The sequence below is a fragment of the Podarcis cretensis genome (genome assembly GCF_951804945.1).
Source record: "Podarcis cretensis genome assembly, chromosome: 3".
Lineage (NCBI taxonomy): Eukaryota > Metazoa > Chordata > Lepidosauria > Squamata > Lacertidae > Podarcis > Podarcis cretensis.
The window spans coordinates 57,599,255-57,743,433 of NC_137172.1; the positions used below are offsets into that span (position 1 = coordinate 57,599,255).

The following is a 144,179-nucleotide window of genomic DNA, read 5'->3' on the forward strand; positions in this document are numbered from 1 at the left end:
TGTTGTTGTTGTTGTTGTTGTTGTTGTTTATACATACATACATACCCTGCCCATCTGGCTGGGTTTCCCTAGCTACTCTGGGCGGCTCACAACAGAATACTAAAAACATGATAAAAGATCAAACATTAAAAACTTCCCTAAACAGGGTTGCTTTCAGATGTCTTCTAAGAGTCAGATAGTTGTTTATTTCCTTGACATCTGATGGGAGGGCATTTCACAGGGAGGGTGCCACTACCGAGAAGGCCCTCTACATGGTTCTCTGTAACCTCACTTCTCGCAGTGAGGGAACCGCCAGAAGGCCCTCAGTGCTGGACCTGTGTCCAGGCTGAACGATGGGGGTGGATGAGCCCCTGGAAAATATATGAACAAAGGCATAATCTGTCTTCAAAAGGAAACTCATCTCATAAAGGCTGCCCTTTCAAAACTTCTGCAAAAAAAACAAACAAACCTACATAGCATTTCAGTGTCATAAACAATTTGTAAGAAGGTGGTTGCAACGTGTGTGCATGGAGCTTCCAAGTTCCTGCCACAAAACCCCTCAAAGGGGACAAACACATTTTCCAGAGAGCAGACTTCAAAGCCAAACACCACAGGGTTCCAATTATCCTCATTCATGAACGCCGTGGTTTCTCTTGCAATGTCAAATGCTGTGTACTGCTAGCATTTCCAGCCCCTGCAAACCGAAGTAGAAACTAACACTAATTAACAACATTTGGGGTAACCTGTTTATTTCATGAGCTTATAGGCTGCTATTCAGCATTAGGCTCCCAGAGCAGTGCTGATATTGAATAATGAAACAATGTTATTAAAATACAGTATCGAAACAGGAAAAAGTAGAAACTAGGCAAATCTAAGGGGGTGGCAAAATTCAAGTTTAAGCAAGCTATGTAAAACAAACAAGAATGTTTAGGCAATTTTTAAAAAGTGTTTGCCAGGCAGTTAGAAGACATCAAAGTTGGTGCCAAGTGGTCTTCCCTAAAGAGGGAATTCCAGATATAGAGCACCACAACTGAGAAGACCCTCTCCTGATGTTGTGGCTGCAGCACCTGCTTCTAGCAAGATCTCGCCAAACTAACGAGGGATCTTGTGAGATCTCAAGAGAACCGCCAGAGGTGATGCACAACAGAGAGCAATTTTTCATATAGTCTTGACATGTAAAAGGCATGTCTTGCTCACTTCCCTGTTGCAAGGTGTGCATATTCCACATGCATTGACTACAGAAGGGAACACCCAAGTTCTTCCTCTGCGCACTGAGTGGGAACTTACAATTTGGGTGCAAGAAAACAGAAAGCACAAGTCATTCACTTTATTTATTTAATAAATAAAATCTTAAAATAGCCATTGGCTATTTATGACCTTAAAAATGTATTTGGGGAGGGAGGTTATTTGGGGGGTTTTTGCGGGGGGGGGGTGTTCTTCTTGATTTTATTCTGTATTTTGTGTTCTCATTTTGCATTTTTATGGTGTGCACTGCACTGTGATCTTCGGATGAAGTGGAGGGGGTATACAAATAAAATAAATAAATAATAAAACAAAATAAAATAAATAAATTGACACATCTGCGTTTCACCAGTTTGTGCAACATAAGCAATCTTGGGTTTCACAACTGGCTAGGATCATGGCTTCAAATGTTGCTGGACTATAATTCACACCATCCCTGACCACTTGGCCATGGAGCCCCAAGAAGGGCAGAAGAGGAAGATCAAAACTCAGGCATCAATTTCTAAACAGTTATTTCTATATTTACCAGCTGTCACAGTTCAGAGGCAGCAGGTGCCTGGTGGAGCTGGGCCTGCAACAAAGCAGATAAGACTGAGCTCTGCCTCCTCTCTCTCCCGCAGAGGCAGTTTGATAGAATGGCTGCCCACAAGGCCCGAAGGAGCTGATCTTTCACAGCAGAAATGATGGAGTGAGCACTGTTTCTCAGCTCTCCCACTGCTGAAATGGTTGCTCCCAGACAGGGCCAGATTTAGGTGTGATGAGGCCCTAAGCTGCTGAGGGTAATGGGATATTTTCGGGAGCAGGCTAGCAGGCGGAGCCCATTTCTTACATCAAAGGAGCCTACACAACACAAAACACTGTTGCTGTATGGAGGTTTTTTAAATTATTTTTTTATCTTATATTTTGGAAATGTACATCCAGTTATTTTTTTCCTTTAATTATTTTGGGGGGCCCCAAGAGAGTGGGGCCCTAAGCTATAGCTTGTTTAGCTATAGTGCTGGATTTATACGTAAATCCAGCACTGCTCCCAGATGATAGCTGAATGGAAATGAGGCTCAATGGAGCCATTTCTGTTGGCAGCCATTTCCCCCCAACAATGTTTCAAAGTTGTGTCAGCTTCCATAGCATTATTGGAAACAAAGATGGTTGCTGCCTGAGCTAGTAGGATTTTGTTTATGGAGGTCCCAGTGGTGAGCCTGTTGAGATGCCGTGATGCCAGCAGCTTCTCAAGAGCGCTGCCTGCTGTTTCCAGGTCTTGCCGCATGGGTGGAGTTACGGAAACACATCCATCTCATTACAGTAATAACCCTCATTGCAAGAGTGGTGAGTGTCTTCATCAGCAGCCCCATGTGTTTTTCATAATATCTGCTTCCACCTCAACTTCCAAAATATGAGAGTTTCGGTTCCAGAAAATGCCTCTTCTGTATAGGCTGGCAAGCATTGCTATGTCATCAGTCCTCTCTTATTGTGAATGATAAAAGTTTGGCGCGAATTCAAAGGGAATTTTAGTGTAGGATTGGACCCCGAATAGCCAAACTTCAGATTCCATCTGGTTAGAAAGTATTAGGCAAATCACTAATTCTCTCCACTCAGTTAATGGGAGTTCCAGGGTTCGATAATGGAGAGACTCCAGCTGGCCAGTGTGCATCACCCTCTCACTCAGAGCTACACTGAAAAGTATTAAAGGTTAAGCTTTATGCATCATTTCCATCAAGACTTTGCTGACCTGCTGTGAACCACAGTACCCAGAACACTGAGGTACTACCATGAGGTGGTGCCAGAAAGGCAGTGATTTCACCTTTTAGTATATTTACAACAGTGGTGGGTGGTGAATTTTTTGCCAAGTAACTGCTCAAAAGTGGACACAACATTAGTTCCAAAGGGATTGTCTCCAGTGTCGTTAGTCTGACTGAAGCATTAATTTTACCAGGCACATTTGTTGTGGTGATGGGGAATATAAGTGGCTTTCTTGTGCTTAATTATTAGCATCAAGCGATCATGTTTTTCTTTCCTAGGCAGTCACTCAATCAGAGGTAAGAGTTTGGAAGGCGGGCAACACAGCTGAAAAACCGATGGCATTTGGTTAGACAAACAGACACTTTCTCCTGTGCTCTCCATGTGCATTTGATTGAAAGCAGTGTAAGACATAGACTGCATCTGAACCTGGGCATTTGAGAAAAAGGTCCAGTTTATCTCCTGACCCTTTAAACTATGAAAGGACTCTTCCCTGCTGCCAATTAACGAACAAAGTTTTGTTCGTAAGGGATGTCACGAATCTACGTGTTTTTCTATTGTAAACCACAATTCTTTACATTGTGAAAGATATTCCCACCCCACTCACTTCCTCCTCCCACTCACTTCTACAGGAAGTACCATCTCCAAGCACTTCCTCTTGACCCAGGAGCCAATTATGTGCAGCATGTGTGACCAGGCTGCAGGTGCTGCAGTGCCTCAGCAATGCCTGGCTTGGTTTAGATTGTCATGTTAGTGTTCCAAAAGCTTCTCTTTAACTTCCTCTCATAGATGACTGGTTGCCATTCATTCCCATGGGGAATAGTAAAATGCTGCACTAGGGATTCTAGTGAAAATTAAAAGTAGATTCCACTAGCCTGAAGTCTGCCTTAAAATGTCCTGCCTTCATACACACAAGAGTCCTTGAAAGGCCAGACAAACTTTCTATTCTTCCCCAAAATTATCATTCCCTTTGATTTCAATCACTTGAAAATAAACCAATGGAGGTTCTATTTTTTCACTGCAATGCACCAAATGCATACGGTAAATATAATTCAAACATGATAATTTAGAATTAATTTATCCTCTTCTTTGTTTCATTGGGAGATTATAGCTCTGAGGGTTAATGGTTTGACATTTACCTGTGCTGGTTTAAAAGAAAGCATATTTCCTGATATTATGTTTGCTGACTGGGAACAGTTATGGACCACCGGTATTAAATTTACTGCATGTAATGCATTAAGAGAAAATATTATGAAAATGATCTACCGGTGGTACATGACCCCAGTCAAGCTTGCAAAGATTTATCATTTGCCTAATAATAAGTGTTGGAAATGTAATGAGACTGAAGGCACTTTCTACCACCTTTGGTGGACCTGCCCAAAGGTTAAAGCTTTCTGGGAAATGATCTATAATGAAATTAAGAAGGTCCTTAAGTGGACTTTTCCTAAGAAACCAGAGGCTTTCCTTTTGGGTATGGTGGGCCAAGTGGTGTTAAGAAAGGATAGGACTTTCTTTATGTATGCCACTACAGCAGCAAGAATTCTACTGGCAAAGTATTGGAAGACGCAAGAATTACCTACTCTGGAAGAATGGCAAACAAAGGTGATTGATTTTATGGGACTGGCCGAGATGATGGGCAGAATCCGGGACCAGGGGAAAGAGACAGTGGAAGAGGACTGGAAGAATTTCAAAATATATCTTAAAAATAACTGTAAAATTGAGGAATGTTAAGATGTCAGGGGGTAAGAAGTAAAGAATTGCAGCAGTAAACAAAAAAACTTAAGAAATATTTACGAAAAGGAATTAAGACAATGGACTTAAGGGTTGCTAAAGAATTATTAAACAAGGATGCAGGGATGGGGAGGTATGGGGAAGTCAAAGAAAAAAGGTTATGAACCGATGAGTATGAAGTTATATTGTGTTATATTGCTGTTTATTATCTGTGTGGAAAATTAATAAAAATTATTATAAAAAAAAAAAAAATAAAATAAAAGAAAGCATATTTCCTCAGATATTTATGATCCATAAAAATTCTGGCACGAGCTTTCCCTGCTGCCTTCAGCTGACTTATCACCTCTGCAGGATATATTTCAAGCACTACTGCAGTTCCATCTGTCTCAGGAAGGGCTGCTCCCTCAACTCAAGTTCACTCAGGAAACACAGAATAACTATGCATTTCTTGCACATACCAGATATATATGATCCACAACTCAAATGGCATACTTGGGCCAGTTCACATGTCAACGGGGAAGCCAAGGTTGTGCAATGATGGAGCAGACCCCCTTTCATAGTGCATAGATGCCATGTGAAACAAAGATATACATACACCTGTGCACTCATATGCCCAGATCACCTTCTCCTGAAAAGAGAGAGACTGGTGGCTCAAATTGAGCATATAGAATCATAGAATCGTATACTTGTAGAGTTGCAAGGGACCACAGGGACTGTCTAGTTCAACCTCCTGCAACGCAGGAATCTTTTCCCAATGTAGGGCTCAAATCCATGAGCCTAAGATTCAGTCTCATGCTCTACCAACAAACATATTGTAAAACTTACGTAAGTACAGTTGAAGACATACATACCTCCTCATAAGAACATGAGAAGAGCCTGCTGGATCCTGCCAGCAGTCACCTAGTCCAGCATCTTGTTCTCACAAAGGCCACCCAGATGCCTTTGGAAAGCCCAAAAGCAGAAGCAGAGAACAACCTCCCAACCCTGTGATTCCCAGCAATTGGTATCGGTATTTTCTCCTCCTTTAACATCAATATAATATTCCCAGCTGGTGAATATATAGACTGTTGCTTCAACTTTTTGCAGACTTCTTTCCGCTCCATGTGGGGCTGGTCCAAAAGCTCCAGTTGGTACAGAATGCAGCAGCTAGACTGCCAATGGGGGCAGATGGCCGAGAGTATATGACACCCCTGCTAAAACATCTGCACTAGCTTCCCATATGCTACCAGGCCAGCTTCAAGGTTCTTGTGCTGATATGCAAAGCTCCGAACAATTTGGTCTTAGGAGCCCTCATATTCCAGCTTGACAACTGAGATCATCCAGAAAATAGCTGCTAGTTGTCCTCCCATGCTACAGAGGGCCTCAGCAAGAAGTCGGGCATTTAGTGTAGATGGCCCCACATTGTTTGGTTTCTTAAATAGTGTTTATGTTTTAATATTGTACACCATCCTGATGTTCTGTGATCCGGTGGTACGGAATAATTTAAGGAAGGAAGGAAGGAAGGGAGGGAGGGACATAGTGTCATATGTACTTTGTTCCTAAGTCAATGTGTTTGAGTGTTGGACTAAGGCCTGAGAGAGCTGAACTGAAGCCTGCATTCATCTATGAAGCTCACTAGTTGACCTTGGGCCAGTTGCCATCTCTCAACCTAACTACTTCACAGGGTTGTTTTGAGGATAAAATGTGGAGAATGAGACTCATATAGAACTCCTTCAGCCTTTTGCAAGAACGGTGGGATATAAATATAATAATAAATAAATAAATAGCATTATGAAGACAAAACCTTTGCTTACTTCAGCCTTGTAGTTTATTCCACCACTGCTCTGCTTCTAGCTGTGATTTACTTGGTTCACTTTTGAGTTAGCTATATTAGATCCACCGCATGACATATGGTGCAGTGATTTTTCTCTTGCTTACCAGGCTGCATTGCCTCTTTCTTCCAAAAGCAATGAGCCTTTAAACACCTGGATAAAAAAAGGAATTAGCTCTCTGTTCCCAAGGACAATATGGCACTCAGAAGGAAGAAAAAGACACATATATATTGTGGTGGTGTAAGCAAATCCTTGGAGCACTTTTTATTTATTTTTTCTGGGAAATGTTTTTACAGAAATACTTTAACTTGAAAAGTAGCTGACCATTGTATAAAAAATGTCCTTATTTGTTCAAATCTCTTCTGTGTCATGAGAGATGCTTTCAGGTTATGCCATATTTTAGAAATAAAGAGACAAAAATATTTCCTATGAATGTAGGTTTAGGCTACATATTTCCATTGAATGATTTTAAAATAGAGTGCAGCTATCGAAAGTATAACCTAAATGAAGACATGCTTAGAGCTGGGATATACAGTAATCAGTTCCAAAGAACAATAAACAAATTCCATAGAGAACAAAATAAATTTCTTACAGCCATTCTTTCCTGCATTTTACTTTTATATATTATATAATTTCATTTCTTTTCTCTAATAAACCAAAGAAGCTGGGAGAAGCAAGTTTTGGTGATATGCATGCTGTCTTGAAATATTCTTGCCAAGCTCAATCTAGCTATTATTTTTTTAAAATTCATTTTTTATGAGTTGATTAGATTTCTATTTTCAAAGTATCTCATTGGAAAACGCAGGTGAAAACACTGGAATGGGATTTAGTTATGCCTAGCTAAGAACAGCTGCAGTTTTCCGCATGTTTACCCAGAAGTTTCAGAGCAACCCAACTACCCCCTCCCCACCCACCCAGCCCACCCTATCTCTCCCAGTCTTCACCTGCCGAGTGACACCAGAACTCCCTCTTCTGCGTACAGATCATGTGAGTGGGTGGAAGTGTGACCACTGGGAGTGCCCCGCCCCAGCAGAAAGCTCCAAAAGAAGGCATTCCAAGGATGGGGGAAAACTGAGCTGGTCCAGGACCCATTGAATATTGAGCTGACCTCAGTGGAATCTGCCTGCTCTAGGTATGTTGCAGAATTCCAACAAAAAAGAGAAACAGGTGGAGGAAATGCAATAGTATACTTTAGTATACTCTTCTTCTTTGAGTCAGCTGCACATTTTTCCATAGGAATGGGTGGATGGACACACAAAGACACATGGAGAAATGTCATTGTTCTTATCAACACTCTATTGGTTTTCTTTGAAATTCATCAGAAATTCTGAATACAAACACCTAAAATTTATATTTTAGATGACATTTAGTGACAGCCTAGCAGAGTTTTCAAACTAGCAGCCATGCCAGTTTTCCTTCCAAATGAAGAAGCCCATTGCAACATCAGAGAGGGAAATACAATTCAGACCTTGTGCTGAAATAGTTCTCTTGAATGTTTGCTTATAACCATGAGATTGTTGACATCTAGGCAAGAGCAACCAGGTCTTACTGCATATTTGGGATTTGACAGTGATGAATGATCAGACGTTGATGAATGATGAAGCCCTGCAGCTTCAGTAGATCCAAGATGCTTAGCGCCTGCCATGATTTGTTCTGAGCAACAAATTGATACTGTGCTACTTTGTTTTGAAGGACCAACTTCAGCCCATTAACTCTTATCTTAATTTATGAGATGAAGTTTTCTTGGAGCCTGCCGGTAAGAGTTGTCTAAATGAAGCTCCAATTCAAAGTGCAGAAAAACTTATAGGATTTAAGAACATTTAAGCCTGATACAGGGAGCTACTATAGCATAACTGGCTTTGAACCAATTTAAGACCAATTAATCTAATGTAACTGGATGTTCATTAACTTAAGCTAGAGATATGATTTCCCTAGCCTAACAGCTATTTAGTTAAAAATAAAATAATGTTCATGTTATTTAGTAGGAGTATTGTTCAATTACAGTGACACTTCTAACCATGCAAAATGATTTATGACTTTTCCATTGATCCTTACCACAACCCTGAAGTTGGGCATATTTCCATTTAAGTTTTGTTTCTTTTATGTTGGATATTTATATCCTGCTCTTCAATCCAAAAGGATTAGTGTGCATTTTTTAAAAAATAAATCAAATGGAATTTTCAAATGAAACAGTAAATTATAAAAATAGCAGAAAATGCAGAAAATGTCTATGCTGATATACAGGCTTAGAACATCTGAAAACTATGAGAGCTAATAATAAAGGTATAGTTTTATTACTTTGTATTTTATAATGTTGTTTTTTAATGTTTTAAGCTGCTTTGAATCTCAGTTTGGAATAAAGGCAGGAAGTAAATACATTTAATAATTTCAAAAACAGCAACAACAATACTTTGTACTTAGAGACATTTCAATATTAAGTAGTTTAGGAATGCTTTAAGTAGTTTAGGAATGCTAAATAGTCTCCTGAATCATTTTACTTAAGCCCCAGTTGACATCTTGGAATGGAGATTCTCAGTAACAGAAGCAATCCCTATTTCTTTTAATATCGCATCAAAGCTTAGGGGTACTCCTGGATCTAACATTGTCATTTGAGGCACAAGTGGCCTTGGTGACTAGAAGTGCCTGTTTTGAGCAACAGCTGGCTATGGCCCCTTTTGGACAGAGATGACTTGTCCATGATGCTCCAAGCTCTGGTAACTTCCACATAGATTTATTGCAACGCACTCTTGAAGATGACTCAGAAACATCAGCTGACCCAAAAAGCAGCAGCATGTTGTTGACTGGGGTTGAAACCCTGTTCTAAAACAGCTGCATTGGCTGCCAGCTTGTTTCTGAGCCTGATTCAAGGTACTCACATTAGCATTTAAAGCCTTCAATGACTTAGGCGGCAAATATCTGAAATACTATCTCCTTCCCTACAGATTCTCTTGGATCAGCAGAGGGGGTTGCTTTTGGTAATTCCACCTCCCTTAGAAACTGAGGGGGTGGTCTGGAAGAGGGCATTCTCTGTAGCAGCCCCTAAGTTGTGGAACTCCATCCCCACACAGGTACATCTGGCTTCCTCACTATGCAACTTTCAGTGAAAGCTGAAGATGGTCTTTTTTATCCCTAACTTGATCCTTCTCTTTGCCAAATGACTGATTTCATCCTCTTGAAAACTATCACCCATTCCTCTGTTGTAGCAGCCAAGATGCTTTGTTAAGCCTGAAGGCTGATGCCTTGTTTAGGCAGCTAAGATTCTTCAGAAGTGGGGCCACATACTTCCTTGCGCTTCCTCTATGCAGTTCAAGAGGATGCTTGACTCTTAGGCAATAACAGCTGTTCGTCCACACTGGTGGTAGCCGGCACAATATGGTCCAGGCGATGCAGGGTTACAATTCCCCATCTGGAAGGCCAGAGATTCTCCATCACCATCACCACTGACTTCAGGCATCCAATCAACCAAGACAGGGATCAAGGGTTGTACATAAAACTACCTGAAATTCCCACCTTTTAAAAGAAGAGTGGTCTCATGGAAGCTTATAATCCAGAATCAACCATTCAAGCAATGTGATTTATTCAATGTAGAATCATAGAATGGCAGAGTTGGAAGGGACCCTGAGGGTCATCTAGTCCAGTGTTTCCCAACCTTGTGCCTCCAGCTGTTTTGGACTACAATTCCCATCATCCCTTGTCACTGGTTTTGCTAGTCAGGGATGATGGGAGTTGTAGTTCAAAAACAGCTGGAGGCACAAGGTTGGGAAACACTGATTCTAGTCCAGCCCCCTGCAATGCAGGAATCTCAGCTAAAGCATCCATGACCGATGGCCATCCAACCTCTGCTTTAAAATCTCCATGGAAGGAGAGCCCACCACCTTCGGAGGAAGATTGCTGCACTGTCAAACAGCTCTTGCTGTCAGAAAATTCTTCCCAACATTTATTTCAAATCTCATTTCTTAAGAGATCAAAATTAAGCAGGGCATTTCTGCCTGTCTAAGTTTTAGACAAATGCTTTCTCTTTGGCTCCAATTCCCCCCCAAAAAAATCTAGAAAGGAAGCGACAGCCATCCAAATTTTTGTACAAAGTTTGCTTCTTGCCAGGCTTGTACTATTTAAATCTGCTTGAGATCTAAGGAGAGGTAGTGTTGCAGAGCATTCTTCCCTCACCCATCTCTCATTAAAAATGGGTTCTTATAAACAGTAAGTTCATCAGAGAGAGATGGTGCATATTTCAAAAGGAGGGCAGTAGTGCAGAGCAAAGTCACGTCTATGCCTGCTGGATGCAATTTGCTCAAAGCTATCCCTTCTTTTACAGCAGCCAGCGAAGTACTGCAGTGTTTTAGCGCCTTCTTGTGTTGGTCTCTGGCAATACAAATGAAAGAAATCTCAGAAGTGCTCTCTCTTCTAAGCAGCATATAAAAACGCTGTGCGTGGACTGCTTTCTTTCATTTATTATGGAATTCCGGTTGAGAGAGTTTGCTTTAGCAGGGTGTAAAAATGGTGATACATATTCAGCTTTGCTTTTAAAATACGTGGTGTTTAAACAGTTCGTATAACTGACTCGGAACCTTCATTTGTCCCATGCATTGTGCACCTATTATGCACACCCCCGGAATCAAGTCCAAAAGAATGGGAGTCACTCCCTTCAACATATGTGCTTTAGACTACTGTCTAAATGAACTGTGTCCCCACAATAGAATAGGAAAAGATGGCCAGTCCCCTTGTCTCTTATAGTGAGTGAGAAGGTAAAGGTAAAGGGACCGCTGACCATTAGGTCCAGTCATGACCGACTCTAGGGTTGTGGCGCTCATCTCGCTCTATAGGCCAAGGGAGCCGGCGTGCAGCTTCCAGGTCATGTGTCCAGCATGACTAAGCTGCTTCTGGAGAACCAGAGCAGCACACAGAATTGCCGTTGACCTTCCCGCCGAAGCAGAACCTATTTATCTACTTGCACTTTGATGTGCTTTTGAACTGCTAGGTTGGCAGGAGCTGGGACCGAGCAACGGGAGCTCACCCCATCACAGGGATTTGAACTGCTGACCTTTTATTGGCAAGCCGAGGCTCTGTGGTTGAGACCACAGTGCCACCTGCATCCCATCTTATAGTGGGGTTCTATTCCTGTTTGCTTGCTTACTGTTTGCTGGGTACAATGTTTTTTTTAGGTGTCCCCTAGAGACACATAGGTAAACTACCACACCCCAGCATTATGGCAGGCAGACACCAGTCCCAAATATTTATATACTAATGGAAACCAAAATGGTCCCCAGGCAGCCTGTCTCCTGAAGTGAGAGGCCAGTGCCACTTCAGCACAGTCACTTTAGACAGTTGTCTAAGTCAAGTACCCCAGAAGAAAATGGCATGGAGATCACTTACCAGAAGGCGAATGAATACAGCAGACAGCCTTACAATTTCTATTTGAATCTGATTTCTACTAGCAACACAAAGCTATTAAGGGAAAAAAATTCCTTATTCTCCAATTCCTTGCTTCAACAATATACCCACTCCTACAGACCAGCAGTCTTAGGGTAGGGATAGACAGATCCGTCTATTTCCAATCTGCATGTGTTCAGGTAAACATCTTTTCCATCCCATTTTCTGCCTTTTTTAAAACTGCATGAAAAATCACATTTAGGGGGAAATGCATATGGGTAAAAATATGGGTACAATCACATTTAAATCATGCACATTTTCCCTAAAGCGCATATTTTTTTTTGTACATACACATCTTGAGCTGAGATCTACATTGCAAAATTTGGAGAATTGCATAATCAAAACAGTAGTTGTGTTCTGATCTGTGTATTAGTCCAAAAGGGCATATTAAATGGATTTGCTTAAAAGTTCAGACTAAACAAAATTCTCCAGTATCTTTTCCTCGGGATTTGCCCCAGGTTTGAGGGGACCCTCAGCAAAGTGCCCTCTTGTGACCTGGAAGAGGGATGAGCTCCAGCCTTACCTGGACGTGGCAGTGACAAGCAGCCGTTTTAATTTCATAGTAACATAGGAAGCTGCCTTATACCAAATCAGACCATTGGACCATCTAGCTCCATATTGTCTTCACTGAGAAGCAGAGGGTCTTAGGAGTTTCCCAGCCCTACCTGGAGAGGTTGGGATTTGAACCTGAAACCTTTTGCAAAGCACTCCGTTCACTCTTTGCCAGTCATTCAAACTCCCAGGTTTGTGTGGCTTTCTTCTTCATCAGACCTTTCTCATCTGGCAGAATTATGTGCCTGAGATTTGATTAAGACTTGATTAAGTATTTTGTTCCAAAATAAATTACCCCAGAGGCATTTTGCACCTTTAAGAAATAAAAATGCCTTCGGATTTTCATCCTAACTATTGTTAATTGACAATTTTTATCCATGTACCTATAATTTTATCTAATGTTACCAGCTTATATTTCATAGTCATATGAGACCTAGTATTATTTTTATTTATAAAATTTGTATACCACCTTTCATCCGCAGGTCTCAGGGTGGTAGTATCAGAGCCACACACATCAAAGAAAATGGTAAGTCTCCACCTCATACATTCTCCACTGATTTACTTACAGTCCACCCAATTACCCTCACACCTCACACGACAGAGTTGTCCCAAAAGAAGGTATTGGCTGAGATGGCAAGATGCACGAAAGCCAACTAGACATGCAACTGGCTCTTACTTCAGCACTGGCAAGACGACAAAGCCCTCCACCTTATCTAATTGTGGCAGGTTATAAACTAGAGTCAGAAAAATCTAGACTTGGGGAACTCGGGAAAGGCCAGTTCTGTCTGCTCTCCACTCCTCATTATCTGCCACCAGAGGCAGCTATCTCACTCTGCTTAATAATAGGGACAGCCCACTCAACATGTACCACTTTCACCCACACCCATACTTTCTTCCTTTAGGCTTACCTTATGAAGATAACCCTTCACAGCACCAATCATTTCCTTATAGGATAATCTAGATTACAGCAGAGTTGCCAGCATTTCAGTTGTCCCCTGCCATTGTGCCTTTAAAAAAGGCTTGATATGTGTGAATTAGCTGGTGATGCTTTTAGCTGCATAACCATAAACATCACCAGCTTCTCTAACTCCTGCTTATCCAGCCACAACAGCAGGACCTGGTTAAACCTGTTGGCAACGCAAGATGCCGATTATCCGAACGAAAAATCAGTTATAACAGAAGCACCACTCTGATGGGGTCCTTTAATTGACAGGCCACTCCATAACGCTGGCATCTGCATCTTTAAGGTTTGACTCTTGTCATTTTGTAACTTCTGCCACATCCATCAGTTGCAGAATCCATTGTAGCAGAGAGCATAATAAATGCTGAGAAGCAGTCAGGCACCCACCACACCTTCAGCAAGCAAATCAGTCAAGAGCCCTGCTACAGAAAGCAGAAACAGATCTGATCAAAAGCTTCATTGGGACATTTTAGGGGAGGAAACCATATTATCATTATTGGGGGGGGGACTTTCTGCCATATACACAGCTTGAAGACTATTTTTTTAAAGTAAGGTAAGGTGCTAGCCAGTGCTTTTTTCTGGGGGGACGCAGGGGCATGCACACCCCTCAACATTTTGTGAATTTAAGTTTGGCCTCATTGAGGGACAGTATTTCAATATGAGTAGGAAAATGAGAGTACCCCTAAACATTTTTTTTTAAGAAAAAAATACACTGGTGCTAGCTGATTGACAACCTGATCCTACCCATTTTTCCTCTATAAGCAGCTGAATATTTCATCCACTACATGTGCAAAATTTAAACATTTACCCGTGGAAACATTTTGTCCGTCTGGAATATTTATATACTATCCATGAGTTTTGCAGATCCCTCAGGGCAGCTCATAACAATCACCAAAACAATATCAATGTTTAACAAATGTTTACATTTTAAAATAAATCCCAATTAAAAATTATTAATTAATACAGAAATAACACAGAATTGGGGGGGGGGTCCTGCAGAATCAGTAAACAACATGTTAGCAGCTTTGAAACCAGCTTAGGTCATATGCTGGGTATCTTGGGAACATAAAAAGTCTTCACTGAAGTGACTTCCAGTTTGGCAGTGGGTGGAGTGCCAGTAAAAAGGCCTCTTTCCACTGAACCTCAGAAAGCCAAGTAGGTGCAGGAGGGAGTAGGAGGAAATGGGGAAAGTTAACTCTTTCTAAGCTCCCATGTAATTTCCAATATATGTTCTTGAAAATCCAAGCCAACTCTGAAGTCTTTCTCAGCGTAAAACTCCATGTCTGAGACAAACCCCAGTTCAAAAGAGCAAGCAGAACATGACAAGAAATACCTCAGTTTGAAACTAGGTAGCTTCTGTCAATCAGAGCAGGAGACACTGGGCCAAATATTGCTAACCTATATAAAAGCTCTGAACAGCTCAGTAGGAGGTTACCCTGAAAAATTGCTTGTCCCTATAAGACCACCTTGGAAAATTTCACTTGTGGGGCTCAAACCCCACAGAATAGCACAGGGCAGTGACCTGAAAATTGTCATTTGGTGTACAGATGCTTCTAATGAAATAAATAAGCAGGCAAACAAACAGCTGGCCCAGCCTAAGGCTCCTTCCTGTGCGCCTGTGCCTGGTGCTGGCTTGGAGTGGTACCAGCAGCAAAGCAGTGGAGCTGATTCCATCAAACAGCAGGAGTCGAAGCAGCTGCTGGTTCTCCAAGGATTCCTTGAAGGAGCCTTTGCACAACTGTCGCCTCCCTCCTACCACTGGGATGCTTGCATGCAGCATGGAAACTGCAAGGCAATTATCACCTCTAGGGGGGCTCTTCTTGTTGTTTCTTTTTTTCCTTTTGGTTTCAACTTCTTTATTATTATTTTTCCCTCATGAATGTAACCATAGAAAAATCATGTCAGTTTTCAAAGGGGCAAGGGATTTTTTATTTTAAAAAAACCACACACACACACACACACACACACACACCTCCCTCCTACAGATCCAAACAAGGAATTGTTCTACTAAGAGAGTGATCGAGGAATGTGAGGTTCTTCTTTGCTGAAAATGATTTGGTGGAATATAGGAAACAGCGTGCGTCTGGGGAGCTCCCTTTTTAATTGCTTACTTAATTACAGTCAGTGGGTGAGATCTGATGTAATGATGTTCAAGCTCTACGTACAACTGTCTCCAGCAGCAGCAGCAGTTGCCATAGAGGTTGCACAACATTGTCTTGTGTGACAGGTTTCCCACATGCTGACAACCTTTGGAACTCGCTCCCACTGAATGTCAGGCAGGCGCCTTCTCTATAGTCTTTTCTGCCCATGCTAAAGATGTCTGCCTTTCAACAAGCCTTCTGAAATCTTTATCCCAGTGGGTATCTGTCATGAATTAGAATTGATGTTACGTATGTGCTGCTGCTGTTTTCAAATTGTTTTATCAGATGATAGGCCTTGCATTTAAAAAGGCTGTCATCAATACCTTGAAACACTTTTTCCATAGGGAGTTTCCCTACATTTTCACATTGCCGTCTCATGTTGCCCCATGTGGCAGAGTAGAACACTCCTGGTATAGTATATTATGCAACTTGTCACACCAGATTAATCACCTGGGTTGCTAAGTAGAGCACAGTGTTTTTATTCTGGAATTTTTTCTGGGAAGGTGAAAAAAGCAGATGGGGGAGGAAGGTCCTTCACAGCTACTATCTTATTCTATGTGGGGGGGGGGGAGAGAAGTGTAATGTTTGCTCTTTGGTGGTTGTGGGATTCATTTTCTGTCTGGAAAATAGCAAATTTGCTTATTTTCCTAGTGTCCCTTGGTCATGTATGTTTTCATATGTTATGGATTGTTGAGGAAAGCAAAATAAGCCATTTTAAATGCAAATATTAGCCAATGGAGCAACTGACTATAGAGGCATGTACAAGCAATTCAAGTTTCAGATTGATAGTTTCCTTATCATCTGGTTTGATATGTTTGACAATTTTGTCTGTGCCTGATAACAAAGTCCATTCAAGCATTTTGAATTAACACTTAAAAAAAAAAAGTACAAGGAAAATATTCGTTTTCCCTATGTGCATGCTTGCCTGCAGCTTATGAGCTCTTTGGGGACAGTAAGCTATATTTAGCATCTATTAGTTCTAATTACTTCCTTCTTTCCCCATATACAATTCTCTCATCTCTCGATCTCTCAGGCCCCATCTCCGCCATACATTTAAAGCAATGCTACAGCTCTTTAAATAGTTACTGCTTTCCCCCAAATATTCCTGGGAGTTGCAGTTTGTTAAAGGTGCTGAGAGTTGTTAGAAGACCCCCATTTCCCTCACAGAGGACTGGAAAAATTCATTGGAGGATAAGCCTTTCAATGGCTACAAGCCTTGATGGCTGTGCTCTACCCATCCTGTCAGAGATAGTATGCCTCTGGGAGACTCAGTAAGTGGGGAAGGGTTAAGCACTCCTTCCTGCCTGCCAGCTCTCCCTTGTCCTCAGTGCTCCTGTGAGGGGAACAAGAGGACAAATTCTTATACCCATCTCTGGTACAGCAGGCATGTGGAATAAAGATTCACTACATTTACCATATCTAGGCAAGTACGAATACTGTAAGCTTAAAAAAAAAAAGTGTTCTGTAAACCTGAACTTGGAACAACTTCAAAGAAACTATAAAACTATTGTTTTCTTTCTGCATCTCCACAATGAAAAATGCTCTCTGGGCACGTTTCAAGAAATTTACAAGTGTTTGTCATTCCTGGTTTAAACCCTGAAGCCCCTAGAGCTAAATGAACATCTTCTTTCAGTAAGCACAGGTGCCTGTCTCCTCCCTGTTCAGCCTCTTCCTGCCCACAAGGACAAATGCACAGAAAAGGTTAACCTTGGCCCTTTAGGATGAGCTCCTTGCAATTATGAAAACTGCTGGGGATACAGCAAGAGGTAATATAAAGAACAAAAATCCTATTAACTTCAACGGGGTTAGGGCTGGTCGAGCACTTTGAGGATCAATGGGCACTTGAGGGCTATTATTCAGTCTGAAGTCGTTGACAGCAAATGATATTTGCCTGAATAAAAATTGATTAAAGATCAAATAAGGGCCTAAGAGCCTGGCTCTGGAATCTTGAATTATTTGGTTTAATAGCCACTTGCCATGCACAGATTGCAAAGAAGGTTCGCCTTTTTTTCTTTGCAAAATGAAATTATAGAGCTGGAACAAGATTTGGGGATATTCTGAAAAATGAATGACCATTAAGAATGCCAAGCATGTGATAAGGCAGAAAGATCTAACGGCACAGTTCCCCATTTCAAATTTCATTATAAAGTTGGAAGTATTATGTAAATGAAACGCTCTTAAAAGTTGCAAATATTAAACAGAGGCTTCGAATAATCTGCTCTTGGCCTGTACATTTGATGCAGCCAGTTAGGTAACACACCCAGTGCCTGAACATTCCTGTCTCTCTGATGAATGGTCATGGCTTGTTGATAAACTGCATGGTTTGCATGCAAGAGGTCCCAAGTTCAGCCCCAAAGATCTACAGGTAGAGCTGGGGAAAGGCTCCTTTGAAACCTGTCTTGAAATCTACTGCCAGTTGGTATAGACTAGATAGAAAATGATCTGACTCCATGTAAGACTTATTCTACAATGAAAGACAAAAGAAGCAGTTCACCAATATCAGAAAAAGTGAATCAGAAAGAGCTGATGAGGTGCAATTTTAATTTAATGAAGACTACCCAATGCATGTTCAGCAGAGGAAACAGTTGACCATATATATATTTGGAAAATGGGCTTCTTTTGCCCAGGGGGAACAAGTCATATCACTGCTCAGCCTTCTTCTTTATCCTATCAGCCCCAACCAGCATGGTCATTGGTCAGGAATTCTGAAAGTTGCAGCCCCAGGTGTCTTAACAGTGGCACATTGAGGAAGGCTCAGTCATATGAACTTCCTGAGGTGCTACAGTTGTAAGAAGGCTGAACTCAGTACAGTGCACTGCATGGTGCTTCTAGATGGGCTGCTCAGCTCTCCTTTTAGCTTGGGGCATGAGATTGCCAATTTCTGTTGCAAAAACAAAAATTTAGCACATCTACAAAGCTGCAAACGAAAACCAAATATTTAATGAGAAAGCTCATTAAGATGTGTTTTTGCTTGCAAATAACTTGAAGGTCACGTTTCCTTTGCAACACATCAGAAGGGCTACATGAAAATATGCAGCGGGTGATTCTGTTATTTGCATGGAATCTTTCCATGCCCCCCCCCCAAATACTTTCTGTCAAATTGTCATAGGGTTTAAGTGCTATTTTTAGCATCCAGGAGGCTCCAAAAAAATTTTTTTACAGGTCAGAGATTCCTAATGGAAGTAATTGGATTTTTAATTAGTTCTTTCAAGTTTCTAAATTTGGCATTTCCAGCAAATAGCCAGTTGCTATACAAGCAGAAGAAAGCAAAGCAATAATTATGAACAGTTTGCACCCCTCTCTGCTGGAAGCATGGTTCACTTCCTAGTGTCTTTGCTGACCCTTGGAAAGAACATGAATAAAGCAGTTCAGAGTGTTCAGCCAATTTAAGGGCTTGGTTGACTGAATATTCAAAGCCCTCTAATTGAATTGCAGATACCACATATTGTGTGGGGCTTTCTTTGCTATGGTGTATCGTATGGGGGGGGGGGACACATCCTAGTCAATTAGTGGTGGTTGGAATGATAATAAAACATGCACCCATCTTTAAAAATAATTCCCCCGTCCATTCTGATTGGGAGTAGTCAGGGACTAATTTGAGATAAACTTGAGTTTCCCCCCTGATTGGCACATATTTCCAAAGCCGCTGTTTTCAGTGCCAGGATAATGTCTGGGAACATGAGAAGTGATCACTGAAAGATGTCTTTCAACATCTACAAAGCTCCTTCCTCTTTTCAACCGCCCCCCTCTCCCCAATTCTGGTTTTGAAGAATAGGATTTGGCGACAGGAGGCATAAGCTCCAAGTGAACTGGAAGCCCAATGCTCCCCCCCCCCCCCCAGGTAGAAATGAATCATTGTGGATTTATTTCAAATTTTTGCTGGCAGTGCCTGAAAGTCAGAGTTGGCCTTCCAGATGTTGATGAACACCAACTCCCATGAGTCCCAGGCAGGATGGCCCATGGCCAGGGATGATAGCCACTGTAGTCCAACATCTGGAGAACCACGTTTCCCACCCAGCCATGAGTCTTGAACTTGTACTACAGCAGCATGCCAGTGTGAAGTTCTCCTTTGCAGCCCTCTAACGTAAAGTAGATCACTAAGTCTTCTTAGTCAAAATGTACAACAAAAAATAAAAAAATTGTCCAGTAGCACCTTAGAGACCAACTAAGTTTGTTCTTGGCATAAGCTTTCATGTGCATCCATACTTCTTCAGATACACTGAAACAGAAGTCACCAGACCCTTATCTATAGTGGGAAGGTGGGGTGGGGTTTTTCTCAGGAGGGTAGTAGGAAATGGATGATTGACTCAATGGGTATAGTAAACCTGTTGACGACTGTTAAAGGTAAAGGGACCCCTGACCATTAGGTCCAGTCGCAGACGACTCTGGGGTTGCGGCACTCATCTTGCTTTATGTGGCCAGCATGACTAAGCTGCTTCTGGCGAACCAGAGCAGTGCTCGGAAACGCCGTTTACCTTCCCGCCGGAGCGGTACCTATTTATCTACTTGCACTTTGATGTGCTTTTGAACTGCTAGGTTGGCAGGAGCAGGGACCGAGCAATGGGAGCTCACCCCGTTGCGGGGATTCAAACCGCCAACCTTCTGATTGGCAAGTTAACAACTGCAATTAGTCCTACAGAAAAAAGCAAGGGGTAGTATGCATCCAATATCTCTATGAAGACCAGGTCTCACCATAGTTTTCAGTTTAGTGATAAGTTGTAATTCAGCAACTTCTCTTTCAAGTCTGTTTCTGAAATTCTTTTGTAATAAGACAGCTGCTTTGAGATCCTGTATTGAATGTCCTGGGAGATTAAAGTGTTCTCCTACTGGCTTGTCTGGCTTGTGATTCCTGATGTCAGATTTATGTCCATTTATCCTTAAGCCTTCTTAGTTGTAGCACCCTGGGATAAGTGCCTTTCCGAAAGAAGCTTGCCCCGTGTCAACCCTGATGTCATCCTAGAATCAGGTGGACACCTTTTTAAAAATAATTTGTCTGGGCATGTGATGTAAACTAGTTTTAATTCTGGTATTATATACTCTGTTGACTTCTGTTGATGTTCTATTGGTTGATGTCAGTCAACAAGGCAGGTTCAGAGAAAGCGAGAGAGAACACAGCTCTAATTTTTCATATATATGCTGTCCTGAAACTCTTGCACTGAAGAGCGGCATAGAAATTTTCTAAAGAAACAAATATTGGTTTATTGATTTAGGTAATTTATAACCCACTCTTCATTAAAACTAGCCCTGGAGCAGAGTACAACATAACCATATATAATACATAATAAAAGAAAGCAACCTGAAATATCAGACCACAACATTTCAAATTTATCAGGTATCACGAGAGTGACAAAACAGCTCCTGCAGTCAAATAACCAAATGCCTGAACAAATAAAAAAACAAAATTTAAAGGACACCTAAAATTCATTGCAGTTGGTAATGACTATCAGGGGTCAGATGGAATATGCCCAAGTTTATCTTATCAGAATTCCTAGCACAACAGAAGGATTAGATCAGACATAGGCAAACTCGGCCCTCCAAATGTTTTGGGACTACAGCTCCCATCATCCCTGATCATTGGTCCTGTTAGCTAGGGATGATGGGAGTTGTAGTCCCAAAAACATCTGGAGGGCTGAGTTTGCCTATGCCTGGATTAGATAAACCAGAAAACCTCAACTCTTGGTGCCGGCAGGAGATGGATGGGAAAGAAGCAGAGCTTGCTGCAATTGCTTGCAAACCACACACATTTTAATAAGTGTATCTGATGCAAAGCTTTATTAATGGTGAGAAAATACAATTGAAAAGGGATGACCATGTGCTGAAAACTTGCCAGGATTGGGCTCCAGGACTGGGTTAAAATGCACCACCCTCAAAAAATTATGATATTCACTTTGTGATTGTTAACATTTATTTATTTATTCAAATATTGATACGCCACTGTTCATAAAACATATCTGTTTTGCTTGGGGTTTTATTTTTCCAAAGAAGGACCTCAACACTTGTTGACTATCAGAAAGCCACCGTTGTTGGGTTTGTGTGTCTTTGAAATACAGCAAGACAATGTTTTCATATCATTTGTAATGGTTTAATAGTGAGCAACAAGCATGGCTCTTTTCTCACAAAGAACAAAGGCCCTGGTTGGTATCCTTATCTCCCATCCACAAGGCTCCTCATCTGCAAGAAAACAAAAAACAAACAAGCAGAAAGCAATATTATTACAGGAGGAAGAAACCCAGAAACCACAGCAAAAAAAGAAAATAAACACAAAAGCATGTGAGCAAATGAACAAAAAAATGATAAACATGGAGATGGACAGAGACACAGAAGAACAAGCCAGGAAACAAGCGAAAGGATGAAAAGGAGGGACACGATCCTCCGACCTACTAGGTCACACCTGCGTGGGATATTTGAAGGGAATGTGTTTATGTCATTTCTAATGGCTTTAATGTCTTTGTCCTAAGAAGAGGCCTTTCTTCTGTGGTTCTGAGTGCAGCATGTTAGTCTCACAACAGATGTGTGAAGATATATGAGGCTAAGATGTCGGGCCAGTTTTTACAGATGTACAAATATCAACAGGTTTCTTCTCCATGTTGTGATTGCTCTCAGCCAAATGTGCTGTGCCGTGCTGTTAGGGATGCTGCAAGCATTTGGAAAGGGGTGCTCTAAAATGCAGATTTTCATATTACTCAGGGCATGGAGAAAGTGGATCGAGGAAAGCTTTCCTCCCTCTCTCACATACCTAGAACTCATGGATATCCAATGAAGTCAGATGCTGGAAGATTCAGCACAAATAAAAGAAAATGATTCTTCTCACAGCACTTAGTGGAACTTTGGAACTCACTGCCACAGGAGACAGAGGAGGCCCCCAACCTACAGGGCTTTAAAAAGAGGATTAGACAAATTAATGGAGGAGAGGGCTATTCATGGCTACTAGCCATGATGGCTATGCTCTTCCTTTACACTTAAGAGGCAGCAACGCTTCCTCTAATACCAGTTGTAGGAAACCACAGGAGGGGAGAGCACTCTGGTGCTTGGGTCCTGCTGGTGGGCATCTTTTTGGACTATTGGACTAGACAGGTTATTTGTTTGTCCAGCTGTCCCTGTTGGAAAGCCCACATGCATTTGCATGGCAAATGCAGCCTTGATTGTTGTCTGATGTGGAAGCAGTCAGGCTCACTGCTGCTCACCTTGCAGCCACATGCCACAACCATTTGTGCCACTACCAGGGAAAAGGCCATCTGATATTCAGACAACTTGTGCTGCTGTATGGGATGGAAGGTGGCAACTAGGTATATATATATATATATATATATATATATATATATATACACAGAGAGAGAGATATATATACACACCGTATTTTATTTTTCCATGTATAAGACAATGCTTTTTGCTTTAAAAAATTAGGCAAAAATTGGGTGTCGTCTTATACATGGAAAGTGAATGCAGATGGGGCATGCGATTACTGGCAGCAGCAAGCAGGATATTGGCAGCGGCGATGGGGTGGGTGATTGGTGGCTGCGGCAATTGGGCAGGCGATTGGCTGCTGTGGCGAGGCGGGCAGTGATTGGCGGCTGCGGCAAGTGTGTGGGTGAGCTGTTGATGGTGGTGAGTGGGCAGACAATTGGCAGCTGCAGCGAGGTGTAAGGTTGGCAGTGGCTGTGGCAAGCGATCGGCAGTGGCAGGCAGGCGAGTGAGCGATTGGCGGAAGTGACCTCTCCCACCCCACCCCACCCCAAAAAGCTGAACAATTTAATTTCTTGATTTTGGGTTAAAAAAATAGGTGTCATCTTATACATTGGGGTGTCTTCTACACGGAAAAATACAGTATATCATATGTGTTTAATAATCATGCAACAAGCATGATGAGATGGCTGTGCAATTTCTTTGGCTATGGTTGCATGAAAGAACAAGGTTATTTGGAAGTCAAAGTCATTTTGGAACTGACTTCCTATGCAATCTGCTTAAGAAGAGAACCCAAATGCTTTTAGCTGAATTCCACTGGAATGGCTGCAGCCACAATTTCACTAGTTGTTGCTCTAGAGTTTTGGGTCACTTTGTTTTTTTAACCGCATTTTATTGATCTTCAGTTATAACAGGACTGAACCACAATAATGTTATTACCAGTTCACCCCTCTCCCCGAGGTACAGAGACAGCATTAAAAAATAGTATATTGGAATCAAGACTTTATTTAATAAAATGGATATACCACTTGATTGCTTTTAAAAAGGGGGGAAGGCGCTACACAATTTACAGCTGTATAAAAGAGAACAAGGAAAAACTATTGATAAAAAAATTTAAAAAACAGGAATTAAAAATATTCAGAAGGAGCTAAAGATATCAAAAGCAGATAAAAAAACAAAATACATGTTTGGGTTGGCTTGCCTAAACAAAAATGTTTTAAGCAGGCACCAAGACTCCAGTGGAGATGCCAGCCTGATGTCAACAGGCAGGGAGTTCCAAAGTGTAGGTGCTGCCACCATTTCTTACAAGTGTGGAATGGGTATTATGTGGCATGTGTAACAGTGTCAGTTCAACGCTCTGTAAGAAATCTCTAGTCTGCCTCATAGAACTAAACGTATCATTACTTCCTCAGCCTTTGTCTTCTAAATCAGAGATGCACAGCTCAACTTGCTATTCAGGGTTTTCTAAAATCCATCATTTCCCAGGTGGATCCGACTCCAGTCTCAGGCACAAGATGGAAGCCCTTGCTGCAAATGCTGCCAGAATGCGACAAAAATATATATGCAGAAGTGTATGGTTGATCATAAGGATCTGATGTCAAGATTTGTTAGCCCATGGTTACATTATTGCTTAATATATTGCATTATATTATGCTGTTTATATTTTATTTTACTCTTCTTGTAAATATATGTGGTGGTTCATTTTTAATTGTGGTTGCTATCGCTTTCTGGCTGAGACAATAAAATCTATATCGATTCCAAATCACGGTCCCTGTTGAATCTTCGCCTTGGCGTGAGACAGAAAACATAATTTTGTTGTTTTCTGAGTGGCATTTTAAAAAATGCCTCGGAAATTCTAATGCTGGAATTTCCAGCCCAGGAAGTATCTGTAATTGAGAGTTTGCCAACCTGTACTCAACATAGATTTTTATTTTTATATGGCTGTTTTTGGTTTTTCTTCAACAATCAGGGTGTTTATTTAAAAATAACAAATAAGAGGCATTTAATTAACAGCCTTTCCTCTTCCAAAGGCTTTCTCCAAGTTTCAGGCTCCACTCCCTTTCTAAATTACTAGGATAGAACAATGGGGCATAATTAGAGCATGCACAGGACAGCTTATTAATAAAGAACCCAATCTATTCTTTGCAGAACACAGCAGGTCTGGAGGCCCTGTGTATAAGCACTGTGTGTACAGAAGAGGGCAGCATTATGTGGCATGTACTTCCCATGGGTGCAGTGATCTGGATATTATTGCACAGGTGCCAAAGCATGCAGGATTTTAAAGCACACTGCAGCCAACACTGAATAAATTGGGTCCTATCTGTGTGTGTCCCCTACTGTACACTGAACACTCTGGGGGACTTAAAAAAGCATCAGAAATGCAAGAATTAAAATACATAAATGCATCTCATCAAGCAATCACTAAAAAACAAAACCCTGTATGTAACTGTATATAAGAAGAGATTTCCTCATAACAAGTATGTCAACTCCAATGATCTGTATTAAAACTGTCTACTGAGGGAAAGTATTCTCTTTTAAACCCAAGCACTGTTGTCACTGAAAACTAATAAAACACTAAAAGGCACTAAAACTGTGGGGCAGGGAGAGGGAAACATACTTGAATGGCACTGTAGCAGGGCTGCTACCAAAAAGGCTCTGTCTCTCATCACTACCCTCTGGATTGAAGAGGTCCTCTGTAAATAATCTTAGGCACACATGTGAACCCATGACCCCATGAGGTCATGATTGTTGTTGGTTTCTGCAGGAATAGCATGGAGGACTTGATCTCCTAGTCACCCACCACAGACACTACTACTAGCCTAGTGTATCTGAATGCACTAGCATGGCTTGCAGTGCCTGGAGGACCAACAAATGCAGGAAATTTCCATTACAATATCAGTCCAATTGAGAGTGCTACTGAGAACCAGCAACAGCTAGATTTTTTTCATTTAAAAATTTGTGAAATAATTCCCATCAATATTGTTGAGTCCCTGGGTTGATCCATTGAACTGCACCATTGATTCCACATGTATGAACTGCCCATACCCCACTCCCAGCCTTCCTCTGTGTACGAACCATTAATGGACCAATATTATATTCCACATCTATGCACTCCTCCTGCATAGTCTAGAAACACGCCCATGGTTCTTTAGGGCCAAAAAAGGAGCAACAGAAAAACAAATCCATGTGTTGGAAGCGGTCCTACCACCTCACCCCTCCCCCTATAAGGCAGGGAGGCCACTGGAAGCAAGTGTCCTGTTTCACACAACAGCTTCAGAAGTGCGGTGGATCTCTGACCCATGGGGAGAGTTCAGGTTCGGGTGAAGAGCAAGGCAAAGTAACACTAGGTCTGGGACTAGTGTTGATGCCAAGTAAGGCACCCTGGACAGCTCCATGCTGGGCTCGAACTTCAGGCTCTACAACAGCACCACTGAGCAGCCCACCTCATCGCAGGCCCTTCTTTGTGTGCCTCCTTGAGAGGTCCAGAGGCTGGCAATACACAAACAGGCCTTTTCTGTAGTTCTGGAATGCTCTCCCCAGGGAGGTTTGGCTGGCACCTTCATTAAACATTATACACAAGGTATGTCCCCTGTCAGATCATGCCACCATGATGTCTGCAAATCCCCTTGTCTGAAAAAACACAATGGGAAGATATGGTTTTCTCATTGAAGGAAGCACACCCTGCCCCACCAGGAAAAAAAGAATGGTATTGTAGCCAATGGAGAAAGAAGCACAAGGGGTGTGTGCATCTCATTTTCTGCAACCCAGCAACCAACTGCACAGTCTTGCTTGCAGTGCCTTCTGAACAGAGCTTTTCTATGAAGAGACTGGAGCTGGAGCTGAGCTGAGCACTCATGAAGAGAAGCAGAGCTCTGAACAGTGAACTTCTATCATTCTATAATATTTGTGAACTTTTCAGTGCAGTTGGGGCCTCATTTGATTTTAATTCTAAATTACGTATTGAACTGCCTTGCATCCACCTACCTTAAAAGCACTTCCAAGATCCTTGGCCTATGATAGGGCAGCCATAGCTGACAACTAGGTGGAGGAGCACAGCTCAGTAGCACAGCACCTGCTGTGCATGGTGAAGACCCTGGAGAGCCACTGCCGCTCAATACAGACAATACTGAGCTAAATGGATCAGTTGTCTACATGGTTTAAGGCAGCTCCCCATGCCCTTAACTTCCTTCAGATGCAGATGAATGCTATGGCTTATCATAGAGCTAGCAAGAAGTGAGACACAGTGCAGTTCATTTCTGACTGCCCATTTAGACTTTACTCTGACTGCCCATTTAGACTTTATTCAAGCAAGCATCTTCTCATTACTTTCCCGAGACTTTTAAACAAAGTTTATAGCCATGCATTACTTGGGCCAAACTTAAATGCTCTCTCTCTGTTTTCTGTTGCCAAACTGCAAACAGAGCTATTTCCCTGTTTACTTTCAGTTTAAGTGTTTGTGTTCCCTTCATGTTTAATCTTCCTTCTCTGGTGGTGCTCCTGAGTCATGTGTTAAGCCGCCTTATGAAGTTTCTCCATTAAACTATACATACATAATTTTATGTGTATGCTGCCTAAATCCTGCAATTTTTTGACTCTGAAGATTACACACAAACAAAATTACAGTGGTACCTTGGTTTCCGAACTCAATCCATTCTGGAAGTCTATTCTATTTCCAAAACATTTGAAAACCAAGGTGCGGCTTCTGATTGGCTGATTGGCCCCAGAAACAATGCCGACAGCCGAAATGGATGTTCAACTTCCGAAAAACATTCGCAAACCGGAACGCTTACTTCCGGGTTTGTGGCATTTGGGAGCCGACTTGTTCCTCAACTAAGCCATTTGGGAACCAGGGTATACAGTATACAGGGTATACTGTATACAGATAAATAAAAGAGAATAAGATGTAACATTACATAGCTATTTATTATTAGACATATTTGCATCCTATCAGTGTTTCAAGTTGCTGAGGACAATATGCATGAGATAAACAATCATTTTATTATATGGGGGAAGTCCCCTCAGGTGAGGGCAGCCTTTGCCTATCTGGAGCCCTGCAAGTCCTTTGGACTATAACACCCATCAACTTGAACTAGCATGGTTATGCTGTTTGGGGCTGATAGTTGTAGTGCAAAACATCTAGGGTGCACTAAGTTGGCAAAGACTGGCCTAGAGGTATTGGGTAATATCCAAAGCTCCCTCTCCTTGGATTTGTCTCTCCTCTGTAGCTCCCAACTCAACATCCAGAGGGTTAGGAGACTTTCAGGACCTACAAGGAGAGGAGACAGAAGTCCCATCATGTGAGTGGACTCCTTGCATGCAGTGCTGGGTGCAACCTATGTTCCTACAGCAGGACTCAAGCCCTTCTCCTGGGCTCTCCAGGCTGAGCCTGTACTTGCAGTACCATTGTAATTTGGACAGGTGGTGTAGTGCTATCATTACTGGGTTGTAAATTGTGCATGGAATATAGAGCTGGGTGACTCCATGGTGTTGTTCAGCCACTGCTGCACACTGATTGGTGCATGGATACTGTGAGCGCAGTGTCAGTGTGCAAAATCATGATTGGTGACAAGAACTTCCAGGAATGCTGTGGGCATGTCTATCAGTGTTGCTATGTTGACTTGAGTTTCTTCTACTCTTTGCAGTTTTGACCTTGTGGCAAGTTGGGCAAAGATGAAGATTATGTTGCACTGGTGTTAGCTATCATTATTGAGCCCTATGTTATAGATGAGCTACAGGATCGCCCATCCTTCTCTCAAATGCTAGGTGCTGCTCTGGCTAGAATACAGCCATTATCAAAGCCCCCACTCTCTCTTTCATAACCACTTCAGAAAACGCCTGCTTGCACAATGTGAAAATGAAACTGAACTATACCAAGGTTTGTTGGAGGAATGTGAATCTAGATTCATTTTTTAAAGCCATTGACCAGCTCTCTTTAACATTACATTGCACTAAATGCAGATCTCTTCCAGAATGTTTTTCTCCCTAACAAAATTGTCACTTGATTAGCTCTGGAAATTAATCTCAGCTTGCTGAAATACCCCACTTGTATATAGCAGCTCTTGAGAAGGGACAAGAATGTAACTCAGTGCTTCTCCATACTTCGCCAATGTGCAGCTGGGTTGGAGCAGTTTCCGTGTTTTGGAAAGTGCACAGAAGATCGCTCACAATATTTTCTTTTCCTTCTGGGGTTGCTACAATGAAAATCCTCAGGCCTCTCACCACCTCCTCATCATCTGTAACATCAGGTAAAAAAATAACAGCATATCCATTTTCTGGTTGACTTGCCAGAGGCTGCTTCACAGATTTTGACTGTGTGAAACATCATGGTTATATTTGGATTTCCTACAGCTGATATGTAGCATATGGACATCGCACACATCTGCAACTGGTACCACTGTATCAAGCAGTGTTGAATCGATTAAATTAAATAGTTTAAACAGAATTTCAAGTAAATGTGTGCAATTAATTGTAACTGTTTGGAATTCTATTGTGTTGTTATCTTCCTTAGTGGACAATGCTTTTTGATAGAGTAGGGAGAACTGGGGATGAGTTCATGCAACCAAGGGTGGCCCGAAAAAGCTTTGGGACCCACTGGACTAGGTGGACCGTAGAGCATTCAGTCAAACGCTGCCCCTGATGTTGTGTCTGGGGAGCAGGTCTGCTCTTTATTCCCCGGAGCCATCCCAGCAGGATAAGCTGCCGGACTTCTCAGCGTTGTCCGGGCTCCGGAGGCAGCTCCTCTTCCCAACACGGCCCCCCGCTGCGCTCGGACGCCCAAGTCCGAATCTAGATCGGTTGCCCCCCCCCCCCCGGGGAAAGTCAGCTCTTCTCTCTTGCTTGGCCGAAACTTAGCCGTTTCCTCCCTCCGATATTAAACAAATAAATGAGCAAATAAATCTGGAGCGGCGCCGCGCTCCCACCACCTCACCCGGGCGCTCACCTGGACGCGCGCGCGCCCCGCACAAACACGTGGCCCGCTTGCCTGCTCGCGGGGATCTTTTCTCTCCTCCGAAAAACTCAGTCCGAGGGTGGGTGGGAGGGGGGGTGTACGGGGGGGGGTCGTCTGGGCGACTCCTTCTCCCTCCTCCCCCGCTCGCCAGACAGCCTCCTCCCCCACCTCCTCGGAATCTCCCCGGGGAGGGGGAAGGCGGCGCGTGGGGGGGGGGACCGTGGGCGGCGGCGGCGTGTGTGCGGGGGAGGGGGGCAGCGAGGAGTGAGTCACGCTCGGGAGAAGCGGGGAAACTCCAGCTGCTGTGCCGGGGCCAGCGCTGGCGGCAAGGCGCGTGCGCAGACTGAGGTCTGGGCTCTCCGCCCTCCTCCTCTTCCTCCTCCTTCCCTTGCTTTGCTCCCTCTCTCTCCTTCCCCCCTCTCCCTCCCTCCCTCCCTTCCTCTCTCTCTCCCTGCCGGCTGGGTGCTGAAGTTGGGCGGATGGCAGCCCAGCAGCTCCGCTAGGGACCAGCGGCGCCAGCCTTTTTCGCCGGGATCGCTCAGGGCGGAGCGCGCGCAGCCAGGCGGGGGCGGGTAAGACGCCGGAGCGCTTTCCCTTTGGCAATCTCGGCCGCGCACGGAGCCCCGGCCCCAAAATGTCTGCTTTTGGAGGGACCCAGATGCATGCAGGGGGGAATGGCGAGAGCTCGAGCAGGAGCCTGGCGAGGGGAGAGGGCGCTCCGCGCGGGCGGAGGGCGACAGGGGGCGAGCGGGGGGGTGGCCAGCGCCTTCGGAGGTGCGCGCCTCCGGGTGTGCTGGGTGCCGGCGGGGGGGGGGGTGTTGTTTCTCTCCAGTGATGCAGAAAGGGGTGGGGAGCGAGAGAGGCTCGCCGGGGTGTCTTCCCTGGACCGACTGCCACACACACACACACACACACACGGGGGCTGCAGATGGAGGAGAAGGATGCTTGGCGAGCGAAGGGTTGGAAACGGAGCGAATCAGGGAGGCAGAAGATGGGGTTGGGGAAAGGATTTTTTTTTCCCGGGTGGGTGGGGAGAAATTTCGTGAAAAGGGGTGTAGCGCTGAAAAGAGGGGTGGCAGAGCTCCTGAAATGTGCACATGTCCGTTTTTCAGAGATGAAAAGACGCTGGGTGGTTTGGTTTGGTTTTGTAATTCCCTCAAATGCCTCTCAGAGAGGTAGCTGGGTTGATTCCCTGAAAGTCTCCAGCCGATTCACACCCCTCAAATCTCTAATGCATAAAGATCATTGCAACGTGTAGAACCATTTAAGAAAAATGTTGTGGTTTTTTTAAAGCGCTTCCAAATCTTGGATTAGAACTCTTTCCTTTTAAATAATCAGCAACAACCCCTAACGGAATTTAACATGCCACCAATTTCAGAAAGAGGGAGGGGTGAAAAGAGGAGAAACACCCGCTGAATCTCTAGTAGCTGCTTTGGTGTGAAGGGGACACCACGGAGGGATGGGAGGGGGGGTGAGAGGGGGTGACAGACAGCCTCTTTGCCTTTCATGGGGAGAGCCAGGCATGCTTCCCCCCTTTCTATACCAGGCAGAGCCTCTCCTGGCTGAACGCCACCCAGCCACCCTCTTCATGCATTCTGCGGCATCAGCAGGGGGGCTTGGACTTGGCCAGATTCTTCTCCCCATTTCTGTGAAAATGGGGGGTGAGATTGGAGGAAAGACACACACACACACACACAGAGAGAGAGAGAGAGAGAGAGAGAGAGAGAGAGAAACTAGGCTACAGCTAGCAGGATCCTTGCCAGCCTGCTTAGGCTAGAAGGGCAGCAGAGCATCTCTGCCCAGGTAGAATAAAAATCTGTTGCCCACCGACCCATAGCTGATACACTGACGGAGTGACTGAAATCTTCAGTTTTTGCTTAGAGTGTCCTGGCGGAATTGCTGACTCTGCCAATAGGCGTGTGTGTGTAATGGGGGGGGGGGACGACGACAATACACAGGGAAGGGTGGCAGATTGTGATGGATGGGATCTTCCTTTCAAAGTCAGCTCTTCCTCCATCTTTCTCTCCAGGAAGCCATGAGATCTGATGTCTCAACACTCTTTTCTGCATACCTCTCAGCTTCTAGGATTCCTTTCCTTCCAGTCAGCTTCTGGTCTCTCAGGAGAATTTTTAGGTAGATGGGCTACTCAAGTCAAGACCACTACTTCTATGCTCTTTTAAAATTTGAATTAATGGGATCTTTCTTCAAAGAGTTGTAAAATGTTTTAGTTTCTTAATTTCCATTATAGCATTGTATTAGGAAGGTGTCCAGGGGAGTAGTGAAGGGGTATTTTGGGCACTCACCCAAAATGTTGCCTACAAACCCCAGCATATATTTGTTTGTAATTTGTGTGGCAAAATCCTTACTCCCTTCATAATGGCCTTTGTACTTCTTCACTCCCCCAGTCTAGCTTTCCAGCATTGGCCCTGACAAGTAGGCAACCTGCCTTTGTGTTTCTGTACTTCATTCATACTATGTATGTTAAATTGGAATCAATCAGAAAATTATTGTCACAGGGATGTGGTTATCCCATAGCATTCTCCATTGCCCAATCTCTGCACTGCTTCTGCTCCACACCTCCTTGTTGTCATTCATAGCCTAATCCCTACACATAGTTAGTCAAAAGTAATTCCCTATGAGAACACAGGAGAGGAGCCTCAGTTCTGCATCAGAAAAGTGGTTTCTTCTATGGTCATTTGCGGAGAAGGAAGGTCTGGATTTAAACTAAACCAAAAGCTGCGCTCAAACTCCTAGAATCCTTAAACTTTCAGTTTATGAGTGGGCAGTCTGTTGTAATTCTTTGGTGATGGAGATACACTCTATACATGTTCTGAGGCACTCTTAGTTCATATGTTCAAGGGCCAAATCTTGGCATGGTAAATAGATTCTGGGTTTAGCCCTGGTCAGGCTACTCTCAAACTAAACTCTCACCCCTCTTACTCAGAATATTATAAGTGTCAGGGGACTAATGAAACATCAAACAAAACTATAATCTGTTCTTATCAGTTTTTTCTTCTCTCAATAACTTTCTGGGTCCTGTTTCGTGTGTGTCCCTTGCAGCTGAATGGGTGAAGGAACCCCATATGTCTTGTTTGAAAAGCAGAACATGAAAGATGCATAAAAATAAAGCAAAGCTGTGTGTTGGAGGTGAAGTGGAGGAAATGGAAGTTCTAACATACTGCATGGACCAGGCCTATATTTATGGCATGCCAAAGCATTGTCAGTGGGGAATGGATCAGAGACTGAGGGATTTTTTTTTTAATTTCAAGAGCCACATTCCCTGAGCGGTAATTTATCTGGGGTTGTATGCCAGTAGTGGGGAAGGAACCGAAAGTGGGAAGAGGTTACAGGATTGCATGGTCCACAAACTCTTTCTATGCCACCCCTTCTCTCTCCTCTGTCTTTTTCTCTTACACGCACATGCACATGATCTGTAAGAAGAATCAGTTCTAGGTATCTATCCGCAGCATGCATAAGAATGTATTAAATAAGTGGGGGAGGGCCATCACTGCCTTAAAAATTCACTCCTTTATACTGGGTAGCAGATAAAATTATAACACAGAAATGACTTGAACTCATGTCTTTTCAACAGGGACAAATATCTCTCTTTTTCAGTTTCCAATCTTCCTGGCATAACTGCCATGGCTTGTACATAAGCAACCCCATTTCTCTCTCTCTCTCTCTCTCTCTCTCTCTCTCTCTCTCTGTGTGTGTGTGTGTGTGTTTTGACATTTTTATAAGCTTCCTAAGGAAGGACTAGTTTAACTTCCCCTCTCATTCCTACCTTGAAATCAGAAGTATTGGGATTGAAAGGCACGTCATGCATTCTCTAAATATAGGACATGCCACAAAGAGGAAATAGAATGCCCTCCATGTTACCTTGGCCTGCTCCTTTGCCCCTAGCTGTCAGGGGACATGCTACTTATCTTGGATGTTGGCTGGAGCTCTGGGCTCAGGAGGTTATAAGCATGTGGTTGAACCTCTGGTTGGCCCACTTTGTTGAGAAACTGTTTGGCACCCTTCTTCCTCTATTCCATTCAGTCAAGATGGCTTCCTCCAGACAGTTCTAGAATCTAAGCAGAAAGAACTAAGTTGTATGTCAGTGAAGGAACCCAACGAATCTTCACTAGGTGGAGGGAGAATGGAGTTTGAGGAAACTGTAGAGAACAATGGAAGGAAGAGCTTCTAATGAAGATTCAGGAACCATATTTTCCAATCAATACAGTGGTACCTCAGGTTACGAACTTAATTCGTTCCGGAGGTCCGTTCTTAACCTGAAACCGTTCTTAACCTGAGGTACCACTTTAGCTAATGGGGCCTCCCACTGCTGTGTGATTTCTGTTCTCATCCTGGGGCAAAGTTCTCAACCCGAGGTACTACTTCTGGGTTAGCAGAGTTTGTAACCTGAAGTGTTTGTAACCCGAAGCGTTTTTAACCCAAGGTACCACTGCACTTCATCAAACTTCCTTGGTCTTCAGCTTAGTTTCCTGGTGGTCTGCCCTAGAGCAGGGACGGGGTACCTGTCATCCTCCAGATTTTAATTTTTGTTGGACTCTGGCACGACACCTATCAGCCCCAGCCAGCAAGTTTAATGGTCAGGGATGAAGGGGGCTGGTATTGGCTATGTTGGTTGGAGTTGATGGAGGCTGCTCTATTCTAAGAGTCATCCATCTTCCTAGCTCTCATATATTTGCTTAGCTCTTGTCTTGCTGATCAGCTCTATGCTGTGATCGTCTGCAGAGGAAACCCCTCACTAGAAAACAAGGACAATATTTTTTTGCAAATGTGTAAGAATAATGATGTAGCTGCTAGAGTAGTGGCATTCAACTACAGAGACCCGAGTGCAAAATCTCTCCTCAGACACAAAGCTTCCTGGGAGACTGCTGGCTATTTATTACCTCCCAGGCTATAATAAATAAAACCTTACAGGGTTGTTGTAACAATGAAAAATCAGGGTAAAATCTGCATTCACTGGATTATATTGCTCTGTCTTGCATTTTTAATTGGCTTGCAAAGAGTTGCAGGGTACATGTATTGTATATGCTAGGTAGAAGGGGTTGCCAACTTGTCTGGACGTTGGTTTTAATAGCAGCATAATACACAGGAATCAGTAGGTGAAGCTTTTTAGAAGAAAGGAGATAAGCAAAATAGTAGCAACCTGATACATGTTACTGGTAACATGCGCTGGCGGTGAATACTGAATTGAAGAGCCACCTATAACCCTTGACAATACTCAATAGCTGACTGTTTCGGCTTCTAAACATGGCCTTTCATGACAAATCAAACATTTGGGATGACTTACAAGACAATACAAATAAACTTGACAGCATATTCTAGGCGGGGGGGGGGGGGAGTGAGAGAATTTGGTAGTGATCTTGGGTCTGAGTGACTGGCATCTGCAATGGAATTTTGTAGAAAGGAGACTCCAGAATACTTTCGCCTTGAATTTGGCTTCCCATTACACACAGCTATGCTAGGCCTATTGAGCAGGGTCCAGGCTTTGGTGCGTGGTAAAGTTATCATCAGTGCATGCCTAGAAGTCAGCATTCCTCATTCATGGTGCCGATCTGGCCATCCCGGTCTAGTCATCCAAGGCTCTTGTCTATGCCATTCAGTCTGCAGCAGGCCCAGGAATGCCCCAAATGTGCTAGGAGGAGGCTTCTAATATTGTTGTTGTTGTTAAAGAGTAAAATAGGATGCTGTGGGCAGCATCATCTGTGTTCTCTAGTTTCAATCCACAAATGCGGCATTTTTCAATAATCAGAAGGTTCAGCACATCAGCTTTTTATTTAAAGTATTTTAAAAGCAAGTTTCTGTCTTAAGGCCACAAAGATGTTTTCAAAAACATGGGGTGAACCAAAATCCCAGCAACTCGAGAAAAGCAGAATTTCTGTGAATGGTCAGACTGGTTTTCAGTTATTCTCACAGCTCTTGCCCCTTACCATGGCTAGCAGAAACAAAATATATTTGGTAAAATATATAAACATATGAAGATGTATATGGGATGGAGAATCCAGCTTTTATTGGAACAGAATTGAAGGGAGATTTTAACTTTTTTTTAAAGAAAGAAAGATAGAACACAATTATCTGATAGATGCATTGGCAATGATGGATCAAAACATCCATGCAAAGCTATCAGCAGCCTGGTCCTATTGATCATTTTTATCTACCACAGCACAAAAAGTGGTTTGCACCATGTAAAGTGAAGCAGTGCCTTCTGCTGAGCCTGCTTTTCTGAGTATCTACAAATGGTGACCCACCAAACTAGCATCAGCCCACCAAAGACCTGATAAACCTTCTGGTTTTTGCTGCTTGCCTGACATTACTAAAACAGGATTGTCAAACAGCTGCCAAGTTGTGTGTCTGATGGCAAGGCTGCATTTCTTGGCACAATGGAAGAACCAGATAGATGCCTTCTTAAAACTTTTCACTCAGGCATTTCCTTTGGGGTGATCCAACTATATTGATTTATTAATCCAATCTACAGGCTTGTGATATATTTTGTATTTATTTTCTGGGTGTTATTTTGTTGTTTGCTTTTCACCATCATGACATTTTCTTGAAGTTGGCAATGTAGACATTTTTGCAAATAATTAAATAAATAGGAGGGAGGAAGAGTACTTCGTTGTCATTGCTGCAAGGAGGCTGCCGGCAACCAGATTTTTAAAGGCACCAATGGCAGTTAGGTTCTTGGATTCTTGCAGTGCTGGCTGGCGAGTTCTGTTTCAGTTGGTGAATTTCAAATTGTGCAGACTGTGTGTGGAATCTTTGTGCAAATGAAAACAAGGCTCGGTGGTCCTATGAACTAGGACAGAGATGAGCACCCCCATCCTATAATGTGAGGCTTAGTTTAAATACTTCATTAATAGGGCTGTGAGACTTGAAGTCTCCTGTTCACAAAGTATTTAATTTAGTGCACTGTATTAAAGCTACTTTGGTACCACTGAATTTGTTTAATCTAAATTGGCATACGTGGCTTGCACTGTTTGCCTTCTGCCTTCCACCCGTCTTCATGAAGACTGAATCTGAAAGACAAATAAGAATCCAGATTAAATATTAAAGAATGTCTTAAAATGGAGAATTTATGTGTGAACTCTTGACAGAAAATAGCCTGATATGTGGGGTTAGAACTATTGGAAAGGTGCCCCATCAATATCCTTTCCCTTTGCTTTGTAATGAAGTAAAACTCCTCAGGAATGTAACTGCTGCCTTATCCTGAGTCAGACCATTGGTCAATTTAGCTCGGTGATGCCCACACAGGCTGGAATCAGCTTTCCAGGGTTTCAGACAGGCGACATAAGAATATAAGAAGAGACTGCTAGATCTAGTCAAGGGCCATCTACTCCATTATCCTGCTCTTGCAGTGGCCAACCAATTGCCTGTGAGAAATCTGCAAGCAGGACCTGAGCACAAGAGTCCTCTCCTCTCCTGCTGTTTCCAGCAACTGGTATTCAGGAGCATTACTGCCTCTGACTGTGGAGGCAGAGCACAGCCATCATGGCTAGCAGTCAGCCTTACCTGAGTATGGGACCTTCGACATGCAAAGCAGATGCTCTGCCACTAAGAAATTACTTTATAATGGATTTAACGTTGAAAAAAAAACTAGCCCCAATAAAGCAATTTATTGAAAAGGAGTGTTCATGCCAACAAATTGGAAAATGTGGGTTAGTCTGAGGCACTGAATGCTGGCATTAGCCCTGTTCAGATATTCATTAACCAACAAATGAGCATATGTTAATGTCTCGTGAGAGTTGCATCCCCCGAGCCTATCCTGCACTGAGCCCAAGCATATCCACCTTCAATCTGGACTCGGTGCCTTTAACTGCTACTGATATACCACCCTCTCTGCTGCCCAGTGGCTTCCCTTACTAAGCTGGCTGAGGGGGTCTCAGGTATGATATTCAACAGACTCAGGATCTTAGACTTGGGGCACTTCAGTCCCAAAGTCCAGCCCTAGCACTACCTTCGCCCATACTGTATATGGCAAGGGAAAGGCTCTTGGCATGAATTTTGGTAGAGAAGAAAGCATGGTTGATAGTATAATGGAGATGTGTGGAGTCCTAGCACAGGGCTTCCATATCCTTTGATCATATCCTCAAATTACAGTCATACCTTGGTTGTCAAATGCCTTGGTACTCAGACCTTTTGGCTCCTGAACACCACAAACCCGGAAGTGAGTGTTCCAGTTTGCAAACGTTTTTTGGAAGCTGAACGTCCGACGTGGCTTCCGCTTGAGTGCAGCCACGTCTTGGTTTTTGAACCATTTCGGGAGTCAAACAGACTCTCAGAATGGATTAAGTTTGGCAACCAAGGTACCACTGTATATTTATAGTGGCTTGCCACTATATTTAGCAATTCCTCCTGTGTGATTAATTTATACTTAATACTGAGGTTCAGTTGGGTGGATCAAGATGGGCCACTTTTGAGAGCTAAAGGCGCTTTCCTAAAGGTGGTTCAAGCCATATCATTCCACCTTAAACATCTGTAGCTTTCCCCAAAATCCTGGCTGGGGACAGTAGTTTGTTAAGGATGCCGAAACTCCTATTCCCCTCACAGAGCTGTTAAACCACTCTGAGAATTACAGCTCTGTGCAGATGAAGCCTTCCTAGGGAGTAAGCCCCAATGAACACGTGCCCATTTTTTAACTTGGCTAGTGTTGTTGTATGTAATGAAATTCTGACTGTATTCAAGTATGAGTGAGTAACATAGAGAATGAGAGTAGCAAATAACAAATTAAGACCCTTCATTATAGTGTGTGTGTTACATCTTTCAAAAAATTGTGGTGCAGCATGTCCCTGAACCTTTTAGTAGTGGATTACTCGTATATCTCATGAACTGCTATATTATTCTTTCCTTCATCACCATTTAACATGAAGCCTGTCCCCATTTTCCCTTGTATGTTTCATTTGGCTTTGAATATGACCCTCCAATAGCCAGCCAGCTTCATCCAATGAACAAATTATGTTGCATGATTTCCCCAATTCATTTTGTCTCTCTTTCGTCGCTTTTAAAACACTTTTAAAATGGGAGAGAACAGCCCCAGTCTGCATCTCAGCGAAGGCAGCAGGTTCAACAGATGTTGCTGAGTTTGTTCAGTCGGGCGTTCTCAATAACCGCAAAACTGCTAATTGTGACAGGCAGCAGATTTTATAACCTTGTGCTGGCATCCAGTTACAGTGTTCCCTGCCTAAATCAGCTTTGCCAAATGTATTCCTACGGCTGCTGCATGCTCAAAGCCCACAAAGACTAGAGACAGACAAAAAAAAAATCTTATTTATGTAAAACGTTAGCTGCTCTTCAACTGTAGCTCCCTAAACATAACTTATTATTATTATTTTAAAAAACTAATATCCAGATTTTTTCCCATCATGAAACCCAAGGCAGCATATATACGAATATAAGGCAAGACTGCTGGATCAGAACAGTTATCCACCTAGTCTAGCATCCTGTTCTCACAGTGGCCAACCAGATGCCTGTGAGAAGCCTGCAAGCTGGACATGAGCACGACAGCACTCTGCCCACCTGCGGATCCCTGCAACTGGTATTCAGAGACATGGTGCCCCTGCCAGTGGAAATAGAGCATAGCCAAATGGTTCTCTTGCATACACCCCTCCCTTCTGAGCTTACCTTCTACTTGCATTGGGGTAAAAGCTCTATGGAAGTTTTTCTTCTAACATGAATAGCAGGTGTGTGGGACCTCTGCGTGGCACAAATAGACCTCTTGCTCCACTTGCTAGGGTCCTGATCCAGACTGATAACTGTATGACTGGTGTCTAATCTCAAGGACCGCCTCTTCCATATGAACCAACCCAGACCCTGAAATCATCTTCTGAGGCCCTCCTTCCTATACCTCCTCCTCAAGGGGTCTGGAGGGTGGCAACACAAGAACAGACCTTCTCTGCAGTGGCTCCTCATCTGTGGAATGCTCTCCCCAGGGAAGTTCGCCTGGTGCCTTCATTATACACCTTTAGGCGCTAGGCAAAAACGTTAATTTTTAACCATGCCCTTGATTGACCTGACTGAAATCCTATACCCATTTTAAAATGTGGCTCTTTTTGGGAGGGGGTGTTTTTGGGTTATTATTCTTATTTTTATTTTATATATTGTGATATTTTCTGTGAACCACCCTGAGAACTCCAGGTATAGGGCGGTATATAAATTCAAGAAATAAATAATCTAGCTTTGCCCTGATCAAGGCATCCTCAATTTAGAAAATTTTCTGTTGTGTATTTTTCAGCAGAAAACCTCCTGTTTTTATCAATGTATGGCTTCATAATATTAATTAAAAACATAATGCAGCTCCCGTACAAGTCAAGCTAGGTGGCTGGAATGGTTACACAATACCAGCGAAATCCAAAATTAACTTTTAATTAATTAACTTTTCTCAAGTTAATTAAAGACAGGCACAAGAGACAGGGCCTTCTTAGTGGTGACCCACTGCTTATGGTACTCCCTCTTCATAGGGGAATTTGTGGCCACATTGATACCAGACATTTTTATTTATTTTTTTTAAAAAAAGCCTTGAAGACTCACTTCTTTCACTTGTCTTTTGGTGCAGACTTGGTTTGGCTTGATGCTGTTTTAGAAAATATTAGTTCCAATCAGTTGAATTGAGGAAGCTGGCTTTCTATTAATTCCCTAAAATTGTCGCACTTCATGATGTTTGGTCACCAGGGGGATGTATTGAAGATCAGGCTACCACAAAACAGCAAAGAAGTGCCAGGAATTATAGACCCAGGTCATGTTATCTTTCGCACAGCCCTGCTGGGCCTGGTTGTTGCACTTCCCAGCAGGGGATTCCCCCAAACAGAGCCTTCTGGCACAGAATCTGCTCTGCCATTCTCAGGGGAAAAGGAGCCGTGTTTTAGACTGGAATGTTCAAGCGACAATTCCTGAGTCTTTGTGCACGCACTGATAGGTACGTTAATATCTGGGTGAGGAGAGGCGGAAGAGAAATGCAGACTGAATGAAAAATTCAGTGATGAGCCATGTTTGCTGTAATGCTGCTTTTGAACTCGGGAGAGGTTCATCTAGTGTACGTCTTTCTTCATGGCAAGATCATCACAGGCTTCACACTGCTACCGTTTAATTCCTGCCATGCTCAGCCTCAAGCAGATGCAAGCAGACAATCGGACTGATGCTGATTTGCCTCATTTGAAGAGCGGATTCACTGCACGGTGCTTCTCTCCATCAGTAAGTTCCATTGTAACAGGCACAAGCGAGAGAGATGGTTCAGTGCATTTATTTAGTGCATGCATTAAGTACCTAGGTACTTGGGCAAATCCGCTGTTTGATTTTGTTCCAGAAATGGCAAAATGCTATATGTTAGCTGGCAGTTCCTTGCAAAGTGAGATCGCATTTTAACGTATCGCTAATATAATTTTGTTCGTACGGCAGTTCCAAACCGTTATACTGGTCGGCATTTATGAGGCAATTTTGGGCGATCAAAGCATTTCCTGCACATTCTCTTGTTTGTAATCCTGTAATCTTGTTTGTAATTATATGGCAAATAATCCTGTAAGGTAGATCGGTTTTATTCTTCTCAGATTGCAGGGGAGGGTCTGAGTTTATGAGAATGTGGAATGCCAATAACCATCCACTGTATTCAAGGCAGAGGTTTGCTTCAAACAGGGTGGGGGAGGGAGGCTGAGGCTTCCTGATTTGCCACTCAAATCTCTCAGGGTGCTTCCAGATGGGGGTTTAATATTGCAAACACACAAATCAAATAGATCATTAGATATATAGAGATAGGTAGAGATAGAGAGATATAGTTGGATTTTCTGCCAAAAGGGTATATCCAAATTAAATCAGGGGTGAGGGGAGGGATACAAACTGGAATTTTGATACCAATGGCATCATGTGGAGACTGAATAACTGGCATGCATAGAAGCACCAAGCACACAATAAACACTGATGTTGTGAGGGCATCTGAATTAGCGTCTCTAGGAATTCAAATAGCCTGAATATAGCTTCTTAAAAGCCAATGTGGAGCAGTGGTTAGAGTGCTAGACTCGAATATGAGAGACTAGAGTTCAAATCCTCATTCACAAGGAAGCTCACTGGTTGACCTTTGGCCAGTCACTGTCTCTCAGACTAACCTACTTCACGGGATTGTTGTGAAGATAAAACTCAGAGAGGAGAGAAACATGTATGACATTTTTATCCTTGGAAGATAGGTGGAATATAAATGCATCTTAAAAAATAAATAAATCACCTCTTAAATACCCAAAGTGTGAAGGGAAGATGAGAAATTTCAGTCCTGTAGGAATGTATTATTCTGTATCAGGAATAATCCCTGGTAGATTACTCTCACTTGGCTTACTTTTTTGCATTTTGAAATGCCTTATTAACATGTTTGTTAATGTGAGTTACAAGAGTTACCAGAGTCGGCATTCTTCAGTCCTGTACCCTGTCCCAGAAGTCTCCAGAACAGGAGAGGGGCCCCTGCAGATCTTGTTGGACTGACTCCAACTCCCATCAGCCCCAGCCAGCAATGATCAGGGATGATCATTCCGACAACATCTGGGTGACCACCAGTTCCCCACCCCTGCTCTGTAAGTTAGATATCTGAGTGAAGACTGGATGCATCTCGTCTCTAGTCCGCATCCATGTGACTCAGGTGTGGGAAACCTTTGGCACATGAGACCTGGTTGTACAACAACTCCCATCATTGTTGGCCTTGGCCATGATTGCTACGACTGATGGGAGTTGTAGTTGTGCAACATCTGGAGGGCCAAAGGTTATCCACTCTCATGTACAGACTGCTATATGTGTTTCCCAATAGGCAAATAAAGTGGCAGACACATAAACTAGGCCACTTTTATAAAACCTTCAATTAAAATCAGCAGAAGGGGGTTGACTGTGGGGCGGGAACTGACTATACTGGATAACTATAGCCTTTGGGAGACCCAGCCTTGCCCAAGGAATTAGGGAACAGCTCCCTAGCTTACTTGATTTGAGTATGCTTTCAAAGGAGGCCCCTACCTCCTTTTTAATCAGGCCTTTGGTTGATCTTATTGACATCCAACACCATTTTAAAATGTGGCTTTTTTGGGGGGGTATTGGGTAATTGCTTTTGATTTGATTTTATATGTTGTGGTCTTGTTGTGAACTGTCCTGAGACCTCTGGGTATAGGGCAGTGTATAAGTTCAATTAATAATAATAATAATACCTCACCCTCTGAACTGTGAAGTCCAAAAAGTCAGCCCCCGGGCTGACCAGTCTCCTGAAATGTGCTGAAAGGGTATCACCAGGCTCAACCAAACTGTTTCATTTCCCACATCTAAAATAAACTACCTATTTAAACAACACAGCAGTCTGACTTGCACCCTGTCAAGTGTGAATGAAGCAGATGGGGGGGGGAATCCTACATAGTCTCCTAGTGGCGACCCCAAAGCACACTGGGAAGCTGCTGCAAAACAGAGAGGCTGGAGGGAAGGCAGGCTGTTCCTTATATAGGGATCAAGCCCTCCCTCCCTCCTTGGACCACCTTTGGAATGTGCCAGTCAATGCCAAGGGTTTTCCCACGCTGCCTCTCTTGCACGCCGCTGTCTCAGCAACATCTGGGCTGCTTGGCAGAATGTTCTTCAGATGCTGCAACCGGTGATTGAGATTTTGAACAATTGAAAACACGTACTTTGTTAAACCAAATGAACAAATGCCCCCTTAGCTTTTAAATGAGCATTGGACACAGGCTCTTTAACAAATATTGCTCACAGTGAGCAGAGTGGAACCTACAGCAACAAGTAACAGTGGGGGAGGAGGAAGCGTCAGGTAGTGGCTCCCAGTGTGGGAATGCATGCAGGAATAGGGTCCTTGGTGTGTTACATTCAGGCTCCTGCTCTCATCTGTGAAACATTGCAGGGTGTGTGAATGCCTTTGCTGAATTTGCTTTCTTTTTCTTTCATTTTCAGACCAATTACCCAGTTTACCAGGATAATTATGCACCCTCCTGATAAACTCAAAAGTATTGGCGATCCTTCCAGTTTAGCACAGTGTACTAATTTGATGAGCACACTCGCTCTCTGTTCCTGAGTCCAAGTCATTAATAAAAATGATGATCAAGCCCTGGCCTGGGAATGATTCCTTTGGGACCATGCTTAACTTCGCTTAATTATTACTTGATAAATACTCAATTGCACTTTAAGAATAGTTTGTCATCACATTATGTACATACCTGATGGTAGCTTCCTTTCCTGCCCCAACCACAATGACTTAATCAATTTTTTTTTTTTACTTACAGAGATGCCCTTTAGAAAAATTAGCAAGAAAAATAGAGAGTCAACAGTAGGTATTTTAGGATGCAATCCTGCACAACATTAGGCTCCTTGAATCTAATACATGTAATGCATGATTGTATTGCATGGAGGGGTGTCTGTAATGTTTACTTTCAATTCATTAAATTAGGAAAGGAATTCATGAAACTCAAATCATGAAATTCAATTCATGAAATTAGGAAATTCATGAAATTGGGAAAGGAGGTGTGTGGCGTTTGCCCTCCTAGGTGTGTGACATCATACTGGGTTCATAGGGAAAGGGTTAACAAATTGTAATATGACTAACCAATGGGAACCCAGGGGGCAGAGTTAATTGTGCATAAGGTTTAAGCACAGAGGTTTTTGGGGAAGAGTTGGAGTTAGAGTTAGGGTGGTTGAGAAGACAGTCTGGAGTTAGAAGAGACAGATAAGATAAGTCTGTGGGTTGGGCTAGTCTGGTGTGAAAGAGTGAGAGAATTTGTTAAGAGGAGTCAGTCAAACAGTTGAGATAATCAGTCAGAAGGTATCAGGAACGTATTGGCCAGTAAAGAAACTAAAGTTAAGGTACTGACAGGAATATTATCGGAGAAACAATAAACTGAGTCTGGACTCAGTGTTTTACCAGAGAGTAACTGGTTGGTGGCAGCGGGGAAGCAAGCACAGTGGCACAAGGATCAATAGACCGTTAAATGTCCGGGGACCTTGTGTGTTTGCCGCAAGGTGTCAACTCTTTTATCCTTGATTACAATAAAAATCACACACACACCCCTCATCTACGTTGTTGTTGCTGAAGGATTGAAGCCACAGGGATTAACTGCAGGTCCATAAGAGTTTTAGATTTATTTGATCAAATTGCTGAATTAAACCAAATTAGTTTATCCACAAAAGTAATCGGGACCACATTGTAATTTTTTATGTTTATCTATTGCATTTACAGTGGTAAATGCTTAATTCGTTCCGGAGGTCCGTTCTTAACCTGAAACTGTTCTTAACCTGAAGCACCACTTTAGGTAACGGGGCCTCCTGCTGTTGCCGCGCCGCCGGAACATGATTTCTGTTCTCATCCTGAAGCAAAGTTCTTAACCTGAAGCACTATTTCTGGGTTAATGGAGTATGTAACCTGAAGTATGTAACCTGAGGTACCACTGTATATCCCACCTCTTCCGCCAAGGAGCTTAAGGTGGCATACATGGTTCTTCCCTTCCTCATTTAATCCCCACAACAACCCTGTGAGGTAGGTTAGGCTGTGAGGCAGTGACTGGTCCAAGGTCATCCAGTGAAATCCATGGTCTAGTGGGGATTTGAACCCTAGGCTCCCAGGTGCTAGTCCAACACTAACCACTGCACCACAAGGGCAAGTTGCATCTGGTTCAACAATCTTGTCACTGTTTACAGCATATTCCTCAGTGTCTTCACACATTTCCCAGACACACATGGTTCCACTTCCCAGAATTTCAATCTCTGGTTTTAAATTTTGGTTTCTCTCTTTTCAAAGGAAAATAAAAGTAATAAGGGATGCAGCCCAGCCAAAAGCACCAGATTATTTTAAGGTGCAATGAATTAAATGGGAATTGAAAAAAAAATAGGTTTGTGCCACTTACTGGAAATGTATGGAATTTTGCAACTGGTGTTATTAATGACTAATTTCGGCCAGTTCTGCTTGTGGTTCTTGTGGCTATCATTGCTGGGAGGTGATGTTGGATTTCAAAAGGTGTTGAAAAAGTATGAAATTGTGTAACTCTCTTTCTCAGACATGGGCTGAAACTATTGAGTTTCAGAGGCCACAGGCACGTGCAGTTCTACATGCGTATATCTTCCTAGCATGCAAAAATATGATAAACATTGACATTGTTGTATAAACACTGACAAATCCAGATGAATTTTTGGCTGGCTGACAATAGATACGTCTTTCCTCATACATATATTTGTGATGTAAATTTAAATACGATATTGTAACATTTCAACACTTGTAACATACAGTGCTTTTTTCTGAATAAAAATGATCATTTTTCTACTCATATCGAAATACTGCCCTCAATGAGGCCAAACTTAGATTCACAAAATATTTAAGGGTATGCGTACCCCAGCATACCCCCCCCCCAGAAAAAAAGCACTGGTAACATCTATTTTCCTACTCCATGTTCGTTCGGAATACATTGAGGTTCTACCATCCTAAGCCTGCACAGAGACATAGAAGCATAGTCTGACTCAGTGTAGGAAGCTGCAGTGAAAGTTGGTCCATTAGAGCAAAAGAGACATAGGTCTGCCCTTAGCCATACGCTGCCTGCCTGCCTTTTTGCTTGCAACCTGATCAAGCGATGGCCCAGAGAGGAGGATGGGCACAAAACTAGAATTACCTTATTTTTCCATCTATAAGACACCCCCATGTATAAGGTTTTCTCCGTAGTGATGTATGGAAGTGAGAGCTGGACCACAAAGAAAGCTGATTGCCGAAGAATTGATGCTTTTGAATTATGGTGCTGGAGGAGACTCTTGAGAGTCCCATGGACTGCAAGAAGATCAAACCTCTCCATTCTTAAGGAAATCAGCCCTGAGTGCTCACTGGAAGGACAGATCCTGAAGCTGAGGCTCCAATACTTTGGCCACCTCATGAGAAGAGAAGACTCCCTGGAAAAGACCCTGATGTTGGGAAAGATGGAGGGCACAAGGAGAAGGGGACGACAGAGGACGAGATGGTTGGACAGTGTTCTGGAAGCTACCAGCATGAGTTTGAACAAGCTGCGGGAGGCAGTGGAAGACAGGAGTGCCTGGCGTTCTCTGGTCCATGGGGTCACAAAGAGTCAGGCACGACTAAATGACTAAACAGCAACAACAATATGTATAAGATGCCCCCTATTTTTGGAGATTCTGATTTAAGAAAAAGGGGGAGATGGCCCCCGTGTATAAGACGCCCCCAAATATTGGACATTATTTTTTTAGGGGAAAAACCTAGTCTTATACAAGGAAAAATACACTACTTGGCTCTGGGTCCACCTACAGTTGGTCCCCCTGCCTTCTGCCCTTCCAGCTGTGATAAGCACATTTAAAACAGGACTAAATCCCTAGCAAGTGGACACACACGGTCAGCAGTGGAGGAAGCCACTCGGGCACCTGGGACAGGGCAAGGGCGGGGCGAGCCACCCATAGGGGTGGGGTGCACCGGGGGACCTCTGGAGTCTGCCTGCCTCCTCCCACTCAGCCGCCCTACAGCTGGGTGGGAGGCAGCAGGCGGACCGTTTGCGCAATGCGAAGCCTGTTCGCACCCAAGCCACTGCGTCACTCCCAGGAGAGACCCGTGGCTTGGGCGTGCTACAGGCCCTGCGGTGACTGCCGCCCGACATTTTGTCACCCCCCCCAGTGGTGACACCTGAGGCAGACCGCACCCACTGCACCCCCCTTCCTCTGCCCCTGCACATGGTAAAGGTCCAGCTGGGAAAGCCTGTTGGAACAAAAAATGTCCTAAATTGTTTCCAGAAAGGGCAAGTAGTGAGTGCCAGTCCGATCTCAACAGGAAGGCTATTCCACAGAACAAGGGCAACCACACTAAAAGCCCTGCTCCAAGTTGGTGTGTAGTATTTTTAAGCTATGTTGATGATTTTCAACATAGAACGCCCTCCCATTAGATGTCAAGGAGATAAACAACTATCTGATGTCTAGAAGGCAGCCCTGTTTAGGGAAGTTTTAATGACATGTTTTAATGTACTTTTAATCTTTTGTTGGAGAAACCCAGCCAGATGGGCTGGGTATAGATATTATTATTATTATTATTATTATTATTATTATTATTATTATTATTTCTTCACACTTTTGTGAAGAAGGCATGGTTATGAAATGCATTAACTAAATGAAACTGATGGCTCTCTCCTGCCTCTGCTTACAGATAACTATAATTTTGTTTGCTTGCTTGGTTCTATTAGTGTAGTACAGATTACAGGATATAGGGATTTTTGTTTCAAGGTGGACAGCTGAACTAGATAAATGTGGAAGATCATTTGAGTTGGCAGTGCTGTGTGCTGCCACACACACACAAGGAAGAATTTGGTAAGAAAGGGACATTTTCTTGTCACGTAATGATACGTGCAATAAGTGTTCAACGGAGCAGAGAAAGAAATGCTGGTCACAAATAGAAAACTACCTATTTCTGTGTAGCTTATTTGCTACTTTTAAGCCATAAAATGGAAGTCTTTAAACAAAGCTTCTGGCACTTGTCTTGAAAAGAGAATGTGTCATTCGGCTTCCTTGATAAAGAGATCCCGCAATTTGGCAAGGCAAATAACTCTTCATTAACTCTATTACACCGCCAGCTCTCCCTCACACCTTCCTTTTGATCAATGAACCAGGAACTTCCCTGAGAGATAGATCACTGGATTCAATTTAGGAAGCTTGTCAGTAGCATAACTCAGTGATTTGCTTTCAGCAAAGAGCTGGGGCATACACATAAGTGACCTGTTTTCCCTCACTATCACTTTTGTGAGTTCACAACTATATGGAGTCCACAACCCTAGTTCCTGCTAGTGTGACCTCAGTTTGACCTCCTCACCCCTAGCTTAGCCTAACATATTTTTGTACATGGTTATTTATCAGCCCAGCATTAGCCCCTGACATCCTTGAGGTGCACTTGCTGGGTTCACAGCACAGGTGTCTGGTCTGGTCCTGAGCCCACTCCTCTGTTTGGATTTACCTAGTTACAGTGGCAAGTGACTATGAATGATCTGCCATTTTAAGCTTGTCACAGTATGTCAAAGCGATGCTACATCAAGTACCGTATTTTTCCATGTATAAGACGTCACTATGTATAAGACGACCCCTATTTTTTGAGCCCAAAATTAAGAAATAAATATTTTAAACACCAAACAGAACAACTCTGATATTTTATTAAATATTCAAAACACTGGTATATTTAGTACCGTATATTTAAACATCAAACAGAACAACTTTACCGATATATTTAGTATTGTAATTATAGTAGGTAATTTTATTTTTTATCTTTAGGGAGCTAGTCAGCATTATTATATGCAGTATAAGAACAGCCATAGGACCAGCAAGGATTATAATGTCTCATTTGCCTACGCAGAGGCATAGAGAGTCAACAGAAGGCAAAATCAAAGCAATGGAACCTTTGCAGAGATCCTAAGTGACAGTAATACGGTAGTTAGTGAGTATGCATGTAAAACTATGACTGCAGCAAACATGTGCACAAACAGAAGAGTGCATACAGGTAGGTAACACTAAAAAACTATGCCTCACTCTCAGTTCCAGACATATCACTTTCTTCAACCTCTACTGTATCACTTCTGTCTTCTGAGTCACTGTATTTATATATGAGATCATCCTCAGTTCCATCCATAGCATTGCTGCTTCCACATTTCTTGAAGGATTTCACAATCATCTCTTCTTTGACTCCACTCCATGAGTTTATGACCCATTTGCAGACCTCAGTAATGGGGGTTTTTCCCCCACTCTTCCCGCTGGTATCAAGTTACCTGCCTTTTGCACCCATTTATTCCATTCTTCTTTCATCAGTGCTTTAAATGGCTTGTTGATTGAAACAACTAGTGGCTGTAGCTGACCTGTAAGTCCACCAGGAATAATGGCTAAGTGTGTTTGCAAATCCTTTGCAACCCCTTTTTGTCTTTTCCATTAAATGTGCATGGAACTGATCATACATGAGCAGAGCTGGCTTCTTCAAGAGCCTTCCAGGTCACCTGCACCAATCTTTGCAAACAAAATAGCCATCAAATCTTCATTCATCCAGCCCTTCTCATGAACTTGGACAAAAACGCCAGGTAGTATGGTCTCTTTAGGATACGTTTTCCTCTTAAAAATGAGCATAGGAGGCAGTTTGGTACCATCTGCACAACATGAAAGGACAGCAGTAGAGTAGGTCTTTTCATGACCACTTGTTTTGATTGCCAGTGTTTTGATCCCTTTCATATCAACAGTTCTGTTGGAAGGCACATCAAAATTGAGAGGCACCTCATCCATGTTTGCAGTCTGACTTGGTTCAAAAGCATATGTTTTCCGGAGTTTTATGACACAGAAGTGAAATGCTTGAATTTTATCCTCATAAGCAGGTGGCATTTTCTGCGCTAACTTGGTTCGTGTTCACATAGCCAAGCCTTCTCTCCTCATGAAGTTGTAGCACCATTTTGCCTTTCCTATGAAGTCAGCAATGTTCATTTCCTTTGCACACCTTTTTGCCTCATATTGTATCATCTTGGTTGACACACTTATCCCACTTTGACATAGCTCCATAATCCTTGTCTTAAGCCTCTGCTCCAAGTTTGGCCATTTTGCTGGTTTTTCTCTTAAGGCCCTTTTCTGTTTTGGCATTTTGAGTAGACGTTCTTCCTGTTTTCTCCACTTTCTGATCATGCACTCAGTGGGGGGGGGGGGCAGTCCAAACTTTCTCTCTGAAGCTTTATTTCCATGGTTTTTTGCGTTATTGATGACTTTTAACTTGAATTTCACAGAATATTTCAATCCCTTTTATTTTCTGACATTTTTATGGGCTAGTGCTAAACAAACTGTTAATGCAGTACAGTGGTACCTCGGGTTACATACGCTTCAGGTTACATACGCTTCAGGTTACAGACTCCCCTAACCCAGAAATAGTACCTCAGGTTAAGAACTTTGCTTCAGGATGAGAACAGAAATCGTGCAGGAGGCCCCATTAGCTAAAGTGGTGCTTCAGGTTAAGAACAGTTTCAGGTTAAGAACGGACCTCCGGAACAAATTAAGTACTTAACCTGAGGTACCACTGTGCTCTGAAGTTACGGTAATGGCTCCACAGTGCATGCTGGGAGACAACAGCTCCCACAATACAGCAGGTGGTGTGAGTGCATGCTGGGACATCACAGCATCATTCCCTCTGATCCCCATTTCAGCCCCCATAAACATCAGAAAGCCAGACCTTTCTCATTACAGACATTACAACCTAGAGCATGGATTTAAACTTGATTTGATGATTCCAGAAATCCTGTCCTAAAATCCACTCTTCCTTTTTGCTACTCTTTTTTTTCCCTATTATTTTTATCACTTTTAGATATGTTTTATTTTGTATTATATATGAAGTTTATTTGACATTTATTTGACATTGTGGGACATTGAGGCAAGCTGTGTAAAGAATAGCAATTCTATCAACTAATACTAGCCCATTTTAGAAAAAAAGCATCCTTATAATCATGCCTGAGGATAGTGAAAATGATCCAATCTAGGAGAGTGTAAACAACCCTTAGGAAAAAAACATTTCCTTAAGCATGCTTAGCATTCCCAGGAGTCCTGTGGGGATGACACACACAACATATACTATAGTTTCCTTACCCTTATTAAATCAAATTATACAAATGCAGTTTTGATTGTCTTTCCTTTGATCATACAATAAGAGGCATCACTATGTGCATGGAAGCAGCAAATGCTGAGGGATGATTGTGATTGGAATCTCTTGAAACTGGAACGAAAGGTTTACCCGATGATTTATTATCATGAAAATTAGTCTATGGAACCACAAAGAAATAATTCCTTCTGTGTCTGATGTGACGTAAGCTTAGTTCTTTGCTAACTTTTCAAGCAATTATAGACTTCCATGTTACATTGTACATTCATTCACAGTCCATCTTTCTCAGCATCACTTTTCACCGCACTAATAATTTATCCTCATGGGATAGGTCAAGAATCCCTCCTTATCTTTCAAAAGCTAATTTTAATGAATCAGAGAGAGAGAAAGGGAGAGAGGGAGGGAGGGAGGGAGGGAGGGAGGGAGGGAGGGAGGGAAGGAAGGAAGGAAGGAAGGAAGGAAGGAAGGAAGGAAGGTTGAATTCCAGAGTCTGATTGATGGTACACAATTTTAGTTGATGGGATTATTGCACAGATAATACAGAAATATGAATGGAGGGTTCTACTACAGTCGTACCTTGAAAGCTGAACGGAATCCATTCCAGAAGTCAATTGAACTTCTAAAACATTCGGAAATGAAGCCACAGCTTCCGATTGGCTGCAGGACGCTCCTGCAGCCAATCATAAGCCACGCCGGATGTTCAGCTTCCAAAGAACGTTCGGAAACCAGAACACTCACTTCCAGGTTTGCGGCATTCGGGAGCCAAAACGTATGAGTGCCAAGGCGTTCAGCTTCCAAGGTGCGACTGTACTTGTAAGATCATTGGAGAGACATTTCTTTTCTCAAAGCTGAGTAGCTTTAACCTGACATACACAAACAGAAGATGTATCATTCATACATTTCAGCATCTGAAAGAAGAAATCTTTAAATGCTCTCCCTTATTAATGTCTGGACCCAATTCAAGATGCTAGTGCTGATCTTTAAAAAGCTAATACCAAAGGGCAAATATTATTAGTAGCATTAGAAAAATCTTTGCCTGTCACGTAAAACTAGATAAAGTTGGTGTCAGGTGTACCTCCCTAGAGAGAACACCCCACAAGAATAGCCAACATGCCTTCTAAGGAGGTCCTTGTTTATCTGGCCCTGCTGGGCTCAATGAAACACTGGAATCAGTTGCAATCTTAAGTCTGTGGTCCTCACCTGTGGTTCAGTGTTGTCCAAAAATTCGAGGTACAAATCTGAAAGCAGACGTTGCACCTACAGCTTCAAAAAGCAAATCTGATTGCTGTGGTAATGTAATAATGATTTAGGAACCTTAAAAAGAATACTATGGAGAAGAAAAAATCTAAAATTATATCACTGGTATATTCACCTCCATATAGAGCTACAATTGTTCTAGTTTTGTGGTTTTAAATTTTCCCACTTCATTGCGTAGGATTCTGGGATATATTCTAGAGTCCCCAGACCAGTGGCCAGCCCTGTTATTACTGATAAGTGTGTGTGCCTTTGCACACATTTATTTGGACATGTATTTTACACTCACAAAATGGCTAATTTGGGCGAATTAGCAATACTCATCTAGGGATCTTTAGTGGAGAAAATTGGATGCTACAGACATGATGGCATTAACTGGGATTGGCTTGTTTACTTTACGGCTTTTAGCGGTAATCAGTAAAACCCAATAAAAGCAATAATCGTTCTTGCTGTTGCAATTGCAATGTTTGTGTACAAATGAATAATGGTATTTAGGGGTAAGGTCATGCCAAGGTAAAATGATTTAGAAGCAATGACAACTGTTTTTGTGGCTCAAAATACCATATGGAGCATATAATTTATTACTACTGCAGAAACAAAAGGGAAAGACTAGAAGTGAAGCATATCTTAAGATGGAGTTAAGAGACTCAGCTTTGCTATGGTGAGAGCAGGGAAACCAGGATGAGAAAATGTTACATGCAATAGTTCTTTCCATCTCATGAAAGCCAGAGTTGGCTGAGATAATGGAGATGCAAAGGTTAGAGAGAAACTACAGAGTCCAGTCCATATATTAGCCTACCTTTACGTAAAAAGAATAGGAAGAATACTTTGGATCATGGTTTCACAATGGTTTGCTATAGCAACAGGGTGAGAGCCACAACTTGGATGCTTGGATGCTTCAGCAGGAGTTTAGGTATTTAAAATATGTGTTTCCACCTATTTTAAAAATATTTAAAATAGTGTTTCCACCTGTTGGAACAATGGCAGAATCCTAGCTTTCACTGGGGAGGCCAGTCACTCAACTCCAAATCGATTCACCACCACCATTGCGTCCCTTGGTTCTTGCGAACCCACCAAACCTTGGTTCTGAAACAAAAAAAAAAATCCCTTTTAGGAGCTGTGACGATTCCCAAAGTAAAATAACATGGTGTCCAGGGAATCAGTTAGATAATTGCAGCCTGCTTGTGACTGATGTATGCTGAAATCAAAGCAGACTACTAGCACAGCCTGTACCATAACAGCACATTCTTTGCTCAGAGCAAAGCCAAATCACACATATTCTCGAGGCATGTACAGAGTTCCAGCTGAACTTATTGACTCTATTCCCCCTTTGCCAGCAATATGTGACTGAGTGTGCACAGTGAACTAGAACACACTCAAAACCTCTCCATAGCTGTGTAATAAAGGGACAGATCAGCTGTGGTGAGCAAGCTATATTCAGGGAAGCTCAGCTTGCCATTAAAGAAACTTTTAAGGATGTACTTTCAAAGAACCCCAGTTTCCTAGAAAACAATCTGAAAACCACCAGGGCTCTAATAGATATCAAATTTTATGGTCTATAATTCAGGAAATGGTGCTGGACCTTCCACTTTGGACTGAGCACATTGTCTATGCCGAAATTCTGGTTTTAAATACAGTACTCTCTTCACATACTGTATTACAAAAGAAGGCATAGAATGGCAATGCTGTACGTTATGCAGTCCATAACTCTTATAAAATGGATTGCTCCCCGTAGTTTTCTAAAGCCTGTAGTCATGCTACTCACTGAATTTCATTGCTGCAAGTCTAATATAGAAAAATTTGGTGGGAAAGCTATTAATAATCAAGTTTGTATATTAATAGTGGTCCTCTGGGATTTGGCTGCTGTGTTGAAAGTTTTCTGGTACTTAGGGAACCCAAGTCCCTAGAATACCTAAAGAAGCCTTGAAGTGGGGTGGGATGTAATTTTCAGTATTTTTTGCTGTCCTAAAAGCCACTCATGTAAGTGGTATATTCTTGCTTACTTACTTCATCAATCATAATTGTTCTGAAATGGTAAAAGGAGCACCTACAGCATAGTCTTGTGCACATTTAACAAAAAAAATTAATGAACCTGGCTGTGTTTGATGGGTCTCACAGCAAAGTATTGGTAGCAGTGCATGAGTTAAGAGCTAGTAAGAAACTGGCTGCTTAAGATGAAATTCCACTTCTGATAGCTTTCCTTGGTGCTAGTTAGCACAACTTTTTGTTTTGCTTCAATACAGATTGAGTGTTTTGTTTTGGGCATGTTGTGGTTGATGATGATGTGTTAAACAAACAGCCATCTCAAGGCACTTCACACATAAGATGGTTAAAAAGCAGTTAAATTCAAAAACATCAGATATATTTAAAACAAGACGAAAGCCCTAATAAAGTAGACACTTTCGGCAAAGACCCATATACCCAGCTGGGAAAGCCTGTCAGAAAGTGCAGACAAGTGGGTGCCTGTCATATCTTGATAGGAATGCCATTCCACAGAACAGGAGCAGTATAGTGGGAATTGATGAGCACTCACGTGAATAAGTTTGCCACACATTCTCACTGCATGTGGATGCAGAAGGTTATGCAGACACTGAAGACCACCATAATAAGTATGTCCAGCAACCTATTCACTCCAGCAGACACAGAATAAATCCAAAATGGATGACCAAAACCAGATCCCTTCTCTCCCTGCCCAGGGAGAAAGGCTTATAATGTTCATTTGATTTCAGTCTTCACTAATACATTTTCCATGATCCAATAAGGAGGAAAATTGCAATTCTCTAAGACTTCTGCAGCAAGAAGCACGGCTGCAGCAGGAACTAAAATTGTCCCCAAACCTCCAGTTTATCTAGTGTATTCCTGAGTAAAGCCTTGAGCTTTTAAAGAATGCTCACATGTGGTTCATGTTCCTGTGTGTTTGCTATAGTGCTTTTAAGGATGTGATTTATTTCTAACCATGATATGCCCCGTTAACCTGTATGAGTAGAAATATTTTCTGCTTGAGTGTGACTCTCTGTATTCAGATATTTAGATTATATTATTATTTATCAATAAAAAATCATCAGATTGCAACACAATCTATTACCTTGAAACACATTGTTCTGAAGTGAAACAAATCATGGAGACAAGTTTTGAAAGAAATTGCTGTCCACTTGCCTTCCTTCGCTTTGGATAGAACTAAAGCTTACTGCAAACAAGTGGCTGCATCTCCGGTCCGCTATCTCCTCCTCCTCCCTCTGCTGGGACTTCCACTACTACAAAATATGTAATGTAACATCACCATACTGCATGCTTCCTGAATTTCACTCTATTCCACTGGCTGTTGCTTGTTGTGGAGGCAGAGAAGCACACAGTTAAATCGCTTTACCTTTTTTGTGACTTACCAAAGGAGAGAGGAAGAAGAGGCATGGGCTGCTCTTTTGGGGAGCAGTCATACTCTGAAATGGGGGACAAATTTGCTGCAGTTCATATTTAGGAACAAAGCGATCTAATTTGCACTATTTCTGAAACAATCCGCAAATCAAAATACAGACCCCTCTGAATTTTTTTCAGTGCAGTTCTCCAGGTATGTGCAAAAATGTATATGCTAGGGCAAATGCATGCCTAAAATGCATGTGTTTGCTGATGAAAATCATATAGGAAGAGCTTTTCAATAATACTAGGCAAAATTGCATGCAGAAATGTGTACATCACGAGAACTTAAGAAGCACTTGCTGGATTGGGGCAGTTACCCTTCTAGTCCGTCAACCTGTTCTCACACTGGGTAACCAGATGCCTGTGGGAAGTGCACAAGCAGGGCTTGTGGGCAAGAGCACTCTGTCCACCTGTGATTGCCAGCAGCTGGTGTTCAGAGCCATGATGCTTCCAGCAGTGGAGACAGAGCATAGCCATTGTGGCTAGCGATTAGCACTTAAATGCTGGCAATGGCTTTCTAAAAATAAATCGCAAACTGATGGGGAATATCAGAACTGAACTTAAGCTTCAGAAAATGAAACATGAGAGAAACCTCAATTAATTCTCTGTTATCCATATGACATTCTTCTCCAAATCATTGCCTTCCCACACTCTCCTCCTCCTCCCTCGGTCTGGATTTTCTCTCAGTCGTCTCCTTTTCAGTGCATCCCTCATATGAGAGAATCCAGACTGCGGGAGGGGAAAGTGTGAGGAGGCAGCTATTTGGAGAGCATCATATGGATGATGGAGAATTAATGGGGGTGTAGGAAGCTTGCTGTCCACATTAAACAACAGTATGGATGACTCCGTAGTAAAATTTATGTTTGTGGTGTTGCAAGTTTTCCACTTGACAAGCCTTTCTCTTCTGACGATTATCAACTGACATTTTTGCAGCTGCAAATAAAGTTGTAACAGGCTAGACTAAAACGGAACTTGCTCCTGCTCTAATGCTAAACACATTTGTGTAGAAATAAGCAAGATTTTGTTGTAAAAAAAAAAAGATAATATGTTTTAAACGTTAAGTAATATAATGAGTCTCTACAACCATGTATGTGCCTAGCTGGCTGTCCCCCTAAGTATGAAATGTTACTGTTTTTATAAAAGGCAGGAAGGCAGGCAGGCAGGCAGGCAGGCAGGCAGGCAGGAAGGAAGGAAGGAAGGAAGGAAGAATACTTCAGCAACCAGTGTCAGCCCCATTAGCTCCTGGCATACTCACACTGGCCCGGTTGCTGACACTGGTCCTATTTGCTGCTGTCGCCATCTTCTTCCATTCTCTTGGAATTTGGGGTGGTGGGGATTTGGGGTTTTGGATTTCAGCCATGAGGTCTAGCCTTAGCTGCATCACTGGGCTGTGTTGTTGATGCAACTGGGCTGATAACTCTTACACTCAGTTCAGCCATGCATGGATGGCTAGTTAGAGAAGAATGTGACTGAAGATGCTCACTTGGATAGGATGCCCATTGGAATGCACATCACATTGAAAGTGGCATGGTGGAGGAGGAAGACAGCTGCATATTGGTGCACATCTAGAAATGCAATGTGATGTAAAAAGTAAAGGTAAAGGGACCCCTGACCATTAGGTCCAGTTGTGGCTGACTCTGGGGTTGCGGCGCTCATCTCGCTTTATTGGCCGAGGGAGCCGGCGTACAGCTTCCAGGTCATGTGGCCAGCATGACTAAGCCACTTCTGGAGAACCAGAGCAGTGCACGGAAATGCTGTTTACCTTCCCACCGGAGCGGTACCTATTTATCTACTTGCACTTTGACATGCTTTTAAACTGCTAGGTTGGCAGGAGCAGGGACCAAGCAACGGAAGCTCACCCCGTCACGGGGATTCGAACCGCTGACCTTCTGATCGGCAAGCCCTAGGCTCTGTGGTTTAACCCACAGCGCCACCCGCGTCCCCTGCAATGCGATGTAGTTGTTTTCTATTTGCAGTGCACAACTTTCAGTGACCCATTCAGGTGCTCTCTAACTAGTTATACATAACGCACATAGACTTGAACTAGATTGAGGCAAAGGTCTGAAAATACTGCAGGACATGAAATCAGCAAGGCAAGGCAAAGAATGGTTGCTTGGGCAAAAAGAATATGTTCCCTTCTCATCTACTGCCTCATTGAGAATGAAGGCAATGAGAGGACTTTGCCCCTTTGTGATATTGCCACAAAGCCCAATCTGATTGGTTATATGACACTGTGAGGTCATCACACTCACTACATGATGTCTGATTGGCTTGGATCATGCACTGAAATATCCCTACAGTGGCCATGAAACCGTGAATGTGGGCAGTGGGAGGGGAGGGAGATTGCAAAAATCCACTATGGTGTATGAGGCTTCCTTCCCCTTAGAAATCCACTTCTCAAGACAGAATATCAAACCTCGTGAAAATTTAGCACAGCACTATTTTAAACTGTTAAATTAGTCAGTGAAATGTCAACCAATTCTAAAATGTCAGATTCACCTGAACTTGGAGAGAGAAATTATATTTCTGAAATCCAAACTTAAATTGCCCCAGCCTTCCCTAAAAAAATGTAGCAAGTTAAATAGGAGTGAAACTGTGAGAACACAAGTCCTCTAATAAATGCAAGATGTTTTATTTGAATTATAAAAAGGACGCCATAGACCCGCTGTGTCTGTTCTATTAAGATTTAGTGTTCTAAAATACAGGACATGCAGCGTTTTCTATGTAGCTGTGATGTCCTGGAACAACAGAAAATACTTTAGAAGAATGCAAAATCCATTAGAAGCAGGAACATTTGGCAACCTGTAGTCTGGGAGTAATCTAGCTAGCTGTTACTCTGTCTTGATTGGAGCTATCACTCACTTGTAGTTCAACTACCTCCCTGAAGGCCTAAAAGGTAGCTTTGAAACATAATTTCTCCTTATTCCAGTATTCTTGATAGGCAGCAATAGTAAGATACCAGCTTAAACTGGAAAACTGCCTTATACTAGGTTAGGCTATTCATCCATTTATGTATTGCCCACACATATTGGCAATGGTCATCTCCAGGAAGCCAGGCAGAGAACTTTCCCATGACCTCTAGTGGAGAAATTAGAGACTGAAACAGAGGCATTCAGCATGTGCTGGGTCACCAAGCTATGGCAGGGTTGACATACATCAATAATTTCCCGGACATATCCAGAATACTGCAGTTGGAAGCAGTGTCTGGGCAGAAATCGCTAAAATGTCCAGGAAAATCCAGGCATATAGCAACCCTAATCTATGGTTCCTTTGCAATTACAGTCAAAGCTTGGTTGTCGAACGTAATCTGTTCCAGAAGCCCATTCGGCTTTTGAAATGTTTGACAACTGAGGTTGCAGGAGCTTCCTGTACTCAAGCAGAAGCCATGTCGGACATTCAGCTTCTGAAAAACATTAGAAAACTAGAGCATTTAATTCCGGGTTTGCAGCATTCGGGAACCGAAACGTTCCAAAACAGAGGCGTTTGAAAGTCAAGATTTGACTGTATAGCTGCCAAGTATTCAATGTAGGCATCCTTGCAAGAGGGTAACAGTCATAATTATGTTTGTTGCTATTATTATTATTTTAGCTTTGGATAAGAGGAGTGCTCAACATCAACCCTGCTGTGTGTGAATCCCTTGCAAATGACCACGGTGCTTGGAGACAGGCAGGTTGGGTATCTATAGCAGTGACCAGAGAAGGAATGGCTGCTGGGAGGAGCACAGATAGAAGAAATGTCATAGTGCATCTGCAGCAGCACAACTGGATGCCTTCATCTGTCCCGGCTGCAATAAAACATGTCTCTTCTATATCAGTCTCTATAGCTACAGCAAGCACTGCAACCTTCCAACAGTTTGACTTCACCCCCATAGGTGCAGTCCTCCATTGTCTCCCAAGATAGATGGATGCCAACAAAGGGGGAATGCTCAGCCTCTAAAAAATAGGTGGGAAATCTTCAGCCTTCCAGATGTTGTTGGACTCCAACTCCCAGCAATTTCAGTCAGCATGGCCAATGGGAATTGTAGTACAGCAACATCTAGAAGGCAGGAGGTTCCTAACTCTTACTCTACTGATCTTCCAAAAAGTTGAAGAGACTTGTGAACTGATAATATACATTGCTGCATTTTCTATAGACAGCTGTAGAAACTAACTTCCCCATTCAGTTTTGGGAACCTGTATTCTGTTCAGCTATAAGTATTTCAGACATGCTGACCTAGCACTGAATCTGATTTATAGGAGAATCTGTGAGATAATTGACACTCTTGTCATAGTTTGTTCAGCAGTCTATGAAGACAACATTCTAAACAGCCTCATCTACTGATCTTGAGGGTCCTATTTGTCAAAATTAAGTGGATACGCTGACTTCCCCTGCCTTTGCAATTGGAGGAACTTCTTAATAGCTTCCTGTATAATAGCTCAGCTAGGGGATTGCAAATTTGTGCTAATACTCAGGGTAAGATTAGAGAGCTGGGAATTGCACAGATCTGACAAGCCACAATATTTATGTGCTGTAATTTCAATGTGCCCACAGGATTTAAAGGACGAAGGTTTGAGTTTGGATAGCCCATTCTTAATATACATCTTTGGAGTATGAGATTAGTCAGTAGTGGTGCAATAAACAGAAATAGGCTAGAGTTAGTCATGGAATTAGATCACTGGAAAGCAGCTTTGGAGTTTCTTCATCTCCTTAAACATCACTAAAGCAAGAGATACTACATATTTTTGAGGTATGTATAAAGAAAGGAAGAGGAAAGGCATCCGTTGTCCCCAAGAGGTTTCTGAATTTGACTACAACAGCAGGTTGTCACTGCATCTTAATATGGAAACCATGAAATTGAAAGTTTGCAATGCCAACCCCTGTTGAATTAAAATTAAAAAGTCTTCACCTAGTCCAGGAAGACCATATTGCACAGTGTCAAATAATCAAATAATCAATGTAATGTCTGCGGAGCAGGTGCAAAGAAAAGTTGAAGCTTGGTTTTGCCTCTCCTGGTAGCTGTCAGTGCATTAGGTCCAAAGACGTCTCTCAATAAGATTTCATTTGTGACTTTTTTTCAGTAGATACAGTAAGTATGGAATAAACCCAGTCACATGGGTGGGGTATAAGCATTAATAATAATAATAATAATAATAATAATAATAATAATAATAATTCCATTAATATGTGCTGTGTATGTGCCTCACTCTCTGCACCAATGAGAAGGAGAAGAATCCCTTTTGGGTTTTCTTCAATACAAACTGGAAAATTTGTGGATTCGTTGTAACTAAGTATCATGCCCCAATCTAGGGCATTTAACAGATTAAGCGGCGACTTTCTGTTTCTTTACATTTCTTATCTTTTTCTCCCCAAATGTATCTCTAGAAGATCATGGTTTTATATGCTGGTTAGTAAACCAAAATTAAGCCAAATTTTCCCAGTTCAGATGTAATAGGAAATGATGAATTCATTAAACAAACCAAGATAAAAGCAGCAAAGCTGGCACACAAGGGGAGGATTAAGGAGAAATCCCATGATTATTCTTGACTTTGTCATGGCCTGTTGGTTTTCTTTGTAGTAGATGGTTGCAATGGAACCTCTTTCTTACCTGGCTAAAGGAAAAGACTGAGCAGTGCCAGCTACAGCTACGTATTCATTTGCATGAAATCTGGGTATCCTGCTCTGATTCGTTAGTGTTCAAAGTAAGCACACAACAATTTAACCGCGACAAGCATGTGAATTACCCAGAGCAGTCTCTGTGATGAGCATACCTTGTTTTGATACTCCCCACCCCCGAAAGCTTTGAACTTAAAGATGATAGAGATATATGCCTTGAATAATCACAACAAATTTTGTAGTCCTTCACATTCATTAGCTTCAAAGGAATACAAAATCACATGAGTCTGTTTTATTTGTAGCATGCACTTCAAAATTCAAATTGATTTACAAGTAAAAAAAAAAAGTACCAGCAAGAAAAAGGGGAAATAGTTAAAACTTGTAAGCATTTCATGTAGAGAGCTGGAAGTGAAAATATGCTACAGAGTCATCTGTGATCTCTCATTCTCACCTTTCCAATCATGAAAGAGTGTCATGATTTTCAACAGATACATATGCTCATTATTTACTGCTAAATCTTACTGAGTTCAAAGACTATCTCCAGGTAAATATGCAAGGGATTCGTTTTCTCCAACTTGATTGCTGTGTTATTTGAAAAATGTGGTATTTCATATTCCCCTCACAAAGGTGCAATGGCCAGAGCAGCCTGTTTGGAGAGACTGGTTGTTAAGCCACTTTGAGAAGTGTAGCTCTGGGAGGAGTATAGGGGTCTCCTCACAACTCTCAACACCCTTAACAAACTACCACTCTCAGGACTGTTTAAAGTGGCATTAGAGTGTTTTAAATGCATGGTGTGAATGTGGCCGTAGAGGACTTCAAGGCCAACTCCAGTTCTGTGATTCTAGACATCCACCTGCTTTAATAGAAATAGCAGGGGGGGTTGGGGGGAGTTACCTACACCTTTAGACTGGCACCGTAGCCATTCATTTTGTTACTAATCGATTTAAAGAAAGAATGCGTTTTCAGAAATGGAAAACTGCCAGCCGAAAATCATATCGGTGGGAAGTATTTTATGCACATTGATAAATGGAGGTAAAAAGGTAAAGGTAAAGGTACCCCTGCCCGTACGGGCCAGTCTTGACAGACTCTGGGGTTGTGCGCCCATCTCACTTAAGAGGCCAGGGGCCAGCGCTGTCCGGAGACACTTCCGGGTCACGTGGCCAGCGTGACATCGCTGCTCTGGCGAGCCAGAGCCACACACGGAAACGCCGTTTACCTTCCCGCTGGTAAGCGGTCCCTATTTATCTACTTGCACCCGGAGGTGCTTTCGAACTGCTAGGTTGGCAGGCGCTGGGACCGAGCAGCGGGAGCGCACCCCGCCGCAGGGATTCGAACCGCCGACCTTTTGATCGGCAAGTCCTAGGCGCTGAGGCTTTAACCCACAGCGCCACCTGCGTCCCTAAATGGAGGTAGGATGGAGCATAAATTAACTGAAGGCTACTGCAAAGTTCTGGATTAATTTTGAAAATTCTCCTACTTAAATTGAAGCTCCAAAAGAGTGTGATGCAAGGCAGATTGATTGTTTTTTAGTGATTCCCTCCCCAGGGCAGAGGAAGGGGGTGTGGTGGGGGGGTCGCCCCAGGTGTCACCACTGAGGGAGGTGACAAAATGCCAGGTGGCACTCACTGCTGGGACTGCAGCACGCTCGAGCCATGCATCTCTCCTGGGAGTGACGCAGTGGCTTGGGCACACGCATGCTCCGCACTGCCCCAAACGGTCCGCCCGCCACCTCCCCCTCAGCTGTAGGGCGGATGAGTGGGAGGAGGCAAGCAGACTCCTCGGAGGCCCCGCAGAGCGTCCTGCCCCAGCTGGCCCCGCCCTGGTGGCAGCTGGCCCCGCCCCTGGGTGCAGGGCACACGCGCCGCCCCAGGCAAACGATTGGCTTGCTCCACCACTGTCCCTCCCCCCTATGTTTTAGCTCTTCCTATTCTATCTGTAAGCTGCCTTAAGTCCCTGACAGATAAAACAGCAGGATATAAATAAGTATAATGGTGATGATGTGGATAGTGGGGTAGTCAACCTCCCTTTGACTACCTCTGCAGGAAAGACAAGATGTAATAATAATATAATAATAATAATTTATTATGTATACCCCGCCCATCTGGCTGGGCTTCCCCAGCCATCCTGGGCGGCTTCCAAAAAAATATTAAAATACTATAATACATCAAACATTAAAAGCTTCCCTAAACAGGGCTGCCTTCAGATGTCTTCTAAAAGTCTGTTAGTTGTTTTTCTCTTTGACATCTGGTGGGAGGGCGTTCCACAGGGCGGGTGCCACTACTGAGAAGGCCCTCTGCCTGGTTCCCTGTAACTTGGCTGCTCGCAGTGAGGGAACCGCCACAAGGCCCTCGGCGCTGGACCCCAGGGTCCGGGTAGAACGATGGGGGTGGAGACGCTCCTTCAGATATACTGGACCTAGGCCGTTTAGGGCTTTGAAGGTGTGGGAGAAATTCATTCCACAGAGTGCTGTTGTTGTTGTTGTTGTTGTTGTTGTTGTTGTTGTTGTTGTTGTTGTTATTTCATTCCACCTTTTTCCCTGACATGGACTCAGCTTACTGGACTCTTTTCTAGGATCTTTTGCTTTTCTCATATTTTCCCCAAGATATATTCATTCCTTCCAGAATATTTTCCACCACAGTAATTTCATGCCACACCAGTTTTCATTTGGGGAATATGCATGCAGTTCTGTTACCTTTTCTACCACAAGGCTTGGGCTTGTCATTGCCTTTTTTAAGGTCTATTCAAAGGGCAAACAAAGTGTTACTTGGAGAGGAGAGCAATAACCTGCACAGCATGTGGAAGCTGAAAGAGAGTGTTTAAATTTGTGACTTCTGCCAGGAGGCTTTCATGGTGTTATTTGAATGGTCCTCTTTGAGGAAACCCGGATCAAAGCAAGTTCCCTTGGGGCCAAGGAGAAATATTCCAGATCTAAATTATTGACCTATGTCATTTTGTCACCTTGAAGCATGAACATTAATAACAAGAAAGAAAAAAAAAGAACAACACATTTAGAGGTATTTTTCCCCATTAAGAAGAAATGTTCATTTTTCCTCTCCACTTGTCTCAACCTTTACTTATTTGATAAGTATATGCAAATTTAATATTGGCAGGCCTCTCTTGCTAGATGGGAGGAGGGAGGGTGCACTGGGTTTAGACAAATCTCTACGCCTGAGGCAAAAGTGGAATGCCTGAAACTTGTGGTCATTGCACTTTCTTGGGGGGAAATCTCGACGGCTTGGTATTAGACTGGTTTAAAATGGGTAGAGAACTTTAGTTAGGCCCATAAGATGCTCTGAAATTGGATGATGCAGTTAAAAGCTAAACAGGCTGAGCAGGAATACCTACTGATTTGAGCTTTCTGGAGGTCAAATGGGGCACAAGTGTAATAAACAGAGGACTATAACCATAGTGGAAGTGGATGGAGGGGGTCAGCGGAGGGTAGGTGCAGTTCTGCATGCTGATAAAATGCAGGTGATAGGGTGCATTTAGATAGGATTCTTTAGATGATTCACTATCCCGGTCCTGGATTTGTGTATTGGAAGTGTATAGAAAGTAAGTCATATAATGGAGTTGCTTTCTAGTCGGCAAGGCAATTGTTCAACTCAGAAATTGTCTGTTGCACTTTGCTAGTCATAGAGTTGTGCCTAGTTATGTGAAAGTCTGAGAATGTGCATGGATACGAGGAAGAAGCAAACATTCCTGGTGCCAGGTGTGGATCTTCCAAGGTCCCATCCCAAGGCACTGCTGTGTGAGCATGGGGGGAAAAAGTTGCTAATTACCGGTACTTCTGTGGGCGGAGTGCAGTCTGTGATAATTAATTCTCCCTAAATATGGTAGCAAGCTTCCTTGGAGCTTCACTTAATGGTGAACCAAGCCTCAGGAGATAGCTTGTAGTTTAATTATAAAAAATCACGCGACTCTCTTGGCCTGTGAATAATAATAACGATAATAAAACTTTTCTCTTGCTTGTTTCTGTTGTTTAACACTGACCATTGTTGGCACAATTGAATGATTGACTCACTAAGTGAAAACAGCAGCACAATATTGAATGAAGGGTGGTGTTGTCATCAACAGTATAGAGGCTTGTGCTTCTCTGTTGCGGTGTCCAGTGTTTCGGGTGTTAATGAATCTTAAGTAAATAGTCAAGCTGTGCCATGGAACTTCATATCTAAGTTAGAAATCATATGCAAACTTACTTAGGTGCAAGTCTTGTTGAATTCAAAAGGAGATATTTCTTTGTATAAATATGCATAGGTATGGGCTTCCTGAGGAGGTTGTTTTCTCCTCTGTCCCACTGCTAAATTTTGTAGATTTCATTAATCGAGTTGCAGAGGTTTCAAAAGAGAGAGAGAAATGCCTACCCTGCCATGAGAAAAATGTGGTATTTTTGTGCATTGACTTCAAGATTCAGCTCAGACCCTAATCTGGCTTTTCCAATAACAGTTCAGCTCAGTCCAAATCGCTTCAGATGCTGCTCAATTCAGCTTAAGGTTCCAGGCCTTCAGGAAAAACAAAGTTTCATTTCACCGCCCCGCTCCCGCCCCTGCCCCCCCTCCCCCCCGATGATGATTTCAGAATTTTTTTTAATGGGTATTGCTTTTTCCCCTTTGGGGGAGAAGGGAATTAAATTTTCAGGCATAGCGGATAAAGCCGGCCAAATTACAATCAAGTAAGTCTTGAGGTTTCTGAACTGGGCACCTTAACAGTTTGATTTTATATATATAAGAGAAAATGTCTAACATTTTTACAAAGCCATTCCAATAAGTAGAACAGATAACACAGAATTAAATATATTACACAGTTAAAATAATTATTAAAACCAGGTACTCTATCAGATAAGAGTTTGCTCCCCTGAAGAACTTAACTGATATTTCCCCCACAAACTTTTCCTCTTCAAATTGTCACTTTTTCACCAGTGTAGTGTTTCTGAATTCCATAATTCCTTGTGAAGAAATTCTCAGAGTTAACCAATTTTAACTTTATCGTATAGATAGATATGACATATCCAGCATAATTTAACCTTTCAGTGACCTATGGTGCTTCGCCAGGGCTTGCATTATATGTTTTCTGCTTGCAATAACAAAAACCAGTGAGACTGGCAAAGATCCGGCAGTCAACATAGTGAGAAGCAATGAGGCACATTGATTTCATTTTTCACAAATTGTTCCAGGCTCACAATCAAATCATGAAAGTAGTATTGTCCATGTTGCCTGGGTACAATATCTACTTTTATATGAACCCAGAAGAGTGGCCACTTAAGCACTGCAAAAAAAGAAAAAGAAACCCCCAGGAAATATATTACCAAAAAGGCAAAAACTAGAACATAAATTTGCCTTAGCTAATTTACATGTCTAAGTGCAAATTTATTACTAATTTTATAAATGAGATAGAAATAGAATACATCTCATCATAGTGTGGAAGACTGACCAGGTGCTCACCAGTAAAGGGCAACTTTCAGGCTCCTGTTCTCCATTCTTTTTTCTTTAAAACCGGCTTGCTTTGGCAAGCCCTTCAAATAGAGGGTGTTCCTCTGCAAAGTAAGGCATATATTGCCACGCTGTTTAGAGTAAAACAGGGAATACGTCTGTGTGTCTTCAGTGACATTCTTTCTCTGCAAAAAGAAAAGAAAGACGGAAAAGCTGTGATAGTCACATTGTCATTGGCATCTTAAACACTACCAAGTGCTATACAAACTGTGAGGTGCGTACCACTGAACATGGGTAACAAAAAGAGTTTCTTAAACCAAAGAAATATAAAACAGCAAGATGGGATCTGTGAACATCTTTTAGGTGTTAAGCCTTGTGGCAAGCAACCCTGAAGCACTATCTCCCCAGATCCACACTTCAAAACCTTTCTGGCAGTGAAAGATACCTGCCCTTCTCCCCACATCACTACAGAAAATATATTTGCTGGAGATGGAACTGGATTTCAGGAATGCACATTGAAGAGGGAGCCCTTTGAACTCCTTTCCCTGTTCTCCTGATTAAGTCTAGAGGCCATCTTTGCTTCCAGAAAGGCTTAGGGAGATGGAGACTGGCTGGTGGAAATTTGCCCTGTCCTCATTACCTTCTGTGTAGCTTCTCTTCTGCACTCCTTCCTCCCACTTAGGGTCCCTGGGAATCCCACTTCACCTGAGACATGAAGTGGCAGACAGGATGCTTTGATTTGTATTTTGAAGTTGAAAGAGGGCGTGAGCCATTGGCATCAATTTAGAAAGAGCACAAATGCAGGTTGCGTTTCCTTCATGTTCTTTTATGTCTGTGTTCTTGTAGCCACTGGGGTGCTGAAGTAGCTGAAATGAGAAAAAGGCAACAGCCACAAAATGAAGAAACATCTGCTGTGTCTCAAGCACCTGGAAACCAAAGGCCCAACAACACATGTTGCTTCTGTTGGTGTTGTTGTTGCAGCTGCTCATGGTATGTCACACAGTCTATTTGATACCATAGCTAGCGCAGGTAAATGTCAACCCAAAGCCATCAGTTGTCAGGCTTAACGTAAAAAGCTGGGGGCGGGCGGGCTTTTCTGTGCAGTAAGGTTGTTGCGCTATAAATGCTCATTTGATTCTCATTGCTTGCACATGTCTTCTCTCAACGTTGTGCTCATGTTGCACATTTTTAAAAAGAAAGTAATTGAACAATGTGATTCCTAAGCCTCTGTGCACACATGTGTACACACAGAGCTCCCTCCTGATAATGCAACCAGAGCAAAGCAAGAAGAGCACTTGGGTGCATCTGCTTTTTGCATATAATTTGACCCTCTCTAAAGTTGTTCTAGGAGAACTAGCTTTCCCCTAACCAATTTTAAAAAATGGGCATTTGAAAAGACTTTCCAAATTTTATATCCATGAAAACTCCCAACTGTAGAAATAACAAAAAAATTGTAGCAAATAAATGCAAAAAAGTAGTTTTCTGATTATTTGGGGAAGCAGGGCATGGGGAAGAGAAAATGGATAATGATCTGTGCATTTTGAATTAATGGGAAACATGAACAAAACTGTCTTGTTTATTTCTACCTGATAATTTGACGAATCACCTACAGAATGTATTTATAGTCAGGATGCATTCGAATTCCACTGAGATCCTTCAACTGGCAAAGAGCCGTCATCTTAATGGGGATCAGGCCAGGAAATAGTTGCTGCTCAGCTCTTCCTAAAAGAATCATCAGCTCAGGAAATATGAGACTGAAATTTAGTGTTTATTTTCCTGTTTTTAAAATAACCTCAGATAACCATGTGATCTTTCTAGGCTGGGATAGCCTGCCTAGGGTGCCTGTCACAAAAGTGTATATATAAAACTTTTAATATAGCAATATTTATATGCATGTGAACAGCTCAGTGGCATCAACAGGGCTGTGGTTACAATACAGCTATTTACTTACTTAGATGCTCTGGATTTCCCATGTGTACACATCTGTCTAGAAATGCCAGTAGCTAAAATTTCATTGCAGGGATGCGGACCCTCAGCCCCATGAGCCAAATGTCATCCTCTGAGTCTTGGGAATCTCCCCGGACCAAACACTCTCACAAACCACACTCCAGCCCTGTCTTGCACCCTCCGTGAGTGTTTTTGCTTGGCTGAAATGTGTCCTTGGACTCTGATAACATTGATTACTTGCTTGGATGGAGGATAGAGAGGAATGTGTCAACGTGAAAAAACTGGGCTACTGTACCAAGACAAAATTTGCATTTGTTGCTCTGACCTGGCAATGGCATGTGGCCCCAGGAAAGCTACCAGAAGGGAATGTGACCCCCGGGCTAATTAAAAAGGTCCCCCCCTTGCTGTAGTGTGATGAAGAAACAGACCCCAAGATGGAGCAATGGTGTCATTAGGGCAGAACCTTGAGACAGAAATCCAGAAGTGTATGAAGTGTGAATCGGGGCAGTCTGCTTAAAAATGCAGACCGAGCAAAATCCCCATGCATCCCTGCCTGCAACTGTGTGATTTTATAAGCTTGAAAGAAACCATTATGTACAGAGAAGATTTCCTGCTCCATTATTCTGTCATTTCTCACCACACTGGTGGAGAAACCCTAGGGGAAGATGGTTTCCAAATATTTCTGGCCAACGGCACCTATGCCATTCGCCTTTGCAACCGCTGTCCGTATCACCGTTCATGTGTGTGAATCATGCCTTGGATGTATGGGGAAGCCATCATGTGACCGTTTTCTCTCGTGACCAAATGCAGTCCTCACACTGGCTACCAACTCACATCATCATCATCAACAACAACAACAATTTATTTATACCTCGCCCATCTGGCTGGGTTTCCCTAGCCACTCTGGGCGGCTTCCAACAGAATATTAAAAACACAATAAAACATCATACATTAAAAACTTCCCTGATAGTCAGGTAGTTGTTTATTTCTTTAATGGGTGGGTGCCCCTACCAAGAAGGCCCTCTGTCTGGTTCCCTGTAACCTCACTTCTCTCAGTGAGGGAACCGCCAGAAGGCCCTCGGTACTGGACCTCAGTGTCCGGGCTGAACGATGGGGGTGGAGACACTCCTTCAGGTACACTGGGCTGAGGCCTAGAAGGGCACTTTGATGTCTATGCTATATAGTCATGGACATCAACGTACTCTTCCAGGGTCAAGCCAAGTGTTCGTCTGGGAAAGGGGTGGGAAAACTGGTTGTTATGAAGCTTTCTCCTAATTGCTTTTGCATGCTGGATAAGGAATTAAAAAAGACTTTTTAAATATAGGTGAATATATAGGTGAATAATAGCAGTAGCAGCCAGTGTGGTGGGGCAGGAATATGGAGCCACGCTCCCGACACTGACCTCACCTCAGCTTACCTGCATTCTGGGTTTCCACTGGTACCCATACAGTCCTAGCTTGGCAACATCCTTCCCCACTCTATACCCATCCAGGTAAGCCTCATCCCTCCCGATTTTGGCAGGGCAAATCCACATCTCTGCCTCACCACACACACACTGCTAGTAAATAGTAGGGATAATGCAAGCTCTTCTCTTTGTTACGCAAGTATCACCCATGGCTGTCAGCTAATAGAATTGTATTTTTGCTGCTCTTTAAAAGCAAGCTGAATTTATTTACATTATACTTCTCTGGGAACTTTTCTTAGCTTGAAGTCGTTCTCAGATGGTATTTAAAAACAATGTTGCCCTTGGCAAGACACCAAAACTCCACAGTCCCCATATAGTAGCTTGTGAGTATTTAGGATCTACGCATCAGCATTCGTTGCTTACATGCCCCCCCCAACCCCTCACCAAGTCTTCAGTGTTTGTAAGTTGCAATAATGTCTGTCATCACAGATTATGTGCTGCTAGTTATACAGCGTTCTTGTGAGAGTTTGGGCAAGCCTGTTACAGCTTGCCTGCTTTAAAAAATAATAACGTTAAAAAGTTAGGATCAAAGTTGTGGTGGAAATGCCATTGCTTGCGATTCTTAGAATTAGATTGGACAAAAGTATGGAAAAAGAATGTAAGGAGAAACAGATTGGATGGCCTAATAACTTTTTTTTCCACCTCTAATATTTGCAGTGGAAGGGTTTTTTTTTAAATTGGTTTTCTTTCAGGAAACAGGGAAAGATACAGCACAGATCTTTGAAGTCTGTATGAATCAAATATATGATTCTAAAGGCTACTAAAATTACAGCAGCACATCCAACTCATGCTAAGGGGGTACAATGATGAAGTTGCATCTTAACTCTTTACATGATGACTGCTATGTCCATATAGAAACTCAGGTTGACTCCTGTGGCCATTTAGCTCCAGCAAAAATAACAGTTGTGAGTTTCATCTTAAATATGCTCCTTGAATGGTGCAGGTGACCATGGAAATGACCATCATCATTTAGGCAGAACTTTCTATGTACAGCCTGGTCTGCAAATAAAAAGTCCCTACTTGAAGGGTTTTCAATCTAAAATAGGCACAAGAAGCAACAGGGGAAAGGGAAGATGAAGGCAGAAGAATGTGTGACTATTTCAATTACACATACTCTGGCTTAGTCTCCACCTTACTATAACTAAGCAGATGATCCAAAGGCTTCGTGGGAAAGCTGAGCACAGCAGCACTAATGCTGGGGACTGTGGTTGCCATTTTCTCTGCAGATATCCATTTAGTGTGGCATTCTCAAATGGAGTTGTAGACCCACTGAAATGAATAACTAACTTTTACCCTCCCTCCCACCAAGCCTTAGTTGGATACAATCCATAGTGTCATTCCAGGGCATTTGCAGGTGGAGCAAAGGCTGTCAAGAGGTGATTCATTGCCAGAACAGCCACATAGGTACCAGTGAAAATGAAAACAAGCAACACCCCGCTCTGCCCAGCCGATTCACTTAAATTATCCCATTTTTCCACCTGCACATGGTGTGGGGACAGAGAATTTAGTGCATTTTGCAGCAGCATATCCCCTTCCCTCCCAAAGCCTCTTATAAAATCTGCTAAGGTCATTTTGATGCCCATTTTATAAATTAAGAATAAATTGTTTTTCCAGACCATGTAGGCTGCTGTTGGAAACCAGTCACTTAACGTCCATGCCCAATACTCATCCCCTGGACCACACTGTAATTCCAGTGGATTGACGTGCATGCTTCTGTTCCCGGTAAAGGCTTGGAAGACCTTTGTACCCTTGGGCCGGAACCTTTTTAAAAGCACCAGTCATCCTTAAGGCTGCATCTGTTTGACTGGCACATTTCATGTCAGGTGATGTTTAGTTTTCGCTTTCACTGCAGCCATTTGAATCAGAATGAGGATTAAGCCTTTTGTTTGCACAGCAACTGATAGTTAAATACCCACACCTTTGTTCAGTGGATAGTAAATTTATGACATCAATCAAAGCATTAGATATGCCATGAGAACAATTAACTGTTTAAGAGAGGATGTGCCTCTTTTGTCATTTATGCCTCTTTAATAATGGGCATTAGGCCACATGGTACCTATTAATACTTCAAGATTTCTTAGCTGGAAATATAGACCTAAGAGTGGATGTTAAGGAATAAGCAAAAATGTCATTTCGTAGAAAGACAGACATCTCTTCTCATTAACTTTCTTCCTGTTGGTTAAGTAAGTTCACTGATGAATCAAGATTTCATTTGCAGTGAACCTTCACAAAGTAAGGAAAGATTAGTCAGAGCCTCTCTAAATGTAACTAAGTGTGATCTACACATTTTGTTTTGTTTAAAGCATGATATGGTTATCCTAGAGGCTGTGCCATTTATGGATGCAGATGGGAGTGCAGGTGGGACTGAATGCTCCTCCTCCTGGTCAGAAAACCTTTTGTCTGTGGAAAGCTAGGGTGCATGAAATAATGATTGCTTACCTGCTTATTTTCTATGTGCAGGGAAGTTTGGCATAAAACTGCTCTACCCCAGGATTATTTCACATGTTTACTTAATCTCTTTTTTAAAAAAAGAAAAAGAAAAAGACATAGTATTTGACTGGTGGGGCTTGCATTCAGTCTGGATACCAAGATCCAAGGAAAGAGAAGAGCCAAGGATACTTGCCTGCCTTAAGGGACAATGGAAGCTGATACAACTCGTTCCCACAGGAGTCAATGATGGACAACAACTTGGAGGACTTTAAAAGAGGAGGTTGTCAGTGGCTACTAACCATGATTGCTGGGCTTTGTCTCCACCGTCAGAGGCTTAATGCTTCTGAATACCAGTTGCTTATGAGGGGAGAGTCATCTTGTGCTTGGGTCCTGCTTGTGGGTTTCTCACAGGCATCTGGTTGGCCACAGTGAAAACAGAATGCTTAACTAGATGGGCCATTGGCCTGATCCAGCAGGCTCTTCTTATGGAGAATTCCCATCCCACTAAAAAAGGGAGGGAGGGAGAGAATTGCCCAACCTGCCCTCAGCTCCATCAAAAAATAGATAAGAAGGCATCCAGGTAGTGCAGCTGGGATATGGGAGGAACTCAGAGATGTAGAAACATACGCTGAAGTGAGATACCCACAGTGAATTTTTACCTCCCTTATCTTTTTCCTTTCCACCAATCCATTTTCCACTCAAGCTCTATCCACAAAACAATGCAAGAAAATGTATGCATGTGGCTGCATAGCCTGTGGGATTCTAAGAAAGTTATGATGACCTTTGGTTTTAGCAAATAAAGTGTTGACTGACATTCAGAAGAAACCATGTGAGAATACCCTTGCTTGATATTTTTAAAATTTTGTTTATTTCAGCTGGCAAATTACTGCATTTGTATTGATATTACATCACTAGTTGTCTAAGAGAGGACCACAGTCTATTCTTTAAAAAGGAAAGAACTTATTTAACTATGCACTTGCCTAGTCCTAAGAATCATTCAAGTCTCTTTTACCAACCTTTGAAGCAGATTGGATCCATATTTTCATATGGATATGTCCTCCAAACCCTCAAATAAGATGACTCTCTCCCGTTAGACGTCTTTAGTTCAGATGTTGAGAAATCTGCACCATATTCAATATATGCCTGGCATCTAAGACACACCTCATCTTGCTGCCACCTCCATCCACACAGAGCATCAGAGTGAGCATTTTTTTCTTACGAGAAGCAAGAACAACTGGTTCGAATTATGCAGCCTCACAATATCTTATTCCCTCTAGCAAGAACAACACTGACCCCCCTGCATGGCTGACCCTTTAGAGATGGTTAGAGCCATCAGTTATATTACAGCTGTAACAACTGCAACTATATAAGTAAGTTTCAATGATGACCTTGGCATCAGAATCTTCAGTCACACCATCTTCATCTCACCTTGGGGATGGGGAACCTGTGGTCTTCCAGATATGTACTAAAATACCCATCATCCCTAATCACTGGCCATGCTGGATGGAGCTGATGGGAATGAGAATCTAACAAAACATCTAGAGAACCACAGCTCCTCATTCTTGCTGTAATGGCTTGGCATACTTTCCTAATGTATTAGGCCTAACAAAACTCCTTTTCCTTGGGGATTATAATTTTAGGGGGCAACTGATGAACTGAATTTGTGACATATTTTTAAAGCCACTAATTCAGACCCTCCAAATGTCCCTATTTTCTGGGGTGTCACTGATTTAGAGAAGCCGTACCAGTTTCTGATTTGATCCTGGAATGTACCACTTTTCCTTAGGATGTCCCTATTTTCATTGGAGAAATGTTGGAGGGTATGGAGTTATCTAACCCCCGAGCCATCTGAAGGCAATCCTGTATAGGGAATGTTGTTGTTTTTTATATTTAGTGTTTTATTATGTTTTAATATATGTTGGAAGTTGCCCAGAGTGGCTGCGGCAACCCAGTAAAATTATCATTATGGAATGGGATGTCCCTATTTTCACCAGAGAAATGTTGGAGGATGTGCTAATTCCATCAGGTGGCACAAGAGCCTATTGTGACATGTGCCTTGAAATTTGAAGAGCCCTGCATTTTACTAGAGCGCTATGCCCCTTCCCTCCCTGAACATGCCCTTTACTAATTAAATCACACCGCCCATCATGAAACCATACCAAAGCTCAAAAACTTTCCTTCTGCCACAGTGTCATAAACATAAAGTGGATAGATTATTCAGAAACTGACAGTATTTCCGCCATTTCCCCCCAGTAAGTAAACAAACAGAAGTTTTACATTATTTTAATAGAGTGAAGTACAATACAAGGTCTTAGTTCTTCAAAAATTGGCTGTTGGCTCCTGACCTTCAAAGTGAAAAGTCAGAGTTGGGCATGGAAGTGTAAGGCCCAGAATGGCAGCAAGCCAGCACTGCGACCAGGTGAACTCAGCAGCCTTCAGGCTGCTCACTAAAGTACTCAGAGTCAGCAAAAGTCACTGTTGGCAAGAAACCTCTTCTTTCTGGTTTTGTAATTTGCCTCGATAGTCTGAAAGCTCTTGCTTCTGACCTTATTACACAAATATTTCTTTTTATTAAAAGGAACATTTTTTCCTTGTATGGGTTTAACAGCTAACTTGGAGTTATTAAAAAAAGTCACAACGTCCATGCTTTTGTCATTATTTTTACAGTGAATTTGTGAGGTGTCTGACAGCTATACATGTATTTTGGTAAAGACCTACAGAGAGAGAGAGAGAGAGAGAGAGAGAGAGAGAGAGAGAGTTTAAGTGTCTTGTTATCCATCCCACACCCAGAGCCAGATTTCTCTCCTGTTATTTAAATGTAGCTATCACTATAAAATTTGAGGCTGTCACATTATTTATAAAGATGGCTGGCTATATTATCACACATGGCTGTGGAGATTTTCAGAGTGGAAAGCAGTTTGAAACAGGGATTGATCTTCGTTGGTATATATACTCTCGGTCTCATCCCACTTCTGCCCCTGGTGACCAGTTTTTGAAGAAGAGGGGGGAAAGAACTCTGCAAAATGTATTTGACCAGAGGCTGGGGGGCAGGATTCATTGGAGGAAATGCTTCTCTTCAAGCAGTTTTTAACTCCCTTAAGAGCTATTGCTTGCCTTCAGCCATAGTTGGATGGAAGAAATTACTGAGTTTCACACTAAAAAAAAACCCTCAACAGCAGGCCTACACAACTTGTGACCCATCAAGCTGAATGAAACCCACCAGTCACATATGGCAACCCACCAGGGGTTCGTTTCTACTTCCTGCTGGGTCTAGGCTACCCAGGGCTTTAGTAGGTAGCATCATCTGTCCATGTCTCATTGAGTAAATCTTCAGTAAGTAGCAAAGCAGGTTCATTAATCTGAACATTTCCAGTTTGGCTATTTGAATGCAAATAACTTCTTCGTACACTATTTTGTGAGGCTCTGGGAGTCTCGTTTGTGTTCCTTAATAGCCAAGTGATTCTGATCTTTAAGCAAGGCGTTGGTTTGAAGCTTGGTAGTTCTGCTCTCCACTACATAAAGATTCTGCATTGATTCATCCTCCAGCACTGAATTATTGACCTTATCAGTTGCATTTACAATCAAGGGAGTAAATTTTTCAGGGCCCTGCAGCCTGGAGTAGCTGCTTATTCTCTCCCAAGTTCTAGCACTTGTGCCTCCCTGACAATGTCTTAAATCTTTCCCCTAAGAAGAGGACATCAGTGTTTGAGGGTTTTAGAACAACCACGTGACCAACTGCAGAGATCATAGCGGTAGAACAGCCTCCACCAACCTAGTGTCCTCCAGCCAGTACAAGGCATAGATTTACATTGATTTGTATAATTATTTCTAAATATACCTATGCATTAGCTAATGTGAATTATATGCAAATATGTGTCCTGTGCTTAGTCCACTGTGCCTGCTCAGTCTGCTGTCCAATTGCTCGTCACTGATGGGCAATGTCAGGGTATCCCTACTCTCTCCCTACTTATTGCCCTATGTCTGTGACTTGGCCTGACAGCCCATCAAACAGAAGACACCTTCAAATGGAGGTCTGTCCTCTGGTAATCCTTCAACTAGAGGACCATCCTCTATAAAGTAGGACACATAGCCACCCTACTTAGCTGGCAGCCAATGGTGGGCTTGATGAGCTAGCTGCATTCTCTTCATTAATCCCTAGGGATATGGTACACCTGGGTTGCATCAAGAGAAGTTACCAGGTGTTAGTAGCGACATAATGAGGTTATGGGACAGACAAGGTCTGTAGAGCAGGTATCTAGAATTCAATAAACAGAGAAGCCTTTGTTGGAAGCTTGCAGAAGAGTGATGGAGACTGTAACCCTATGCCTGCTTACCTGGGAACAGTGGCGTAGCGTGGGTTGTCAGCACCCAGGGCAAGGCAAGTAATTTGCACCCCCTAACCCGTGGATTTGCACCCCCTAACCCGTGGATTTGCCCTAACCCCAGATGTTGCGCCCGGTGCGGCCGGCCCCCCCTGCACCCCCCACGCTACACCACTGCCTGGGAAGATGTTCCCTTGACCTCGGTAGGATGTACTTCTGAGTATACATGTGTAAAAATGTACAGGGAGTGTGTATGATAACACTGTTTAGCCTTATTAGAAGGCAGAGATGGAAATGCTGTAACTTGCCTTTTCCTGTGGCCTATGCAGTCAGGCTCTGAACACAGCCTGCTCCGCACACCTAGAGTTTTCTTTCTCGCTTAAATTGATGGGGGAGGAAAGATTTTATGTTTTGTCCCAAAGCCCCATGCAAAAAAAATTAGTCTGCTACAAAACTGCTAAGGATGCAAGATGTGGGAAAGAAACGAAACCTCAGTGTCCTTTTGGCTTCTTAAATTGGACACCCCTCCTCACAAGATGCCGTTCTCTTTCCCATAAGACTTTACACTGTTTTGAATGTCAAGGTGCATTATGTGAAATTAAGACAAGTTCACCTCAGGACATAAACAATAATAATAATAATTTACAATTACAATTTGTAATAAACAAAACTATATAAGGGTCAACTGAAGGGACAGGAAACAGTGGCAGAGATGCCAGAGTTAAGGTTGTCAATCCTTTCATATGATTTTATTCAACAACTAGAGTACCAAGTATATATGTGATACAAAAGAATCCTTTACAGAGTTACAGTTCTCAGCACCCTTAAACTACAGTTCTCAGGATCCTTTGTAGGACGCCATGTGCTTTAGATGTGCATTAGATGTATGGTGTGGCTGTGACCTACATTTCATTTCATTTTACTCTCTTTTATTCAGAAGACTGCAGTTAAACTCAAGTCCATAAGACAGATACAGCATTGGCATGATTTCCCCTATTTTTCAAAAAATCGTCCATTGCTAGAAACTGTGAAGATAATGTGCTTTGCCAGCACAAACCAACAATGTATCATCTGTCAGTAAGTTCCTATGAGCTTGTATAGACTGCATTTGCCTAACAGGGATGACAACATCTTGGTACGCTCTCTGCTCAGCTCAGGAACTATGCAAAACTCATATCTACAAAGAATGGCCACCTGTGTATATGGAAGTGATGTTTTCTCAGGCATGGTTCCTGGCTGCTATGTATAGAGCCAACTTAAGTCTTCTTTCAGTTGAACGACCAGCAGCAGCTTGGGTGTGGTGCGCTTATTGACGGGATCCAGCTCACCCCTCCTATCAAATATTTACCCTTTAAACGGAAAATGATTGCAGTCAAGAAACTGTTTTCAGGGAACTTGCTTGAAACAGTGTAATTGGGCTCACTGAAAATAATAAATATATTAGTCTCTTCAATTTGATAAGGACTGGGGAATTTTGATTTTTCTCTGACTTCATGGGCATATTGCAAGATAGTTTGGAGGGATTCCATGTTGTCATTTTAGTGAGTTTGGCATGTTGGCATCGTTGGAGACCAAGAATACCTGTTTAATCCCTTACTAGGAAATTCAGCTACTGTAATTGCACCTTTTGGGATGCAGGTGGCGCTGTGGGTTAAAGCCTCAGCGCCTAGGACTTGCCGATCGAAAGGTCGGCGGTTCGAATCCCTGCGGCGGGGTGCGCTCCCGCTGCTCGGTCCCAGCGCCTGCCAACCTAGCAGTTCGAAAGCACCTCCGGGTGCAAGTAGATAAATAGGGACCGCTTACCAGCGGGAAGGTAAACGGCGTTTCCGTGTGCGGCTCTGGCTCGCCAGAGCAGCGATGTCACGCTGGCCACGTGACCCGGAAGTGTCTCCGGACAGCGCTGGCCCCTGGCCTCTTAAGTGAGATGGGCGCACAACCCCAGAGTCTGTCAAGACTGGCCCCTATGGGCAGGGGTACCTTTACCTTTACCTTTACCTTTAATTGCACCTTTATGAGTGGTGTGATGGGCAGCAGTTAGCAGGTAATGACACTGAACTCATTTGTATTGGGAGAGAGGCAATGGGAGTGCTACCCTGTTGGTTCTCTTCACATCTCAGGAGCTTTTGACACAGTTGCCAATGGTGTTCTTCAGGAGCAACTGAGGAAGGTGGTGGTACTGTCTTACAGGGGTTCTGCTCCTACCTGCAGGGTCGCTACCAGAAAGTAGTACTAGGCGATGGTTGCTCAGCTTCTTGGCTTTGGACCTGTGAGATCCCTCAAGAGCCCAAGCTGTTTCCTTTGCTATTTGACACCTATATGAAATCATTGGGAGCTGACATCTGGGGATTTGGAGCACAGTGTCATCAATATGCTGATGACACACAGCTCTATTTTTCCATTCCATTGGAACCAGGAGAGGCTGTGAAGGTTTTAGACAGACATCTGAATGGGGGTCAATAAACGGGGTTAGGGAGGGGAACAAGTGCTTGTGGGGTTTTCTGCCATAGGTACCAAAATAACTTGGTTGGCTTTGAATATTTTGCACCTTGACTTGTTGGGAAGCCTCAGGCAGAAGATTGTCTTGGGTCAGTTTGCTGATGAAACTCTATAAATAAAAAGCAGCAGGTAAGAGAGTTGGGAATTAGACCAAGCATCAAAATAAAACTCTTGTTTTGAGTTTCCGAAGACACATCTGAAAGTTCTGACTTTAGTGACCGAATCTAACTCAGCAGCCCAGTTCACATTGGGAAAACCCTGACTTAACATTATGGTCTGTTTGAAGTGAAGGAACCATGATCCCCAATTCAGGTGTAATGACACATGAGGGATCATGGTCTGTCGCTCCCATTAATTAGGGGGGGAGGAGTGAGCTGAGAGCCTTCTGTGCATTCACAATAATTCTCTAAGATTTTCTGCAACATGCAAACACTGCCAATGTTTTGATAATGGAATTATAAAAAATAAAAATAAAAATCCCTTCACCCCCTATAGTGGAGGGTGAAAGATATAACTTCTGGCTGACATATTAGCTCACAGAATAATTTCCTACTTGCAGAGAGTTTATCTTCCAACCATGTATCATTCCAAATCAGCTTAAAATGTCAGTTGCACCAGGAATAAGTGTCTGGGATTTTTAAACAGAACTCAAGCACTATCTCTGGACTCCAAAGAATTAAGCAACTCTTTCAAGACTTAAAACCAAGATGTTGTGGAATCCTTCAATTAAAAAGCAGCCCTACTCTTTCTTAAGACAGAAGGCAAAGAAGATAAACAGCCTTTAAAAATCTGGCAGAATATAAATATTCATCCATGTGGAGGCCCTACTGATGTGCTTAGACATGCTTTCATACAGAATGTGCATCGTGTCTCCTTGTCTCTCTCCCTTTTTCTTCATCTCTTCACAATTTGGCCTCAGGGAATTCTATTTGTACCTCTTACCTTCATTTTTGCTTCTCCTGTAATGTTCATTCGCATGGAGGGATTCACCCCATCATTTCTATTTCCAGATGTTAGTTGATTCCAAAGTATGTTTTAAACCTCCCCTAGTGCACTTTATGTTCCACTTTACATGATTCAACTTGCAGTTGGTTGGAGCAAACATTATGGATGGCCACTTACCTGTACTAAAATGGCCACAGTCACATACTTAAATGGGACATTTTGGTGGACCAGTTTCATCACTTGCCTGGCAGTGTCTGAACAGCTCATATAGCAATAATCACATGATCACTGAGAAATACGATATGTGATATGTGTTATGTACTTAGTGACATACTAGTCATAAACATTTGGCTTGTGATATGTTCACAGTACTGATCTGACAGTTGCTCTAACATGGTCTGGGGAATCCACGTTTAGTTTCTTTCTGGATCAGGAATGATTCAAATGTGTGGGGCCGGCTTCAACTCAATAGTTGTGCTGGCAGGAGCCAGAGCAACAAGTCCTGCTGGGACAATGGGGCTTGCTCATTTCTGCTCTCCTGTATGCCCCTGCTTTCCTCAGCTCAGTGGGGTCGGGAGAAGCCCCAAAACAGCACATCAAGGGAGGGGAGATAGTTCCATCAGCAGAAATACTTATGCTGATGGAAGAATCATATTAGCATGATGTTGAATTTCATCCATGGTACCTCTAGCTCAGGCTTCCTCAACCTTGGACCTCCAGCTGTTTTGAGACTACAATTCCCATCATCCCTGGCCACTGGTCCTACTAGCTAGGGATCATGGGAGTTGTAGGTCAAAAACATCTGGAGGGCCGAGTCTGAGGAAGCCTGCCCTAGCTGGATTGTCACATTCATTGCACATGGATACATACGTTCCAGTTGTTGGATGAGAAAACAACCACATTGCCAAGAAGATGATCAGTGCTGTATGTTTTCCCAGCACAGATACTCTGTTTCCCCCAAAACAGGCAATCAGCTCTCACTCTAGATAGAGAGATAATGCTAAAAAACAAGAGACTACGTATTCCCTTCTAATAGATAAGGCATGTTATTTATATTATTACTGTATCATGTTGAAGTTCAGTATTTACACTTTAAATACTCTAGGGGGTGCATTTACTCCGGGAAAATCAATAGTTAAGACTTCTGACTCAATCCTATGGCACAAGAGCTTTCCACACATTTTTCAAAGGATCTGCTGACAAAGTAAGCTCAGCGCTTCCCCTTGCTGTTCCTCCTTCCGCCCAGCCCCCTGCATGTTTAATTGGTGTCAAGACTTGTCCCTTCTTCCCAATTGCCACTGTTCACCACTGTCATTTTTATGTTTTGTGTGCACGCACATACACAGACATTTTAAAATGGGCAGCAAGGAGAATAGCATGGATCACTTGAAAAGAGTGGAAGAGGGATCAGGGAGCTATCAGCAGTGCCATAGATCAATGGGTGGGGATTACATACCTGCCAACTATATGCATTCAATAAAACTTTGTCCAGATCAATGAGAAATGAAGAACTTTCACAAGTTCCATTTTCAATTATTCCATTGTAATAGATTGGCATTCCCTAAACACTTGAACCAGCATCTCTGCCTATAAGCCACATTTATTTGACTGTATTGTATCACACACAGCATCTGGGTTATAGCATGTTGCCATAGTGCAATGCATGCTGCATGCTAAGTATATATTTGCTGGCATAGCAAATATATAGGAATGGCCCTTTTGCTTATTATCCTGTACATGCTCACCTAGACAGTCACTGAATTCAGCTGCTTAGCAAGAAGCTGACTAATATGAATGCAGTTGGGGGTGTGAATGAATGTGAGTGATGGACAGGTACATCTTCATCACAATTTTGTCCCACCTTTCCTCCAAGCAGCTCATATGTTTGGGGAGGGAGAAGTACATGACCCCCCCCCATCCCCATTACATCCTCACAACAACCTCCAAGGATATCCTAATGCAGCTTTAAAGTCTGTGGAGACCTGCTGATCTAAGAGCCCAAGGTCACAAGTAGGATTCACAGCTAAATAGTATTGTACCTAAGTAACTCTGGTCCACAGTCGGTGCTCTCTGCCTACTATATCACACTGTCTACAACACAAGTTTGTGATGTTCAGCATTTACTCCCAAAGCAGGTGCCTTATTTGTTCTATTGGCGCTTTCCCGTTTTATGAGTCTTCAGAAAGTCAACTGGTGCAAATTTCTCTCTCTCACACACACACAGTTCTGCTTCTCCATTGAAATCATAGTTACTGCTGCATTACTGAATCACTGCTGAATCATTGTTGCAGACCAAAGACCAATGACATAGTAGTATTCTTATAGTGCCTGTAAGACAGAAATATGCTCGGAAACTGACACACTGGGGGAAAGGGGAGTTCTGGCCCCCTCGGTTCAGTTTTTAGCATACAATTCATGCTACAAAAGGGTTAAGTAATTATGGAAAAACACACTCTGTTTCCCAAGGGCAACATTATAACCCTGCCCAGTTTCTTAGAAACACTGGGTACACATGAAGGAATATTAGTCCTGAGCCAGACTAGTGGGCTTATACCCCTCAAACATTTACATACCCCTCAAAAAGTATGCTCTGTGTTCAGCAGGGACACTTGAAAGGCACAAAGCTGTTCACCAAGAGATTTTAGGATTAATTCATTACTCTTAAACTGAGCTTTCAGTGTTTATAGCTGACTACTTTTCTACACTGCTTAGGATGATTGGCATGTGTTGCAAATGGCTGGTACTGTAAGGCTGAAATCCAGTGCACGCTTACCTGGGACTCTGAAATTAAGTCCCAGTAAACTTAATAAGACAGGTAGAAGATTTCACTAAATTTTTCACCAAGAGCAGAAGTCATTATTTTGAAGGCTCACAGTGTTATCGAAAATGGTGGCTGCCATTTCTAATTTACTAGTCAGGTGACCCATTAACCATAAACATGGATTACTGGGGGGGGGGCATGGCTGGCCACAATTATAGAACTATCACTATCCTTATTGAAAATCATTTTGGTTCTGTCAAGGCTTCAGGTGGTTCCCCTGATGAAATCTCAAAAAAATCAACTTTTTGCTTTAAGTAAAATTGCATGGATCCACTAGTCCCAGGTTTTCCCAGTTTTATCCTCTGTAGGGAGAGTTTCTTCAACAGCCCTTGACTCCAGTGCTGTAGAGAATCAGATGGTGCCCACAGAATAACTTTACTAACAACCTACATTAATGCTTTCTGTGGGTCCTGGTTAGGGCTGTGAGCAGCCCCATGGGGGGGGGGATATCTAGTCTTTGTTTTCCTTAAAAATACAGAGAAGCTCAAGCAGAAACTATCCCAAACTCCATTTTTTGCTTAATGGCAACTATAAATTAGCTTACTGTATACCTACTGTTTTGTTGTGAATAATATACCTATTAGGGATCTTAAGCATAGTCATAGAAACCTAACATACAAATTTGGGAAGCAAATATTATTTCAGGGCAAATATTTTTGTAGGAGAAAAAAAAATCCCCCATTATTATCCATTAAGCATTATAAAAGAGAGAAACAGGTCTTTGGGTGCAGAAATTTACATTGTTCTCAGCATCTAGTAATTGGAAGTAGATTTGATTTTGATTTTTTTGCTGGAAAGCAAACATGCTTTTATGGGCTTGAAGAGATTACTGGCCAAAATGCCATTTATTACAGTGGTACATATTGAACTCACAGCCGAGGAGTATTCCTTGCACCTTAGTATTAAAACGATGGCTGGAGGTTCAATACATATGTTTTATTCATTGAAGATGATGTATAGTTTGGATTAACTCTCTGGACAATGTCATCAATCATCATAAGACAAGCTCCCAGTAGTGCTAGGGCATACTGTTGTACATAGATATGTTTTTACACCCAATTACATTGTGAATGATAATATGACTTCTTAAAGATATATACTGAACATTAATGACTCTAGTTGAAATAAATAGATGTTGCATAGTAGCAGTACCAGATTTGCTGGATTGTGCCCCAGTTTAAACCAGGCAGGTGCGCCAAGTATTGGGGACTGAGGGCTCTTCAGCCTCCCAAAAAATTCAAGGAGTGGGCTGCCCCCCCCAAAAAAATCCTGTGGCCCTGCTCTGCCTCCTCCTCCCTGCCCGTTGTCGCACAGGTAGAAGGAGGCCAATTGTGGAGCCCGGCAGCTATGCTCCAGGATTGTGTGGCAGCAGCTCCCAGCGAGATCTCACAAGATCTCGCCAGGAGCAACACAATTCTGGTAGGTGCCATTTCGGCCAGGTGGAGGTGACACCTTCCTGTTTCACCTCAGATGGCAAAGTGGGACAGGCTGCCCCTGTGTAGATGCCATGCTGATACAGTATGTCTGGCTTTAAATACAAATCAGGCAACTAGGCAGGTAAGGAGCTTGAACAAAAAGGGAAAACAATCAATCCTACTATTTTTAACAGGCCACATCATGTCACAGAGAGAGCATGAGAGCCAATGTTACAAGTTTCTATACTTGAGCACTAAATGCACAATACCATTTTGAAAGAGGAGCCATCTAGTGGCTAGTAGCATTGCTGAATCTGTGCTGCCAGAAGACATTGCAAAAAATGCCTCGCTAGAATTTATGAAAATAACCACTCTTGGGCCTTTTAAATAATGACAATATGGAACATCTTTTCTCTGTTCTTTTCTTTTCTTCTTTTCTTTTCTTTTCTGTTCTGTTCTTTTCACATATGTGTTCCAAATATTAAAATATATAGAGAGTCAGTTTATTGTCAGGACTTAATCACTGAAACAAATAAAGATTACAAAAGTTACAATTGAGGTGTTGATATTAAATATAGAATCTGTCTCCCTCGGTGTTCCTTTGAGTAGAGGAGATGGAGGAGTCTTAAAAGGTCAGGGGAATCTCTTTTTATGATGGGTATTCCAATGGTGGCCTGCATTTGCCACCAAGACAATGTCTCCTTTAAGAATGCAGGTTCACGTTAAACCTCAGTGTTGTTTTATATATTGTATATTCATTGTTTTAAATTAATTCTCTCTAGACAAAATAAAGTGTTGTACTACATTGCAGCCTCACTGTTAGGAATGAAGATAGAGGGGACAGTACAGGAAGGCCGACACACACAACTAAAATGGAGAGTATTCAAGTCATAGAAGAGTGGTAAGTTTGCTGTTTGTCTTCTCTAATTGCCTCTTACCCTAAACTATGATGGCTGCAATCTTCTGCACACATACTTGGGACTAAGTCCCACTGAACTCGATGGGCAGTATCAATGGCTACCTTAGCACAAAGATCTCTGTTTGTGCTATGGAACTTCCTTTCCTCTCCTCTTCCCAAATCTGCTCTGGACGGTTGGGGAAAACACAGAACAAATTGGGGAAGAAATGAGTTGAGGGGAGGGAAGTTTCACTGTGTAGCCAGAATAAGGTTACCAGATTTTTTTTCAATGAATCCGGGGACACTTTTCAACTTCAATGGATTTTATATGGGGACCGATTTGTAAATCCGGGGACTGTCCCCGGGAAACAGGGACATCTGGTAACCTGATGGAACTACTTTGTTGTGGCTTACTTCTGAGTAAACATGTACAGGATTGCACTGTTAGTTGCTTCACTGTGTGCGCTTTCCTGTAAAAAGCAACAACCAGAAATTTGAGTTTCAGTCAGCTGGTCTTCATGTAATATAACAGCAAAGGAGCATTGCTGATGCATGGTTGTGGTATAAATAAAATAAAATCAAGCATGCTTTCTCCTTTCTGTCAGCATATCAATGAATAATAATGCATTTTTTTTCTGTGCAGAAAAATAACTGTAAGAAGCGCAATTAGATTCGGGGCTGTGCATGCTCCATACAAAAATAAGTGTGTGTTAAAACTCCTGTGTTATGGAAATACAAATTCTGTGCCAAGAAAAGCTGAACTCATCATCATGTATAAATTAGGAAATTGAATAAATTTTGCACACTGTCTCTTTTGCGTAATTTATTTTGCTTTTGCTTGTCATGGTGAGAAGCAAATAACTACATGGAGCCCTGAGCTCTGCTACCAAACTATTGGCATTCTTATTCATCCATACTTCTATGCCTTCTTACAGTTTAGTAAGTCACTGTTAATTTTATTATGTATATTTGTTTTTAAAACTGTTTATCAGTTTCTGATAATTACTATAATTACTTGTTCTTAATATCCGTTTTTAGCATTATTTTAATGTATATTTTATACTCTTATGTAAACTGCTTACAGGTATGGGCTTGTGTGTGTTTTTGTCCTCTCTCCTCCTTGTGCAATAAAAGGGGAGTGAAAGCTTCCACTTTCGCTGTTGAATAACCCACAGTTCCATGTTATGTATGAACCTAGAGAACTGTGGATAGTTATAACCAATGTTAGTTACAATGGTTTGATACATAACAGACTGTGAAACTAACAGGTTGCTTGTCAGTTAAGTAACAGGCTGTTAGTTTGTTAACTAACAGGTTGTAGAAACATGCTGGCAAGCGTGGGGGCAATTCCTACTGAAATCTCAGAAACCAGATCTTTTAATTAATGCAAGTAGAAGGCTCAAGAAGGCACAGTTGAAATTTTAATGGTCATCTGAGCTGGGTCTCTCTGTTGCATCATCCATTGAGGATTCACACAACTGACAACACTCAGCTGAGGTTCTGGAAGAGCAGGGAAGTTCATCCCTTGTTCTGTCGTCAGATACATACCCATGTCACAATTATACTGATGTAGTTACCTTTCAGACATACATGCTGCCTTATACTAAGTCAGACCAGTTAGTTAATCTATCTAGATAGATAGTTAATCTATCTAACTCAGTGTTGTCTACACTAGGAGCAGACAGCCTTCTAGGCCCAAAGTGGCAGTGTGTGAGCTTTTGGATCCAGTGGATGTGGTTAGTGATAGGTGTGGCTGGAGCCAGTGTTGCCATATACAGAATTCACATGCACACAATATTATTTTTCTTTTGCCCCAATTTTTCCTTTCATTGGTTTTCATTAGCCTCCCTACCCTCTTTCATTTGCCTCCCTTTACAGCATCAATTCATTTCTGACATTATACCGCTGCTCCTCCCTTTTTATATTAGTTCAAGTTATTGGCCTAATCCTGTCTTATTGATGACCTTACTACATGCTATAAATTACAAACATAAGAGTATTGGAGCTTACTGTTGTTGTTGTTGTTAAGTTAAACTATTGCACCAATTCAAGATCTGAGATTTAAAAAAAAATTCCTTCATGGTTTTCAGTCTAACTTTTTTCTTCCCTTTCCACTTCAAGGCAATGCCATCTTGTGGACAAGAATGATTTTTCATAACATAGCATCCATTAGTTTCAAAGAATGGTATCCCACATTTCTGGTCTTTATAAGTTGAAGAAAGGTTTTAATAATCCATTGCACAGCCATTTTGTTTATAGAAACAAATTTTAATATCCTTTTTAGAATTAATTCACACGTCTCATGTTTCACCTCTGGCCAATTCAAGTCAAAGAGTGCAGCTCTCATTGGAGAGGGTGTATGGTGTGTGGGTGTGTAAATGCATGCCGGGGGGGCATGCACCTGCTCTCCATCCATGCTTGCTGACTTGTCAGTTTGAGGAAATATTTGTTTTTGTGAGGTCTGCGCTTTGGGATTGGATAAGATTTGTATTTCCATGGGAGGCAAAATGTCTGTCCCTAATCCCAGCACTCATCTCTGACTCCTGTACATAACCTGACAACTTACTTCTGCCTTCTCTTTCTAAATTTGAATTGTTTGACTGCTAGCTTTTAGAATTAGGAACACTGAATAGTGTTGAATTGTTGTTGTTGTTGCTCTTGTCATTGTTTGTTTGTTTTGCAGCCAAAACCCTACAGAAGATGAAATCCTGTCTTGGGCTCAAAATTTTGACAAGATGATGAAAACACCAGCCGGTAGGAATATTTTCAGAGAATTTCTTCGAACAGAATATAGTGAAGAAAACTTGCTGTTCTGGCTAGCATGTGAAGACCTGAAGAAGGAACAGAACAAAGAAATTGTTGAAGAAAAAGCAAGGCTTATATACGAAGACTATATTTCTATACTTTCACCCAAAGAGGTAATACCATAAATTCCAAATTGGCATACAAGTTTGGGGTCAAATGTGGCCCCAGGCCCCTCGCTCTCTCTGGCCCTTGGAATTCTCTGAGGGCCATGTGCTTCATCTGCTCTGCTCTGCTTTCCCCTTGAGTGTTTTGACTGGCCTGAACTATGATAATTCCCCTTGCTTGTTGGGTGAAGAATGGAGAGAGATATGATTTGTGCAGCTGGAATGCAGTCTACAAAAACAAAGGGCAAAGTTCCAAACCCCTGCCATAAAGGCTTGCAGTTGCCTTTAGGTTAGAAAGCATGAAGTAAACTCCCTCACAAGTGGTTGGTAAAGGCACCATAATTGATAAACTCTTTGCTGTAATGCTCTCTAACAATGGGAAGTGAAAACAATATGGCAGCAGTTGTTCAGCAAAGTGACAGTGCAAAGCAGGCATTATGCCTGACAATGGAGAGAGTCCTGGGAAAGGCTGAGGCAGAGGGTTGGGCTTGCTTTGCAGCCAAACTGGACTGGAACAGATAAATAAATACCTGAAATGGTCCTATGTCTATGCTTTTCCAATGACTCAGTAGTTCAGGTTTGTATCATTCCATTTTCATTTGCATTGATTTAAAGAAACACAGTACATTTCATATCAATCATACAACTGATAAAGATGTCAAAGGGTTTATGACAGTCCTTCCATGTAGGCAAGATCCAGTTGGGCGCAACAGCGATTGAATAAGACTTTAAGTGAGATCTGTATACCTTTCTTGAGTGAGGGCTTGATCATTCTCTTCCTCTTCTCTTTAGGTTAGTCTAGACTCACGGGTGCGAGAAGTGATCAACAGAAATTTGTTGGATCCCAATCCGCATATGTACGAAGACGCTCAACTTCAGATCTATACGTTAATGCACAGAGACTCTTTCCCAAGGTTTTTGAACTCTCAGATTTATAAGTCTCTTGTCGAAAGTACTGTGGGCTCGACTTCTGAAACTTAGGTCTGTTTGAGAGGGGCTGAAATCTTGATTTAGCTTTTGGGGTGGGGTGAGGGTGGGGATACTATTAGGATGAAGACAGAAGAAGCATTTTTAGAGTGGCGGGGCTGCTCTGGAAGCACCCTTGCTGCATTCAATCCAAAACGTACCTTTCTTCTCCCACGTCAACCTCTGGGGGGGGGGGGGAAACCAGTTCTGTACCTTTGAAGCAGAGTCTGGCTGTGCACGGTGCTGATTTGCAGAGCCCATCCCCCCACCCCGAGAAACCTCCCCCGCAATAGCTGGAGCAGTTTTGCACTTTAAGAAACGTATCCTTTTTCAATGAATAAGGTGACAAATGAGCAGATTGAACGCTGTGCTTTTTAAAAAAGAGAGAGAGAGGTGGATGGCTCATCCATTAAATGGAGGGGGGGGAGCAAGACTGACAGCTGAGCCAGGCTTTACTTTGCTGGCATGTCTACGTCTGTCTTTTCGCTTGTGGGGCTGAGAGGAAGCCAGGTTCACCCCACAGCCAAGAGACATGCTACGAGCTCTCTTTTTGTATTCCATCTGTCTTCACCTTAGTAGTTTACTAACATCTGGAACTGAGTTCCTGGAGAACTACAGTTTAGCACTACTCAGGCTACTGTGAAGAAAACAAATACACACAATGGTCTTTGTCTACATTTTACCAAGGTCCTTCATGCTTGAGTTTGGAAGGGGGAAAGAGTAGATTTGCTAAATAACCACTCGTTTCACACACTTTTCACAGCTGCAGTTGAGATTGCAATGACATGCGTGTCGTTTTATGAAGTATTTCCTTGTGTACCCTCACACAGCATGTGCAAAGCAAAAACTGCTTCATTTACCACTTTGTTGTTGCAATATTTAATCCAACAACATAAATTATATCGGTATTTAATAACATTTTGTGCAATATGGTCTTACAGTACACACAGGAATCCTCTGAACAGGCCGAAAAGCAACTTGCATTTTTAAACAACATATGCGAACACTGTCAGAAACTAGCCCTGAAATGTAGCAATGTTATTCCAAGCACTCTGTGGAGGAAAATCCATTGCTACGGAAGACAGACAAGCTTTCTGTGTAAGAAGGAGAGAGAGATGGAGCATGTGTGTGTTATTTATCATTAATTTAAAAATTCAAAACAAGAGGTTCCTCTTCTTGACTGCCATAATTGTGGCATTTTCATTGCAGAGTTCAAAATGTCAAAAAAATAAACATAAACAAAGCACAATTACATGAAGGGATCCATGTTGGGGTTACATAGTATATGCGCTGACATTGTTTTTAATTGTTATAAGAACAGATAATCAATGTACATTTCAGATGTCGGATAATGTAACAGATTTATTAAAGACTGGCTATCCAGTTATCTCACGCTGCTGTGTAATGTTATGTAATTCAGCAAAGCAAAACAAAAACCCAGAAAACAAAAAAAATTAATGCATACACACAACCATGGTTGATAATTTACTTTTTTTAATTAAAAAGTTTAAATTTTTTAAAGGGAAAAATGCCTAGATGTAGCATTTCAGTCCACACTGAGGACTACTATTTGTCTGTCAGTTATTTTTTCTAAAAAGTGCTATCATATGAAATGGAATGTTCGTGTGTTTTCCAGAAACTGAAACCAAATTGTTATTTAAAAAAAAAAAAAAAAGGCTGAAGAAGACTATCTTCTGACCTGTCTAATTTTGAAGGATTTGTTGTGGAGTAGAAAAAGTTTACAGAGATTTAAATAAATATTAATTTTTTTAAAAAAAAGTGGCCCAAGAATGAGATCAGTGGGTGTTTTATTATCTTTGTTCTTTGTTCAAAAACAAAATCAGACAAACAAAAGGACTTCTTTTAAGCGCTAAAATAAAAGAGGCAACAAAGTAGTTCAGCCACCTTAAGCTCAGTTTACTTGGGCCATCTTTTTGCACAACCACTCTGGATTGAACGTGAGCTCAGGCAGTGAGTAATGGGGCTTTTGTGGAACTCCCATTCATTGCTCTTGTGCGACGGTCGAGATTCCTGGGGGAAAAATATACACACTCCCTTTGCTGCTAGTTTAGTTTTGTAGGTAGGTGCTTAATGTGGGTTTTTTTTTTTAAAAAAAAATAAACTTTCCTGATTTAAATACATGCTTGGACCTTGCGAATAAATATCTAATCTAAAAATTGAAAGAAAACACCACACATTTTTCACAGCTGTTCAAACCAGTGGTGCGTGTTGACATATTTCCTTTGAGGAACTTTTTTAAAGCAGGCCATAGGGTTTTGAAGAGTTTTGTTTTGGTTTTTTTTGACCATCCAAAACCTCAGTGATGCTTCTCCCTTAATGTCAGCCAGTTGACGTGGTTGGCCCTCGTTTAAAATAAACCTCACTGTGGTGTTAACTGAGTAGACTTTGGTTCTCAAATGTTGGCCTCTTGTCTGCAAGCTATTCCTAAAGGGCAACATCTCTGAAGGGCCACCAAGCATGCTGAGGTGCAGCCCCCCTCCCATCTTTAGGTGACATGTGACCCAGGGCTGTGCTGAATAGGATGTCCTCAGAAGCTCCATTGCAGTGGCCAAAAGGACTCTCAGCCGGAATAGGTATTGATTGGTGCAGAATAACTTTCAGAGCTGGAGAGTCCTACCCCAGTCCTAAACATCTGCACCAGAAGTCCTTTTATCCATGCCAGCAGAATATCAGAGTACCCTAAATACCCCTTTCCTAAATCCCTTTTTGCTGGTGTTTGGGCCATTCATATGTTTCCAAAAGGATCTTTCTTTCTTTCTTTCTTTCTTTCTTTTCTTCCTCTCTTTCCTTTGCTACCTCTTCATTTTTAATTTATTGAACACATGTCAAAGGGCAGACGTGGGGAATTTTTGCTTATTATTTTACTTGAAATCTGTAGAACTTTTAGGTGGGGGGGAGGGAGGGAGGGAGGGAGGGAGGGAGACGCAGGCAATTTAGCTGCTCATTTTCTTAAGCTCATTTGGTTTTTTTGTAATTTATATAGAATTCAGGAGATAATGACTTTAAAGGGCTATTCTTTATTCCCTATGCAACTCTTTGGATAACTGTGGTAGTGTTTGACAAAATGGGGGTTTAAAAAAAAAAAGAGGAGAGAGAATAAATAAATAAGAGGAAATTCTGCAAAGCAGAAAACATAAAAGGTCTGTTTACACTGGCGTTGCTGACTATCCTACCATAATCAGCACTTTTAAATATTGTTGTTTATGAAACTGTAGTTTAAAATGCAAGATGAATTATTTATAAAGGACATTCTTTTAATAAATATCTGTTTTGTCTGAAAAGTGTTATTGTGTTATGATATACTTTATTCATGTTGGTTAGTTATTTACCATTATGAATAAATTTTAAAGATATATTAATAGAATAATACCTTTGAAGATGTTTACAAAGACAGATTTTTTTCCCTAAATGGGGGTGGGAATGGGCAAGGGGAGTGGAACTGACAGAGAAATGCCTCCTCCTACTGTGAAATTCTCATTGTGAATGAAATAAATGTAAGATATGGGTTTTTTTCCTAACCAGAATTGATTTAACTGTGGTATTGCATATCAAGAGCACCACAGTTAATGTCATATTTACTATGGTACTCTGAATATATAGCACCCTTTCTGTATATATATGGTGTGAATTCAGGTTTGTTACAGTGTTTGAAACACAATTATCTCTGGTGCACACAACTAGGTACTATGTAATTAGAGAATACTGCATGTATACAACTTTCAATATTTAGACTTCACATTTTGATGTTACTATTTGATGGTGACCTGTTAATCAGAAGCTATCTTTATAAGATACTTTTAATACAGTAGGCGAGTTGTCAGTTTGACAGAATTTATCTTCTGAGGAAACTTAATGAACACTAACTATAAGAGCCCAAAAACACCATCCTGAATTCTAGCATAGGATTTCATAGTATCTGTATTTGGGGAGGGGGGAATGTATAGCATTTAAACAAACTTTTCATAAATTGGTTAGTGTGTTATTGCAATGAGACTGTGTTAACATTTCAGTCTATGTCCTTCTTCTTAAGGGGTCAGTAGACTAACCATACAACACTCCAAATGTTCTTCCTAGGAGTAGATGTATATTTTAAATGCACAGGATATATATGCCTTTTGCCATTTTTTTTTTTTAAAAAACCATGCAGGTTGTTGGTGTCAAAATCCTGTGGCTGCAAAAACAGCCAGAGTTTTTTCGTGCCACTTTTGCATACCTCAATCTGTTTTATGAAATTGATGCAGTATTGGCAATGTTTTAGACGGTAACATAATCTCATTGCTCTCGGTATATTTGCAAAATGTGAGCAGCCAATGATTAAACTTCTAAAAAGATTACCGTATTGTGCATGCACTATACAATAACTTTAAAACAAACAAACAAACAAATGCCTACCTATACTTAACTACTTGCAGGCGAAAATAGATTTAAACTGTATTTACTTCCTGGATTTTGGATTTTCATGAGGCCACACATATATGAAATAAATATGAAACTTTTTATTTAAAAATGGCTGTGAATAAATTATCTATACACTGTGGTCATGCAAAAGCCTACACATGTCTCTCATTCATCTAAGTGCTGTTGATATTTCTTATTCCAACTAATCTTTTTATTGAATGTTTATAAGTAAGGGTGCTCTATGGACTGTGGCTTATGACAGCAATTTACTAGGCATTTGGGGCATAAACCTGAATCCATAGATGCAGTTGTATTAGCAAAAAGGTGCTTCTACTCACTCAAACCAGGGGGGTCCTTAATTTCACTAGTTCTCCGTTAACATACTAGCCCCCTTGCCATTTCCTGTGCTATTCTGGAGGATCCCCAACCTAAAAGAGTGGCTTTTTAGGGGCTCAGTGCTGCAACAGGAAGGAGGCAGAAAAGTGCCACTCTAGGAGTAGAACCAGATCCTGGAAGTTAAGATCTATATTGTAAGCCACCCACCCCATCACACATGCTGCCCACTTCATGCTTCATTTATCCTCTGGATGGAAGAGGATTGATTGTTCTGTACTGTTTGATCTCTCCTTTCCTATACTTTTTATATGGTTTCTGATATATCCCAGTTAAAGTGAATTGAGGAATGGGGGAGGAATATCCAAGGTCTTGGGATCTAAAGTGTTGACAACTAGTAAAATTCTTAACAACACTTGCTGATACAACAGGTAATATACAAGACATGTTAATAATTCGTTATTGGTTTTTTGTATTCACACTTCTGAGAGACTTTGAGTTGAAGGGGAAAATGTGTGAGACCCCCATAAGAATTAACACTAGCGGAGGGTGATTACAGTCCACAGATACTCTCTCTGTATAGTTGTACCCCTGTACTATGGACAATAATTATTAATAAAATTTTATATTTTATACTTCAAATGGGAATCATTGTCTAATACATCAGATTTTTTTCCATCTCTGACTTAATCAGGATCTGTTTGACCCCAAGAGCAGATCAGTGCAATGAGTTAGAAAAGGGACTCATTTTAGAATATACTGCTGTATTTTGAGTCACACACCAATATAGGAGTTCATATACAGGGCTCAAGTATATTAACTATTTCTCCCAGGTAAACAATTTCCATGTTAGGGAGCAGCACAGAGCCGGATCTGGAAAATCCATAGGTGGAACTCTGCTCACAGTACACTCTGACTAAAGAAGGGGTGGAGATGGGGCTTGGGGCTTCAAGAGGAAATAAAGACAGAAATTGGTGGAAATCCTACACACACACCTTTTCCCAGTATGTCTCCTCTCCAGACCTTGGTCCTTCCACCGACAGAAGGAGCTGTTCAGTTTGCACAAGGGCCAGTCTGAATCTAAGCTCATGACATAAACTTTCACCAACTAGAGTCCATCAGATGCATGAAGTGTTATCCCTAAGTTGTTAGGTACACATGAAGGTGGAGAAAGAAAAATCTAAACAATATCAGAGAAAAATGAAATACGAAAACCCAGATATTGAAAATTACATAAAGGTTAAATGTATGTAAAATAAGCACACTGGTCATTCACAAGGCAGCATTAACGGTAGTACTTATTCAGCTGAAGCATTTGTGCATGCCACTACAATCTCCAGCACAAAAACTATATAGTTTTCTTCCATGGGCATAGGCAGTGCTCTTTTAGGGAGGTACTCAATGGTACGCAGTACCGGCAGCACCTCTCTCTTTTTGTTAAACAGTGTGGCACATACTGTAACAACTTCGTGGTGTGCCCCGGCACCACATTTCTAGAAAGAAAAAAAGCACTGGGCGTAGCTAGGATTTATGTCATGGGGGTCAGGCTTTATGTTAGGGGGCAGAACCAAGTTATCTGCAACACGACTGGTCCGTTAGTTAAGTATTTTTATTTATTTACTTGAATGGGGGGGGCAGCTGCACCCTTCTGGCTACCCTCATCATGTTTACTTCTACTTCTGTTGGAGAGGTGCTCCTTGGTTCGCTGTGGGTAGGGTGAGGTGCAACACACACTTTATTTTTGTAACCTGCTGTTTTGTGCAAATCTAGTATGCTGTTAGGTATGCGGGTGGCGCTGTGGGTTAAACCACAGAGCCTAGGACTTGCCAATCAGAAGGTCGGCAGTTTGAATCCCGGTGATGGGGTGAGCTCCCATTGCTCGGTCCCTGCTCCTGCCAACCTAGCAGTTCGAAAGAACGTCAAAGTGCAAGTAGATAAATAGGTACTGCTCTGGCGGGAAGGTAAACAGCGTTTCCGTGCACTGCTCTGGTTCGCCAGAAGCCGTTTAGTCATGCTGGCCACATGACCCGGAAGCTGTACACCGGCTCCCTCGGCCAATAAAGTGAGATGAGCGCCGCAGCCCCAGAGTCGTCCGCGACTGGACCTAATGGTCAGGGGTCCCTTTACCTTTACCATTAGTATGCCGTTAAACTGGTGTTTCCAAAATAATGATAATGAAAAATTGACAACCAACACAGGTAAACAAATACCTGCGTTTGTTAGTCATCCCGGCACCTTTCAATTAATTGCCCAGAAACCGGGAGGCAACGGTTCTGGTTGGGTTACCTCTCTCTAATGTTTCATTTCATGATGTTTATAGAAAAGTTTGACTCCTTCCTCCCGTCGGGAGTCGCATCTCTTCGGCTTTTTCCGGATTTTGCTGCCGTTTCAGTGAAGGGGAACTAGCAATGCAAGCCCTGCACGACAGTGCCCAATTGAACACACGACAACCCGTACCAGCAAAAGAAGCCCACGCATTATTATCCCCCTACATCTATCTCCCGCCTTTTCTCCGTAGAGCTCGGGGCAGCACGAGCGGCTCTTACAATTTCCACTCCCCCCTTATCCTCACAACAACCCTGCGATGTAGGCTCAGCTGAGTGACTGCACAAGCCCACTCAGTGAGCCTCGTATCCGGTGTGTGCGTGTATGTGTGGACTGGAAACCGGGTATTCCCTGGGCATGGTCTTAAAGAAGCTCGGGAATGAAGCGCTTCGGTGATTTGCCAACGCGGTTCCTACCCGGCATAGAACGACGTCCAAATGTGAACCCGAAGTGAGGGCGGTTCGTATTGCCCGCTTTTGTTTTAACTCTATGCTGCACGCGGGGTCAGTTCGTTGTTTCCGGAAGTTGCCGGCCTCGTGACCGGAAGCGGAAACTTTCCGGGCAAGGGAGGGCGTAGTTTGCCGTCGGCATGTGGCGGAGTGTTGCGCGCAGTCTGTTGTGGTGGCGGCAGCACCAGCAGCAGCAGCGAAGGTGGAGGTGGCGCGCCTCGTCTTCTTCGCCGCTCGCCGTTGCCCTCGCGCCGCGGCAGTGGGAGACGACGGCGCCTCGGCGCTCCGCCAGCAGCCAGGCTGGCTTGCGTGAGCTATTCGAGCTGCCGGCGCTGCAGCGCTTCCTGGAGCGGCAGCAGGAGGAGCCGGGGCTGCTTCGCGGGGCTTCCTGGCCGGACTTGGCAGCGCGGATTCGCCTCCTGCGGGAGAAGGAGCAGGAGCTGCGCGACACGGAGCGCCTGGCGCAGGAAGGTGAGGCCGCCTCGGCAGACTCCGTAGCCAGAGCCCGCTTGGCGCTCGTTGCCCTAAGCCGCAGCTCTGTGGCTCCGCAGCCGCCTTCAATGGCTGCCCCACGGCTTGCTACCTGCCTGCACCAGAGGGAGAGAGGCGAGTCTTCAAGGGCTCGGCTCTCTCCTGCAGGGACCATCCCATCTCGCCGTCATGAGACGCTATTAGTACCTGCATTTAGTGCATTGAAATTCTTGTGCAGGGGCCGGGTATTTTAGTTGCATTATCGTTACAGGAATTATTTGCTAACAATACCTGTATTCTAGATGAACATGAAGATTTGCGGAAGCTGGCGGAAAAAGAAGCTGTTTCCTGTCAGGAAGAGATAGCAGAATTGAAACACCAGGTACATAGCTTCCTTACTTAATTAATTTTATTTAAAACATTGCTTTTCATTGTGGGAACAATTCCAGAGAGGAATATGATATGCAATATTATTTTCATACCTTGGTTGCTGAACACCTGGAACTGGCTCCCGAACAATAGAAAACCAGAAGTGAGTTTTCTAACGCTTTTCGGAAGCTGAACGTCCTTCTGGTTTCTGCAGTCAATCGGAAGCTGTGCCTTGGTTTTCGAACGGTTTCGCGAGTCGAACGGATTTCTCAAACACATTCTGTTCGAGAACCAAGGTACAACTGTATATATATTGATTATTGTTCTTAATGCATGTGTTTCAGCAAGGTATGTGATAGGATACTGTTGGCTGAAGAATTTATTTGGGTAGAAAGGCATCCCTTTTTCGTTACAGATTGTATTGCTTTTGATTCCTTCAGAAGAAACAGATAGAAGTGATCTCATCATGGAAGTGACTGCTGGAGTTGGAGGGCAGGAAGCAATGCTGTTCACAGCAGAGATGTTTGATATGTATCAACAATATGCTGCATATAAAAAGTGGAATTTTGAAGTTCTGGAATATGCTTCTAGTGACATAGGTAAGTAACCAGTGCATATACCGCTGTTACCCTACACATTACATTGCTGCAGGAGACATCTTATTTTTTCTGCTGCTAAATATGAGTGTTGGAGTATGAATGGTTATATATCATTGAAATCCAGCAAACATGTCTAGGAATCTTGTAGAGGTTTGCCCAGTATGCACCTAGTGTTCAAAGATGCATGCACTCTTGTGTATGACAACCACATGAGTAAAATGGAAATAGTAGCATAAAAACAGTGTGAAGCTGCCTTCAGTAACCCTCTTAGAATACTCTGCTGAAGAAATTGCATCCAACAATTACATCCAGTTAGATCCAACAACAACTGGAGGGCCAGTTCCTTACCCTATTATATGTTGTTATAATAATTACCTAGTTTAAAGGAATATTATATGAATTAATGAATATTTTCATAGGTTGGCTATGATAGGCCTTTCCACAGCTGATAGCACTAAGTAATGGACCAAAGATACGGACCGGAAAAGTGTTGGAGGCAGAAAACTGTGATTAATTGGAAACTTCCTGGTTTGATCATTGTGGCGTTAAGGGGCTGCATGTGCAGGCAAAGGCACAAACCATGGGCATGAACATATGTCTGGTTAATAAGATCAGAGATGACTGTCTGAACTTAATCAGTGTAAAAGCAATAATATACATGAGTGGGACCCCCAACAAAATACTGTGGTGTGGAATGCTCCTATTTAGTGTTCCGGCCAGTTCTTTCTTCTTTCAGGATGTTCCATTCCTTTTCTTCTGCTGGTTTTCTGCCTTTACTACTCCAACAGACACTCAGCATTCTCTGGCTGCTGTTCATGTTCAGTCCTTAATGGTTTGGCTTTATTTGAGGGTGAAGTGGGGTGGGTAGTGGGCGTCTTAGGTTCTTTATGCTGATGAATTTTTCTACTTCTGCCAACCTTAGGGTTCTCCTTAGCATGGGATACCCCCTTTAACTCAACAACACATAAGTTTGCTATCAGTATATCCGGTTATTTATAAACTTTCTAGGAACGGGGCAAAAATTAAGAACAAAATACAAACTGGTTGTAAGCTTAAATTAATCAGTCACAATATAAATCCTGCAGTGAACTTTTCCAAATGGATTGTACTATACAGTTACAGTGCATTTTTATTTTTATTGAAGGTGGTTTGAGACATGCATCTGCTGTTATAGGAGGCCTCGACACGTATAAACAGATGAAGTTTGAAGGGGGCGTACATCGTGTCCAGAGAGTGCCTAAGACAGAAAAGCAAGGACGCATTCACACCAGCACAATGACTGTAGCAATTTTACCACAACCAGATGAGGTACGATACAGTTACACAGTTGCAGAGTTGCAGGACTAGATGACGCTAAGGTCCCTTTTCAACGCTACAATTCTATGATTCTGAGTAGGTGCTCAAATATTCTGCTTTCAGATATGCTCTTTTATGTAGACTTACTATGCTCAGAATAATTATTGATTTTATTACTTGATTATTTCATTTATAATCCACCTTTCCGCCAAGGAGCTCTAGGTGGTATACATAGTTCTCTGCAGAAGGCAGCTTATTGTTTCGGAAGAGTGTTTTAAAGGGTGGTGGGTGGCCCAGGTGTCAGTGAAAAACTTGCTTTGTCATTTTAAATAAGAATGATTTGTAAATTGAATTATCTGCCGTTCATTTACAAAGCATAAATTGAGTGTGTCTCTTTCACATTGCAGATAAATTTGACAATTAATCCTAAAGACTTGCGTATTGAAACTAAACGAGCCAGTGGAGCTGGTGGTCAGCATGTAAATAAAACTGATAGCGCTGTAAGAATAGTCCATATTCCCACAGGTACATTATAACTTTCTTTCTACCTTGGTGAAATCTGTTTCTGCATATTATGATTTACACAAACAGTGAGCATGGCTTAGTAGCACTACAAATGCTATGTAGGCAGAAGATTCCAGGAGTCAGTGTGGATACTGCTGCCAGTCAGAGTCGATGGACTGAGTGGTCTCATTCAGTGTCAGGGGTCACTGTTGCTCTCCCCTTCTTACTGCCATTGTTGGGCCACCTCTGAGTGGCTGCAGACCTCTGTGCCTGCCAAGGACATAATACACAGGTGCTAGGAAGCTGCAGACAGGCTAGAAGACTGGTAGAAATGGTGGGGTGGAATTAACTGGAAGTGAGGGGCAGAGACACAGAGGGCTGGTGGCTGGAAAATAAACCAAGAACCTGAGCATGGGGTGAGGTGGAGGAAACAAGAGGATACAAGAACCTAAGGAGACGGAGAGGTGGGCAGGAAGTAGTTAATAGTGTGTAGGTGAGAAGCAGGTGGTGTGTGAGAGGGAGACCGTTTGAAAAGCATGGACGTAGGCAGCAATGCCCTTAAAATGAGAACTGGACAAGCCACCAGAGAGAAACAAATGGCATGCAGAATGCAGAGGTCACAAAAAGCCTGCACACATTACCACTGCTAGATGAAGGTGTTTGGCCCAGAGATGCTGACCCATGGAAGAAGCCACCTGCTGACCAACCCATGCAGCATAATGCAGAGAAGCAAGAAGCTAGTCTTGACTTTGCATTACCCACCAGGGATCACTACCCTAGAGAAAGCTCTGAGAACACCTTAATTATATAAGGTGTTAAAAAAACAGACGTTGAGCAAGTTAGCTTTGTGCCAGGGAGATTCATGGAATGGGGAGGTGTTGCGTCCACCTAACTGAGTGGCACTCATTGTAAGGCAACTTCATATATACATGTCAGAAAACCTAGGATTGCCACCAGTACTGCTTCTCCAACAAGTATATTTGGGTGACTAACACATCCACAAATACATAATTTTTCCATTCATATTCAAGACTTTTGCATGTACAGGTAATAAACGTGGCGTTAACCTGTGAATTCAGTGATACCTTAATCTATTTTTTTTAAAGCTACGATTATCAGTGGCCTCTACATGAATTTTCACTTTGAACTACAGTTTTTACCAACCATAAGTGTGAATTCTGCAGATAGTATTTGAATTCCTGGAGTATGTGGGAATTAGTTATAGTTAACAGTGCAAAGGGTTTGTGTTTCCACATTTAACCTCTTTTGATGCTATTTGCAACAGACAGTGTACCTTCTGAATAACCTACCAGTAGTAAAGCATAATCACAGCAAGGTCCTTCCTTTCTTACAAATCTACTTAATATTTAGCTTTTCCTATTTCTCTTTTCCAGTCCTCAGTGCCTTCCCTCTTTTCTGCTTTAATTGAAACATAGCATAGCAATGTATTTGTTTTTTTTTTCTGTTTGGGGCTAAATGCCTACGAGACTTCCTGCTTCTAGTGCAGGGTTGATTAACCTTTGAGTATCCAGATCCTTTTGGATTCCAGTTCTTGTCAGCATAGTCGGGGATGATGGGCCCTAGGAACAGTGCTCTGTTCCCACTGGAGCTTATGCTTTCGTTTTGCTATCTTGGTAATCACCAGGCTTCACATTGCTGCCATTACAGTAGCATATACTTCCCCAAGCCCTGAGTTCAGAAACTAGCAGTTGTGTAACTTAAATTGCTTGTCAGATCTTACTGTGCTCCTTGAAAGTTGCCCTTCATCCTTCCCTTAGCACTCTTTTTGTTTTTGACTGACATCATTTTTCTTGCTGCTGCAGGTGTTGTGTCTGAATGTCAGCAGGAAAGATCTCAAATAAAAAATAAAGAAAAGGCTATGAAGATCCTTCGTGCCAAGCTATACAGTATCAAACTTGAAGAAGAGACCAGAAAAACAGAAATTGCTAGAAAGATTCAGGTAATGTTTAATTTACTCTTCATCAGTGTCTGGAAACTTGAGTTTAAGTTCTACTGGGACAAGTACGTACATCAAACATGACAAGAAGGCATGAGCTGATGATATAATTGGGCTGGAGGGCGCAAAGAAGAAATTACAGCGTGAAGTTTGGAATTTTAATAGGCATTGTGTGGTGGAGAAAAAATAGGTTTCTTAAACAGCACAGTGATGTAGATTAATTTAATAATTAAGTGAGCATAAAGCTTACCAGCAGGTCTGCTAATATCCTTAAGTGTAGCCCTGAAACTAATGACAGTACTTATTAGTGTGCACCCCGACTTTTATAGGTGTGCTCAGAAGGCGAGGAAACTGCCCTCACAGTTCTTCTGGTAGCACCTTGGGCAGAGAAGGTGTGGTATAGTAGTTGGTCTATTTATGCAGGGAAAATAAGTTTCCTGTAGTACTTTCCTTGTTAAGTCTTGATGCCATACATTTGCATCTCTAATATGTTTTCAATCCAATCCGTGCATGTATCTGAGCTCTTGTTCATGGCACAATAACCCAGTTAGTCGCCAAGGAACTAGATACAGCATGCTCTTGTTTTCTTCATATTCTGGCAAGGTGTCTCTGAGAGCCCAAGGCACCTCCAAGTGCATCTGCTCTTCCTCCTGTTCCCTTTAAAAGTTTGACTGGCTGAGAGAAGTGATGCCTCAATTTGTCAGAAGCAGGAAATGTTATAAGAGATGCACTACACATGTTCTGTTTCTCCTATTTACAGTAGTTGCTTTTTAGATGTAAGCATAATGGAGAGAGCTATAAGCCTCTCCTTTTACACTACATTTATTTATTTTGCTCAAGCAATTTAGAGTGTAAGCTATTCAGGGTGAGGGCTTATCTTCTGGGTCTTTTTGGTTATGTTAACTCTGTAAAGGATTAGGTATATATATATATATATAAACCCTGATCAAATTTTTCTTTTTCTGATTAGACTGGGTCCAGAGGAAGGTCGGAGAAAATCAGAACCTACAACTTTCCCCAGGATCGTGTTACTGATCACAGAATAAGCAGATCAGTGCATGACATTGAAAGGTTCATGTTGGGGGAGGAACTGCTAGATGACATGATAAAGTCCCTAAGAGAATATGCTGATTATGAGACTGTATTGGAAGTTATTTCTGAAAGTGATCCAACCAGGCTGAGATGATCTGCCCCACAGGTACAGAATGCAACCAACTAGCTTGCTGCATCTGCTAGCTTTGGACCTACCTGACACTGAAATATCTCTCTTTCTGTGAAAAAGGGTGAAGTTAGCATTATTCTCAAATTGCTTCTTGAAGCAGACAGCTATGATGGTGCTAAGCAAATTGACACTTGAGACAGATTTTTGAGTAGACGCTGGTGCTGTACTCTTCAGAGGTGGGCAAGAAATTGAGAACACACTGACAATGAATAGCTTTTTTACAGCGAAAATCATTCAGTGCAATAGGAAAGCTAACATAATGTTTTAAGTTATTACAATGTTGATACCTTAATCTAAAACCTGGAAGAAATTCTATTGTTTTCAGTGGCACTTGGATTTGTCACCACGTGTAAATTTGAATTTATTTATTGTGACATTGTTAGAAAATTATACATAAGATTCTAACAGCTGTGCTGCCATAGCAAATCAGAGGATTGGGCTTTTGCTGGTTGCCCCTCTGTTATGTTAAATGAAACTTCTTTAAAATCTGAGCCTACTTGTGTTGAATCCTTTGGCTCAGTTATGCACATGTATCCCATGAGTAAAGAGAACACTTTCCATCCTGCTGTCTAAATAGCTGGTCACCCCATACTTAAATGTTCTAGTTTTCCACCATGCATGGAAATTTGACTGGGAACTTTAGAACCTTAGAGCCTGCCTAGAGGTCGCCAGCTGGACCTCATTTTCTATCAGCCATGACCACTGGCCAAGCTGACCAGGATTGATGGGAGTTGGAATATAACAATGCCTGAAGGGCATCACATTGGCTATTCCCTAGAGCCTGCCTTCAAACAGAAGGAAGAGTCTAGGTCTCTGGTATTTTAGCTGCTATCTCATAACCCAGAAATCTAGAGGAAATGAGGAGCCTATGGTTCACAGGCAAGTGCCTAATGGCTGGTTTGAAAAGAATAAAAGTCCTCGCTTTATATGGCAAGTCTTTAAAAGGACAGACTCAAATGCTCTACTCTTCCTAGCTGCAGAGGTCCAAGATCATCTTCACAGCTTTCCAGTGAACTGTTTAACTCCTTGCACTGAGGCAAACTCCGATCAAATTAGCTTTCTATATACGGAGTTCCTTTTTCTGTGCTTTTCACACCTGTGACTGTGCTGTGAAAAAAACTCCACTGGATAATCTGCTCTGAAATTCTATCTACAGTGAGTTGACAGGAATTTGTTAAATAGGGATGGAATGTCGGGGGACATCCAACAAAGTTGTCCCATTAGCACAAGGATGTCTGTCTGTTAAACAGAACTTCCTTTCTTTGTGCCCCACTTAATCTGCCTTTGGGCTTTCCCAAACCCTCTGGACCAGATTTGGGGGGCGGGCATGCATGAAGGTGAAGCTCCATTGCACAAACCAATTATTGTTGGATATTGCCCCCTGACTTGACTTTCCTGTGTACAACCTTGCAGTAGAAAGCTTTCAAGAAGAATTTATTTTGATAGTTCTCATTTTAAAAAATCAGCTACTAATAAGAAAACACACCCCTGCACACATTCCTGTAGCAATATCTTCTGCATGTTTTAGGCTGAGGTAATCTAATAGTGATTTGTAAATGTCTCACAGAAGATCAGGTAACTTTTTTGAAGTTAGGAAATTCTGATCCAGTGATTTTGTTAGCAATAGTCTGACATTCTCTTTGGAGATTTATCCCAGCAGTTCAGTAGGCTTCTGTGATTATTCTCTTGCATCATCCTGTAACAGAATACAGCCATACTGCTGGGGGTTGCGGGACTTTTAAAGTTCTTTGCACATGTACCAATACAGTATTTCATACAGCTTTTACATTTCATTCCCTGCTTGTTGTTATTCAGGGTGGGGGGAAATTAGAGCCAGTTGCAAAACAATGAAACATTTTGGGAGTCCCAGATATGCAAGGACATCATAGGGTTGAAAAGTGAGTCCCAAGAGATTCCTTGGGACAAATTGGAAAAGATTTGCACTAAGAGAGGACTAGTGTTATGACAATCTTTAACTTGAGAATTCGGTTTCTTGCACTCTTATCTTTCAATATATAAGGCCAGTGATAGCACTCTTTATAATGTTAAAGCCAAGATAAAAATGATGTACACAAATTAGCATTTTACCCTTTTCACAGTGCAGTAGAATCAATCTCTTACCACTTGTACACACTTTAACATAAGCTCTCTGGTAAGAAATGTGTGGGCTTTTATGTTTGTTTTTTTAAACACACCTGTTTTAAAACACCACATAGAGAGCCTTACTGAGATAGCTTTCCTTTGCTCAGAAATACTTTTCTGTCCTTGGTAGTTGTTATAGGTCAGGGGTCAGCAACCTTTTTCAGCCGTGGGCCGGTCCACTGTCCCTCAGACCATGCGGTGGGCCGGACTATATTCGGGGTGTGTGTGTGTGAACGAATTCCTATGCCCACAAATCACCCAGAGATGCATTTTAAATAAAAGCACGCATTCTACTCATGTAAAAACACCAGGCAGGCCCCACAAATAACCCAGAGATGCATTTGAAATAAAAGGACACATTCTACTCATGTAAAAACACGCTGATTCCTGGACCGTCCGCGGACCGGATTGAGAAGGCGATTGGGTCGCATCCGGCCCCCGGGCCTTAGGTTGCCTACCCCTGTTATAGGTGGCTTGTTTTTATTCATAAGATTCAAGAATCATGGCTTACAGCACAAAGGCAGAAGGATTCAAAGATGCCCTCCCTTTCTGTTGGGCTGCCTTCCTTACCGCCCTGCCCCGAAGGCAGTTTGTAACAATTGAATCCAGTGGAAGAGCCTGACTCCTTGCCCTCAAGACAGCTAGTTCTATCACTTGGCATGATTACATCAAAGGCAGGGTAGAATCCTGGTCTTTTTTTGTTGGGGCAGTATGCTCTTTCTCCTTACCTTTCGTAGGGCTGTTCTCAGTGATAAGATTTATATTCTAATCACTGAGAAAAGATGAAAACCTACCCTAAATGTAATTCCCATATTTCTTTCCTGCCTACATCTTCCTGTTGCATCACTACAACTAAATAACTGGAGCGTGCATGCTTGAAAGAGGCACGTTAAAGCATCTGCCTCACTGTTTCAAGGAAAGAAGCACCTACATATAAGGACTTGTTTCCTTAAAAAAGGCATAAGCAAAACCGCTATCTGTAGTGATAATTTCTCAACATGGGATAATGAAATTATGTCCAAAGATATTATTTTACAATTTAGGAGAACATGAGATGATGGCTATAAAACGGTAATCTTAATTTGTTTCATCTATAGGCCACATCAAAATTATGGGTCTACAAGTGGCGAAAATAAAGGATAGATTACCCAAATTAAAATTATGTTGCTGTATTAAGTGAGGGTAGTTAAAACTACTTGATTTAAGATAATCATTTCTACCTGAATGTCCTAAAAGCTGAGAAAGCATTTCTGCAGTGAAGATACTGTCGTGCTGTAGTAAAATGAATTTCAGGGAGGACTGTGCTTATCTCAAAAGCACAACTTTTTGTTAGGTTTAAATAATAAATTCTTCAAATATGAAGTTCATTTGCTTCTGGAAAAACAACTTCATGATATTTTATTTCAAATGCTGATTTGCTGTAAAAGATTTTCCAAGTATTTTTATTGTTCTTTGTTGGAATATTAGCTTGTGTATTACTGAAAGATGCCTTGGCTCTTTATTGATCATAAAACATTTAAATGTGATATTAATATTTTTACTTAGGAGAATCTCAACCAATATGCTGCATATTTACAGTGTGATCCTAAACACGATTATCCAAAGGCAAGTCTCTGAATTCAATAAAACATTTCTTCTTGCAACTGTGTTTAAGATCAGTTTTAGGATCAGTCCTATTCACATTTACCTGGGAGTAAGTATTATGGAATTCAATGGGACTTATGCATAGGACTCTTCTCTCTGCACAAGTATCCTATATATGCTGCCTTATGTTTAGACATAGAGGGGAAATAATGTATTCTTTTGGTACTAAAATTTGTGGCAGAAAGATCCATACTATCTATTATACCCTACTCCAGTCTAGCAGATAGTCTTATCTAAGGGCCAGTATTTCTTGCTAACCCTGTTTTTTTAAAAAAACAACAACAAAGTATTGCATTGATTTTTATTCAACACTGATAGTTTTGTAACTGGAGGCAAAGGTAATGTGTTGGTGTTTGCTATTTATATGTAAAGATTTGCATAAACACTTCAGAGGCATGAAGTGTTATGTGTTTATTCATGATATTTGTTGAATGAATCTATGGATAGCTCTCAGGCTCTATGAACAAGCTAATAAAAATTGTTAAGAGCTGGTCTTCTAAAAGTTGGATAGGAAAGTATAGCTGTCACAATTATTACTTAGTGCATCTATCTAGGGTTGTACCAAGTGCCTTTCATGTACTTCCATGCTGCTTTTGTAACTGATGTGTTTGGGGAGGGGGGCAAGATGGGGTAATGGTACATTCCTAGTCCCACACAGTTAACACTCTTGATAGCTGTGGGAATGTATTAATATATTTTGCAACAAACATAAAACTGCTGCAAACTGATGACCTGGAAAGAGCCTTGGTGCATTCAACTTTCACTAAAACCAGTGGAAAATGGGGTAGACATGGCAGAAGGAATCTTATTACCTTCTGTAGCTTTAAACTGAGGTCTACTAGCATAATTTGTCCAATTCTACTATTGTAGAATTATTGTATTCTATTATTGTACAATAATGGTAATAACAAAATTAATTGTAATGCAATTTCATAATGTTTATACCTTTGATAAGGCTTCACCAAGCTGTCCTTGATTCGGAAATGGGAGCAATTTCCATCAGGTAGCTGGGGATGTTTCAAGAGAGATTAAACTAAATATTGGGCTTCATTGTCCAACACCACTACAGCAAGACATGATTGCTCCATTAGAATATCAGAAGCACTACTGCCTTGAATAAAAGGTACTCCCATACTTGCAGCTTAAATCTGCTTCTGCTCCTGAATACATGGGGGCTTACAATTAAAGATAATAGCCCAAGCCTTGTTTACAGGAAAACCCTCTGCAGTGCAGGGGGTTGGACTAGATGACCCTCATAGTCCCAACTCTACAATTCCATGCTTTCATGTGTGGAGGTGTAGGAGGCCAACAAAGTGGAATCATTACTGTTACTAGCGTGCTTTTTAAAGATGAATATATTGGAGCAAGCCGTGGCTTTAATTCCAAACTTGCTTAGACTTAAAGCTACATCCTAATTCTGTGAAAAGGTTTAGCTTTGGGATTTGTTTTCAGCAGCAGGGCTTAAAACTAGTAGGCTGTATAAAATAAAATACCTGAGAAGCTGAACAATGAAATCTCCCTCCTTCCTTAAACCAATCCACTCCAGCCCCCCCCCCCCCTCGAAATCAGGTATCATAGAAGGAAATACTCCCAGGTCAGTTTCTGGTCCCTGTTTCTTGTCTGTGTTATAAGAACCCAATTAATTTAGGAAATCTAGTAAGACTTGCTGCCAAGTTAATCATACTCGGGATTGTGAAAGCTCGAGTTTTAAGAAGGAGACTTAATTATATACCAGTTTCCTCTACCTGTTATATTAAAAACCGCAGGCCGGGGGAGATGTAACATGTCTAAGAGGCGGTACAGTGTTACGTGTCTCCTCCTCCTCCTCCTCAGTTATCCCAATACTATACTATACTACCGTGGCAAGAGGTCTGAAGAGGCGGAGAGCCCGCCAGGCCCGAATGGTGTCTCCTGAACGCGCAGGAGCCCAGGGCTGGGCGCCAGACTCTGACCAATAGAATGGCCCGGGGAAGGAGAGCGCGAGCTCTTTCGAAATCGTGGGCAGGCGCCACAACCTCTCCCGCGCTCCAACGCGTCTCCCTCCAAAGCTCGTGAAAGACAGCGCGCGCGCGGGAGGGGCGGGGGATGGGCACGCCTTTCCCCCGCCCCGCCACCTCAAGGCCCCGAGTAGCACAGGCTCGCGCCCTCAGCCTTTAAAACCTCTTGGCAGGCGAGAGAGAGGGAAAACCACCCCCAACGGCAGCTCCGCCTCTCGCGAGCGGGCATTGGCCTCCGCCTCTCCCTTTCCCCGTATTGGCCGCCGAGCTTCAGCGGTGGCTCCCCATTGGCTCCTCTAGTTTTGGATACCAGATTCAAAGTTTTTAAAAGTACCCGGCAAAGAAATTCCGCCCAGAGCAGGCAAGCGGGCTAGTGGCGGCTGGGGAAGCAGCGCCGAGGAAGAGCCCCGTTAGGGAAAAGGACGGAGGAAGAAGAAAAGGAAAGGGAAACGTAGAAGTGCATCGACTCCTCCGTTCCAGGTACAGGGGAGGGAAGCAGGGATGAAAGAGGCGCCTGCAAGGCTGCAATGCCCGCTTTGGGGAGGGGGCGATGTGGGGGGCCCAAATCCCCCCAAGAACGCCTGGTAGGAATGGATGGGAAGGGATTAGGATCCAGCTTGGTATGGATGGGATGAAAAAGTCCATATTTTGCCATCTTCTCCCCAATAAAAGGGAACTGGCGCTGGAAAGGAGTCCCGCCGGCGGGAGAAGCCCTGCGTCGCTCTCCCGCGTAGTGGACGGGGAGCTCCTTTAAAGTGCGGGAAATGATGATCCCCTTTACCCCCTTGGCTCTTCTCCGTTTACTGAACTCGTTTATTATCCCGCGATCTGCTCAAGAGGTGGGCTTCTCCCCACCCCGGCCAACCACCTCCCCCCACCCAATTGTGCCTTACAGCGCACGTGGGGTATGGATTGGGGAGCCCGTGAAAAAACACTGAATGGTCTCTTCCACCCACCCGAGATCCTTTCCTCCACTTCGCCCCGCAACCTCTTATTTTTCCTGCCTTGGGAGGCCTGGTGGGCACCATCTCTGCAGGGCGCGGGCGGGTTTGCGCCTCCCTCGCTTCTGTAATCTGGAGCCCGCCAGGGTGGGAGCAGCCATTAAGCGCGTGCTCGAGCCTTGAATTGGAGGGAGGTGGGGGGTCGGAGGTGCGACTTTATATCTCTCCCCCCCCCCCCCAAGAAAGACATACATTTATTAAGGGGAAAACCAGGCAGGGCGGGCCTCCCATGTCCATTCTCCCATCTCCCGCGCTCCTTGAGAAGGCGCCTCCCCAACTCTCAGAGATGGCAGCGGGCTGAGGAGAAATAACAGCGATTTTGGACTGCTCTAACCAACGAGTAGGAGTGGGTCGGTGGGTGAGGCCCGATAGACAGAAACTGCCACTCACCTTGATATGGGGGCGGGGGGAGCTTTTTCTCGTTCCTTTGGGGACGGCAGTGTGAGGCAATCTTCCCTCACATCTGAATATATTTCCCCCCCCACAGCATATATACTGCCTTTTAGGATGTAATGCCCAAAACAGCATCTGGATTTCCCCACCGCCTTCACATTACAAACTGCACCTCACTGTTGAGTAGGGTGCTTGAGAAAAGGACTGGCGGTGTGCTTAATGCACCATAACTGTATTTTTTTTAGCCGCCACTAGGTTCCATGACTGCCTCGCCTTGGAGAAAGGCTATTTCTCCTGACCCTTCTCTAGCAGCATTCTGAATGAAGGGGAACCCCCTAATAATCCTTGAGAAAGTTGAACCATTATTTCCCCAGGACCCAGCTGGAAATGGCCCATAGCTGATAATGCTTTAACTGTACAGCAGGGAATTGGACAAACATGCCAATTCAGGACCATCTATCCTGATCTGCCATTTTGTAGCCCTCCTTTTATAGCTTTCCAAGTTGCTCCATACCTGGCATACAATATGTCTATGCAGAGTAAATAATTTTTAGTTTGGCAGTTTATCCTCATCTTCGCTGGAGGTAAAATGCCTTGTAAAATGTGTTTTGTAAGTTATTTTGTTCATTTGTATTAAAGCGAGCGGTCTATAAACAGTAAGAAATAATCACATGTATAAAAAGCCCTATATTTCTGCAGCGTAATTTTATATTAACATGAAAGTGTTGAATTAAATGTTTTAAAACAAATGAACAGCCCTTCAACAATGCTTCCAGATTGTCTTCTGAAATAATTTTAAGGCTAATGTCTTTTTATTTTTGTTTTAGATACAATTCTGACAATATTTAAAAACAAACCATTTTGAAAATGAAACGTGATGTTAATTGTTACTATGTTCACTGTGGACATTCACCATTAAAACCAGGTGGAACAGAGAAAAGATCAGAAGAGCTCTGTATTGCTAATTATGATAAAGACTTTTGTAAAGACTGCAATGAAGACTATCAGAAGGTTTTCTACAGTGACCTGCACAATGGAAGTCCCAAGAGTGTCAGCATCCAAAGTGGCGAGGAACCTGTGCATAACAACAAAGAAAACCAAGAAATATTGTGGAGGCATGTTCAGAGTGTCAGTGAAATGGACAATGGAAATGAGGACAGTGGGTATTCCTCTTTGTTGGGCAATCAGCACGAATCTACTGTCCACGATGATAGCATGCCTTTGGCAGGAAACATTAATAATACACCAAATCACCATCTTAATCAAAGAAAAAATTTGCTTCCAGTCCTCTATTTTGAAGAACTTGTCTGCTCAACTTTGAAAAAAACTAGTAGAAGAAATCCAAAGACATGGGCTCTTGTCTTAGATAAGATTGTTTCCAAGCAAAACATGGAATTTAGGAATCTAATTGGCAAAAAAATGGGACTAGATAAATTAGACATTCTTGGTGAGCTGTTCCATGGAAAGTTCAGTCATCTACTAGCAAGTATCTTAAAACATCTCAGCTATATGGACTTGATAAAGTGAGTTCATTTAATATGGTGTTTGTACATTAAGCTGAATTATAAGGTCAAGCTTAAGAGACCATTTTTAGTGCACTAATTTTCCTCATGGTCGAATGCTGCATGAAGACGTAACTTATGTGTCAGCTAGCATACCCATGTGAAGTATTGTGCAAATATTCTCTTTTACTGTCTGTTCCCAGTGCTCTGGCAATAAATATTAATATCTCAGAATGACCATAGTTGGGTGACATCCAATCAGCAGAAGAGACCTGTTGGTTATGCAACAGGATTCCTCTTTCTATTCACCTTTGCAGTTGCACCAAACTCCAAAATATACTCTGGAGGATTGGAAGACCCTCTGAGTATATGAGGCGAGGAAGGGGAAGTCTGTTCACATGACATTGGGTGTTCAATTTAATTTGTTAAGGCATTGGTAGGGAAAACAATTTTATATTTGTAGATGTTAGTACCCTTTATCATTTTTCATTTCTGCTTTCCTTCATTTCATTTCGAAATATTCAAAATAGAATATGAACCTGTCCAACTCCTATGCTGTGCTAAGCTTAGAGTGGACACTTCTGAAACGTGCACATCCTTTCTAAAAGGGCATAGGAGGGAGATGAATGTACAGCTCTGCACTGAGGTTGCCTATAGATTTATAATAATGGAAAGGTTTATAAATGGTGCCTTGAAGGTATCTGTAGGTAGAATTGTTTACTTGGTTAAGCAACGGGATTTGATCTTATTTTCTGAATATAACTGATGGGTTTTTTTCACAACAGTGTGGCTAAAGTGAGCACTACGTGGAAAAAAATTCTACAAGATGACAAGTGGGCTTTCCAGATGTATAACAAAGCACTGAAATTGACTTTGGTAAGAATCTCTACTTTCCCCCATTCTAAGTCCTGTTTTTATTATTGAAGCACCTACACATCTAGGAACTGGGGCAGGGGGTTCTATTATTTCTGTTGCAAGCCTCTGATTGCTAACACAAGCTAAAAAGCAGAGGTAGAGAACCTCAGGCTCTGTCTGGTCCAGGGCACACACCTCACAGGCTCTCCTTTGTACTCCCAAGTCTTCATGCATGGCTGAAATGCCTCCATGAATTCTGATGATGCCTCTTCCTTCTATGAGGGTAGAGAGGTACATGCATAGGAACTAGTCTACTGTACAAAGGCACGATTTGGATTTGTTGCTCCACCCAATTTTGCCTCTGGCCCCACCCACCACTGACATGTTGGCCATTGGGCTGAAAAGGTATATACACCCCTCCTGTAAAGGTAACTTGCTCATTTTCTCAGGCCCACAAGTTTTGGCTGGATTTGTTAGCCTGCTTTTATTTGTGCCAGATAACTTGGTAGGGCCTGATTAATATATGTGGCAAGGCTCAAGAGTAAGGGCTGGGGCTTGGTCAGCTTTGCATGCAGCTGTTTTGCACCACCAATTGTGCAAGCAGCAAAGCATGCCAGGAGTCTATATGCTGGGTTGCCAGTGGCAATGCCTGTACAATCAAATCTTCTTTTAATCATCTGAGATATTCCGAAACTTCATACAACCACACACAGCACTTTGCAAACATACAATCTAGGAAGCAGCAATTAACTAGTTTCCCATTATGTCCAAACTAGGAAACGGCAGATAATGGCTTCTAAACAAGTCAGAATATGAAAGGTAGCTTAAAGCTGGTTTCCAGAACCTGGTTTGTTTGGGCGATATTAACCATAGTTTCCAGTTCAGTTGGAATAGAAATATATGACAGATAGAGGCTTCCTGTCATGCATGCATGCTTACATAAAGGTGCTGTATATGGATGCATGCACATTGGACAAAAAGATTCCTGCGTTGCAGGGAGTTGGACTAGATGGTCCCTGTGGTCCCTTGCAACTCTACTTCTATGAACCTCAAACATATCTCAGCTTATTAAGCCAAGATTGGATTGTGAATGTGGCCAGTGGCTGTTGCTACTGGCAGTCCATCAAATAGATTTTTTTTTAAGCCCTGGTTCCAGTCTTGCACATAAATTTGGGGAAGAAATTGGCCTACAAATACATTTAGTAGCCTGCCAGCCAATCCATATTTGTATAGCTCTCTTTGGAAGTTCCAAAAGCAAAAAACACTTGAGGATCTAATTTTTAATACCTCAATTTTTAATAAGGTCCCCAAAGACACATTTGGAGGCTATTGGGCCATATGCCACCTGGAGGGCTGATACAAGCTGTGAGTTAGCATGGCCTGTTCTACATCATGGGTCTTTTATTCATGAAAATTCCTGAGAATTTGGCAAAGGTGCTGAGACATCTATTGGTCAGATAGTAGATTGTCTTTTGTAGGAAATGTGCCAGAAACTAGAAGGAAGACGTCTCCGAAGTATCAGCTAAATTTCCTTATTCTGCTTTTGTTTTTTTACTCCCTGAATACAAAAGCAGGTTCCGATGTGTGTGTGTATACTAACAGATAATTAGCACTTTACTTTCTTTTTTTAATCCGCAGTCTTGTAATAAACATTATTTTCTTGGCAGAATAACAGCGTGAAGGCCTCCAGACAGGGTGATACAAGGGAATACGCTCTTTGTCGAGAACCGTTAACTCACGTTCAGAAAGTATCAGCTGCACAAAACTCTAAAAAAGCATCCAGAATCAAGGTGGACAACCAGAGCTCTTCCTCCTACAGCCGGTACACACAGTTTTCCGAGGTAAAGTGCTTTTAATTCTGAGTGGCTTCTGGAGATGCCACATTGTTAGTAATAATTTCAAGTACAATGGCCCCATATCATGTGCCAGTTATTCTTATACAGTACAAACCTTGTGAAGCCAGATTAAGCGAGCAACATATTGAACAGTTTAACAGGCTGTATCTTTTGACAATAGAATTTGAAATAGAGGAAGCCTTAAATTCTTTTTAGAAGGGCAAGCAAGCTGTAAAAACATGGTGTGTCTTTAAATGAGCTTCATTTTTATTCTGGGAGATGTTTACAAAAGCAAAATCCTTTAAAAAATTTTTATTTTGCTCAACAGGTTGCCATGACTTTGAAAAACACTGAAAGCCTGAAAGTCTGCAGTTACTGTGGTTCACCTGCTAAGTATGATTCCCATCTGCAGAGGGCAACATGTATCCGTGAAGGCTGTGGTTTTGACTTTTGCACAAAGTGCTTATGCAGCTACCATAGTGCCAAGGACTGCTCAAGTGGAAAGTCTTTGAAGCCCTCCTTCAAATCAGGACCCCTTCCTGGTACCAAAAAAAGCAAACAAAATTTACGCAGGCTTTAATTTGAACTGAGGGACAGGCTGTGGCTGTTGTACCATGGGACCTGATTTGGAAGTCCAAAAGAGCGAATACGAAAGAAAGAAGTGACTTGTTTAAAACCATTTTTTAAAAAGAATGAAAACATAAATGTATTTTGGAACTTTTCCAGTGGGTTAGATGCTTTTAAATTTTTTAAAAATGAATTTGCTGTTCCAAATGTCCTACCTGCTGTTTTAAAAGATATTCACCCAAAAAAATTAAATTCAATTTGTTTTAAGGGGATGGAGAGGGTAGCAAGCTAGCATCTGAACAGAAAGTGGAATTAGGTTTTGAAAGTTCAGTAGAATAAATTTGTTTTAAGGAATGAGCTTTTGTTTTAATGTATTCAGACTTCATGCCTTACAAAAGCTTTTAGAACTTTACTGTTGAATGACAATGGATATGAAATGCATTTTTTGCTAAATACGCAATAATACCCTTGTATTTGCGGTTTGAAATATTTATTGACCAAGTTTTCTCTAATTATTTTCAAAGCATTGGATGTGACTGGGATTAATAACCACTCTGGTCTTCATAACTGCTGAAACAATACTGTTTATCATGCCATTTCATTTCATTCATACCATTTCATTTCTGGGCAAATATCCTGATGGCCAGTTATCCCTTTACTTTTCTTCAAATCCAAGATGCTTCTCCTGCCTATATACTTGTAAATACTTAAATATTTGTCTGTCTCTATGCTGAAAAATAAATTTAACTTTATACATAATACCAGCACTATGTTTGTTACAGCACACAAATAACTAGAGACAGGTACATTCCTGCATGGACAGAACTCCATACAATGAGGGAGGCAGTCACATATACCATGCCAAGCTAGCCATGTGCACATCACAGTTCAGGCCCAATGAAGAGTCACTAGGGACAAATAGGCTTGGAGGGTCACATTTGACCTCTGGCCCTGAGGTTCCCAATTCCTGGTCTAGATTTTTAGAAAGTCAAATTGCCCTGAGCAATAAGAACAAGAACTGTGTGTTTTTTAATCCTCTCTCATAACAAAGAGTTCCTTGAAAGATATTACACATGCAGCTAGAGAACATTTCACCATACTTAGAAATCAAGAACTTATCAGAGAGTGGGAGCATTTTAAGCTCTGTCTGGTATGTATGAGAGCTTATTTTACTGCAGGCATTCCTGTGGTACTTGTATGCACAGGGGTGTGACGCTTAGCCCATTTGAGTTCTTGCTCATATACTGGATGTATCCCCTTGGTTCCAGCTATATTGTGATGCTGCTACCAACTTTTTGCACTTAAGGAAACCTAACAGTGAAATGTTGCTCCCTACAAAACATTTTCTCTTCCAGTTTTTTAGAAGTTCTGTGGCATTGTGTATTATATTGCACATAGCCTTAGCTTTGCCTTATGCAGTTTTAGGTACTTAATAGTAATTATGCCACAATCTTGCTTTGAAAATGTAGGTTGCTCAAAAAATTGCATGGGGCTGGTATCTTTTCTAAGGTCCTTCACCTGGCCTAAGTTACACCATTTTCTTTTTTTTTACAGTGACTGCTTAGTTATTGCATAGCTTAAAGGAAACCACACGATGGGGCTGTTGCAGCATTACACAAATGTCCTAGGAAAACATGTTTTCGAATGGGAGAAGAAAAACATTACAGTGCATTTTGATTCATTTTATGAGTTATAAGGCATGATCCACAACTTTTTTCTTGATCCCACCACACCACCCTGGAGAACCACAGACATCCACCTGAATCCATTTAAAAAAACCCAATGTTTAGACTTTATAATTTTACAGAAAACCCACAAAACAAATTCAGATTGAAAGGGTTGCAGGGAATGAAAGAGATGGGATCAGGAAGGAGAAAGGAGCCACAATGATCTGATGTGGTTCTTCTGCATATCTTTATATCTTCTTTTATGGCTGCTTACATTATTTGGTGTCAGAAGGCATCTCTTATGAATCTTAATCGCTTCATGATGAAAAGGTAAATGCAAGATTTCTGTAGAGGATGGAAGAGGTCACATAATTTTAAAAAATGAGGTCCTCCTTTTTACCACCTGGGTGTCAATGTGGCCTACTATAATAAAAAAAAATGCAACATTAAATAATATATAAATTAAATTTCAAGAAGTTAAAATCTCAGGAAGTGGAGCAAAGGACTTCCAAAAATCAGGGGGAATTCCATACAGAAACCCTGAAATAGTAAGCCATAGGGGCATGATAGTGCTATAATTGTTCACCGTGCTGTGTTATAAATGTTGCCTACAGTTTTTAAGTAAACTGTCTTCAAGTTATACTGTATTACAGTTTTGGTGTACCAAGCAGGGATACAGAAAGTTGGAAAGTAGGTGCAGGGTGAAGGGAGATCTGTGGGTGCTCTTATCTGGACAGGGATAACCTAACTACTGTTGTCCATGCTCTGGTAACCTAGGTTAGATTACTGTAACAGGTTATATGTTGGGCTGCCCTTGAAGACTGTTCAGAAACTTCAGCTAGTGCAGAATTCAGCAATCAGGTTTCTCACCAGGATAAATACTTACAATAAAAAGAGCTCATCAGCAGCCTTTTCATTAAAAGCAGTTAGTTCCCAAAAGCTTGCCAGCAGAAGGACAAGGAGGGAGCCAATCTAACTTCTCTAGGAAAGGAGTTCCAACGTCTGGGAGCAGCTATCAAGAAGGCCCTCTCCCACATCCCTACCAAATGCCCCCTCCCTTCTGATGTTTCTGCATATCCGTTTGCAAGGAAGCCAGGAGATGGACTACTCCACATGCCCCCTTGGCATGTTCAAACACTGGAAAAGGCAACTAAATGCACAGTGCTACTTTTATCTAAATTTACCTGTTGTGATGTTTTCCCGTTTACTCTGCCTTCCCTCTTAGGGAAGTGGTGGTACCTCGGGTTACATACGCTTCAGGTTATAGACTCTGCTAACCCAGAAATAGTACCTCGGGTTAAGAACTTTGATTCAGGATGAGAACAGAAATCGTGCTCCGGCAGCGTGGCAGCAGCAGGAGGCCCCATTAGCTAAAGTGGTGCTTCAGGTTAAGAACAGTTTCAGGTTAAGAACGGACCTCCAGAACAAATTAAGTACTTAACCCGAGGTACCACTGTACTTCCAAATAAAGATATGTAGGGTTGCACTGCAAGTGTGTTTAGGATAGAAGCCCAAATCATCCATGGCCATCTACTTTGCAGTAAACATACTGTTGGAGGCAACGTGGTGTTCCCACCATCTGGCAGATGGTACAATGAAGTCTGCATTCCATAGGTTCATCAGAGGGGTGTGGCCGATTATCTCAAGGCGATTTGGCCTTAAAATGAATAATTGAGAGGATGGGGTTGGCCTCCTATTCCAGGGCAATGATGAGACTGAACATTGGCTCTGTTCTTCACAACTTGTATTTGTTTCCCCCTCCTTCCCACTAGAGGGCAAACTGCATCTTTTCATTTTCAAGCAACAAAACAAGAAACAGTCTCATTTGAGCTAGTTTTGCAAGTTGTTAACAAGGCATGAATCGGAAAGGGAACCATACAGCTTGTTAGGTACATGTCTTCTACTTAGTATTGTTTTGTGAGGATTTAATTCAGTTATTGCATTACAAATGCAGATGTGTCTTAGAACACCAATGAACTGGGGGAAAGATCAGCTACAATTTGCTCATAAATACATTTTAAGCAGCTACTTTAAACAAGGCATGCTTCTCATTTTAAAGTAGAATGCCATTTCCAATCTAAAATCCTAGTGACAGGAGGAGTAAATAATTCCATGGGAAGCGGTATATCTATATAGAATACATTTTAAAATCTAAATTCTGCTCCAAGAAAGACTGCTGTGGTTAGTACAAATATATGTACACATTTCCTTATTTTCTATATTATATTCTTTCTGGGTTGGGACACAGCACTATGCAGGTGCTTCCAAATACCAGTTTCTGGAAGCTACTAGCAGCAAGAGTATTCTTGTGCTTGGGTCTTGCTTCCAGGTTTGCCACAGGCATCTGGTTGGCCATTGTGAGAACAGGATGCTGGACCGTTCATAGTGTTGGTGCTGACCTTTAAAGCCCTAAATGGCTTCGGCCCAGTGTACCTGAAAGAGCGTCTCCACACAGTGTTCAGCCCGGACCCTGAGGTCCAGCACTGAGGGCCTTCTGGCAGTTCCCTCACTGCGAGAAGTGAATTTACAGGGAACCAGGCAGAGGACCTTCTCTGTAGTTGTGCCTGCCCTGTGGAATGCCCTCCTATCAGATGACAAGGAAAGAAACAACTACAGTGGTCGCTCGGGTTGCGAACGTGATCCGTGCGGGATGCACATTCGCAACCCGCAGCTGATCGTCTGTGCAAGCGAGGGTTGCGATTCGGCACTTCTGCGCACGCGCAAAGTGCGATTTGGTGCTTCTGCGCATGCGTGACTGCCGAAACCTCGAAGTAACCCGTTCCTGTACTTCCAGGTTTCGGCAGTCCGTAACCTGAAAAAACGCAACTTGAAGCGTCTGTAACCCAAGGTATGACTGTATTTGACTTTTAGAAGACACCTGAAGGCAGCTCAGTATGGAGAAGTTTTTAATGTTGAATGGTTTATTATGCTTCTGTATTTGTTGGAAGCTGCCCAGAGCGGCTGGGGCAGCCCAGTCAGATGGGTGGGGTACAAATAATAAAATTACTACTGCTGCTACTACTACAAAATGGTCCATAGAATTGTAGAGCTGAAATGGAGCGCAAGAGTCATTAGTCCAACCCCCTGCAATGCTCTGTTCTGATCTAAGGCAATAGAGCACCGTAAGACATGCAAAACAAATCTAAGAATGGATATAACTAAATCGTGTGCCTGAATAGGCCTGAAATGAAAAAAAGTTCAGCATCTAATTATAACTGACTACCACACAAAGTGATGCCTTGCATAGGTGAAATAGCAAGCCTGTATCAAAGTTAAGCATAAGCTATGTGTGCCACATTTGGGGGGGGGTATATTACTACTCTGACATTCCAAGCATGGAATCATCTGTTGCATGTGTGGCTAAACAACCTCTGGGTGTCTGTATTTTGTATCACAAGGGAATTAAGGCTTAATAATAATAGTCTTCTAATAGCCTTCTAATAGTCATGTTTGCAAAACATATGATTAACAAAGGAGCGCCTGCTGGAAAAGATTTTACTGCAGCCCAAATTGCAGAAGAAGAAGAAAATATTGTTATCCTGTTAGGGAAACAGAATTCTGCTCTTTGTCAGATTTCTTAACAAAGGAAATGAAGACTCCAAAGTGGAAGGTGCTCCCATCTAATTTCCTCCCTTGTTTCATATGCCTTATTAAATATTAAATTCAATTTGGAGTTTTGTTTAATTGAAATACACCTTTTAATCCCTAAATTTTATTCCCATCAGGCCTCTGCTGCAGCAGACTCAAACACGTTCAGAAACTTTCATGAGCTTTCAAGCTAAGACTCTGAATCAGCAGACTTGACCTCTGCAAAGGCCTTCTTACTCACAGCAGTCACAGGGGGCCGAGTGCAAAAGAGGAAAAATAACTTCAAACAGTTTTTTCTAACCCTACCTGCTCTCTCCTATGTATCCATTCCCTTGGTATTCAAGGATGAAACGGAAACAGAATACCCTCTCCACCTCCAGATTGCAGTGTTATGTTTCTTGCCACGGAAAAATAGCAATGTATTCCCTCCTAGGGAACTCCTGCTCTGCAGTAGACAAATGTGGTTCAAGAGCAATATACTGTACATATAACATAAACTCATAATTTAAAAGGTTATTCAAATAAATCAGTACCATTGCAGGGTTAATTTTTTAACAGAAGTCTGAATTAAGTTATGGTACACTAACTTAACTCCCCAACTCTACTCATTTAACTCTGCACCAAGCATTGTTATGGATGCACCCAAGACACAGAAAATTAGAGAAAGGATCCAGCAGTGTTTTTACAGCTATTTCATCCACTGCTCAATAAAAAGGGAACTCCAGGATGAATTGCAAACTGGCATAAAGAGAGCTTGAGAAATTTACTGATTGGATGGGCAATGATCAGATACAGGGAAAGACCAAGTGAAAGAAGGTGTGAGAGATATAGAATTTATATTGTATGGACATTTTCAAATTAGAGATTTTTAAAATATAATTGGTTGTGAACTTACAGAGAAGGATTAAGGCAGCCAAATAATGTTGAGAAATTAATTTGTCAAAAGCATGTCCAGTTTTTTTAAAAAATATGCATATAGCACTCAGTACACAAGTGAACCATGTTATAAAATGGGAGGATATGACGGCATTGCAGGGGGTTGGACTAGATGACCCTTGGGTCCCTTCCAGCTCTATGATTCTATGACTGGGACATCAATCCCAAGAAATGCCTGGAAATATATATGGGAAAATAATTCCAAATATATTGCAACGTTAACATTGATAGCTAATTCTATAAAGCTTTGGGCAATGTGGCATTTAACATCAACTCAGATCCAGTGGTACCTTGGTTCTCAAACACCTTGGTACTCCAACAACTTGGAACCCTAACACTGCAAACCTGGAAGTAAGTGTTCCTTTGCAAACTGTTTTCGGAAGCGGAATGTGCTCCATAAGAGTGTTACGCTTCCATTTTGAGTGTTACGCTAAGGTCTGCCTGTTTTTTGCTATTTATTTTGAGTTTTTGTTTTTGCGGCTCTTTTTGTTTTGTTTTTGGGACTGTGTGGAACCCAGTTCAGCTACTGATTGATTAATTGTGTGATTGCAGTACATTGTTTATTGCTTTCATTTTATGGATCAATGGTCTCATTAGATAGTAAAATTCATGTTGAATTGCTGTTTTAAGGGTTGCTTTTAAAAGTCTGGAATGGATTAATCCATTTTGCATTACTTTCTATGGGAAAGTGTGCCTTGGTTTTGGAATGCTTTGGTTTTGGAACAGATTTCTGGGATGGATTAAGTTTGAGAACCAAGATACCACTGTTTAGAGTATGTAAAACAGGAAATGGCAGATGATATAAATGAGTAATGGATAAAGCAGATTTAATCCACTGCTTGTGGAACTGTCCCAAAGCTAAAAAGTACTGCTATGAAATGACATCCAAGATAAGCAATATTTTGAAGTATGGTTAGACCCAAATATATACTGTACTTACTAGTACATCTTCAGCATGTAGTCCCTAAAGATAGAGATAAGTTATTGCACTGGATTATTCTAGCAGCAAGGATTGTGTGTGTGGATCATTGGAAAAAGAAAGAATGGCCCTGCTTAAGGGAATGGTTTATAAAATTCAGGACCTGAGCATAGCAGCATTCAAGCCTGGATTCCTCCAGCAACTTGTATCAAGAGGCATAACTGCTTCCATAACTGCATACCTGCCAAGTGCCCCAGAAAAAAATATGGGACATCCTGTTTTTTCACACAAGACTGCAGTGGCCATTTGGTTTTCTTCAGGGCGCTTTTTGGGAGGTGGAAGTGGGACACAGGTCATGTGACTAACCTGGAAGATGCACATCCTGGTTTTGGGTCTGAAAAAATTGGGTGGAGGTAGCACATACTCATAATGACTAGAAGCCATGGGTAGCTTTCATGAACTTGTCGAATCCTCTCTTGTGGCAGTGAATTCCAGAGTTTCCTTAGGTGCTTGGGAGTATAATGAAACAGAAGGGACATTATTCAGTTTTTGCTGCATCCTCCCAACCCCACACTATGCAGCTGGGCCATTTTGCCCCATTGACAGCCTTCCTTGTAGAAGGGAGGACTGAATTCACCTAAAGTTGGATGTAAAGGACTGGGCAGCGTTCTTATTCATTGCAGCAAATGAAAGCCTTTTCTGTTACCTTCATAAAGTCAGAATAGCAGCCTGAAAATTATAGCGATGTTTCAGAAGCATTATTGCCATGAATTCAAAGTTAAAGTCTTTTATCTTCCCCTTAACCTCTCTGTAACCTCCTCCTCCCACAGCTCTGCATTACCCAAAGACTGGGGGTGGGTTAGTCTATTGAAGCAGTGCTCCATAATGACATTGCCTTTCATTATCGATCTTAGGATCTCTTTCTTGCACACAGATGTATCCCTAATAAGATCTCCCCTTTTAAAAACGTTCTAGGCCAAACGTGTAAGTTATATAGATTCTGCAGGGGCCAGAAGAACAGAAAATGCAGCAAATAGTATCACCATAATTTGTACAAATTATTTTCCAATTTTATTGTGAAATTTCAAATGACTATGACTTCATGTGATAATTCCAATAGCCACATTAAACATGGGGTTGCAAGAATTCTATTTCAGTCGGCTAATCTTACCTAACCAAACAAGCTCTGCACAAAACTTTGGGTAAACATCTGAACCATAATGCTTTAGGTTTGTGTAATGTATCACTAAGGAAGAATCTTGTTCAGTCTAGTAAAACTGCAGAAAATATTCATTCTTAGGTGTATTTGAATTAATGATATTTTAAGGTCATGATCTAATAGTGTAACCTCCTATTTCCTCTTTACAACAACTATGGTTTCCAGCATTGTGAATAAGTCACATGAGCCTTTAGCTTGTGTGCTCCTTGCTTCCTTTTCTACATGCTAGAGAAAAAAATCAAAAGCATCTGTTTCTGGTTGTAACCACAGTTCTCTATGATGTGCATACTCAGGGAACCGTAGCTTGTGCAAACCATGGTTTCAAAACAAACAAGGATATGAAACTACAGCTTGATATTCACTTGTTTTCGCTAACCAGTTTAAATAAACTATGGCTCCCTGGGTTGTTTGAAATGGGAAATGAAAGCTGTCACTCACCTCCTCAGAAAAGAAGGGAGGAGAGGGGAGTGTGAAAGCCTGAGGTTTTACGTAGCTTCTTTATGTAGTAAGAAATCATGTTTGCCTGTTAAATCTAAGCTGGGCCTCTGTGTTACACTGTAAACTGCTTTTCAACTTGAGCTGTGGAAGAATGTTTTGCTTCGAGGCCCCCAAGCCCTTCCCCTGAAAATAACTTCACACTGACACATAATTTTAGTTTAAGTTATTGGGCAAAATTTAGGCCACAACTTTAACGATTACAGCAAAGTGAGCAGTATTGGCTTAGGCATTGGCAACAGACTAACTCCTGCCTCTCTGGCTGGAAGTGTGAATGGGTAAACACCAAACGAGGGAGCAACATTGATGAAGACCAACTGAAGCTCACCCCGGAGTTCCTGCGGTCCTGGCATGGCCCTAGCCCCTCAAGCAGACTTCGGATGAGATCCAGGACCCCCAGATTCCTTTACCGGAATACCCTTCTTCATGGAGGGGCAGGTGATGGCCACACCTCCCCTCCCACACACTTCAATAAGCCAATGCCTAACTGCCAAACCTTACAAAGTTGTGATGATTGCTAAGGTGGTAGGCAAAAACCAAGTGGCTACAGCCAATCTGCCAAATGGGAAAAATTCCTACCCAGCCCCTGCTCCAAGGCAGGCGACCCAATCCAAAGCAAGGCCAAGGCAGCAGCACCTAAAATTAGGGAGGGAGGACAGGCGTTTGACATTCAGAAGCACGAAGCAAGTGCCCCCAGTTATGCCACGCTGCTGCTTTTATAGGCCCCAGGAATCGCGCCAACCGCCCCAATTGGCCCAAACAGCCTGGCGTGATCCTGGGGCCTAATGGTTAAGGCTTGGGCCATGCCTGGCGACAACTCTCCCAGCAGGGGTGCCTCAGGGGCCTGCGCGCAACCAGGACCCTCATTAAGGAGGATTCCATCTGTAAAAAAAACCCAACACAGATAAAAAGGTGTACAGTGGTACCTCGGGTTAAGTACTTAATTCGTTCCGGAGGGCCGTTCTTAACCTGAAACTGTTCTTAACCTGAAGCACCACTTTAGCTAATGGGGCCTGCTGCTGCCGCTGCACCGCCGGAGCACGATTTCTGTTCTCATCCTGAAGCAAAGTTCTTAACCTGAAGCACCATTTCTGGGTTAGCGGAGTCTGTAACCTGAAGCGTATGCAACCTGAAGTATATGTAACCTGAGGTACCACTGTACTTACATAGGATATATATATATATATATATATATATATATATATATATATATATATTTGCACCTCTATAGATCATGGCTCAGTCTTCATCTACTCCCCACATCTTGTTATGTAAAATTCAGCCCATGCATGATTCTTGCAATAATAGATTTGTAGCTGAATCAGAAGGTACATGACCTCTTGCTTGTGGTATGATCCTGCTGATGTTCTTACAGGGCCAAACACTGGTGGGTTGAGATAAATGAATGTCTTAAATGTTAAGTTTCATTGAAAGAGACAGGCTTTTCCAGGCAGAAGGAAAATGTGAGAGAATAAATATAATTTTGTTTGTAATAGTCTCCGGCGCTATCCTTTTGAATAATTCAGCAGAGAACTCTCATCAGTGCTGCAAAGGAGCATAATGATACTAACATATAATAGTCCTATTATGCAGGCATGATCTTGCAAAGTAAATTTAACGCAATATTAAACTGCTAATAATATTGGTACTACTCTGTGTGCAGAGGGAGGGCTGCATATTAGCTCCAAACAAGCCAGAAAATGGCCTGCTGGCCATTATCATCGCCACCTCCTCAACACAGGGCAGGAGGAAAGGTTTAGACCAATACTTGTGCTGCCATCCTGTCCAAATTGGCTGCTTCCCACATGAATGCTCATAACTCAGTGGTAGACCACATGCTCTTTGTTCAATCCTCTGCATCTCCAGGTTGGACTGGAAAAGACTCTGGCGTGAAACTCTGAAGAGGCACTGCCAATCAGTGCGGTTCAGTGTTTCTCAAACTTGAGTTTCCAGCTGTTGTTGGACTACAAATCCCATCACCCCTAGCTAGCAGGACCAATGGTCAGGGATGATGGGAGTTGTAGTCCAACAACAGCTGGGGACTCAAGTGTGAGAAGCACTGGTGCAGGCCAGATGGATCAGTGGTCCAGTTCAGTATTCGGAAGCTCTCTGTATTCCCATGTCAGGACAGGAGGCACACCCTCTACATTTAATTTGATCCTAAACAAAACCAAGAAAGTGATATGTCTGGGTGTTCCCAGCTCTCACCCTCCGCTACCAAGAAACATTTTAAACATTTGGTGGCAGAGGGAGGGGGCTTGTTTAAAAACATTCTAGTAGGATACAGAGAACAAATTACAGTACAGTGGTACCTCAGGTTACATACGCTTCAGGTTACAGACGCTTCAGGTTACAGACTCCGCTAACCCAGAAATATTACCTCGGGTTAAGAACTTTGCTTCAGGATGAGAACAGAAATTGTGCAGCGGCAGCGCAGTAGCAGCAGGAGGCTCCATTAGCTAAAGTGGTGCTTCAGGTTAAGAACAGTTTCAGGTTAAGAACAGACCTCCAGAACGAATTAAGTTCTTAACCCGAGGTACCACTGCATTTGCAGTGAGGTCCTGGTGGTTTAAGCAATTTCATTTTAGTTGGGGGCTATGAATAGGAATTGAATACAGAGGATTAGACAGGACACTCAGAAATGTGTGTAAAGATTATTAAGCGCTTACAGTGAAATGTGGCTATGGCAGGGGCTTATTGTGAAATCAGATGGCAAGGAGATCCAAAACAGTCAAGTTTCATGCAAATGGAAGAAATCTACCTGAAGTCACCCCTTACATATTTAACCTCCTTGGGTGGGCTTCCTCTGCAGCTTGCAGCGCAATTACATTTCCTTACAACGTTAGATTACTGTACTTTTTTAGTGCTGAATTGGCAGCAGGAACCTCTACAGCTGTTAAATTACTGATCACCACCAATGCCGTTATTCAAGCTAAGTGGCATTGAGTAAAATATGTTAATGCAATAACTTTTATGCTATCTAGATAGGCCAGACATTACTTGAAAATCAACACTCTGAGAACTTCAGATCTAGGTATAATCTGAAACTCATTGACATAGATGGCAGCTTCCTCACAGGACACACAGCAGCCTGGCAGGGGGTCTGACATTCTAGCAGGAACAAAGGATTAAAGCCCACCCCTACTGCCATAGTCCTGATCCAGGCGTCTTTCAGTTTTTAAAAATCCCATCTATGCAACACTAAACTATATGACTACACGGTCAGGACTAAAGCTGCTGGAACTATATGTTTAACGCCATGTGGTGAACCTCTAAACTGCAGGTGGCAGCTTCTCAATGAAAAAAAATTCTGACCCTGATCTGAGTCAACCCACACAGATGGACCATTAGTTCCTACATAAAGGAGGGCTTCTTTTCTCAGCTGAACAACAAGGTCTTCCTTGAAAGTTGGTGTGTTGCTGCATCCTTGGTTATTCTTTGCTGCTACCTGTCCTGGTCCAGGATGCTGGGTGATCCCCCTACTCCAGGTTTTTTGCTTCCTGACCCAATGCTGCTGTCCATGGTCCTGAAACACAGCAAGTTTGGCCTTCAATATCCTCTCTCCTTCCATTAACTTTTGGTTCACTTCCTCTCTACATAGCAAAACTCTGCTCCAAGGCACATAAATCAAGATGGTATATTCGTTCAGTTGATAGGTTCCAGAAAATGGGCTATCCTTCTACGTTAACTACAACAGTATATATTTTTTATTAGTTAAATTAGGGGTCAGGAATCTAGACCCTTGTCAATTTGAGGGAGGTTCTTGTTTCCTTTCCCCCCATTTTCTGGAGTCCCTGTATCCTTCTGCACACCAACCTTTTGGTGGAGGAACACAAAAAGTCATAAATGAGAGAAGCCTTAATTTATACATGGAAAATATGCACAGTTCTTTGGATCACAGCCTTAGATTTGATTCTTCCTCCTGCTCAGGCTACGATTACTGCCATTCCTGAAGTTCTGTGTCTTTCTTAAATCATGCTCTTTATTGCGAGTGTGCTGAGTACAGCTTGGTAATGTCAAACATCTCTGATTTGATTTGTGTGGAACCAGATGTCAACAAATTGGAATTTAATGTTGTTGAAGCAGATGACAATGAAGGAAGCATAAAAGGCCTTCACTGCCAGTAACAATCAAAAGCAAACATTTGCATCTTGTTGGCCAAATACTGCATTCTCTGTAATTTGTGTGCATTAGAAAAATATCAGAAAAACAATTGAGACTATATTTTTTATTTCTTCCCAAGGAACAGTATTAAGCTGGTGTATTTTTTAAAAATTTGCAACCTACCTGGCTGCTTTCCTTAATGGGTCTTAAGGAAATTGTATGGGGTCTTCCAGTTAAATATTTGACACCACCTACATTAGGCAGAGGATCGATGGGTTTCCCCTCAAAAACACTGGAATGAAAAAACTGGTACAACAAATAGCCACATTTATGTGATGAATTTCTTGAGTGTGTGGAAGGAAATATTTCCACTGTTTTTCTAGTTGGCTAGAATGTGTCAATGCTCTCTATCAGAAATATCTGCATGCTCATTTAGATTTATTTTACACATAAAAAGTAACCCAGCTTTGTCACCATGGTGTGTTGCTGCATCCTTCACAAAAGGAAGCCACACCCAGTTTTCTGTACCTGCATGATACATGTCTTTTTCACACACCTCTATGTCACCATCACACTTTTTTAACTTTTTTAACAAAGTTGCTACCTTTCTGAAATCTTTGGTTGTTTTAAGCTGTTTTGCAAGCCACTCTGGAAAGGTTTTCTTCAAGGACAGAGTATGAATCCATAAAAATAAACCAACAGACAAGCAGTGCCCTTTTAAAAAAGTAATGTGTAAGGAGTGTCATCACGTGAGACAAAAACTGCTGCTATGGTGGCTTAGACAACTCTCCAACCAGACACACTCCTGAAGGTTCCTTTTATTCTCAGTCTGGGAGTGGAATAGTTTTTATTCTCAGTCTGGCCATCCTTCCAAGGCCAAAAATATCAATACTTCCGCCTACAGTGCACCAGCTGGCTGGCAACGAATGATGCCTCAAATGGCCATCTGTTCAGTAATCACTGTGCAATCATGAGGGGCATTGAGGGCCTAGGTATTCATTTTGACTCTTTGGAAACCAGCACTTAGTGGCTCCTGCTCACAGAATTGCTCTGTGCAAAAGTAAACGTAAAACCAGGGGTGCAAAAAAAACAGGTGCCCAGTCATAACTGGCAGTTTAAAAATGGTCCTTGCAACTGGTGCCTGTGTTAGTGAGAAGGGCAAGAGGGAAGGATGTTTCTCCCCCTCCATACTTATTTATTGAATCGTCTTTTAGAAAAATGTTCCTAAGAAAGCAGTGCACAGCAATATCTAAATTAAGCAAATTTATCACGATAACATATCAAACAATACGGTTTAAAACTAAAGAAAAGGCAGTAGCAATAAAGGCAAACAAAATGAAACCCTAGCCAGTGATAACATCAGAATAGCACTTGGCCCAGTAAAACAATAAAATCACAATAAAAGATAAAGCAAGCACCAACAATTTCAGGAGCCCAACTGAAGCCTTAGCTCTGCCTGGAGCCCTCCAGATGTGGTTCGACTGCAACTCCCATCAGTTCCCAGCTAGCAGCTGCAAAGGCTGATCTGAAAAAAGCAGCAGCAGATAGATATCAGGGATCTGTGTACTGTATTGCAGAACTGAGCAGACTTCAGATTTGTCGGATCAACTTTGTTCTTTTTTCCTAGAACTGTGAGTTCCAACAACTGGAAGCAAATGTGTACGAGAATGAGGGGTTAAAAATAGAAACCATTCACAGGAATATTTGGGACCTGCCCAAGAATCACTTGCACAATTGGCCCCCAAATATATCTAAAATGGTGAGCGCTAGAGGAAATGTAACACATGCCCCCAAGGTGGTTTTTGAAGTTTCCAGGCTGTTCCCCTTCCTTTCACCCTCTATCTAGCCTTCCCTTCCCTCAGTTATTATACAGGTTTCCTACTCCTCTCCCTCCCCCCATGCATTTTAAAGGTCTGATATTGAGGTGATTCTTGCATAAATGGTCAAGAGCAAATGAGCTCTGAGCTAGTATTTTCCCCATTTCAAATATCACCTCATAAATAAAGCCCTGCACAATAATATATTGCTACAAATCCTCATCAACAATGTGGCTGCAGTAATAATACCTGCCTACTTTACAGGGTTGTTATAAGAATTGCAGAGAGCAGGAATTGTTTTTTGCACTGAACTATGATATAAATGCAATACTAATAGCAATGTACTGCATCTCATCTGTTTCCACGAAGTCCCGAAGGTCTGAGTGTTCAGACCCCTGGGCCCTCACTTGTGGGGTGCCTCAGGGTTCTGTCCTCTCCCCCATGCTTTTCAACATCTACATGCAGCTGCTGGGAGAGATCATCAGGGGGTTTGGGCTGGGTGTTCATCAGTATGCGGATGATACCCAGCTCTACCTCTCTTTCAAATTGGAACCAGTGAAGGGGTGAAGGTCCTATGTGAGTGTCTGGAGGCAGTTGGAGGATGGATGGTGGCTAACAGATTGAGGTTGAATCCTGACAAGACAGAAGTACTGTTCGTGGGGGACAGGAGGTGGGCGGTTGTGGAGGACTCCCTGGTCCTGAATGAGGTAACTGTGCCCCTGAAGGACCAGGTGCGCAGCCTGGGAATCATTCTGGACTCACAGCTGTCCATGACCACAGCAGGTCAAATCTGTGTCCAGGGCAGCTGTTTATCAGCTCCATCTGGTAGGCAGGATGAGACCTGCTCTAGTTATCTCTCACTTGGACTACTGCAATGCACTCTATGTGGGGCTACCTTTGAAGGTGACCCAGAAACTACAACTAATACAGAATGCGGCAGCTAGACTGGTGATTGGGAGCAGCCACCGAGACCATATAACACCTGTCTTGAAAGACCTACACTAGCTCCCAGTACGTTTCCGAGCACAATTCAAAGTATTGGTGCTGACCTTTAAAGCCCTAAACGGCCTCAGTCCAATATACCTGAAGGAGCATCTCCACCTCCATCATTCTGCCCGGACACTGAGGTCCAGTGCCGAGGGCCTTCTGGTGGTTCCGTCACTGAGAGAAGCCAAGTTACAGGGAACCAGGCAGAGGGCCTTCTCGGTAGTGGCACCTGCCCTGTGGAATGCCCTCCCACCAGATGTCAAAGAGAAAAATAACTACCAGACTTTTAGAAGACATCTGAAGGCAGCCCTGTTTAGGGAAGCTTTTAATGTTTAATAGGTTATTGTATTTTAGTGTTCTGTTGGAAGCCGCCCAGAGTGGCTGGGGAAACCCAGCCAGATGGGCGGGGTATAAATAATAAATTATTATATATTATTATTATTATTATTATTATTATTATTATTATTATTATTATTATTATTTCACTACTGTGTGAACCACAGTTGTGCTCCCAAGCCACCACCCTTTTTCATTTGGCAGTAAATATTGTATCCTTTTCAACATTGCTTCCATAACACTTGAAACGTCAAGATGTCTAATTTTGTGTTCTATTCAGGGTATAGCTCAGATACCAAGCCATATCTGTGTCCAAATTATTTTCTTAAGAACAAGAAAGCCCCTGAAAGAAGCCAGATGAGAAAAGTAATCTTGGTTAAGCTCTCTGTTATTTTCACGTTGAGGGTATTGCATAGCGTAATCATGCCAGTGAATGCTCTTACAAGGTAAAATCTTATTACAGCTAATGGGAACTGTGCTCTTGCCTGTCTCTGTATCTGCACACACCAACCCATCCCAACCTACAGCTGAAAAAGCAGTTTGGGAAGGGTGATCTTCAGATGAAAATGACTGGGAAGAAAGGAGTTAAGCAGCCCTTCTCTGTCCACTTTTCCTTTGCTCTGAATCACAACCTGCCCAGGATGATGAGGTGTGTTTTAAAATACATGTTTTTATTGTTTTTTCACTCGTAGGGCAGGACTCATTACTCTGTGTATAATGACTAGTCTGAGCCAGAGGGAGTAAGATACGGCTGCTTTCATGCATTGCAATGGAAAGGGTAAAAGAAAAAGAAAAAAACTTGTCTAATGGACACATAACCAGAGGTCATATATTTCCCAGTGTTATTTTACTCCCTAACTAAATTACATTTCAAATAATTTCAGACAAAGTAAGTTATCACCATCGAAATAGCTACTGGGGGTAGATCTTTTTGTTATAGCCATTGAAACATCACTGCAAGATTATAGAGACCAAATGTTGTACTTAAATTCAGAGATGGTCAAAGCCACGGAGAGTTCAGTCCAGTTCCCAGAAGGGATGGGACTAAGTCCATCCTTTTCTTATTTCCAGGCAGATTTTCAAGGGGAAATCCTTAAAAGTCTGCACAGAAACACATACTGCAGATACATCTACTGCCCTGGACTCCTTCGGGAGGAAGGATGGGATATAAATTAAATAAATTTTTAAAAGAAAACAAAACTTGCAAGGTTGTGTACTGCCTTCATATTCCCCCTTTCACCTTTGTGAACATAAAGAAATTCCCCCACTGAGTGGCAGGGCTTGGTGACTCCCAGGGGGAATTGCATGTAAAACAACATGGCTGCCTCCAGTGTTTACATTACAGAAGCCTCAGATTGTCCTTGCAAAATGGGTACAAATATAGGAAAGGGAAAGCCATCGAGGCAGAATTCTAACTGCAGTTTATTCCCTTTTCCTGACTTTTTCCTAAGTGGTATTCTGTGCATTATGTTGCGCTTTCATAAGACATAAAAGCTACTTCCAGCCAACTGAAGGAATGTAGCACAAGTTTAGTGCTCATTTCTGTGTTATATTATTCCAGAAAAAATCTGGAATTTGCAGCCTCCTCAACCCAGTTTTGTGTGGTAATTTTCCTGCCTTTTTCACATGTTCATGCCACAACCACTCAGGGGACAAGCTGTCAGGTGGCATCCTGGCATGCCCACTTCAAAGCTTTTTCTTTTTACCTAATGAGAAGGCTGGTATTTTGGCATTGAATGGCAGAATGCAGAGGGAGAGGGATAACACATTGGCCCCTGTTGATGTTTGTTGCTTGTTGTTGCTGTGCAGATGACATTTAGTGCAACATGGCGGTACAATGGTTGAGATGTGATGGAACAGGTTTGTGCAGTGTGAAAGGAATGTCAGAAAATGGGACAGAAGTACCCGCCTTATAATCAGTTAAAAAATGTAATAAACCCTATATATGAATGCAAGCCAAGGCTCTTGATTCTCCCTTTGCACCAAAAAGTTAGCCCTTTTGAACTTCATGCCTTTTCGTGTTACCATGAGACTTGGATACAAAGGGGCAGCTAGGAGTGTACTTAGAAGGTGGGAGTGTTACTGATTCTATTAAAAAAACTAATCTCTTCCAGATATTGAGAATTGGAGCACTTTTCTTCTGCGTAAGAGAAAACAAATAGAAAAAAACATAGCAAGGGGGAAATAGCAACTGGGAGGAAATGGGGTAGAAAGTTTTCCTCTAAATTAGCTAAGGTCCAAACAATTCTTTATTGAAGATGTTTAGACTCCATATTTCTATAATAAATTCTTTTCTTTTTTTATTCTTCCCACTGAAAGATCTGACCGACCACCCCTTCAATAATTACCTTTATGTCTTTGAACATATATAGAAGGTAAGAATGTGTATCCTTTTGTATCTCTCAAGCTTTAATCTTCAAACAGAATCCAAAACTAGGCTAACAGCTTCTTGCCTACACCTTACACAATAACAAGAATGAAGTAATAATTCCATTTCATCTTCCTCGCCTATGTACAGCTTTGCTATAATTATGCTAACAAAAGCATATTGTAGCCAGTCCCTTGATAAAGAAAGCTTTAGTCTTCATTTACCCCCTCCTGAATCTATTGACTTTGGGTTCACTCTCTTCCAGATTTCACGCTATTTATCACTCCTTTAAATAAAGCCCTAAATTAGCTGGGAAGTGAGCTCTTTTCTGCCTCACTATCCCCTTCTCCTAAAATAATTATTACAGAAACACATAGCACTGGTGAAATTTTGATAAGGGCCAGCAATGTTTCATTTGGTGGTGGTGTTAAAATTTATTACCCGGCATTCACTCTGAGTGATGATATATATTCATCCAGACACAGAAGTTATTTTAACTGATCATGTGAATGTACAGTTCAGATAGCTCAGGTTATAGTTGTTTTCACTTTACATATCAGGGTGGAGAACAGGGTGGCCCTCCAGATGTTGCTGGACTGCAAATCCCATCACTCCTGACCATTAGGAGCTGAAGTCCAGCAACATCTGGAGAGTAACAGGTTCCCTAGCCTGTTTCATCAAAGCCAACCAGGGATCATGTAGTGAATACAAGATTGCGATGCCCTGTAGCTAGTAAGATTTGGTTATGTGGCCAGCAGCATTGCACAGGTGACATTGCTCTCCTGGCTTCCCAACACCTGTGTGTCACTGCTGGTTACTGAGAAGGAGAAGGGCAAGGCAGTGGAATAGTACAGGCACAGGAATAGTACAGGCACAGATTGGCTCCCCTGCTACACCCACATGGACCAAGCTTCTTGCTGCATTGCTCCACCCCCTCCACCCTGAACAGGCAGCAAGACACAGCATTAGGAAGCCAGGAGAGCAATGCACCTGCCCCCCGCAGCGCAGCCCCATTGGCCAGTGCTGTATGTGGCAATGACATCGAGAGCCAATGAAGAGCCCTTTTTCTTCACTCTGAATGCAGTGGGAGAAAGATGGCATTCCTGTTACCCATCTAGCCATCTTGCCTCACTATGCTGCACTGCAAGGAAGACACCCAGCATTAGTTCCCTCCAATCCTGTCTCTTGAAGACCTTTCAGACTCCCCTGGGGATGAAAATGTTCACAAAATGCACCTTTACCATTCTGATCCTGTGCTACTTCTGAGTTCTGTTAAAGTAAGCCTTGTAAGGCCTACAACCATGCTAACACCTTAGTAACCAGCATCCAAGTTAAAATAAAATCAGTGCCTATATATTAGGTTTTCAAATGTTCCAAGGTCTCTCACTTGCTTAAGAATCTATTCCTCCCACAAACCAGGGAACCAGGAAAAATAGGAAAGGAGAGCAATGGCATGCTAGGTGCTGACAAAATAATGGCTACAGCCTAACTTAAAGAATTGTGTGCATTTCTTAACTGATTAGGCAACACTTTGGACTGTGCTCTGAAATATTTGTATTTGACCCAAAGTAGAACTGATTCCTGGTTTTTTTTTAAGAGAGAGAGCGCTACATGTACCATTAATATGCCAGCTTGGGGTGGGGGTGGGATTTCTGCTTCTAGAATTTATTATTCTCGTACAAAGGGCGTTTTCATACTGCACAGCTAGGGTAATCCAAACCTTCTTTGCAACAGTCTTGGTGGTGGTGGATTGAGCATATGTATCCCTCCGCCAAGCCCTGCCACCCTGTACTAGCCTCCTCACCCCAGAATCATTCCAGTGGTGTGGATCTCCTCCTACTGTCTGGCAAATGAGCAAGTGGGCAGGTATGTTGCCTGCTGGTGGTAGTCAGTGAAGAAGAGCTCTGGAATGGGGTGTTGTGTGGGTGGGGAGGAACTGAACCAGCTCAGAATCTTGTTGGATTCTCAGCCTGCTCTGCTGCCATCAAGTGATACCATTGAGAGTGATAAAGGCCCAATTGCTGTGCCAGCTCCAGGAGGGTGCAGTGTCCCGAAACCCAGCATAACCCAAGTTGAGTCCCAATTCCAAGGGCAACACCAGAGAGTAGTTAAACAAACCAAAGGGTCAAATGCCAGTCCATGTCCAATACACCAAGCAAGGTCCACATTCATCCCTCCTCTGAAGAAGCTCCAGGGTTGGAAAACCTGGAGTCAGTCCCAAAGGCACAACCCAGTGGAGTTCCCAAAACAGCCAAGCTATGGTCCATCGAAAGAGCCATTGCTTTGCTTCCCTTGTATCCTTCCAATTTTGATTGACTTCAAGCTGGGTTTGCTGCAGCTGTGCTTCTCCACTTGATGAGGCATGTGATACTCACCTGCCCTGAGCCTCATCCAGCTGAGTGACTTTAAACCTCCTCCCAGACCTAACAAGCCCCATGGTCTTCACCTGGTCAACTAGTTAGACCTTCCATTGTTCCCGATGCTTTGGAGCATCGTGTCCACGGAGATGGGGGCACCTCTGGTTCTGGAGATGTATCTCCTTCCTTTGGCTCCTGTGAACTTTCAGCTGTTCCCTCCCTCAATATCCTCTGATTTCCTGTAAGATTTCCTAAGCCCCCCAAGCTCCCCTTTCCCATCTTCAGTTTGCTCTGTGGTTACACCCCTCGCTGGGATCCTCTTCTGCTTCCTCAGCATCCTGCCAGTTCGTGACATTCAACGATCTGCCTGCTTCCCTTTCACCCCAGTTGTCATGCACAAGACTGAGGATACAGTGATGGCAGCACCACTCCATTCAGCCCTGCCAGGCAGTGGCCAAGGTTAGGATTGTACCATTTGTTGGGTTAATTTTGTTTTGAGATTATGTCAATGAGCTTCTATGGACTGGGAAAGTGTGTGTTCCATTAGCAGCCTTCCCCCATTATACATTGTCATGTACTGAGTTGAATAGGATCCAAAAGGCAGCAGTCTGATTGGTCCTAGAACAATAGGATTCAGAATGCAGCAGTCTGATTGGTCCTAGAACAATGCAGCAGTATGATTGGTCGGCCACCCACAGGAACCACCCAATCCAGCTCCAGGTGGAAGGGAATCCACAACCTGATTGGCCTACCGGAGAATCACAGATTTCGTCATGAGTCCTGAAGCTAACTCCAAGGCCTGGAAAACTATTTTTCCATCTGATAACAAACATCACAGAGGTGTGACTAAATGAGATTCAGCTGGTAAAGCAGGGACAGAATATGGTGTCTAAATAGTCTAAATAATCTACAGTGGTACCTCGGGTTAAGTACTTAATTCATTCCAGAGGTCCATTCTTAATCTGAAACTGTTCTCATCCTGAAGCAAAGTTCTTAACCCGAGGTACTATTTCTGGGTTAGTAGAGTCTGTAACCTGAAGCATATGTAACCTGAAGCGTATGTAACCCGAGGTACCACTGTACTCACAATGAATGAATACTTGAAAACAGTAAGCAGAACTTGTAGCAAGGACGGAATGGAAGAAATCAAAAGAAGGCCTACAGACTTGCATCAAATAAGGCCACAAAAGCCTCCTTGATTTCAATGGAATATAGCAGGCTTCCTCATCCTTGGCCCTCCAGATGTTTTTGGCCTACAACTCCCATGATCCCTACCTAGCAGGACCAGTGGTCAGGGATGATGGGAATTGTAGTCTCAATAAAACTGTAGGGCCGAGGTTCAGGAAGCCTAGAATATAGGCATCCTTAATTTGCACAGAAATGCAGATCATATAATGTGCTTTGCTCTGTCAAAGCCTCATCATATTCTGCTCTGTCATTTTGGTTCAGCACAAAGCACACCCCAAGCACTTTTGGTGCTTTGGCTTGCCAAGTAAATGTCAGTTTTCCACTGTTTCCTGTTTTATGACAAACTCCTGTAGGGTTCCTGATCATCTAACCAATGTCGTTAGATACCTTTAGTCAACCATGAATACTGTTGCTATATGTAGCCTCTACTCAGAAAGTTCTCTTGCTTGTCTGGAGTTAGTGACGTCAGATCCTTTAGCCAGTGGGATTCAGAGATCAGCTATTTTGAAACCATGGGCTATGTGAAGCTTGGAAATGCTAGATTCAAGCTGTATTCCTTAGTGCATGCCACTGAATTCATTAGAAGGCAACATTCTTGTAAACAATTGTTTCTAGTCATCTTAAAATTATTAGTTCCACTTTTAAAGTGATCCATGAGTAATAGAGGACTGGGAGCGCAAACATAAATAAGCCCATGTTTGGAGATTTTGTCTCGAACATAAACAAAAGCAAGATGAAGCATCTGATTTGTTCCTGCCTCGTGCATTGAGGGTTTCTTGGCATTTTCACTGAGAATCTCTTATTAAAGAAAGATTTTAGGGAGCATCCCATCTTGGCTGGTTTAATGCACCTTGCAGGGCCTTATTGTAGAAATGCGAGCAATATCTTTTGCAAGCTTAATTTAAATATGCATTCCTTCTGTGTACTTGTGGATGTGATTGCCTAAAACTATCCATTAGTTTGACATACTGCAAGGTAAAATGTCTTTGTAAATAAGTCTGCTCCTTGGGCAATTGTGTAAGGCTTCCCACAGGCATCTGGCTGGCCACTGAGAATAGGATGCTGGATTAGAGGAGGCATTGGCCTGATCTAGCAGACTTGTTTTATCTTCTTACGTAAGTAGTCCAGTAAATATCAGTTCAGCAGTGCGTCAGGCACATGTTGAAGCAATCATACACATAACCACTTCAGCCATGACAAATGTTCACAATCTTAAAGTATATAGACACAATCTTCACATTAATATATTAAAAAGGAAATTCCTGAGATGGATATGGCCCTTTCCGTGAATAATTAATATTTGTTTTATCTTCTGTTTCCCATAAAAAGTTAAATGAAAATGACTTGTTTCAAATCTACTTTAATTTTTCTTGTCTTTTAATTTCCCATTTAAATTAAAGTTATTTTAATATATTCAGTCCTTTTATCCTACACCATGTCTTTCCTCTTATCTTTTAGGGTCCATAAAAATGCATAGGCTACGGGCCATAAATATAACTGATGACTCAGCCCTGCTCCAGCGTTGGCACTGGGGTAATTTTAAACACATACGTGCGGAATTAGAAGACAGCCATTGAAGACACTGAAGCTTTTGCTGTATAAATGTTGCAGTCCGTAAGGGGAACCCCAGGCCTAGAGGCCAAATGCAGCTTGTTGAAAATAGAAGGACTTCAGGGGGCACCAAAAAGGCAACAGAGATGGTTCCTGCCTAATATTCAGGGGGAAGGGAGTACACATGGGTAGGTACCACCATATTAAAGGCCTGATTTCTTTATTGTGCAGGATGGGCCTCCTGATAAAATGCTGTCTACAGGAGCCCCTCACCTGAGGAGGGCAGTGATCAGTGAGTTGTATAATGGGTAAAATGATTCTTTCATAGAATCTTAAGAATTGGAAGGGTCATCTAGTCCAACCCCCTGCAATGCAGAAATCTCAGCTGAAACATCAATGGCAAATGGCCATCCAACCTTTGTTTAAAAACCCACAAGGAAGGAGAATCCACCATCTCTGTTCCACTGCTGAACAGCTCTTTCTGTCAGAAAGTTTTTCCGAATGTTTAGTCGGTATCTCCTTTCTTGAAACTTGAAGCCATTGGTTTGAGTCCTACCCTCCAGAGCCGGAGAAAACAAGCATGCTCCCTCCTCCAAGTATCTTTCAGGTAAGCCTGGCCTATACATATAGCAGAATGAGGTGATAGATTGGACTACACCACTTCAACATGGCGAGATGCCATATTTGGAGGCTCCCCATGTAACAAAGATTCTGGTAAGTAGAAAACTGTCAGCTCTCAGGGAGATTTCAAAGATAGGACTTCTGCCTCCCCACCCCCACCCCTACTGGGTATGCTGCACTTATTATTATTATTATTATTAGCCAAAATAAATGTGCTATTTTGTTTTTAAGGCAGTACATTCCAAGATGCTATTCCCTGCCTGCAGTCTGAATTGCTAAAGTCCACCATATACTTCAAGCAAAGGAAGACGAGGACCTGAATGCTGAACAAAAATGTCATTCTGTCTAGTGTTAACATTTTAAACTATGCTAGGAGATTATTGCAGGGTAACTCACAAAATGGCCTTCATGTGTTGCTGGACTACAACCCTCATCAGCCCCAGCTAGCAGTGGTCATTATTGGCCAGTGGTCAATAATGATGGGCCTTGTAGTCCAGTGGCATGTGAAGTGCACCACATTGAATACTCCATGATCTGAGACATTTAGGCTGCAATCCTATACTGTTTACCTGGGAGCAGGCCCCAAGGAACTCAATGGGGACTTACTTCTGAGTAGACATGTAAGGGATCACACTGCCAAAGAACAAGTAAACTCAATTAAACCTTTGCCCCCACAACTGTTCCAACAGAAGAAGAAGAAGAAGAAGAAGAAGAAGAAGAACAAGAACAAGAACAAGAACAAGAACAAGAACAAGAAGAAGAACAAGAATAGTAGTAGTAGTAGTAGTTTGGATTTTATATCCTGCCTTTCACTCCCCTTCAGGAGTCTCAAAGCAGCTAACAATCTCCTTTCCCTTCCTCCCCCACAACAAACACTCTGTGAGGTGAGTGGGGCTGAGAGACTTCAAAGAAGTGTGACTGGCCCAAGGTCAAGTCAAGCAGCTGCATGTGGAGGAGAAGAGACGCAAACCTGGTTTCCCACATTGCGTGACTACCGCTCTTAACCACTACACCACACTGGAATTGCTCCCCTCCCCAAAGCATGTTAGCTATTCACAATGGAAGGTTCCCATTGCTGCCAGTGGCAGATTCTCTCCCACTGTGAATAACACACACTATTTGTTTTTTAAAAAATCAACTACATGACAGGCATTCCATCTTCTTGGATCCTTATGCTCAAGCATCAATGTGCCAACTGGGACCCTGGTGAAGAGACAGAGATGGCTTGAGAAAAATGTGGTTGGCACACATAGGCTCAACCAATGACATCATTTGCCATTTTTATTTACTTGTATAATGTTTACAAATATTTCTTTTAAGGCATCCCATAGGCATAGTATCTAGGCTCTTTGGGTTTTGCAGAATTTATTATGCCATCAAGCAATGTCTCTTGCATGGTCAGGCTGCATTTGCCTTTGCAAGTTAATGGGCAGCAGGCATGTTGGAAAGGGCAAAAATAATCCATCAGGGAACCTAATCAGCTTCTGTGTAAGGAAGCATCACCATCCTTTTCATGAGTCTCCCACTTGAGTGGCAAAAAAATAATAGTCATACAATTTTGTGACTTAACGTAATTTGTTTCTGAGACAATAGACAATTAATCATACTCTTGTCCTTTCTTCAAGAGATGGCCTGTGATTGAAATTGCATGCTCATTAGAGCAATTAGATCATGAAAGGGCTTCATTTGGCTTAGGAAGTTATGTGGCCTGATACGTAGCATTACTTTCTACATTTAAAACTGCACATAGTTCCAAGAATCTGCAAAGTAATTGGCCACCTTTCTTGATAGTGCACTAAAAACTCTGCTATTTAAGTCATTTCTCTGATGTCATTGTGTAACTCAACCGCTCTGATCTTCTGAGAGACATCTACAAATGGCTCTATATTTAACTCTTGCCATGAGTAGGAGATAGTTTCATTCTGGATGAAATAATGAATGAATATTATCATCCACCACAACCAACTAAGGAAAGGGCCATTAAACAGTATCTATAATTTAGATTTTAAAAGAAAAGCCGCAATTTGCTTGACAGAATTATCAATTAATTCTAATCATCATACATTGCAATCTAATACCGAGCTATGCAGAATAAATCAAATTCAGATGCAAAAATAGTTGCTATTTCTAGATTAATACAATTCACATGCCATATAGCAAAACTATCAGCTAACATCTTACTTCATAGACAAGGTGAAGGAACACTTAATCCAAGTATCTGGTGAGTTTTACATAGTCAGAAAAGTAATCACACACTCAACTGGAATACCGGAGGCTACATTTTATGAATACTTTTTATGAATTCATTTTATGAATGAATGCATTTTTGTGCATGCTACTTGACTGGAGAACTATACTGCAAAATTATGAGGAAAGTGGATTCTAAAAGATGGCCATATTTCAGTTCCCATGTTGTTTTGGAAAGTGCTGATTAGATAGGTTTCTCTATAATAGCAAACTGAATCAAATTTATTCCCTATCCCTAGCTAGGATTTTTAAAGAAACGCTTCCTTGGAAATAAGTTCTACGTAAATCAATGGATCTTGCATCCAAGTAAGTATCTTTAGACCCAAAGCGTTAGTCTAAAGAAATGAATTAAAGCTGGGAGATTAGACTAGGACAGAGAAAAATGCAGCCTTGTGTTTATTCTTCCAGTTTGTCTGCTGACAGAAGGTGTCAGGCTGGACTAAGCAGTTGTATGGACTGCAAGGCCAACGTGGTCGTCAGTGGCTGCTTCAGTCAAATGACAACAGCCCCCCATCCAGTTTCATTTGAATTGTGCGTCCCTGGACTCCAGCTCTAACAGCCATACTGCCAGCAGCCTAACTGAGAGTGGAAGTTCAGTGACATTTGGATGAGGATGATTCAGACATACATTCTCTGAGGAGGATGCAATGATTCCTAATATTTGAAATATATTTTTAAAAAGAGAGTTGGTAACTTTTTAAAAAAATAATAGATGGGGGGTGGAGGGGATGGCTCACAATTGTACACATGCGCTTGTCCAGAAAATTATTTTTGATCACAAGCAAATTTCACAGAAAAGCTATTAAAGACTCATGATTAATCTATTACAATTTATTTAATCAAGTTGAAGCTCTACTTAGAATGTCTCCATGTATTGCCTTGCATTGTCTTCTGCTGTTTACATATGAACTCACTACAGCTGAGTTAATGGTAAATCAAATTTTATTCTTGATGAGGCCTGGGAGTCTGTGGAGAGTAGTATATCACTCCTCCAGCCAGGCTGCACCTCTGAGTCAGCTCTCCAGAAGTTGGCTTCCTGGGCTATAGCTGTTTGCTTTAACAGGGCCAAATGCCAGATATTTAGTGGATAATACATATGTTACACTCATATTCTCAATAAACATTAAATGAAAACATCCCTAGATATTTCCAGCGAGCAGGCAGGTACAAAGCTAAATAATTCGTTCTGTGTGTGTTCTAGGGATGCGGGTGGCGCTGTGGGTTAAACCACAGAGCCTAGGAGTTGTCGATCAGAAGGTTGGCAGTTCGAATCCCTGCAACAGGGTGAGCTCCCGTTGCTCGGTCCCTGCTCCTGCCAACCTAGCAGTTCGAAAGCACGTCAAAGTGCAAGTAGATAAATAGGTACTGCCCTGGCGGGAAGGTAAAAGGCATTTCCGTGCGCTGCTCTGGTTCGCCAGAAGCGGCTTTGTCATGCTGGCCACATGACCCGGAAGCTGTATGCCGGCTCCCTTGGCCAATAAAGCGAGATGAGCACCGCAACCCCAGAGTCGGTCACGACTGGACCTAATGGTCAGGGGCCCCTTTCCCTTTACCTAGGCTGTGACATAGTCCTTCCACTTGAGTGGATACTTGCTGATGCCTCTGGAGAGCAATGTGATAATGGTGCTTCTGCCCACGGCACTTATTGCCATTACCTCTCCCTGGCTACTGTATGGCCTTGTGCAGATGTCCAAGTTGGTTACAATTTCATCCCTCTCAGCTGCTCCCTTTGTCTCATCTGCTGTTTCAGCTGCACCTTAGTGTCTGCCTACTTTTCATTTATATTCTGACCTGGGATCAGGGCTGAGCCTTCCATGAGGTGAGGTGGGACAGCCTCTGAGGAGCATGCTGCTTGCTTCTGCCGCCCAGCACCACCGTCCTCCACCTTCTTCTCTCGGGCCTCCTTTTACTCCCTCACCACCTTCACCCGCGGGGGGGGGGGGTACTGGGAAGAAGAAGGTAGCACTAGGGCTGTGGAGAAAGAGTAGGGGCAGCGAGGAGGGTAGAAGAGGTGGCAACATTTCTTATTTTGCTTCAAGCAGGACCTCTCCTCCTCCCAGAGGGGAGGAGTTGTGAGCGGGAGCAGTGCCTGAAATGACTCCCCGCTGAGCGGGGTGGAGTCATGTATTGCTGTTTTATCCATTGCCTAAGCCAATACCACTCACATGCTGTAACCAATAAAGTTGTGGCCTAATTTTGCCCATTAACCTAAAGTAATGTGTCTTTGTGTCTTATTATAATCCTATGTGGGTGGCGGGTCCTCGACTCACAACAAAACATCCTGGGACAGCCCTG

The 144,179-nt window shown here is 42.3% G+C and overlaps 3 protein-coding genes and 2 long non-coding RNA genes across 13 annotated transcripts; 3 read left to right on the forward strand and 2 right to left on the reverse strand.

Annotated features, from left to right (window-relative positions):
* Positions 1-21,279: 21,279 nt before the first annotated feature.
* Positions 21,280-37,273, reverse strand: LOC307213576. The gene is made up of 4 exons (XR_013837577.1): positions 36,198-37,273; positions 33,592-33,785; positions 27,554-28,996; positions 21,280-21,752 (listed from the first exon to the last, which is right to left on the reverse strand). It is a non-coding gene; the product is annotated as an uncharacterized lncRNA (long non-coding RNA).
* Positions 30,003-91,708, forward strand: RGS17 (regulator of G protein signaling 17). Of its 7 annotated transcripts, none has more exons than XM_079971572.1 (5): positions 30,182-30,284; positions 67,837-67,980; positions 85,643-85,732; positions 88,413-88,647; positions 89,431-91,708. In XM_079971572.1, the coding sequence occupies exons 2-5, from the start codon at positions 67,862-67,864 to the stop codon at positions 89,617-89,619; spliced, it is 633 nt and encodes a 210-aa protein (XP_079827698.1). In that variant the 5' UTR covers positions 30,182-30,284; positions 67,837-67,861; the 3' UTR covers positions 89,620-91,708. The 7 variants fall into 7 exon arrangements, with proteins under 7 accessions (XP_079827704.1, XP_079827698.1, XP_079827700.1 ...); XM_079971574.1 differs by having other exon boundaries at positions 85,655-85,732; XM_079971573.1 differs by lacking the exon at positions 30,182-30,284 and adding an exon at positions 40,712-40,905.
* A 5,530-nt stretch (positions 91,709-97,238) lies between these two features.
* MTRF1L (mitochondrial translation release factor 1 like) lies at positions 97,239-104,039 on the forward strand. 2 transcript variants are annotated; one of them, XM_079971557.1, is made up of 8 exons: positions 97,239-97,601; positions 97,904-97,983; positions 98,386-98,569; positions 99,714-99,877; positions 100,273-100,390; positions 102,193-102,329; positions 103,297-103,524; positions 103,609-104,039. In XM_079971557.1, exons 1-7 carry the CDS (start codon positions 97,271-97,273, stop codon positions 103,510-103,512), a joined length of 1,230 nt encoding a protein of 409 aa, XP_079827683.1. In that variant the 5' UTR covers positions 97,239-97,270; the 3' UTR covers positions 103,513-103,524; positions 103,609-104,039. The 2 variants fall into 2 exon arrangements, with proteins under 2 accessions (XP_079827683.1, XP_079827682.1); XM_079971556.1 differs by having other exon boundaries at positions 103,297-104,039.
* On the reverse strand, positions 99,711-109,365 carry LOC307213574. Its single transcript, XR_013837574.1, has 3 exons — positions 109,080-109,365; positions 108,280-108,341; positions 99,711-99,806 (listed from the first exon to the last, which is right to left on the reverse strand). It is a non-coding gene; the product is annotated as an uncharacterized lncRNA (long non-coding RNA).
* Positions 109,366-109,535: 170 nt separating this feature from the next.
* Positions 109,536-116,243, forward strand: FBXO5 (F-box protein 5). Of its 2 annotated transcripts, none has more exons than XM_079971558.1 (5): positions 109,536-109,811; positions 111,553-112,248; positions 113,013-113,103; positions 114,750-114,923; positions 115,246-116,243. In XM_079971558.1, the coding sequence occupies exons 2-5, from the start codon at positions 111,593-111,595 to the stop codon at positions 115,495-115,497; spliced, it is 1,173 nt and encodes a 390-aa protein (XP_079827684.1). In that variant the 5' UTR covers positions 109,536-109,811; positions 111,553-111,592; the 3' UTR covers positions 115,498-116,243. The 2 variants fall into 2 exon arrangements, with proteins under 2 accessions (XP_079827684.1, XP_079827685.1); XM_079971559.1 differs by lacking the exon at positions 109,536-109,811 and adding an exon at positions 109,874-110,678.
* The last annotated feature ends 27,936 nt before the right edge of the window (positions 116,244-144,179 follow it).

What these genes read in the sequence shown, in the direction of transcription:
- FBXO5 (XM_079971558.1), top strand. Translation starts at nt 111,593, where the DNA reads ATGAAACGTGATGTTAATTGTTACTATGTTCACTGTGGACATTCACCA. An exon ending in AGCTATATGGACTTGATAAA is followed by an intron (nt 112,249 to 113,012) that starts GTGAGTTCATTT and finishes TTTTCACAACAG; the next exon opens with TGTGGCTAAAGTGAGCACTA. An exon ending in GGTACACACAGTTTTCCGAG is followed by an intron (nt 114,924 to 115,245) that starts GTAAAGTGCTTT and finishes TTTGCTCAACAG; the next exon opens with GTTGCCATGACTTTGAAAAA.
- RGS17 (XM_079971572.1), top strand. Translation starts at nt 67,862, where the DNA reads ATGAGAAAAAGGCAACAGCCACAAAATGAAGAAACATCTGCTGTGTCT. An exon ending in TGTTGTTGCAGCTGCTCATG is followed by an intron (nt 67,981 to 85,642) that starts GTATGTCACACA and finishes ACTACATTGCAG; the next exon opens with CCTCACTGTTAGGAATGAAG. An exon ending in CTATACTTTCACCCAAAGAG is followed by an intron (nt 88,648 to 89,430) that starts GTAATACCATAA and finishes TCTTCTCTTTAG; the next exon opens with GTTAGTCTAGACTCACGGGT.
- MTRF1L (XM_079971556.1), top strand. Translation starts at nt 97,271, where the DNA reads ATGTGGCGGAGTGTTGCGCGCAGTCTGTTGTGGTGGCGGCAGCACCAG. An exon ending in GGAGCGCCTGGCGCAGGAAG is followed by an intron (nt 97,602 to 97,903) that starts GTGAGGCCGCCT and finishes CCTGTATTCTAG; the next exon opens with ATGAACATGAAGATTTGCGG. An exon ending in TAGCAGAATTGAAACACCAG is followed by an intron (nt 97,984 to 98,385) that starts GTACATAGCTTC and finishes TTTTCGTTACAG; the next exon opens with ATTGTATTGCTTTTGATTCC.